This window comes from Tympanuchus pallidicinctus, unplaced genomic scaffold, assembly GCF_026119805.1.
Source record: "Tympanuchus pallidicinctus isolate F22 unplaced genomic scaffold, pur_lepc_1.0 scaffold3, whole genome shotgun sequence".
NCBI classification, from domain to species: Eukaryota; Metazoa; Chordata; class Aves; order Galliformes; family Phasianidae; genus Tympanuchus; species Tympanuchus pallidicinctus.
In genome coordinates this window covers 18,671,005-18,785,402 of record NW_026294747.1, presented here as the reverse complement: position 1 = coordinate 18,785,402, position 114,398 = coordinate 18,671,005, and the positions used below count along the sequence as shown (strand labels likewise).

The following is a 114,398-nucleotide window of genomic DNA, read 5'->3' as shown; positions in this document are numbered from 1 at the left end:
AAAAGGAAAAGCATTCACCTTGAAGTAATTACTGACAGATTTTTACACAGTATTAGCGTAGAAAATCTGAAGGTTTGAGAGAGTACCATGAATAAAAGCGTCTCCACTTTTCTAAAGCCTCTTCAAAACCAAAAAGCTTAACAATGGGCTGAGTAAACAAATGATGCACCTGTCTGCAGTCAAAATGTGTTTTCTCTCAGATGCATGCAGCATTGTTGTTTTATTCCTATTTACAAAGCCCCACTTGCAGGTACCTACCCTTTCAGTTCTGTTTGTTTTAATGAGTTCAAAACTCTCAAAGAGTCTTTTGATTTACACAGAATGTCAACAACAGGGAAAAAAAGATTAAAGTAGATCCAAGCCTAAAGAAAAGGATAAAGAAAATATTAACTATCACCTGTGTCAATTGTTCTGCCCATAGCTGGTGGGATGTGAAATGTGTTTTGATGGCTCCATAGTCTTTCACAAAGGAACACTTCCTTATCCTCCTGCCTGCCTGTGTCCCAGCCCATGCACTGTTCAGCGTGATAAGTTCATGAGTTCACAGTGAGAAATCAGACATATATGGGTGAAATGTACCCAACTCTTTTGAATGGAGCGGGACAAATCGCTTGCTCTTATCTAAGCAGCGTGTTAATTTGGAATTTGAAAATGTCAGTGAAGTCACTGAGATTATGTGTGCAAAATGACCCAAGTCTGGCTGGTCTCCAGTGGTGCGAATGCAGTGTGAGAAACAGGTTGAGATTACTTCTGAGAGAAATTCACTCTTGTGCAAAAGCAACATATACCACTTAAATGAGGTGAAAATCACCATGAGCTCAGTCAGGACTATTAAGCTATGCCTTAGGCTATCCAAGCAGAGGAAGAATGAAAACTAAGGTAATACAATTGCCCTAAATAGGTATACAACTGAACAAAAAAGTGTGCAACTATTTGCATAATGAAATATAGTGTACCAAAAATACAAAGCGTGCCTGCATTTACTGCTAAAGGATATTCTTTGCCATACTGCTGGTACTTATACTCCATGGGAAACAGTTGTACTTGTCTGCATTTATTAGTAAAAAATGATACTTATGTAAACCTGGCATTTATGCTCGATGGGAAGTACTTGTTTTATTCAAAGAACTGAAAGAAATAATTTAATGTAGAAATGAGCACTCAGTAAGTGCAGGTGTACATGGTAAACCATACAAAAGACTGCTGTTCTTATGACTGCTTAGAAAAATGAAGTGCTGTAAGCAGACAACATTATTTCTAGCCTCAAATTTTGACACAGTGTTAAACTATATTTAAAGAAACTCTATTAAAACTAAATACTAAGTTACAAACTACCTTAAAATCAGATTTAAAATAATCAAATCAAAAGAAAGGCATTATCAGAATATGATTAATTTTTATACTTGCTACTAACACTTAACTCTATTTCTTCATAATTCATAAATAGTAAATACCAGACCCTCAAAGATCTAGTAAGTAACAAGAGCAAGATATTACTAACAGAAACCTCAGACCAGTAGTCCTTCAAGTTTGTTGCTCCCTTACACTCACAAACCAACTCCTGCCACATAAAAATAAAAACACAAAGTGTGGGTTTTTTAGATCTGTGCTTTTGATTCTTTGTGCATTTAATCTTGTTTCTGAAGTATTTCTTCAGACACAATTGTGCCTTAGCTACAGGTGCTAATGTGAAAGGCTGGGTGACTTAGGGATATCTCAGCTATTTCTGAGTATATTTCTTGCCTATGTCACTGAATAAAATCCACATAATTTTAACATTATTTTTTTTAGATGTAAGCTACCACTAAATGCTTACATTATGTATGCATGCATGCATTCAGTGGTTGAGTCACACACTTGAATTTAAGCTTGTGTTTGAACACTGCAGAACGAAGGTCTAGACTTGTTCATCTGCACTGGTGATATGTCCAGAAATAATTTAGTTTCCAAATCTCATGGTTTGCACACATTAACTTTTAAATCCTTTTATCCATTTTAACCAACGTTATCCACAAGAACTACTGGTGCAATCTCATCTGATCTAAGCAGCTTTCAGTCATATAGCAATAACACTTCAGAAAGGCAAATACTACCAACATAATGGTGCTCCCGAAGGTTTAAAATACGAGGAATGCTAACTAAATATTGTTGTAATAATGTAAAATTCACTATGCAGTAATTTCAAGGCAGCTAATAGTTCTTTTCACTATGCCTTTATGCAAACTATCCTTCAGGTTAATAAACATCATTCTTCCCATTTTACATATCTAGAAAATGAAGTAAGTGACATTTCCTAGATGAGAAAAAGCTCAGTACTGGATAGAGTTAGAGCATATCAGAAATGGTAACGGAACTATTTAATAGAGAAGACCAGAACACTGACATGTACCTGATAAAGTTAACATCCATCTCCTGAAAAATGGGTCTGCTATGACTTTTTGTCACCTGGTGAAATTGTGAGCATGCATTCAAAGACAATTTAATGGTGACTTCAGTAAGGCCAGGAATTTACCCAGTAAGATTAAATTGGTACAAGTATGCCACATAATGAAATCACCATCAAAATCTAAAATTTGTATGAAGCAACAAGCTGCACAGCAGAGCTTAAATGTGCTTTGTATGGTGAGAGCACAGGACACTGTAATGCTGATTTAGGTGCACAAGCACAGGTTTGCATTTTAGAGTAAATGTGCTACAATAAAAATATCTTTAAAAAATTATAGCTACCCTTCTTTTATCTTCATATAGTAAATCAGCATGATATTACTGATACCACCACCTGCTCCTAAGCAGAGCTACAACCTAAACATTAAATGTTTTAAATGTTTGAGATCAAAGTTTGTATCTTTAGTCAGTATATTGTGTAAAAATACCCAAACTTTGTTCATCCCAAAACAATTACCTAACTATATCACTGGCGAATCTTGACTTATAAAAGCCGAAAAGCCATCAATAAAATAATCAAACCCTCTTGAAAAGTAAATAGCAAAATAGCTCATAAAATGCAAACAGAACAAATAGCCATTCTCAATTTTTCAACAAGTGTCATAACTTTCCAGTATTATATTCATTCCAAAATACTGTTCTATATAAAACCTTGTTTACTCTGTCTTTCTCACTTATAAACAACACTCTGAGACCAAAATAAATTCATGGCCCTTCTTTGCAATTTGTTTCTACTTCCCTCTCACATAACAACTGGTAAATGTACCACTGCATTGCTTCTGTTCAAAGCTTCCAACAGACATGGCATTTCATTAAATTCCATTCAGCACCTTTAAAAGGGAGTATAAAAATGAAAGCTTCAATTTTCCCTGTACCTCTAGAGGCCTGAAAAGGAAGCTGTCTCCACTCAGAAGGAGTATCACAAACCCAACACCAAATGTATTTTACATTTAGAGTTCCACTGAATCACTGCTTTCCAAAGAGATCTCCGGTGGCAAAGAATCACCTAACCCATCATCTGGATCAATCACGAAGCCCTGACTTCTTAACGTTTTATGAGCATTCATGAACTTCTGGAGGTACTTAGAAGTATATAGCCAGTGATGCTTTAAGACATCCTCCATTTCATAGAATTTGGACTGCCTGGCATTCATTTTTCGGAACCTCCTAAATAGTTTGTTTCCAGACTCATTTCCTTCACTTGCCCAAGCACCAATGGACCCATCTCTTTCAATGATTTCAGGTACATGAGCAAGGGTTTTGTGAAAATAATTGGTAATCTTGCCCTCATATCTGTATTTGAACTTTGTAGACAGGAGCTCAGCAAAACGCTGTGAATTGTAGCTGTACTGGCACAGCAATTCTGGACACTCTTTGGCAGGGCACGAAGATCGCCATACTGGTTTCATTTTCAGATAAAGGTCCATTAGTTCTTTTAGGGCTTCATGCCTTTCCTCACACTTTATTAATTCACATACTGCCTCTACTGTTTCTTTGGACATGAGCTTCCTAGCAAAGTTCCCACTCATCCTCATCATAGGTTTTAATTTCATCTTCTTCCTGAGATGTTTGTCAAGAGTCAACTGCCACCTCTTCCTTTCCTCTTTAGATGCATCAGGATTCTTGTAGACTTCACCAATCTCCATCTGGAAAATTCTGTAAAATTCTGTTGCGTTGCCAATGTCACAGTGCAACGCATCAATGGAGGGAACAGTCTCTATAAAAGGTTTGGCTGAAACACCCTTCACTCTGTCACGGAGCTCATCAACAGATTCGTGATATGGGTTGGACCTCCATATTTCATATCGCTCCAGATTTTCAGCGTGGCTCCTGGTGATGGAGTGGAAGACCAAATTCTGAGAGGCCTCTAGGCGGGTTGCATCACAGAGGGTACAGATATAAGTGGAACCTGAGGCCTCCAGCCCTTCCACTTCCCTTACAAGTTTCTCATCATAGCCTGTACCTCGAAAGATGAATTTGAATGTTCTCAGGATGCCTCCCATTTCAAGAAGCAGTTCACTGTTCTTCATAGCCTCTCTTTCTGCTATGAGAGGGCTCAGGATCGCTGTCAGAGTTTCATGGTCTGATTCATCAGCCAGCATAAGGCACAAGGGTTTGCAACACAACTCTGAATTGGGCTTTACTTCTTCAAAGATCCTTATCTTTTCATTCCCATGGTCTATAGCAATGTTCATGACTGTAAATGAAAAGCGTACAGCCTTCTCTGGGACAGCAGGACCACTTCCATGCTTCTCGCTGACATCTCCCATTCCGTCACAGCACTCTTTTACTACCACAGTGAAGGGACCATTCAGATAGTCATCCAGATTTTTTGCCTTCATGCCCTCCAAGATTTCTTCCTCCATGTCCTTTAAAGCAGAAACCAAGGCTGTATCATATCGAAATCTCTTTGCAATTGTGTCTATTGGGTAGTCATCAATCGAGAGGGGTAGTCCTGATAGTCCATCTATAATTCCCACTTCTGTGTTAGTGGATACATTTTTCAATGGAGGCTTCCATTCAAAAGGATGATAACCTGGTAAGAGGGCTTTCTCGGCAGTGCGAAGAGCATGCAGTGGCTGGAAAATCTGCCTCCCAGTGACAGCTTTTACAGTTCGGTACATTTTGTGATATTGGCTACAGCTGAGAAATGTGTTGATTCGGATTGCCAGGCAAACAGCAGGATGAAGTCCAGATCCTTTGCCTTGCATTATAGCCTCCAATTCATCTGCTTGCTTGTGCTCATTTTTTGCTCTTAAAGCTAGCAGGAACAAAGTCATGCATACAGCCTTTATATCACCACCTTCTTCTTTCTCAGCAAAAGCCTTCACTTGACGTTTCAGTTCTCTCAGACGATGTTTTTGAGCTCTCCTGGTCAAAGACAGAAGATGCTGCCTTGGTCGACCACCTTTATTTATGGGGTTATAGAGCTCTTTATCTTTCATCTCCTTGTGGTTAGAGAAGTGTTGGCCATATTTTCCATGCAAGATCTCTTCATCACATTCTGGTACAGGGCATCTTATGCTCAGGCTATCAAGGATGTTCAGGAAGGATTTCACTGGGGTTACCAGATCAGTAGGGAAACAAGGATACCAGCAGGAGGGGCAATAGCTGCCCATAACTTTGATGCAGCTGAGAATACAAGCTCTGCAAAACAAGTGTCTACATGTTGTTTCCACTGGGTCTGCCAAAATATGCTCACAGATCTGGCAAGAGATGGATTTAATGAAATCTGCTGGATAATCAACTGCAAGAAGTTTGGTGCTGAGATGTCTGTTCTTGCAGTTGGTAATCTCTTTCATTACCTTTTTGTTATTTATCAGCACTTGATTCTTTATGCCTCTGTTAACTCGAGCATGTTCTGCAATGATTTTCACACGTTTGCCATGTATTACATTGGATGGTTGGCTTTTTCTCTTGACTCCCCGGCTGGGAGTGTGGCACACTTCACAGTTTGTAGAGTGGGGCTGCCACTCCATCGTGCTGTTCCTAGGAAAATAAACTTCACATGGAGTATTACTGAATTTCCTGTGGATAATACTCCAGCAGTTGTGACAAAACCGAGTGGGATGGATAGTGTCAACATCCCCTCTCACATCAATCTTGAAAACTTTTGCAATAAGATCTGGCCAAGAGGTTGCTTTTTTCTCTTTCTTTCTCAGAAGCCACAGAGTTTCATCATCTACTGGTCCATGTACTGGATGAGTTCTCTTGTAGCAATCAGTTTTAAATGAAGCTCCACAGATGCGGCAAAGTTGCTTCAGGTTGTTCTGGTGAATTGTGTTGTCTTGTATTTTCATGTCATTGACATCTTTCTCAAGTGCTTGCATGTTGCCCATGAAGTCCACCTGTGTCAGAATTAACTTTTCTCCTCTTGGAACTTCTTCATCTTTAGGCAGCACGATGTTTTTGTCCGTAGAAGCTACCTCTTGTTCTTGATCCTTGTTTATGCATTGGCTTTTATCAGAAGGTGCTTTTTGAAATGGTCTCACTTTAAACAGCTTGAATTTCCATTCAGAAAATTTTGCATATGGATGCTGAATCTCTTCAGGTAGATCCATTTGTGATGTTATCGACATCTCCAGTGTGGCAGAAACCAGATCACCTGAGAAGGAAGCTGTATGTTAGCTTATGTTCCAAAATGAGAAATAGTGCCAATGCCTGAGCATATGCTTTAAACACAATAACTCTATTAACTTTAACTGAGAAATGCGTTTTAAGTTCCTTTGCCCAGGACGCTTATAAACTGAGAGATCCAAATGTGGCTGTCCACGCAGTACCTCAGATAAATACTTGGTTATGCTTTGACTTTGATCATGCGGCATCCATAGTCAATTGTACCATCAGTGCATATTGCATACACCTGTTAGTCATCAGGTCCTAATTTCCCAATTTGCCTCCTTCTTCTTATAACTAACTTCACAGTCTACAATAAACAGACGAGTAATGTTCTGAAAGTGTGGTAAGTTCTTCATATGAAACTGAACAAGATTGGTGGCTTCAAGACATAATTTTTTCTGCCTCATGCTATGTTACTTCAATCACTTGAGACTACTGCTGTCACACCACTTGTTAGTCCTTGATTCTCACCTGAAGTGTCTAATGAATGCCTTTGCCTTCCTACACAGGCAGAGCAGCATATGCTATTCAATCCCTATGCAGACTTTATTCAGACCTCAATTTTGTAAGGTACTTTAGTATACGGACGCTGAATGTGAGTGGTTTCATTAAAGCTGTAGGAGTGTATCCTCTGTTGTTGCAAGGTGCAATGGTTCCCTGGACTCTAAAGGAGATATGGCAATTTATACTCACTGCGTATTTGCTCTAGAGAGAATATTTATACATTTCAAGTTAGTCATCTGTTTAAGTGCCCTGCTGAGAACTCTGTTTGTAAGGATTGCTGGTACTGGAAAGCTGAAAATGTCTGTTCAAATTTGACCCCAATTGTAGCTTTCATAGAGATGCAACCAAAAGTAATATCAATGTGATTGCCATGGGAATATGATATTGTATGAAAATAAATAGAAGACTCACCTCAAACACTGAAACTTTGTGCTACTGCATCAGACTTAGAAAACAAAATCATGTAGAAACAAATACAAAAGTGACTAACCTATTTTTCCTTATCTGACAATGAGAAGTGCAGAAAATGAACAAACAGCATAGAGAAGATTAAACTGTATTTCACTTGTTTTACTTAAATTTTGTTTTACTGAACCGATTCATATGAATTTAAAAAAAAAAAAAAAAGAGGAAGAAAAACTGTACATTAAGATCATACACATCAAACTAGAAATTATATGGGTATGGCTTTGATTTCTCTGATTGATTATATTTGCACCTAGCAATTCACTAACCTTGGTGGAAATCTCAGTTCTGTGTTTATGTGGAAAGTGTCCTTCATAAGAGATATATCCATGCCATGATCTGGTGATGCTCAATGAGTTTCTGAGATTGTTTTATTGATAACCTTTCAATGAAGCAACATTACTGTACTAATTTTGAGAGTCCATTGGGAAAGGACTCCATGCTTTGATAAAGTTATAGACCCAGAATGACAAATCAGTCTGCTCAATTTTCCTTAAGAGCAGTGTTTAACTTCGAAATTGTTCATTAGGCCTTGGCAACCAAAGCTAACATTTGTTTTCTTCCCACTTTCTCTTCATTTCATCCTACTGAGAACAACCTGCCCGTACCTCTGTCCCCATCTGCCTGCATTGTTCGGTCCAGCTGTCCATGCTGTTGAACATCGCGGGCTGCACTGCAGCCCCCTGCTGTCCACAGCCGAAACAGCCTGGTAACGCGCTTGCTTGTGCTCTGCTGCCTGTGGATCTGCGATCCACTGCTGTGCCCAGATGAATTCAGGTCATTACTACCGCCTACTTTCTTGGCTGCATCCTGCGGCAGAGGTAGTAAAACCTATCCACTGAGCGATAACCTGTTTGCCCCTGAATCATCTTGCATTCCCACAGATACATGCTCTATTACCTGCAGCACTGGCTACCCTATGCTGTCTGCAGATCCCTCTCTATGAAGGGAAATTTGTGTAATTTCACCATCTCCAACAGCAATTTCAGAATGTCTCAACCCATATGCAATGCCTATTCAGGGCAGTACCTAATTCATTGTAAAGAAATAGCCAGCACCAAGTACATTTAAAGTAAAATATTTAATACTTTCCCTCCTCGGCTATCCCTTAGACTAAGTGCCACCTTAGTGCCTTACTAATCCCCAAACCTGTGGCCATTCCTATTAATTACCAACTCAAATGAAGCTTTACCCTCATTAAAGAAAAGTGCAATGACCTTTTTGTTTTTTCCTCTCTCTCTTACACTGAACATTCCCTTGAAGAAATGAATGATAAAGAGCCCTCTTAGGTCACCTGACCTTAGCCTCCTTCAGGAGATAGTAGCAGCCAACAGGCTACTCATCAGACACTTTAAATGGCCTGGATGCCAGGCAGTGGAGTTTGAAGCAGCTCTGCTGGGAGACTTAGAAATATCCCCAGTGCCAGGAACATTTCATGCTAGATTTGCCTTTGGTCTGTTATTCTAGTTGTGGGTCACAGTGAACAATCCTCCTCACTGTTTATCCCACTCAGATTCTTACAGAGTGAACCCCAGCCGTGAACCCCAGCCACGGTTATTTAATCAACTCTGACAGCTGTATTCAGTATCACCTCTTTTTACCTTGAAAAGGGAAAAGAAATCCCTTTTCTTCCCAGCTCACAATATTTCATACACTTCTGAAGAAAAGCACAACTGTGGTACTGTTAGTCATGTCAAGGAAGACCTTGCTTTATGAACAGTCTCACTGCATATATAGAAAAAAATTGACTTGTGCATTAAAACAGGAAAATGAATCAACATTCAGTTGTCCTACAAGCATTTGAGTTGCTGCCATTAGTGCAGCCAGCCTACCTTTAGCTCCCTGTCAGTATGCAGAGCTGCTGTTATGTCTGCTCAGTTTGCTCCACATGTCAAGCTTGCTTGCTCTCCCGTGTGCTCTTGCTCTTTCTTTGTCCCCTCTGCTTTTTAAAGACACTGCAATGCTGTTTATCTCACTTATCCTTGTGCCTCTGAGCTCCCAGTACCACTTTGGTGCTAACCACAGGTTACTGCAACTAAACACAATGCAGAACTTTCAAATCCAGGTGGCACCTGGCAATTTATGAGGCTTAACCACAAAATTCATAAAAACAAGGTCTTCTTGTGCGAGACTCTAGGGCTCAGAGATAAGCATGCAGCCTTTCTGAGGAGCACCTGCAGTGTTAGGACAAAGCTCTGCATTTGGCTTTCTTCTTTCTAGCTTCAGAGCTAGTTTCTTCACTGTCAGCTATCAGAGAGAAGAACTTGGTGTCTGGTCACACTACAGTCGCACACCAAAGCTGTTTCACTGAAGGCCAGAGGCCTGCTTCCTCTGTTAACAGCAGCCAGTCCTCTGCGGTCTGGGACCACACAGTGTCTTTTCTTCTGATCCCACTATCTCACTTTCAGAAATTTTACCTTCCTGATGGTATCCTAAAGGTACTCGACAAGAGAACAAATCAACAATATAAAAACTAGTTCTGTATTCTGAGTAACTGGTTGATAGTACATCAGGCAAAGCAAGTGTCCACAGATGGTGGGCAGTAAAATTCAGTGCTCACGCTCAGTTTTGACAAAGCACGTATGTCTCAGAAACTCACTCCAAGTGAAAAGAAAACAAATTCTGTTACACAAGAGCACCTTGAAGGATTTTGGTCTCCTCAAAAAACATTATGCAACAAAATGTAATGACCCACCAAGCTCTCCCAAAATGAACATATGCTCACACTCCAGAAGTAGGAGTTTGCAGTAGCAACACTTGCTATAGGTAAAAATGATGAGAGGATTCCCTCCTATTATCAGCTTTGATCTTGTAGAACAGTTCCTTCCTGTTCTTGCAAGATGACAAGTCATAGAGAAGTGAAGCTAGACCTGGATCAGTCACTCATTTCACACTGTATGTCCCAGGAGATGCCAGTATCTCCTCAGTAACTAAGTGCAATTATTTGTGCCAAATCAAGTAACGTAATGACAAAGAAAACAAAGTTTGGTTGCAAACTCTGATACCCTTGGTCAGATTCTGACCAAAATCTCAGAGCTGCTGTAGAAACAAGTGCACCTGAGTGTCAGGACAAGGTGGAACAGAAATCACGGTAGTCACTCCCAGGCAAGGCAGGTTAGAGTAAAGTTGTCCTAACTCTGGTGTTTGCTCACCAGCGAGAAGGTGTCATGGCCCAGCCCTAAGCACAGCATTTCTGCTCTCTCTATCTTGCCAGGATTTCCCCACAACCTGCCTGCCTTCACTGTCCCCTCGCTAGCATTTGGAGAGACCTTTTCAAAAAGGTATCAGGTCAGGCTGCAACACCAGATATTAAAGTAACTCTCTGCAGGCTCATACTGGTTTCCTCCCTTATCTTGAAACAGCAGATGCAGCTCGCTGACAATATGCATTGAGGGATCAGAGGCTCTCAGAGAAGCAGTCTAGCAAATCTGTCCCTCTGCTGGAGGGCTCATTCAAAACCTTGCCCAAGCAGCTGCCTACCAGCCCCATTCCCTGTGAGACTGAAGTCTTGTGTGAACAGTGCTGGATGAGAGCAATCTGATCATCAGCTCAGCCAGGTGAGCATATGTAAGCAGTCCCGCACTTTACTTGCAGCATACTCAGGAAAAATCACCTTGAAAAAACGTTTTCTGGAAGGGATACTCAGGTAAATAAGGTTTTAATTGATCTCCAGTTGAAACAGCTTTGAATGTGGTTTATGTGTGTATGAACATAGTTGCTCGGCGGTTTGAGCTGTGCAGTCAGTGCTGGAAAGTATTTTCCCTGTGCAACTGTCACCACCACGTGGAGAAAAAGCATTTATGCACCATTTTATGTTGCAGTATGGTCATGGGTACGTGACTATTGGCCAAGTCTGCCAAAAACCATAAATATTTGGGAACTGCACATTTCATGACAAAAGACATTTCATTTCATTTCAAAGACATTTCATGCACATTTGAGATAAAAGCTCCTATGTTTCTTGTGTGCCTTTCTAATCAAAATGAACTGGACATCAATGCTCTGACTACCTGATATATGACTAAAAATTGTGGGATTTTGTCACAGAAAACTCCATTGAGGGATATCTATTTTATAAATCTATTATACATTTCCTCATTTTACAGATAATGAAAATAACATCTAGTTTTTCAACTTCACTGGGAATAAGGATGCCTCTGAAATTCAGCTAGTTGTCCAGCAAAGGGTCCACCCACAAAGTTGGTTAAATTACTCTTAGTATAACTACTTCTTTCTTGTGGTATGTCAGAGTCCCAGATGAAGATCTGACAAAAAAATGTAACAATCTCATGGCCAAAATTGGCACTCAGAGGGCTGCATTCAGGGCTTCCATAGGTCTTACTGCTTCTTACAACTCCCTGGAAGAAGTTTATAATAAGGTGGGGATTGGCCTTTTCTCCCAGCAATAGGATGAAAGAGAATGGCCTCAAGTTGCACAGAGGTAGGAAGCAGGCTAGGTTGGATATTAGGACATTTTTTTTCTCAGAAAGACTGGTGAGTCATTGGAACAGGCTGCCCACGGAAGTGAGGAAGTCACCATCTCTGGGGATGTTCAAAAAAATGTGTAGATGTGGCACTTAGGGACAGGCTCGAGCAGTGGGCCCAGGTGAACCTCATGTGGTTCAACAAAGCCAAGTGCAAGGTCTTGCACCTGGGTCATAGCAAACCCTGCTATCAGAACACGCTGGAGGATGTGAAAGTGGAGCACAGCCCTCCTGAAAAGATCTTTGAGGCACTGGCAGATGGCAAGCTGGACATGAGCCAGCAACGTGCCCTCGCAGCCCAGAAAAGCAAACATATCCTGGGCTGCACTCTTCTTTTGGAAGCGTGGCCAGCAGTTGAAGTTGGTGATTCTGCCCCTCTACTCTGTGCTGGCAAGGCTTCACCTGGAGTACTGCACCCTGGCATGGAGTCCTCAGTACAGCAGAGATGCAGACCTGTTGGAGTATGAGCAGAGGAGGGCCACAAAAATGATCCAAGGGATGGAACATCTCCCCTGTGAGGATAGGTGGAGAGAGCTAGGGCTGTTCTGCCTGAAGAAAAGAAGGCTCCAGGAAGACCTGATATTGGGTTTTCAGTATCTAAAGAGAGACTGTAAGGAAGAAGAGGACAGACTCCTTAGCAGGGACTGCTATGACAGAACAAGGGGAGGTGTTTTCAAACAAAAAGAAGAGAGATTTAGACTGGATAGGAGAAATATTTTTTACAGTAAGGGTGGTACTGGCACAGATTGCCCAGAGAGGTTGTGGAAGCCCTATCTTTGGAGACACCAAAGGTCAGGATGGATGGGGCTGTGAGCACCTGATCTCTTGTAGGCGTCCCTACTCACTGCAGGCAAGTTGGACTATATGATGTTTAAAGGTCCCTTTCAACACCTACGATTCTATAGTTCAGTGGGCAGTATTGGTGGCAGACTGTTGGACTAGACGATCCCATGATTTTCTCCAGATGCAGCCTCCTGCTTGCACCATCTGGCACTTAGACAGGCACTTTTGGCTGGCAAGGGTAGGAGCTCAGGAGTGTTCCAGGGCCTAGTTCTTCACTGCAGATCTGGGACCCCAGAACAAAGTGCTCTCTGAGTTAGCACACGCAAGCCTTGGGTGCTTGCCAAGGAAGGCACAGATGCATACAGCAAAATTCCCCTTCTCTGGGTTTAGGGAAACGAAGCTGCGTTTACATTCGCGCCGTCCTAGTTTTTCACTTCCTTAGAGCCACCCACTGTCACACGCTACTGGGGAAAAGCCAACATCGCCACTGCCTCAGGTAGCACTGTGTCCTTAACCGAGCCCGGCCACGTCCCCACGTAGCCGAGAGGCTACTGCCGCCGGGCAGGGCTCGAGCCCTTCGCTTGTGCAGCGCGCGTGCCGCGAGGATTTAACCGAAAAGCTCAGATGCTTCCAGGCTGCAGCGCGTTGTTTCCAGGTGGGACGGCTTTCCCTAATCACGTCACGCGCTATCAATCAATGCTTTCTGCACCTGCTCTCCTATCAGCGTTGCTACGGCGTACTTTTATCCCTCCGCAGGCGGCCGAAGCGGAAAGCGGCAGCGCTGCAGGCCTTAGGCGGGCGGATCCACCGGGCCGGCAGGGGGCGCTGCAGCGGCTTTGGGCCCAGGCGGCCGCCGCCCCGGCTCGTCCCGAGGAGAAGGCGGAAGCGGCGCCCGGCGAGGAGCGGAGCGGCCCGCGGGGCTGGCGGTGAGTGGGGGTCGGCGGCCGCGAGGGCGGCGCGGAGAATCGCGGCGGACCGGGACCGACGAGGGCGGCGAACCGCGCGCCGTGGCCGCATCCCGCCGTGGAACGCCGGTAGCGCGGGGGCGCGGTGCTCGGGACCGGCGGGACAGGGTGCGAGGCGGCGTGGGTTTGCCGGACCTCGGCGAAAGTGCGCTCCGTCGCTCGGGCATCGCCAGTGGGAGCCGCGGTGCTGATGGAGGGAGGCTCCGTGGCCGGGGCGCGTCGGGCTGAGCTCCGCCGAAACTGAAAGTGAGCCCCGTGCCGGGACGGCAGGGTGCTGGGCCCGGGCCGCTGGGCCGGCCGGTACGCAGTAGGGCCGCGTTGCGGGTGGTGGCTGCTATGGGCGGGGGGGGGGGGAGCCGTTTGTCTGGCTGTGAAACTGGGACGCTCAGCCAAGGGACCTGGCGTGACAGGGAGCTGGAAGGCTCTGTAAGACTGCCCTGCGGGAAACTTTGCTGTTTCAGAAACTAAGAGCCTTCCTCTTAGAGACTGGCAGATCTGCACGGTTACAGCGAACTTAGGAGCACGAGTAGGAAGTTTCGATTGTGGTCGTACTTCCATCAGCGTAAGCTGATTTACAGCGGTCAGTGTGGGTCTTGTCAGGCTGAGACAGAAATTTCCTCTGTAGGTGAGAGGACAGTGATCTAATTATACCCCTTACACCTAACAGGGCTCACTGGAAGTAGCTCTGTCCTCTGATGAATTCTGCAGGCCGAGGACTGCTGTAGGTAGGGAAACCATGAGCCACCAGCTGTGTTAGCACCTGCAGGTGAACGGCATTGCCTTCCTAAGGGTGAAGGGGCCAGAAAAACACAGCCCCACAGTCTGCTGCTATCAAAAAAGAAGTCCCAGAAGTCTGCTGATCAAAGCAAGCATGTGACTTCTTTCCTGGCAGGTATTGCTCTGGGCATAGCCTTCCAGCTCTTTCAAGCACCTGGAGACCTGCAGAGCGCAGGCAGGGTGTGCAAGTGGTGGTTTGAGGTTTGTAGTGCTTTAGCATTGCAATGCTGCTTTCTGTTTTAAAGGTTTGGTGCTATATTTAAGAAAGCATGCTCAGTAAATACTAGAATACAGAATACTGAGTGAAAAAAATGGCTGAGATAAACAAGCTTTTTCTTCTTATTGAAAATATTCCATGACCTTAATTAGTCAACAAGTGTAACTTTTGCTTCTCTGCAGCACACATTAGCTAAGCAAGCATAAAATGTTTTTAAGTCTGGTCTGTGGAGAACTAGGGGTGCAAGATTCTGAGTATAAGGCACATCAAAAAGAAAAGTGAACGTGAGGTAGAGTGGAAAGGGGAAATGCCTGAGCTGTTTCAGAATGTGTGCTCAGTTCACTGCTTATTTTCCTGGTGTCTCAACTGATTTTACAAATGCTAGCTGCAAGCAGACTGTTAGCAAGCATCAACAGATGTAGATGATAATAAAATACAGTTTGGAGGCACTGCAGAAATGATGCTTGTTCTTAACCATATTTTTCCTGCCTTTTCTTGAAGTGCTTTCTGTCCTAGTGTTTTCTTTGACCCTGCTATGGCAGCATCTCAGCGGAACCCTTGCAGGTTTTTAGAAGGAACCAGAAGTTGTTTTTCACAGTTATGAGTTCTGCATGAATCTCCTGTTGCTTTTTCTTGACTTGCTTTTTGATAGCTTTGGAATGAAAGTGTTTTATAGCTATTAATTAAAATAAGTTTGCGTAACTGTATATGTTTTGCCAGGCTGGAGCCATGGTGTTGATAGTTGTACACCTAACAATGCAAATGCTGCTGAGCATAGTGCTTATCAGTTGTCAGACCATTGATTAATCTGCCTGGGAACTGCAAGTATGGCTTCATAAACAAATCAGCTAAAGTCGCCCCGCAGGTCTAACCCAGAAATCTGTTTGACTCATACATCTGTATGTACAGAACTGTTCTTAACGGGCCAGGTGAAGAAAAAAGCAAAGTTTTGCCTGTGGTTTGTTTGCATGGCACTAAAGGCATTGCGCTCTGCTGGCTTTGTCCCAGCTGGGCTGAAAGCAGCTTCATTAGGTTTACAACTTCAAGTGAGGAAAGGGATTTGAATAGCCCTCTGCACTGATTTCTCTGGCTGCTTGGTAGGAATCCTCTTGGAGAGGTCATGCAAAAATTAATCATTTTCAATATTTACTAATTAATACTCAACATTTTCTGCATCATAACTCGTAAGTTCCTATGTAGCAGGTCCTCTGCGCTTGCCAAATGCATAGGTATCATCTCACTTTTTAGACAAGTAGGGTACAATGCCTAGTCTTATTCCCTCTCATTACCTCAGTGAGTGTAATTTTGCAGGCAGTTGGAAGATATCTCATGTGCCATTTAGCCTTTGATTTAGGAAACCTGAATTAATCCTGTGGCTCTTTGCTGGTGCAGAAAATCTGTAAAAGTCCTGGCTGAACTCCATGGTACTGTGGGACTTCACAAGTCAGACTGCTGAGCTTTATTGCACACAATAATTTAAGGCATGAAAGGCTTCTAGTTCTGTTTTGAAATTGTTTATGTGAATCATAACGTGCACTATGCTTGCAGGAGTTTGCCACTCTGACTTGACTGTTATCACAGATTAACCTTATTGCTTTGTAACACAACAGTGTAAATAGCAATGTGGCACAGGTTGCCCACTGAAGAGCGGTTTCGTTATGATTTAGTTGGAAAAGCAGTGTAGGGATTCCATCGCCCTGCCTGTGTCTGGTTTGCCTTGGTTCTGAGAGTTGGATCATTACAGATGGATTGTTCTGGAGTCCAGCAGCATAAGTAACGATTGGACAGCACAGCATTACTGGTTAGCCTGAAAAGCACCTTCTTGTCTTTTGTCAAACAATACAGTGTTGTTGCAATAGAGGAAAAAGAATACCTCTGGTGGCCCAGGGACTTGTGGTGCCTTGTGTGCAAGCTAAAACCTCCTGTCTGTCTGCTCAGTGAGTGTGATGGGACTTCCCAGCACTGGGGAATGGTGTTTCAGCGCTTGGGTTTTCTCTGCCTGAGAAACTTCATGCTAATCAGGATTGGAATTGCCCTCTGATGTTCTGGTTTAACTTCAAAGTGAAGGCTGTTAGGTTGATTAGCTGGTTGATTACCAGAGTACTTAATGTGTTATGCTACTGATGTCAAAAAGCTGGATGGATTTAAACGGTTTTGGTGTAGATGAGGAAAAAAATATTTTGCATATAGTTACATTTGCTTGAAACTTCTGTGGGACAAAATGTGCAATGAGTAACAGGACATTCATATTACAGCACTTAAGGGCTGTGCAAGAATTATTTTCAGCTGTGAAGAGGTAGTTAGGCTTTGACTGCTGATCTGAGAGAGGGCTGAGCGGGCTTTGATTAGGAAACCTGTGTGCCATGCCTGTAAATGCATGGAGAGGGCAAAATTTCCTCCCAGGTGAAGTTAAATGAGCGGAGTAGAAGGAGGAATCCTATTACACATTTCACAAAAAACATGAGCAAAACTCAAGATCCGACTCTTAATCACCCTATTTAAATTTCCTCCTCTTTACAGATAGGGAAATTTGGACACAAGCCGATGATGAGACTCGCGCTTCTTTGCTCACCCTTTGGTCATACACAGACAGAAATCTCCATGTGGGAGTGCAGTGTATCACTGAACAGGGGGATTTTTGTGAGGCTGGGATGTTGGCTGGTTGCACTGACTCATGCACTAGAATGACTCTGGTGTAGGATTTCTGTTTCCATAGACTCAATGTACATACCTGCTCTGACTGTAGAAACAGACAAGTGAAAAACACCACTTGCACTGCACTTAAATCTACAGCTGTTGAGATTCTGAGTAAGGTGATGTTATCTTTCTTATAAGAACAGTATTTCAAACGGTGTGTTTCCTTCTGGAAGCCGCTGAAGGGAAGAGCAGCTCACTCTGCAATTAACATGACAACTGAATTTGGATGAAGCTGTGACATTTTCCTCCTCACGACTTCCTGAATTCCTTTGTGATGTTGCTGAAGGCACGTGTGTTCCTTTTCCCTTTATCTCGCTAAATATTCCCCTGTGGTATGGAATTATGTGAGTTTTTCCACTCCCATACTGGCCAGTGGATTCTAATCTTGCATACCCACCTTCACACTCCTTTGGCCCAGCTTAATTCCTGTGCCATTTTTCATGAAACGTGGACTCATCGTTCTCTGCCACAGCAGTTAAATACAAATTGTTGGTTTGACAGCAACAGCAGCATTTCTTCCTCCAGGGAAAAGAGAATTACAGACAACAGACTGAAAAAGCTTTTGACAGACCATCTTTCAAAGCAGTGATTCTTCTGTTTCCATTCTGTGGGGCTAAACTACTCATTGCTGGACTGTATTTCAATCAACTGCCCAAAAGTCATTTGGTGTTTAGCTTGTATTTCTGCTGTATTTAGGAGTGCTGTTATGAAGTCTGCTCTGTTAGGTAATGTGTAAGGATAACACATGAGGACAGAGAAAAGGAGTAGAGGAGTGAACTTTACCCCTTGGATGCAGCTCCAGGCAGCTGTGCTGTGGGATGGCTTCTGCATGAAGTAAGCAGTCTGGCTGCTTCAGTCCTGTCCCGGGTGCTGCTTTGAGATTCTGTACCATAATGCAGTTCTGGAACACTGCTTTTAGATGCTGCTTGCACCTCTGCGTGCTTCAATGAAGTGGAAAGTATTGCACAACAAAAGAAGTCACATTTTGATTTGAACTCTAACCTGTATATGGTAATTTTGCCTGTTGCACTGCTGGCTTTCTTCATTGTTCTGGTAGATGTACCTTCATTTTCTTTCCATTTGAATAAACGGAGGGAAAATAGCTCATATACTGTTAACACAGGTAGTACTGAAATAGTTGAGGCTATCACACAGGTGGCCTAAAGCATGTCTGTAATAATGTATGTGTTCACAGGTTTCTAGCTGAGGCTCCTTGTGATCAGCATTTTTGTTGGAGTCTTCAGGTGTTGCGTAGTAAGCGCCCAAACAAAACAGTCTATGTGTCATCCTCCCCTTATCTGTGAACACTGTTTAAATGGCTTGTGATGCTCCAATTCTGCTAAAGGCAAGAAGTTCCGTGCCCTGAGCTCGTGGTTGGGTTAACCCTCACTCTGCATCCTCACCGCCCCTGGATGCAGTAGCAGTGATGCACGCCACCAGTCCTTGCAGCCCAGCTCTGGGCTCATCCTTAAGTTGCCATCCTGAATATGCTGCAGATGAAGTGATAGTCTTGCAGTGAACGCAGGAGGGGAATGTTGTGTGAAAAACAGGCCTCGCTATGCCATGCACTCCTCCTCAGGGAAATGTGATTTTTATCTGATGTTCTTACAGCGTTGTCACTTGTCCTCCCTCCCACCTGTACCGGAAGAGGGATGGGAGAGCATGAAACCTGTTTGAGCACTGCTAGCTGGTAAATAACATTCTGAGCTGCAGAACTATTAGCCTTATCTTCTGTGCAGCTTCTTACTCAATTTCAAGTCCTACTGACAGTTCTGAAGTGCTATCAGTGATGCCGTGCATTTGCATTTCGTTTGCAGCACATCCTCTGCTTGGTGTGGCTGCCCAGACCTACCTTTTATCTGTGGGTATGTACCTAAACTGAGTTGAAACCTATACTGTAAATCTGTATGCAGAAAATATTAAATAACATCTGTCAGCGCAAAGAAAATACGGAGCTGAGATATTGCCACATTCCATTACAGTGCTTTTTGTGGAAATTCTTTGAATGCTTTAAAAGAAAATAGGGCCATGCGGATAGAGGCTTTTCTCAGTAGGTGCAACAAGGAGAGACAATGTTTACAGAAATCAAGTAGGCAGATGAACGAGATTGCAGGGAGGTGTGTATGCGTCAGTTTTTGAAGTGACAGGATGCTGTGCTCTTTCTTATGCATTACAAGATAAGTTATAAAAAGATACATCGTGGAGAAACTGGGATAAAAGTGGTTGTGTGGAGAACCAAGTCTGTAGCACCGCTCCAGTGCTTGTGGCCACAGCTCAAATCTTTTCATGACTGGAAGGGGAGATCTTGGAGTATTTTAAATTAACACATCTTTTTGTCACCTTGCAGGGCGTTCTGTGTGGCACTCGACCAGCTGCTATGAGCTTGCTACACAGTGACAGCAGCTGTGGGGCCCGAGACATGGATGGCGGCTGCTGTGCGGCCATGGCCAGCGCCTGCAGCGGGGGAGCGAAAGAAGACAGCGTGAGCGTCGGCAGTGGGACCGGCAACCCGCCCAGCTCCTTCACGGAGGAGACGCAGGGATACGACGTGGAGTTCGATCCGCCCTTGGAAAGCAAATATGAGTGTCCGATCTGCCTGATGGCCCTTCGGGAAGCAGTGCAGACGCCGTGTGGGCACCGTTTCTGCAAAGGCTGCATTGTCAAATCAATAAGGTAAAGGCAAACCTATGGGAATCATTCTTAAGAAGTCACTTGGCGGAGTAAACGTTAGATAAAAAATAGTAATTTATTTGGAGGATTTGGCTACAGCTACCAAGTCCCCTCTTCAGCCTAGGGTTGTAAACCTTGTCTTCTCACAGAATCACAGAATGGCCAGGGTTGGAAGGGACCTCAAGGATCGTGAATCTTCAACCCTCCTGCCATGTGCAGGGCCACCAACCTCCCCATTTAATACTAGACCAGGCTGCCCAGGGCCCCATCCAGTCTGGCCTTGAACACCTCCAGGGATGGGGCATCCTCAACCTCTCTGGACAGCCTGTGCCAGCACCTCACCACTCTCATAGTAAAGAACTTTCCCCCCGCATCCAACCTAAATCCTCCCTCCCTCAACTTGAAACCATTTTGCCTTATCCCGCTGTTATCTACCCTTTCAAAGAGTTGATTCTCCTCCTGTTTCACAGAGTCACAGAATTGTAGGGGTTGGAAGGGACCTCCAGAGATCATCGAGTCCAACCCCCCTGCCAAAGCAGGTTCCCTACAGCAGGTCGCACAGGTAGGCATCCAGGCAGGTCTTGAACATCTCCAGAGAAGGAGACTCCACAGCCTCCCTGGGCAGCCTGTTCCAGTGCTCCGTCACCTCACTGTAAAGAAGTTCTCACACACATTTGTGCAGAACTTCCTATGCTGCAGTTTCCAGCCGTTTCCCCTTGTCCTGTCTCCACTCACCACTGAAAACAGTCTGGCCTCGCCATTCTGCCCCCCACACCTTAGATATTTATAGACCTGGATCAGGTCCTCTCTCAGTCTTCTTTTCTCAAGGCTGAACAGACCCAGTTCACTCAGCCTTTCTTCATAGGAGAGATGCTCCAGGCCCAGGTTTGTAGGCTCCCTTTTAGGTACTCTCCGTGTGAGTGTTTAGGTAAGTACAAGCAGCTACTGGCAGCATGGTTACTTGGCACAGATGTGGCAATTTGTGCTTTCAGTTCTCCCCTTGCAATCTGCTTCCTTGTTGGGCTGGAGAATGTAATGAGGAAATAGTCTGGAACAAAGAGTTGAGGGAAGAAACTGCTGTATGGAGGGGTGGGAGGAAAAAAAAATAGAGGCAAGAATACGCTGAACTTGTAACAGTGGATGCTTGAAAGGGGAAGAGAAGGCAGAGAGCATGCTGATTGGTAGACTGTACTTCCCTCTGATATGGAGTACAGTCATCACTGTCCTACCTATGCCTCTGAGTATTAAACCTCATTGATAAAAAGTTAGATATTACTATATTTTTGATTCTTGACCTAAGCCAGACTTCTCACTTATGGATCTCTCCCTTAGCTCAAATGTCAAGGTGCTTTAGTAGGAGTCTTAATTGTGCGACCCACATATGGAGTTGGTTAATTTCCCAAATCACTTTGTGTGTCTTTGTGCATAAAATCAGACAGTCTTCTATGTTACTTTAAAATGCATTTTATTTTCCTCATGCAGTTGTTTTTAGCATGCAAAATAGACAATACTTTCTCGTTTAGCTTTCCATACATTTATCCCTAGTTCTATTTTCTTTATCCATAGCTCATCATTTTTAGCTCACTGAATTAATAGCGTGCCAGCAGCAATGTTCTCTGAAGGCATTATTCTGTGGGCTCTCTGTCGTTTCAGCATTGGCTGATATTAATGTGTTTCCTCACAACATCCCTTCTAGATGGAGGAGGAAGGTGTTGGAGCTCAGTAAAAAATGGACCTAATTTTGCATTCCCTACTTATGATGGCAGAAGAGCAGGTTATTCTCTAGAGAGCACGAAACTGTTTGCAGCTCAGCTTTTTAACATTAATTTCATCAGCATTTCTGAGAAAAGGATGTGCAGGTTCATTATTCAAAAAAAAAAAAAATGCAGAGTATTGAAGTTGTTCACTCATGAAAAGTGACTCCCCCATGTGTACTGCAAAGGAGGCTCAGAGATGCTCAGTTCTCTCATAACCTTGCCATGAAGTCACCTTGCTCCCTTGGTCTCTTGCCTCATTTCCTACTTCTGGAGAAAGGAAAAAATAAGTCAGATCTTACCCAACTGCATTACTTAATGTCATTCATGTCAGCCAAGAGCATGGAAGAAAGCAAAAATGAAACTAAACCTGTCAGCTTTACTGTAGGTATCCAGTTTCCTGTGCATAAGCAGGTGGCTTCAATTTCTGGCCTTTACTTCACATGTTCCAACATGAATTATTTCAAGTGGTTGTGATGCATAAATCCATGTGTGCTTGTAAGCATCAAATTAGACTTCCATAGTAATAAAAGCCACTACATCGTGGAATTCCTAATTTGCTTTCTCGGTGCTTTCTGATGTTTGTTTGCTTTGCAGCAGTAGTTTTTATGTTCTTCTTTAACTTGGGAATTGCTGGAAGAATGAAAAGATAAGGAATCTGTAAGCCTTTGAATGGGAGAATGATGCCTACAAGCCCTGAAAGTACATTGGTCAGTACTGAGTGTCAGAAATCTTTATTCACCAGTCATTTCAAAGATAATCAAAATGGGTCTCTTCTTCCAGTCTTTCAGATCTTTTGTAGTGATCTTGTTTCCTAATCTTCCTGTTGCAGAGCTATGTAGATGGTCATTGGTAGAATTTACCATTGTTTAGTGAGGAACTGCAGTAAGCTTGTTCAGAACAGAGCGTCTCGTTAAGGTAGAGAAACTCCTTTCTTAAATCTCAGGCTTGGAAAATGGTTTCTCTTCTGTTAATTAACAGAGTATTTGTTCTGCTCAAAGGTTTGAATCTATAAATAATAACTAGGAGTTCTTCCTTTTTATATCCTCTTTTTTCCCCTTTGAACTCAATTTCTGGAATTGGCAATTACAGTGAATGCTGAACAAGGGTGGCAAGTATTCCTTGTCTTGGAGACTGTAGATCATCACTGTGGTATTTCAGATGTTTCAATAACAGTGACTGATTTCCCTCATTCCCCACCAGCATCCATCTTTGAGATTCAGCAAGCACTTGTGAAAGCAGAGCTGGGAACTTGAAGGGCCAGACCATTCTGGGTTGCTGAATTAGGATGCGTGGATTGAGCTGTTGATTTGGACTGTCATTGTATCCACAGTCCATCACTGATCTGGAATTTGTAGTGTCTACAGTACAATATTGATGAATGTCATTGAGAAGTTTGTACAGAACTAAAATGGGAATGGAAAGTGATTTTTATGCTAAGTGCTATTTTTTTCCTATTAAGTGATCATTTATCATTTATTTATTTATCATTTATTTGGTTTATTTGGAAAAAATGCTTCTATTTCATCCTGTCTTGCCTTCTGTAGAGCCTGAGTGAGCACTGAGGATTAAGTGATACAAGGTGGATGGATGGTTGTTGGACAGGAAGTTGTTGAGATGCTTCTTGTGACTTAGACAACAGTTATAGTTGCCCATGCTGAAGAAACTACCTGCAGCTAGAAAGATTTTTATCAAAAGAATAAGGGGGGTAGGGGGAAGCTTTTAAGCACTGAAGTTTTAGATCCTGTAATGGGAAGGGCATGGTTACACCATATGGATTTGATCACAGTGTTTGCTTCCCAACGAACCTCGGCAGCCTGAAGTGCCTTAAAGCAGCGAGAGTCACGATAGTGAAGAAGCTTATCTGCTTTAGTAACTACAAATAATAGTTTACAAATATTGCTGCCTGCAAAGTAGTTGATGAGAAATTTTAGGAGAACTGAGTTCAGATGCAATAGCTAATTAAACTTCATGCTACTCTGCTCCTTTGTCTTATGCCAAAGCAACACTTATAGTGGAAGCTTCTTTATCAGGTCACTGAATTATGAGTTGAGAAGGAGCAGCAGTGAAAGCTTTGGATGCTAGCAGTTCGTTAAATGACACACGTGCCTCCAATTAAAGCATATGCAGACTGTTTTGTTTCTAAGCTAAACCTATTAGTTGTTAATCACAAAGCAGATATTTCTTCAAAATAAGTTATTTCTGCCTTTTCATAGAAAATGCCATTCGTTCTTGCTCTTAAACTGCTTGTTATTTAAGCAGGAGGTCTGGTAATCATTATTTGTAATGAATATGTTCTTATCTTTGTGTGTAGAAGTCAAGCTGCTGCCTTACCGGCAGGCCTACCAAGCCACCACTGCAGTAAGTGAGAGGTATTTGTGACCAAGCTGTACCTGTCAAGAAGTGACTGCCTGTAGATCATGTGTAATCTGGGGGAACGCTTTTGGTTTGTGATGAAATCAGCACGTTGCTCAGGGAGCTGTGAAATGAAGAGGCTTGCTAGGTGTCGTCTTTTTTCCGTTGGCTTACAATCATGACTGTCAGACTTGTTGTGAGCCAAACCTAGGAAAGGAAGTTCATTGTCATTTTCTAAACTCTGATTGTTACCCCCACTTCCTCTGGCAGCATTACTGATGGAGTGCTGACCAATTATTTCCTTTTCCAGCGAAGACCACAAATTCCCTCCTGTCCTCCACAGCACACTGGGTTCTACTTCCCCCTCGCACTTGCAAGCAATAATAATGAATGGCCTTTGATCTTTGCACAGCAAGCGTGCTCTCACATTTTTCCCACCCCATGGGTTTTTCCACATTATTGCTATTTCCAGTTGAGGAAAAAGATAAAATCACAAAATATCCCAAGCTGGAAGGGTCTCACAATGGTCACTGAGTCCAACTCCTGGCTTTGCACAGGACCACCCATAATACAAACCCTGCGTCGTCCAAACACGCGTTGAACTGTGGCAGCTTGGGGCTGTGACCGCAGCCTCGGGGAGCCTGTTCCAGTGCCTGATCACCCTCTGATGAAGAACCTTTTGCTAATACCCAACCTGACCCTCCCTGGATGCATCTCCATGCACGCAGACAGAGCCTTGTGAAGTGTTAACAGGCTGTGAGTTTCCTTGTGCAAGTTGCATGCACCAGTGCTCCACCATTGGACTCCAGAGTTCCACCAGTTAGCAATGACTGGTTGTAATGACTTCAGTTACAATAACCAATTCCAAATCCAGCACTGTTTTCATAGTTCTTAGTAAATTCTGTGTCAGGAGTTCTTTACCCATGTTGCTGTATAAATACATAAATTGAAGGATGACCAACTTATGAAGTGATTGTACAAAAAAAAAACTCAGAGAAATAGCTCTTCAGAAAGTTCTGTGAAATAAGTTAATCCAGAAAAGATTGCTTTCTGTCTCAGGAATGGTCTCCTTGGCTGCTCATAAAGTGAGAAAGGAGGGAGAAATGCCTAAGAATCTTTAAAGGACTGTTTTGGAAAAGTATGTGAAATATTCTTTTGTGTTTCAGCTGTGTGAAGTCCTTATAGAAACAAGGCCATAAGTTCTTGTGTTCTCTACATCCTCCACAAGCTTATTTCCAGGGTATCTATCATGTCATTTGGGCAATTAAAAGCTACTGAGTTAGAACAGCTCTGCAATCTCAATAGTACTACCTCAGATGAAACTTTATGCTGTCAGTTTTTCTAACTGATATTGCATCCTTTCTGGTAATTGTCACATAAATGCCTTTGTTTTCCAGTACTTTATTCATTGTGTCATTACCTGGCTGCTAATGTCTTGGTAGTGTAAAAATATTTTAAATTAAGGGCAAAAGAAACTCAAAATCTTTTTTGTCTTTCTGTCATTGTAGAGATGCGGGTCACAAATGTCCAGTAGACAACGAAATTCTACTTGAAAATCAACTTTTTCCAGACAACTTTGCAAAACGGGAAATCCTTTCATTAACGGTTAAGTGTCCCAACAAGGGCTGCTGCATGAAGATGGAGCTGAGACATTTAGAGGTGAGAATGAGATCTGACAATACAGAACCTTGTTTTTTGTGGATGAGGAAAAATTCAGACTTAAGGGGTCATACCTGTTCATACAGATTCCATTCATTCAAGCCTACAACTGTTTTTTTTTGGTTTTGTTCTGAGGAGCACATAGTTGTAATTAGGTGGTTCTCAAACAAAAAAAAAAAAAACAAACCCTGGAGTATGTGACACTGTAGTAATGCAGCTCACTTCTTGAGGTCATTCCTGTTTGTCTTTCCATCAGCTTCACCCATACTTCATACAGGTTCCTTGAAGTCAGTGTAACATTTCCTTCAAAGCAGTAGATATTAGTTGAAATAATTGTTTTGGAAAATAACACCCAAGTTGTAAGGGGAAAAAAAAAACCAAGCTGAATTTTAGCAGTGAGCATTCTTGAAGCTTTGAATGTGTGAAGTCCTGATCTTGGCCATAGAACATCGACATGCCATTAGTGAAGTGAGTGTAAGTGTAAATAAGGGTTTTCTTGGAAGGAAAGAAGGAAGGGTTATTGCTTGTTCCTCCTGTGCTGTGCCTTATCTGAAAAGCAAGCAATAAATTAGCACTTGTTTTCAGTATCAAATCTCTTTTGTCTTTGTTCAGGAGCACCAGTTGCATTGTGATTTCACGGCTGTGGAATGTCCACAGTGCCAAGGAGCCTTTCAGAAGAACCACCTGAAAGAGCACATGACACAGGAGTGTCCCCGGCGACAAGTGTGCTGTCCAAACTGTGCCACATCTATGGCTTATGAAGATAAGGAGGTACTTGGCAGGAGTCTTTCAGCCTCCATTCATATGGGTTTGCTCATGAATGTGACATCGTGGTCTTGTAGAAAGAAAGAAAGCTTTCAATGGAAGAGCTGTTTGAACTGCACAGGGTAGAAGCTCTGAACACCAGGGCACTTATCTGGGAACCCTGTGGTGTGAAAAGATGCGTCTCACAGTGGTTGCTTTTTGGCCTTGGCATGAGAGGGGGCAGTACCTACTGGCAAAGTAATATACAAAGCAATATCCTACACTTACAGTTTGTATGCCTGGCAGAAAGGATCAAGAAGTGCATCTTCTGGGGATACCTACATGAGAATAGGATCACTTCAGAGTTCTCTCCTAGCTCTTCTTTTTAAACTTTATTTCACAGTTGCATTCAGCTTTAAAATATCTCATCAGAAGTGATTAGCATTCTTTGGAATTGCATAATGTTATTAATTTGTTTTCCTCTATCGCTGTTTGTTAACAGCTTCATGACCAAACCTGCCCTCTTGCCAATGTATTCTGTGAATATTGCAACACAATGCTCATCAGGCAGCAGGTAAGAAACGGCCTTTTTTTGTGCGTGCTTAATCTGGGCCTTGTGTTTTGTACTTCAAATGCTGCTTTAATCATAGAATGGCTTGGATTTCTAGGACCTCCTAGATCTAGTTGATGATGATCTAGTTCCAGCACTCCGCCCTGGGCAGACTTGCCAACCACTGCATCAAGCACTGAGGCTGGCTGCCCAGGGTTCCATGCAGCCAGGCCTCGAACACAGCCAGGGATGGGGCAGCTGCTGTTTCCATGGGCAGCTGTGCCAGCATGGTTGTGTGATCGAAGGGTTTCATGCACACTTAATGAAATAGATCTCTGAGGAGGATGAGCTTACTCCCCAAGGCTACCTCTGCTTGAAGTGTTCGCTGCAGAGTGTAAGCAAACATATAAAAGTAAATACAAGCATATTTGTCCTTAAGATAGCTGTGCTGCAGCCATTTCTTTACAGAACAGCTTTTGTATTTTTCACAATCTCAAATTAAATCTGAAGAAATGGTTTCTCTCCTAGCTGTTAAATCTCTCCTCATCTCTCTGAAGAAGTTGCATCCACTGCAGGTGTAATACTGATTTAAATGCTGCTAAGAAGCAAACATAACTTCAGGTTATATAGTTTTGCAGTTTGTTATTTAACAGAGAATGAGAAAACAGATTAGTGAATGACCTATACTGGGCTTATAAACAAGTCTTTTGCCTGAGAAACCTGAAATTATCCTTAGTTCTGGTTAGGGCTGGCAAGGCCTCAGCTGAAGCTGTCCGGCTTTTGGGGTGAAGATGGACAGGGAGAATTTGGAGTGACGACATAATTGGGTCTGTAAAATATGGACTGTAAGAAAGATTGAAGTAATGTGGTCTTATTGAGAAGATAATAAGGAAGAGCGACACAACTATTTCTAAGTACGTGTAAATAGTGCTTCAGAAGAGAAAGAAGTAGCCTGATCTAGCTTGAGTATAGGCTAGAAACAAAAGGCTCACGGTCAAGAGAGGAACTCTAATGCTTTCTGATGCATAATCTAGATACTGCATCAATGAAGTAGTGATTGAAGTACGTGTAAGGAAGATGTTAAATTTTTATTATTAGCTGCACACTCTTGTTTAAAGTTTCCCTATTTCTCAAATGAATGATACAAAAATAAATTGATTTTTACTTCAGGTACATATACTGAAATAGGGCAAGCTGGACTGTGATGATGTTTTAAAGAGAATACTCTTAATGGGGAGAACTCATTTCAAATCTGATTTGTTTTAGATGCCCAACCATTACGATAATGATTGTCCTACTGCCCCAGTACCATGCTTTTACAGTGCCTTTGGGTGTCCTGAAAAGGTAAGCCTTGTCAGAAGCGTGAGCTGCAGGTGTTTTGCATGGCTCTTTGTCTGTTCCTACCGTCTCATCTACCAACCCAGTGATTGGTGGAGTTGGTCATTTGGAGGCATTCTAATTCCAGAACGTGGCATGTTGATCCAGTGCTTTTCAAAAGTCCTAAGTTTAGAGAACTTGAATGTGTACTTGATGGATGTGCATTATTCCATGAGTGCAATCTCAACTTTATACCGAGGAAGTAACTTCTAACATTTCTTACAAAGTTCTGACCAAATACAGTTATAACTTTTTAGGTTTGGTAAAGATGACTTGAGAATGCTTTAAATATGATTGAATTCCGAAGCTACTTAATCTTGTGTCAGTGGTTTATGGACTGGTTCTGCCTGGTTCTGTGACTAGCAGGGTGTGGGGACCCACAGACTCATGCCCTGGAAAAGGGAAGTCATAGAAAGACTTGAGTTGGAAGGGACCTCAAGGATCATGAATCTCCAACACCCAGCCAATTGGCAGGGCTGCCAAACTTCAGATTTAATACTAGACCAGGCTGCCCAGGGCCCCATCCAACCTGGCCCTCAATACCTCCATGGGCAGGGGCATCCACAACCTCTCTGGGCAGCCTGTTCCAGCACCTCACTGCTCTCATAGTAAAGAACTTCCTCCTGACATCCGACTTAAATCCTCCCTCCTTCAACTTAAAACCGTTTCCCCTTGTCCTGCTGTTATTTACTCTTTCAAAGAGTTGACTCCTCTCCTGTTTGTAGGCTGCCTTTAGGTACTGGAGGGCTGCAGTGAGGTCACCCTGCAGCCTTTCTGCTCCAGACTGAACAAGCCCAGCTCCTTCAGCCTGTCTTCAGAGAAGAGGTGCTTTAGCCCTCTCATCATTTTTATGGTTCTTCTCTGGACCCTCCCCAACAGTTCCCTGTCTGTGTCGTACTGGGAGTCCCAGAGCATGAGGTAGTACTCCAGATGGGGCCTCATGAGGGCAGAGTAGAGAGGGGCAATCACCTCCCTGTTCCTGCTGGCCATAAAAAAAAAAAAAAAAAAGGTAAAAGGGCCAAGGGTAGGGAGATGGGCCTAGAAACAAAACAGCAGCAACAATCTGAGGAGAAACAAACTAATTTACTAAATAAGGTATTGAAATGCAAGGTAACATAGTATAATACAATATAATTAGAATCAACCCTAATAAATAGAATGAGAATGTCTCAAGACTTTATTCTGATGTTGAGCTGAGATGTCTAGCCAGGCTGAGCAGAAGGCAAAAAGGGGTCATCTTGTGATATGCCAACAGTCCTATCTTCTGAACAGGAAACAGAACAGCACAAAGACCTTTGGGGGATGTAGTATGTAGTTGTTCTTCTCTTCTGAGAACCAGGTACCAGGAGTGATCCATGATCCACAGAACTGGAGCATTAACTCTTCAATTCCCAGTGCACTACATGGCATTATGATGTGGAATACCAATAATAAAAACCATAAAACTCTGGCTGGATATTCTTATTTCTAGTTGTGCAATAACTCTGAAAATCAACTTTCTCATCCTCATGCCATCAGTTCTCATAGGTCTTTATCTTCTGGTACCGGAGAGCCATTTCTGCAAGTCTACAAAGGAAATGCAATGCTGATTTAGCACATAAATACTTACTTGTTGCTGATGCTTTTTCACCAGGTGTATATTTTGTCAAACAGCTCTTGTCCACTGACATTTGAATGTATTTTCACATTTATCATATCTGATTTTTGAATTTGAAGCCCTTCATTGGTATTCACATCACCTTTACAGCTTTGTCACATTGTTTGTCTTTGACTTGCATTCTGGTTTTTTTCACATAACGGGACTTGTTTGATTTTTATTTATTTGTACTTTAGAACCACATTTAGGATGTGATGGATTCTTAACGCTACATCTCTTAAATCCTAGATGCAGAGGAACGAACTGGCACGACACATGCAAGAATTCACTCAGGTTCACATGAGAATGATGGCTCAGAGCATTCAAAATATCAGTGTTACTGCTACAAACCCCGTACCCTTTATCAACGGCCTACCGTTTGAGCCTGCCCTCTTCTCCCATGTGTCACATGCACCATATAATTGTAATCCAGAAGTTGAAAACTTTAAAGAAACTATTCAGCAATTGGAAGGTCGTCTAGTGAGACAAGATCACCAAATCAGAGAACTCATTGCCAAGATGGAGACGCAGAACACTCACATGGCAGAACTCAAACGTACCATCCGAAATTTGGAGGGGAAGATTACTGAAATGGAGGCACAACAATGTAATGGTATTTACATCTGGAAGATCGAGAACTTCAGTGGACTTCAGAAAGCCCAGGAAGAAGAGAGGCCTGTTGTGATGCACAGTCCCGGCTTCTACACTGGAAAACCTGGCTACAAGCTGTGTTTGCGCCTGCATATCCAGTTACCAAATGCTCAGCGGTGTGCTAATTTTATATCTCTGTTTGTCCACACGATGCAAGGGGAATATGACAGCCATCTGCCTTGGCCTTTCCAAGGCACTATTCGACTTTCTATTTTGGATCAATCGGAAGGCCCCGAGAGGCAGAATCATGAAGAAGTAATGGAAGCCAAGCCAGAGTTACTCGCCTTCCAGAGACCAACGATTCATCGCAATCCAAAAGGTTTTGGTTACGTGACTTTCATGCACCTGCAAACTTTGAAGCAAAGAACCTTTGTGAAGGATGATACCCTTCTGGTGCGCTGTGAAGTTCTAACACGTCTAGATTTGAACAGCCTTCGCAGGGAAGGATTTCAAGCTCGCAGTACTGATGGAGCTGCGTAACCAAGTCTTAACTAGAGGGATGGAGGCCTGGTCGTACTCTTCCACCACAGATACACGCGTGCTCCACTATCCATATAGGCTGAATAAGATCGTAAATGCTGCCGCGGTTGATCTTCACTTGAACAGCTCTATGAGGTCGTGTTTGAATACTAGCAATTGTTCTCTATTAAGCTGTAAGCTACTTCTGTAGCAAGCTAACTGAAAGTGTGGTTAATCAAAATTTAACTGCCTACAAGAAAAACTTACTGAAGTACCTACACATTTCTGTTTGGCAAAGTGTGAGTAAGTCATATCAGAAAAGACCTATAAATCTTTGCAGCTCAGCGCCTTGGAGTAGGTACTGCAGCAGGGAAATCATAGGTAGGTAAATTAATAAAAATGAGGGTTAGGCTTTTTTTCATGGAGCTTGGGAAAGCTTTGCCTTGGGTGAGATGGTTTCTATGTTGACTTACCTAGAATTTTTAATTGACTACGTTTCTCTTGAAATCTGAAGTCAGGTTAAAGCTTTGCTGACACAACTTAATGCGAGATGCTTCGACCCTTCTTTGCTGCAGTAAGAAATTGTGTGTCAATATCAAGTTGATAGTAGAATTTCTGAAAGGTAGGTGGTAGTGTTGCGAGGAAGGTTAAAGGAGCCGAGCTCTTAGAAATATTTCTAAGATGGTCCGAAGGTGCTACTCCCCACTGCTCTTTATTTTGACCCTAACTTTTGTATGCAAGTGCGTGTGGTGTGTGTTCCAGGCCCAGAATCACAATTGCTGTTACTAGAGGTAAGTGTAGCATTAGACTGAAAGGTGTTTTTGGGCGGTGGGTAGAGACATGAGCAAAGGTGTACAGTGACTAGACAGGGTTGCAGAATTTTATTGTCGAAACCTAAATTATAGCAGTGTTGAACTTGGGAATCTGCATCTGAGTCATCCCTTCCCTTGATGTTCTGGGTGATAGGAGCTATATTAATCTCCTCTTCATACTCAGTGGACAGCTGGCCATGTCAGCGTACAGCTGTTGTGGCCATTTCCTGTCCCATTAGACAATAGGACCTTGGGCCTCCTTAACACTTCAGGAGGAAAGAAAAGCCTGCTAATTAGTGTGAGGGAAAAATTGCAGTCCTGTTTGTTCTCAGGAAAAAAAGCCTGTCTTCCTTAACAGCTCTTTAACCAAACACTAAGTTCACTAGTTCAAGGATTCATGAGCTTCCTCATGTTGCATGTGTTGTTGTTTTCTCTACTTATTCCATATAAATAAGTTTTGACCAGTCAAAGCAGAGTAGATAAGTTCACTGGTGCTAACGATTTACCATAGTACTGATAAAGCATGGATCTTTTCCTTCAAAAATAGCAAAGAGAAGGCTTGTTCACTCCCTAACTGAAGTGTGCAGCCTAAGGCAGAGTAAAGTAGCCCTGCAGGAGCATCTCTTTTCCATTATTTCTGCAAACCAGTGAAACAGTGTGAGGATTTGGGATGCCGCAACTTAGAAGACACTGAAAAGCAGCCCAAATAAGCAGTCCCTTCAAAACAACCTCATGGGGATCATCAGTGGGGAAAATGTATTTAAGTGCATATACTTAATATGCACAAGACTAAGGAACAAGTACTACAGTACATTGATATGGGAGATTTCTCCATGTACTTGTAGGAGCTTAGAAGTTGCAGGCCTCTACCTTTACTGGTTTGTTCAGCTGGATGCAATGAACCAATTTATTTTGCAGATAGAGCCTGGTAACTGCAGAGAGATTGTTAAGCATTGTTGCTACTGAATACTGAACTTCTGGCTAATTGTGACAGTCACAAGTGACTTATTAGTGTATTTGGTGTGTTTGGAGGGCTAGTGAGCTTATATTACTCAATAACAGGAAAAAAATCCTTGCTTTACATCTGTCTTTTTAAACCTCTTAAGTCAATTTTGTATTGCACAGTCTCATCCCATTAACTGGATTGTTCCACTGTGCCTCCAGTTAAAGCAGTGTTGGTAACTCAGCCATTCTCACTGAAAAGCTTTTAATATGTGTAACAGTACTCAGATCTGCGATAGCCAGAAGGCAGTTCTTTGCACTGCACAGCAGTTCTGCAGTCTTTCTCAGGCTGTTAGTTAGCCATCTTTTTCCAACATACTCAAACATTACCATTCTCCTTTTTCTGGGTGGGTCAGGGGAGAAAGGCAGAAGAAGGACTGCTCATTTGTAGCAAGAAGCAGCTCTCGATTCCCTACTCAACCCTGGTGATGTTAACAAAAGGGCCCTGTCTGTACTCTAACAGTTTATAACAAAGACCCACTAAGTGCATTAATAATTTGCATTTGAAGCTTTGTGTTAAGAATTCTCACCTACAACAAACTGAATTCTTGCTTTGAGCCTTTTCTGCTACATTTGATAGAGTTATGCCTCTAGTTGAAACTCAGTTTGGTGGCAGGTTGAGAAGTTCAAATGATTCAGGCTAACATCGTACAATAGCACAACCCAGCAGCGAATAGAATATAATAGAAAGCATGTATTGACCATGTAAGTAGGAACGCTCAACTCACTGCTGTTCTACTCCTTTCTGCTGTGATATTATCTAGTAGAACTCTGAGTGATGCCGTTACTGTAATGCCAGAGTTTTACATAAGAAGCTTTGACAGCTAATGTGCTAAATATTAATTTCTCCTGCCCTGAAACATAAATGTTAATGAAACATTAATTTGTGTATTTGTTCCAGTTCCCTTATTCTTTCCCCACCTTTAACTGCAGTTCCAGTGCTTTCTCTTCCAAATAAGAGCAGCATCTTCAGCCAATGGAAAAACTTAGGAATCTGGATTGGTCCCATCTCTCATGACTATTACCCTTTATTCAAACTTTCCTGAGGTTAGTACTAAGGTGCTCAGTTTCCATATGAAAATATTCTTAATTAAATGACCTCTTTTTTTTTTTTTTTTTTTTCCAGCCTTACAAATGTGATCATCTGTTTTGAAAAATCATTATGCCAGGGTGGGTTGAGAACTCCTTAAAGGAAGGGGAATAGTGTGCAGCCTTGAGAGTTGTACCTGAAACAAACACAAAAATAGGAGTGTTAAGTCAGCTTCCTGTATAATTTCTTCAGGAATGAGGTTCTCCACTTCTGTCGCTCCAGACGCTTTGCAGCATTATTAGATCTCAAGGTGTTTTAGTAAGTGGCTTAGCTTATTTATCTTCTGAATCTCTGTCATCTTGAACGTGTTTCAAGTCAGACTCTTAGTTTATGTATTTGCAAAGCTGCTATGGCACATTTTCCAATTATAATATATTGCAAATGTGTTCTCTTTTGTCTCTGAATGTCTTCCCCTGCAGGGCAGGGAAAAATTTACTGAAAATGTTGGTATGTGATCTATATTAAGTGGTCTCATGGCATGCCTGGTTGCGTTTGCGAGCGAGGGCTTGAACTCGCTAATGAAAGAAATCAGGGTGGCCTTTCTGCTCTTGTCTGGAGAGAGACTCTCATCATCAAGTACCTTAATGATAGATGCAAGAGATTATTCTGGGGTCAGTGTTAAAGGTTTGTATTGGTTTCCATTTGAACAGAATTTAAGGTACTCTTGTTCCTTTTTAAAATATCAATAGATTAATATATTTTGTAATTAATACACAGCTATATTTCTGACTGGATTTTTTAAAAAATAAAGTAATTAAACCATGCATTGTGTGTTACACCTTTATTCAAAGGGAGAGCTGTTTAAAACATTGACTGCTTCAGAACTTGGTTCTTTGTCTTGTGGGTTTCATTTGGCTGAGTTATACAACATAGTAATGGAGAGCATGCAAGTCAAAAACCAAAAAATGCTGAGTATATTTCAGTAGGAAAGGATTGTTGTAGTTCATAAAGGGTGGTGACAGGTTTAGTCATTATTAGAATGCATGGAAGGAAGCTGTTTGGGTGAAGGTCCTCTAACTTACGCATTGAGAACTATTCAACATCACAACCTGTTCAGCCATAGACAAGGATAGACAGAAAAGGGGTGAACTTGGGGGTAACAGAGAATAACTGTGGCAAAGTAGAATGAACTGGGGGCATAAGAGACAAATGGGGGATAACCAGAAATAACATGAAAGCCAGGAACGGACCAACAGGCAGAACAGGAGGAGACAGAAGTCAAGTCAACAGCACTGACCTTAGTTAGCTCCATCTGCAAGGACAATATCCATGGGGACCACCACCCTTACACCGTCCAAGTCTTCTTTACTTCAGGAAATCTGTTCTTCAGGGTCTTGTTTTTGTTGGTTGTTTTTTGTTGTTGTTGTTGTTGTTGTTTTGGTTTTTTGCTTTGCTGGCTTTAATTTTTTTAAATTTTTGAGACCTCACCTATCCATAACAATCCCTGCCTATGTAAGGAAAGACATGCCCCCAGTTACACACCAACAGCTGTCAGCTTGGCAGATCTCAGAACGCATGACGATTGTGCTATTTCTGCCACCTCTTTCAGTTCACAAATATTTTTTTTTAAGATATGTCTGCCTTTGTTTCTCATTTTTAATTTTCCCTTGCCCCTAAAGAAGCAGAAAGCTTCTAATGTACGAATGCTAGCTTGAATCTACTGTAGTATTTTATTCCAGGTAGAACCATTATCAACCCTCCCTGTTATAATTCCTTCTGGAAGGCCACAACTTTTCTTTGGTTCAGAAAAAAAAATACACAGTACTGCCTCCATGACTTTACCTTTATTTTGTGAGGGGGAACAGATGAAGACTGAGGTGCAGCAAGACTTGCTGGAAATCTGGAGCCCTGCTCTATCCAGTCTTCTAGCAGTCATGACTGAACTCATTTGTTCTATGGAAGTGAGTGCTTGGGTTGTGGGTTTGTTTGTTTTTTTTTTTTCCCTTTTGAGATGGAATGAGGAAATTTTTGAAACTGTGAACTGGGAAATCATTTTCCTATCCGCTTTTGTCCAGGCTGGGACTGATGAGCCACCTTTTCCTGCTCTGACTCATCCGGACTGACACAGCCCACGACAGTTCCTGTGCTCACTGATTTCCTCTCACAGCTGGAGCTGCTGCTTTCCTGCTCTTTTGTTACAACCAGACCTTCACTGCAACTCAGCGCAAGCTGCTCACTAATGCAACCATGGCTAAATACTCAGGCTGGCACATAGCCCATTCCAGAGCCATTCATACTGCACTGCAACATGGTCTACAGGACAGCTCTGCTCTGCTCAGCTTCCTGAAGAGCCTTAAGAACTGCCTGTTTAAATGGAGCAGCATTTTAGCAGTGGGGCAGTAATACTTTTGGAAGAAGCACCTGCATTCTTAAAGTAGAAGCATTCCTTTGCTAAATGCCTTGTGATAAACTGCCTGGAAACATTCATCTTCTACTTCTTACCCCTCTCAGACAAAATCATTTCCATACAAGTTAATTTATATGTTCAAAAATAAAAAGCAAGACAATTCTTACCTCATCCCACTCTGCAGAGACAGGCGTAGGTTGCAGAGTCCCAGCAGGTCTGTTGTAGGTCCGCTCTGGTAACCCCTTGGTTTTCCTTCCTGCCTTCAGAAGCACACGTCCTCTCTGCAACTGCTGGCACCAGCTCCATAATACTGAAAGCTCCCTACAGTTCTGTTCTTAAACGTGAAATCAGTGAAAGCCACTTGTCAAAGCCTAGGATAGTACGCTACAGCTTAGTGGTTTTATTTCCATTTCTGCATTGGGTCACCATTATGCATTACATTGTTTCTCTCTAAGCTTTACCTTGGTTTCTGTTGCTGTTTTTAACAAAGCAGTGTTTCCAGCTAGGTATGAGTCAGGCCTTCTGGCAGCACACCAAGGAACCAGGCTACTGTCAAGGAGAAGTGGCACATACAAGTTCTCCTGGTTTCTGTATTTCACCAGGTGTAACAAACTCCACTTACCTCAGCAAATCACCTAGAAAGTGCTCCTCAGGCTGCGGCTTTGGCTGCGTCTTGTGGAAAGGCTCTGTGTAGACTAATGTGTACATCCCTTATGGATCCTCTAGTTAAAACTCAAAAGTGAATCTGTACTTAAAGTACCACTGGGACTCATGAAACAAGGCTGATGCTTTCTATAGCAGCCACTACAAGGAATGGAGGAAAAAAATACAGGGTTCTAGCCCTCTCTTTCTCCCTGAAGTAACCTATGGAGAAAGATGCCTTGCATCTAAGGGCCACAGGACAGGCTGACAGCCAGATCCAGGCTGTATTGCTTAGAGGTTCTCCATCTACTATGTTCTATCACAAGCAGTGATGCTCAGTACATGATAGTTGTTCTCCCCAGCCTTCTGGGAAGAGACTGTGGGCGGGAAAGAAAAATCACAATAAATCCTCTCCTCTCTGCAGCCCCCACATAAGCTTGTAAAGGAGAATTACACAAAGTCTCCAATGCTTGTCTGAGTTCCCAGCACCATCTTTGTTCAGCTCACTGGTGCCCAGGAGCAGAGTATTAGACTCAAATGTCCTGCTTTTGCAGGAGCTTTCCAGTACAGGTGCCATCGTTTCCCTCCTTCAGAACAGCTTCCCCCTTCCCTTTGTTTCTTTTGCAACCACGCAGCAAATCAATGATCATTCACTTCCCGAGCCTGAAGAAAGGCAGCAGACAGCCCTTCTTGTAATAGTGAAGCTGCCTCTTAGAGATACACAGGAGAGAAGGAAGGACTTCCTATTTTTGCACCAAGGACCATCAATATCTGTTAGTCGATAGCTGCTTAGTATGAAGTGGATTAAAAACCCACAGGAGAAAAGAGGGCTTGCTTAGCAATAATGGTAATAAATCATCCTAAGTGTCATACACTGAAGAGGATCTTGTGGTTTCTCACTGACATTTAATATACATTAATTCCATTACCTTCCAGTTTGTCCTGGTACAGCACTGTCCACTGTTCCAGGAGCCCGAGCAATCCCACAGAACTGAGGTTGTTAGGTTAAAAAGTGTGGGGGCTCTTTCCAGTGACAATAGCAACTGCAAACTCTCGAATATGAGCCAGTGCAGATGTGTTCATTAACTTTCAGCCCAGAAATAATGATTCTGTGACTCCAGTCTTTCTTCCAGGGTAACTGGGGCTGTTACTATGCAGTCCATAATAATAATTCCACAAGAATTATTAACTGGCTCTCGGCATAAGAGGGAGTTGGCTCTGAAGCCCAATGACAGAGGCTTCAAACAGCGGCTCCTCAAGCACTGCTGCAATCGGCAGCTGCTCCGTACTGCGGTATGAGTTCAGGGTAGTGGAGATCCTTAAGATCCCAACTCCTGGAGGAGTCAGGAGGCTGTAGAGATGGGTCTGAACCCACCTCACTCAGAAGCACCCCAACAGAAGGGGCAGCTCACTGCCCACAGCCATCCCGAGTTCTGCAGTATTGTCTTCCTCTAGGGAAAGAAGGCAGCAGTACCAACACTGACAAAAGAAAGGTTCAAGATCCATCAAATGCCCGTGAAAACCTAGTTCCAACCAGATCCTCCGTGTTGGTTGAAGAACAAGTTTAGTTCAGTTTAAAAAGTAAAGCCACCAGCTTTAATTCTCCATTAACAAAACATCCAAACAACCAGGGGAAGTGCTCAATTCAGAGTGGCTCGGTGCAAATTTCCACAACGTAACAGGCACAAAATCAACATGATTCAAAATTATAAATAGATGTAAAACAAAAGACATTCAAGTTAAAACCAGGACTGGGTTCCTATTAGCCCTAGAGATGATCCAAGAGTATGTCAGGAAATAAATCATACTCATTTTCATCACAGAAGGCGGCGCTGCTAACTTTGGGCATTTACAAAAGGGAAATGAGAAGTAAAAAAGATGAGAAGCACTTACAGGAGTGAGCTGAAATGCTGCAGGATCAGCACTTCCCAAGTGTACACTGTGGCCAAGAGAAGGCTGCAAGTCAGTGCGTGTGACAGCATCAGGTGGCACAATCAGTCCAATTTAGGAATAAGAAGGCAACTTCCCCTAGAATCCATTTAAAGGAAGGACTGCTTAAATCCCCCTCTTCCTGCCTCCCCAGACACATCCTTCCTAGGAAGCCAACAGCACAACCCAATCTCTCTCACATAATTACAGCAGGGACAAAAACACTGCATTTCTACAAAGGCCAGCAAGGATGTCGCAGGTGACCAACTACAAGAAAACACAGCCCCTTCCAAGTATCTGGAGATTTGCAAACCACAGGAGACAAAGAAATATTCTCATGTACACAGACAGCAAGACTTGTGCTCATTGCTGGGTTTTCTGGTGCTTTGTGGTACAATAACCATCCAACTGCTTTTTGCAGCACATGCTACCAAAGTCAAATCCCAGCAGGTCCAAGCTGCTCTTTCAGAACAGCCCATGCAATAAAAGGTGCTTAATGCCCAATGGCAGCAGGGCAAATTCTGCAATTAATGTCACAATATGTAAAAACATCTCCTGAAGACTCATCCTAACTTCCTGTTCCCTTGTCAGGATAGATTTATTTGCAGCCAGTACCACAGGGACTGGATTCTAGAGGCTGTGGTATTATATCCACGTTTTTAATGGGATTTGACATTTAAGGCAGCATTTCAGTTTACCTCTAAGCTTGTAATTACACTTGCAAATCTGCTTAGCGAGGCACCAGAGGACTGCTCCAACAAATCGGTTCTGCTCCCACAGAAGCAGCAGTTGAGAACCAAACGGTGCCATGCAGTGGGCACTGCAACTCTGACATACTGACAACCTGGACCCAATCCTAATCTTCAGAACAAAAATAGGAACAAAGACTACACGTAGCCCTCGCTTCATTTTAAAGAAATGCTCACTGAGCGAGATACCACTGGAGGTCAGAAGCACTTCACAAATGTGCTACAAGGACAGCGCTCCGTTCTGCACCCAGCTGCTTATCTCTGCTCTCACGAATCCTGCAAGTGCAGGGAGTACCACAGCAGCTCAAGGAAGCAGCCCTGTAAGTCATCTCCTGCTCTGCACTCATGACAGTCATCCTGGAGAAGCACCTTTAGTTTTCTCCCGATAGAAATGCATGGGCATTCCCTTTCAGAAGGGACTCGTTTAGATTTCTCCTTTCATTGCAGCTGCACCACCCCAGAACTTAAATAGCAATTTGATGCCAAATACTGGGATGCTCAGGACTGTATTCGCTCTCACTTTATACCTTTCTCCTTGGTGCTCGATTTATAACATCAACATTAAAGACATTACTGGAACTACATAAAGCACATTGGAAGGGTTCAGCTGGGACTCCATACGTATCCAGTTCTGTTCATGTGTGGGCTAAAAAAAAAGCTGGTTTCTTCAAGATTCTCTTCCCCCCACACTTGTGGGAAGCAAGTGAAGGATCTCCTTCTCTCAAGCAATCTGAACAGATCTTTCTGCAAGATCCAAGTAGTTTTATCCCTGAGTTCAACTTCAAAAGAGAAAAAGGTAGTCCTTAGTCACCACTTCAACTACAGAAGCAAAGAACATCAAGCACAGGATCCTGTGATGCAAACAAGTAGCACAAAACCAGGAAAGACAAAAGCAGAAAGAGGCTCATCTGCATCATACCAAAGAAACAGAAGGAAACCTGAGGCCAGAAGATTTAGGTTAGTACAGTAAAAGAGCTTACAGAAGGTACATAGCAACGTTCCACTTTGCAGCCCACCACCCTCAATTGGGAGCCGGCTGGTACCTCTATCAACAACAATCACAAACAAGCAAGGAAAACAAGTCTGGAGAGCACTCCCAAAGAGACATTAGATCATCCAAGGCCATTTCACTACCAGGAGCAAAACCCCAATTTTCCTTTTTTTCCAGAGGGGTGACAGGAGCATTTGTCCAGCTTAGCACATACGCTCCTCCTCTCCTCAGAGAGACTTCTTCTAGCTGACTGATGTGCAGTTCAGCTCTGCTGAGTCCTGCCTGCCTGTTGCCATGCCTCCTTCAGGCCCATCAGCAATACTGGGCTCACTGGAGCACTGCCTGTGGCTGAAACTGGGCTGCAGGAGGAGACATTTGTCATTGCTGTCCGACTCCTCGATCACCATGCCTGTGTGCATCATGGAGGCCATCGCCAGGAGCTGAATATCTGAGTGAGCGTTGGCAACAGTGTGGCGACGGATGCTACCACACTTCTCCAGATAAGCCTCACCCTCCTGCTCCGTCAGAGGTGTCAGGGCCATCTCACTGGGCTGCCGACTGCCAACCAGGTGGGAGGAGTAACTCAGTCCACCAGCTTTGGAACGGGATCTGGAGTACCGTCTCTCTGGGAAGAAAAAAAAAAAGGAGGCAGGAATGAGCAACAGGGCAGAGGCAAAGCTTTGTCCAAGCTGTTAGGCTGGCTGCAAGACACAGAGGGGACTCAGCTCGCAGCCACACTGGGTATCTCACCAACTTCCTTGAAGTGCAGGATTTCATGTCCTAAGGTCAGAAGTCTTTCAGATCATGTAGGAGACTTCCCGCAAGACTGCAGAGCATAAGAGATAACAAAAAGCAAAGCAATGCGCTCTCTTCTGAAGGTTATGAAACAGCTCTGAAAGCTTGCATCAATAAGAAAGGCAGAAAACCAGCTCAGTGTCGTTACAAGGAGGAACAGCGGAGCAGACAAAACTCCACCACTGACAGCAGCCAGATAATGACAACACTTCACCCTTGGGCTTTCAGTAACACATTCAGAAGATTTCACCTTGTGCAAGTAAGTTTGAGGCTGGTTGCAGTTGATATCTTCCCTATGCATCCACTGCAGCTCAAGTACAGCAAGTGATGGTGTTGGTCATCAGAGAAAGGTCATGTAAAGGGAACCACACCAGCACTCCCATAACTCCCTGCAGCTGCTGGTAGCAGCACAGCAGCACTGCAGCACAGCACCAGCATCACTGGTGCTGTCTGCACCTAGGCTGTGAAAATTGGTCCGGTGTCAATGAGACCCAAATAACATGGGAGTCCAAGCAGCAACTATTTCTCCACATTGCACATTACTTATCAGGGCTTCTTTGCTGACTGTTGTCAAAAAAGTCAAGTGCTGATGCCAAAAAAAAAGCAGCCAATGGTGGGGTAGTTATTTACTTGCAACATGACTGACTCAAGCACTTTGATGCCCACCTCCTATCTAGGTTAGGAACACAGCCACTGCTATGGGCTGCTCAGTTCATTGGTGCAGAGGACAAAGGGAACTCAGAAGCTTTCTGATGTTGTGTTCACCACAATGTAATTCCACAAATTAATACTTACATTATGTCTATCTTGCAACAGTTTTATCTACGCAGAGGTTTCTTGGCTTAGGAGAGGCCTGAGAAGATGAATCAGAGCCAAGCAAAAAGTGGTAAATTCTCTTGACTCCATTGCTGCAGATTTTCCAGGGCAAAATCTTTGCTTTTCTCCAATTCTAAACAGCACATTTAAAATGAAAATATGCTCTATTTAAACAGGCACAGCTTGCAGCCCTTCCCAAGAGGCCAGGATACACAGGAAAATGAAAAATCATAGCCATGGCTTGAGCTTCACTTAATAAATAAATAAAAATATTCCCGTGAGAAAGAAGTGCCACTGCATGTGTATACTTTTAGTGCTGCTAAACAGCCAAGCCAGAGGACTTGGGAGGTTAAAGTCCATTGAATACAAGAACACTGTAGGAAGCAATAACATAAAATTGCTCCTGCCAAGCCTGGCAACCATCCCTGCACATAAACTGGAAAAATTGGTCCTGACATTCCCTTCTGGTACATCCTTGTGTTCTGTGGCAGAATGGCTAACAAGTGCTCTTCAACTACTGTAGTTGTTTGCAGTCCAATCAACCAGGCTGTATTCATCAGTTCTGAGGCTCCCGTGCTATGTGTGTACTTGTGTTCTTACATACACCTTTACACATGCTCACTGAGGAGGAGACTTTACAGAGTTGATGCATGTGTTGGTGCTTCAGCATCTGACATTATCCAGATTTCAAAATCTAACTAGAATCTGGGAGACTGTAAAATCTGCTGGTATTGAAGTGAGCACTAGCAGCAACACTGCACAAGACCACGCTCTTCTCCCCAAGCCTTTATCAGCATGAGAATAGGAGTACAACTCTGCCTGCTGTGTGCAAAAGTAAAGCAAAGGTCCTGAGTTTGACCACACTGCAGTAACCACCGTAACCCAGATACGCTGCAAGGACAGAAGATGCTTTTCAGCTCAGCCCAGAACTAAGCAGGGACTGGATTGCAAAACATCCACAGACCAGGCAGACGTGAAGCCTGTGTGAGCTGGGGCCCAAACTGCCACTGCACAGCCACAGCTCACCCAGACCACGCAGCCAACCTCCAGTGTGAGTGCATCCACACTGCACACAGACCCACGCTCCCATGGTTTATCTCAGTAGAAGTTTACTCCTAATGCATATTTTAAATTTGAAAAATCTAAGCTTTACCTCTTCCCTTCTATTCTACTATAGTCAAACAAGTGGGACAAACAGAGAATGCTAAAAAGGAGCAAGGCAAAGGCCATTCTTGAAATTGCAAATAATCCAGAAGTTCATGTTTCAGTTCCATCTGATTTCCCACTCCATTAGCCTTAGATTGTGCCTCTAAAATTCTTGAATGTCCCTTAAACACACTGTCTTAAATACTGCAGCAATTAGAAGAGCAGTGCCTGCCATCATGGAGAAGAAATGATTTGTAGGAAGATTTGCCTAAGAAAGGGATCAGCGTGCTCCCCAATACATCGCAGGGACCTGAAACCCCCCCTCCAGCTCTTCTTAAGCCACTGTCACCCACACGTTAAGGAGGCAGAGCTCTCAAGTCATTATTTCTATTTCTGAAAGAGATGCTGAGGTCACTCGCGCATTACAGGAGCCAGATTTTAATCTCCACTTCTACTAAAACATGATGCACAGCTCTTTGCTGACACATTAGCCAAACACTTCATACTCCTGAGGAAAAGTACTTCCTGCATCTATGCTTTTGCTTTCCAAACATTTAATTTGAAAGAGTACAACTAGGCCTCGCCAGCGAAGAACCTGAAGTTTGTGAAGATCTATTCTGACGCTTCAGTGGCTACTGCTTGGATCCAGACTCCAAGCTGTTCCCATCCAGAAGGCAGCTCCCTGCATAGCTCTGTACACACAGCTCAGCAGAAGTGCTAGGAACAAGATATCAGCAGAATTTCATTGGTGGACTTAGAAACACACCTGGTTAAGTGTCTCAGCCGGTTTGATAACCTAGACCTTTGTCAGAGTCAATCTCTGACCATAACATTCCACAGGAGTTAGGACAGAGGGAAGAAGAGGAAGGCGATAGCAGCGTGAAATAAGTTACAGGCCAGAATGCTCCAATTTCATCTCAGATAGCCATGGGTGTTATCTGACTTTACAGCACTAGAGAATGGCCCTGTCTCCTGCTGTCACAGTGAAATTGATGAGATTCCACAGAAACACGTGTTGGAAATGTATAGCATAGCTGACAGGTCTCAGCGGAAGAGGTTAGAATTCTTCCTTCTCTTGCCACCAAGTATTTATCCAGAAGCTGTACCTGGTTAAGATAGGATAACTGGGCAAGAAACAAGAGGTCTTGCTCTTATTTTCTCCCCACAACAGCAGCAGACATTTTTAAGACATTAAGCCAGGCAATCTAATGCCAATAAGGGCTGCACATAACCACACAAAAGTTGTGGACCTTCCTTTAGTAGAGGTTTCCTTCAAGATCAGGTATGTTGTAGAAATGGGTTACACAGGACTGAACAGGTACTGAAACAGAAATGCACAGTGGAGAATTTATCAATGTTTCTTCTCTCCAGGTGAGGGATGACCTAACTCTCTGAGGAAAAACTATCTGCAGATGATTTTTGTGAAACTGAAGTAAAATTCTTTACGATAATCAGAAAAAAAGTTAGGCTGAACTCTGAACATAGATTTATTGCTTTACTTTTCCTCCTTTGATTGCTCTATCCAGTAATCACAGTCCCCTGGGAAATTAAGAACAGTCTGCAACTCTTTTTTTGACCTCTGCTCTGTTTGCACAAGACCAGGCCTGCTGGTAACCGATAGGAGTAGCTTCTCTCACCAGCATAAAGGGGTCTTAAGACAGGAATTGGGAAGGTTGACTAACAGAGCTTTAAACTAGGTACAAAGGTGGGTGGGGAGGTGTAACTGGGATCACTAGAATGGAGCCTGTATGTAATGTCCCAGTGCTTGTAGGAGAGGGATGTGCTAATAAGATCCCACAGTCTTGAGTCTTGATTAAGGAGGACAGCTCACCCTTTTGTAGGAAAAACGATGGTTGGTGTGAGCTTGGTGGCTATGGAAACACCCGAGTACGGTCATGAGAGTATTATGATTACAGCCACTCAAAAGGGGGCCCAGCTCAGGTGTCTTTACACTAACGCACACAGCATGGGTAATAAACAGGAGGAGCTGGAGGCCATCATGGAAACATGGTGGAATGACTCTGGAATTACTCAGCTGGAGTGCTGCAATGGATGGCTACCAACATTTTGCAAGAGACAGGCAAGGCAGGAAAGGCCGTGGTGTAACCTTCTATGTTAAGAAAAAATGTGTACAGAAATGAATGATGGTGATAATAGGGTTGAGAGCTTATGGATCAGAAAAAAAAGGTCAGGTCAATAAGACTGATATTATCACAGGAGTCTGCTACAGGCCACCCAGCCAAGACGAAGAGGTGGATAAAACTCTTTTCAGACAGTTGGGTGAGGTCTCTCTCCCTGTTCTTGTGGGAGACTTCAACTTCCCAGACATCTGCTGGATTTATAATACAGCAGATAGGGAACAGCCCCAGAGGTTCCTAGAGTGTGCGGAGATAACTTTCTGACACAGCTAGTGAAGGAGCCAGCAAGAGGAAGCAAAATCCTGAACCTGCTGTTTGTTAACTGAGAAGGTCTTGCAGGGGATGTAAAGGTTGGAGGCCATCTGGGACATAGTGATCATGAGATGCCAGATTTCCTCAATCCTTGCTGAATCACTGAGGGGAGTCAGCAGAGCTGTCATCTTGGACTTCTGAAGGGCAGAATTTAACCTCTTTAGGACTATGGTTGAGAGGGTGCCTTGGGAGGTAGTTTTGGAGATCATGGGAGCCCAGGAAGGCTGGGAATGCTTTAAGGAAGTTACTTTGAAAGTGCAGGAGCTGATCATCCCCAGGTCACAAGAAGACAAGTCAACAGGCAAAGAGGCCAGACTGGCTGAGCAGAGATCTTTGGCTGAACCAGAGCAGAAGGAAAGTTTATAGTTTCTGGAATAGCAGGCAAGCTACTTACAATGAGTACAGGTATACAGTAAAGATATGCAGGGAGAAAAATCAGAAAAGCCAAAGCCCAGCTAGAACTGAACTTGGCCACTAAGGTAAAGAACAACAATAAATATTTTTATTAATACATCAACAACAGGAGGGCTAGAGAGAATCTCCATCTCTTGTTGCATGCTAAGGGCAACTTGGTGACCAACGATCAGGATAAGGCTGAGGTACTCAATGCCATCTTCGCCTCAGTCTTTAAGAGTAAGATTTGTTATCCCTTGAACACAGCCCCCTGTGCTAGCATATAAGGATAGGGTACAGAATACCATGGGCTAAGTGTTGGGTCCTGCATTTTGTTCACAACAACCCCAAGCAAGCCTGCCAGCTTGGGAAGGAATGGCTGGAAAGCTGCCTAAGGGAAAGGGAACATAGTGTACTGAGGGACAGTCAGCTGAATATGAGCCAGGAGTGTGCCCAAGTGGCCAAGGCCATCCTGGCTTCTATCAGGAATGGTGTGGTGAACAGGACTAGGGCTGTCCTGCCCTAAGTCAAGGCCTCACCCATGTATTGTGTTCAGTTATGACACCTCAGTACAGAAAGGAGACAGAGGCTGGAGCAGGTCCAAAGAAGTTCAACAAGGCTTGTGAAAGGAGGAGCAACTGACAGAACTGGGGCTGCTCAGTCTGGGGAAAAAGGAAACCTTAATGTTCTTTTCCAATATCTGAAGGGTGCTTACAGTGAGAGCAGGACTGGTCTCTTCTCACTGTTGACAGGACAAGGGGAAATGGCCCTAAGTTGCCCCACAGGAGGTTAAGGTTGGATATCAGGAAAAACTTCTTTAGAGAAAGGGTTGTTAAGCACTGAAAGAGGCTTCCCTGGGAGGTGGTTGAGTCACAATCCTGGATGTGTTTAAAAACCATTTGGATGTGGTGCACAGGGAGAAGATTTAATGGAAGGTTGTTAGGTCATGATTGGACTCACTGATCTTTAAGGTCTTCTCCAACCTGAGCAATTCTATGATTCTCACACAACCTCCAGCTGTGAACTGATGGCTTGCAGAAAACAGACCACAGTCTGATACTTCTTAGCCATCTATCCTTCATCTCTCCCCTGATGGTATGCTTATCTTATGCAGCAGGGCCCTGCCACACACTGGAACACAAAAACAAGGCTATGTATGCTCTGTGTCAAGTTGCCATAAGAACTGCAAGGCACAGAACTCCATCCTGAAAGAAAAATCTGACATGAGGAGAAGAACAAAAATCAGCAGAGTGCTGAAATAAAACACTCTGACCTCCTATGACCTTTCCCATTTGAAATCCTCCTTGGAGAGGTCCTCTAGGGAGAATGGCATCTCAGTTTAACGCCTCCAAACCTCATTGCCCAGAGCTACGATCCAGCACGCACAGTAGCTGAACCACAACCGCATCATGGCACAGAAGACAAAAGAGCTGGCAGAGAACTCAAAGATTAGTTTGTGTTCTCATGGGTTTCAGAATGGAAAGAAGGTCATTTCACCTATAATGGATGGCCTGTTGCCAACAGCCAGAGAAGATGCTCTCTTAAAGGAACTATCATACATAGTTTAACTAAAAAAAAAAAAGTCTGTTTCGCTGTGCTATAGCCAGGAACATGAACTGGGAAGAGCTTTTAAGGCATTATTTTGGAGGCAAACTCAAATAAGCAGTGATGCTAGGTTTAATATAAAGGGTGAATAGCAGGAATGTTTTTTTTTTTTTTCCTGTATTAATAATTTAAACATCGTTTCTGAGACAACTGGATCCCTTCAGCACACTGTCCTTACTGCACAGGTAGTGACTAATTACACAGAGTAAGCAAGTAGAGTGGACAACAGGAGAGTAACAAGCACAGTGAAAGGTATACAATACAAGAACTGAAGTAACTATGTTTCCACCAAAGCAGGGTGAACTACAGAGCTCAGAATGAAACAGGCCACAGACTCCAGCATCTGAGTCAGGCTGTGTGATACAAGTTGCTTCCCCTTGCTCCACCTAGACTTTATGATTTGTCACTTCAGCTGGGGAAGTTGCCTTCCCCAAATCCACTCTGCAAGCTGTCGTCCTCTTCCCCCCCCTCCCCCCCCACCTATTCCTACTGTTCTCCTCTCTCAGCTTAAATCAAGTTTAACATACTGCAGCCTCGAAGGCCAAAGCCTTATGTTTATTACAGCTGTGACCTCAATCTTCCTCAATTGCACTTCTCAAAAACCAACGCAACTTGAAGGTTGTGTTCCAGATAGCAGTTTGGACTCCACAGCATCTACTGAGAATGCAAACATATCCAAAGCCCAACAGAAAGGCACCACAGAGCCACTGTATGGCAGGGAATCTACTGGGACTCTCCATCACTACCAGCTGCCTAGTGACAGAATATGCCGGCTCTGAGAAAGCAAAATAAGTGGCAGAAAGGAGAGGGGAAGGGAGAGAAATCTGGTAGGAAGCAGCAATTGCTAGATGAAACTACCACCACAGAAGCTTATTTGCAGGAAAATGCTGCTCTTTTTGTCTCTGCTGTGTAATGCAATCAAAAGTTACTTCTCTTTGCTCAGCATAGGGTGGAGCAGGGGCAAAAGGCCACCTTGGAAATACACAGAAGTAAATGACAGCTAAAAAAAAAAAAAAAAAAAGACATACAATGATTTTAAGGCACATGAACTGGCCTTGTAAAGTTCACGTGAAATTTGTTTTTATGATACCAATACTTTGCTCACTGGCAGAAATCCAGGCTAGCTAGGAACTTCAGTATAGGTCAGGCAGCTACACTTCCCCAGCACTACAGGCTGGGAGTTTGTTAGAGACAGAGAGCATCCGAGCCCTGATGAACCATTCTACCATAAGACCATAATCTGCCTGTGCTGCTAAGGTGTAACACAGAATAGCCTGTGCCTTCGTCTAGTCAAAGTCTGTATCAAAGGAGAGGCTACAGCTTATAAAGTACCACAAAACAGTGCAGGGGTAGAGCTTTCTTCATTTACTTCATTTCAATCTTTCTGGTTACCTAAACAGCACTGCCACATCTATTTCTTAGCTAATCTATTTCTCACAGGCCGTGCTTATTAGCAGGGCTCTTGAATAACACGTAGAGGTTTTCCACTATGACCATCACCTTTCTGAAGTGATGTGACAGTTCTCTCTCCTAGCTCCGTTTACCTACGGTTTAAATAAATCGTGTTGTTTTTTCCCCCCCAAACAGAATGCTCAAATGCATGGAAGAGTCCATGCAAAATTTGAAACAATCCCTCAAGATGAGCAGGCAAGAAGTGAGCAGTTTACAAAGAGCGGCAGATGCAACAGTAACTGCTGGAATCAAGGTAGTGAAAACAGGTGAGCTGGTAGGAACAGGGAGCAGGTAGACAAGAAACACGCAATTTCACAAGTGCAACAGGGGGAGAAAAGCACCTCAGGCACAGACTTTAAAATCCAGCCTGCCTCCAGAAAATGGAGATTTTGCACTTGTACGCAGTGGAAAATGAAAAGCAGGTCAAAAAGATCTACATTCAGAAATATGTTAACCAGGACATTCTTAAGAGTGTTTTAACCTTTGTTTCCTCTCTCCTGGAGTCATGCAGCACTTCCTTTCTAGTACAGATGTGCCCTGCATCCTATTAGCCAACCTTGGTACCACACAAACTGTTTGAAAGAGCTTCCGTACGCTGTCGCATGTCTTACCAAGCAAGCAGGTGCTACCAGAGAAGCTGTGGTCCTCACACAAACCTAAGTATGGTGACACCACCTGCTTGACCAATTCTTCCAGCTGTAGGTAGCTCTCACTGGGGCCATCAGGTTCGTGGACACTCTGAAATTTAAAGTTGAAATTGAAGAGCCATCATTACCCATCTGCAGTAAGTTTCTACTAAAGTCCAAATATCTTGGCTCTGGAGTATCACAGCTGTATCAGTACAGAACTTAAAGGAACACAGCTGAAGAGCCAAAATGGAGACCTGCATGCTGATCACACCAGCCTCCTTGTTCAAGTCATAGTCAGACTGCCAAGAGACTTTTTTCCAAGAGACTACTTTTTTTTAAATGACCAAGGGATAGTAAACAAGCTACAGTAACATGAGATTTACACAGAATAACTACAGAAGCACAGCTATACCAAGGCACTTCTGCCAGGAAATACCTCTGTGGAAATGCCTTATCACAGCTTGGGCAAAGCCCTGCTCTTTCCTTAAGACAGGCTTGCAGGAGAAGCACCCTCTCTAATTCAGTTTACAGTTATGAAAGATTGTAACTAAGTAATTTAACTGTAATTTCAGAAAGTGTCCACAGACAAGCTTGCTGCAAACCCTCAGTAGGCTTTTCTTTCTGAGATGTGTCACTGCGATTCTCTTTGCCCCCCTGACTCCTTTTATTATGATATTTTATGGAAATTGAGGTAGCACTCTAATATTTCCTGCTATTACAGCCTGGGTCACAGAGGATACCTGAATTGAGCGACAACTCGCACAGAAATACTAGCTTAGATACTGTGCAACTTCGATCATACATACTTCAGCAAGTTTTATTCCCCATCAATTATCATAAGGTATATCTGAAGAGAAATTAAAGTGAGAAGAGCCCAAACAGCAACCTGGATTATGGTATTTTTCAAGACTGCCAGGCTGAGCAATACTAAAGAAAAAGGTAAACTTGGCCATACACGTCCTGCCTGGAACACAAGGATTCCGTTTTCTTCAAGCCTGATTATAAAAGACAGTCCTCACAAGAAGTCTGTGTTCCTTGCAAGATGCTCTTGGAAAACCTGCACCGTTTTGCATGCTGCCATAAGATATTCCTTCTCTCATAGAGGGGGTTCAGCATCCCATTTAGGAAAGAGGAAGGTACTAGGGAGCCAGCAGGCAATACTCCTTCCTATGCTTTTATCACCCATATAAAGAGACTCGTTGGGTCATTAAAAAGCTGACATATCAGGAGACCTACGTGTTCACAGAAGTTGGGAAACTTTGAGGAAGTTAGAAGACTACGGGGACTGTCCCTAGCTGGAGAGACAAAGTACCAAGGAAAATGCAAGCAAGAGCAGAACTGGGCCCTTTCACAAACCTATCCTTATCAACTGCCAGGAAAGCTCAGGACATTAACCATTGAAAGTCAGCTTTCATTTTTACATTCTCACATAAGACCACATATCTTCCCCTTAACCTCACCCTCTGCTCTCCCCACTCTCCTTTCCAAAGTTTGTATCAGTTGGGTGAGGACAGAGTCTCAAACAGAGTGAAACAAGGAAAACCAGAAGCTTCCCACCTGTAGAATTAATAGCATCTGGACAATGGAAGCTGGAAGCTTTGTCTGGACCAGAGGAAGAATTTCTTCCAACTTCACTTTTAGCAAGACCAAGTCTCTGAAACCAAGAAGAGCAATCTGACGGATGGTCAACTCCTGACCCTAGAAAACAGAGAAGGCAAAAATTCAAGAGTTGGTAAAGGAATATGGGAGCACCACAACAACACATGCGTATACATAGAGAGATGGGCCTATCCTGCCCATCACTGCTGTGGTGAAGCACCCCCAGCTGCTCAGTGTGAGGACTTCTGGTGCTGACAGCTTCCTACTCAGTCTCTGTCCCACATAAGTTCTGAAAAGAGTAACATCTTATGTTATGTGTTGCTAGGCTTGGAGTAAAGCCAAAAAGGGGCCTGTATTTCATCAGAAGGGTGAAAGTGTTCATAAAACCCAACTGGCAGCCAATGGTCACAAACACCTGAAGGCCAGGGTGGATGCAATTGGTGCTTTTGATGCTTGGAGCTGAGAAATCACTAAAGATTTTGTAGGGAAAGAGCTCAGCACAGAATATTCCTTAATCAAGCCTATGCCTCCGTTCTGTGTCTAAAGTGCAGGTGCTGAGCAGACAGACCTGGCTAGCAAGACAAAAATCCACAATGCAGTCAACTATAGATTTTAGGATTTAGGCTAGAACAAAGCTAGTTGGACTGCTTGTATCAGCATCTTTTAAAAGCAACTAGACAAAGTGAAGACAACAGCTTTGATTTCCTCCACAAAGCATACTGTAACCTTCAGCATCAACAAGTGAGTTAGCTTACCAAGTGAAGACACAGTTCTGTTTCTAAGCACACCGGACATCTTTGGACCCCATCAAGCATTCTAGTGTTACTACATTTCCTTCTGCTAGGCAGAAGGTACATGTGACTTTATCTTGCCCCATTTAACAGCAGAAAGTTTCCTCCTGGCCCTGCTTACCTCCCAGCCTAAAGTTTTCCTTATTCTCCCCAACACATTAATCCCTGACCTGCACTCCATTTTGTAACCATTTTATAGTATCCGTAACATACTCACTGAGGCAAATATTTAGCTGGAAGGAATTAAGATCAGTTAATTATTAATTCATAATGGTTTTAATGTCATAATTAACAGCATCATCCATATGTAAATACGATCTAAAGGCAGTGGTGTGGCAAGCAGCATGGCCACTGTAAAAGCACTTTACTGTTTTTAAACCATCACTGAGTGCTTAGAAGCATCAAGGTGTAGAACAGTCTGGCTCACGTTCATCTCCAAACTGTGCTTCAGCAGCTGCACGCTTTTTATTTATCCCATGTGGTTTAGCCCCATTAATTTCATATCTCATTTCAAAATGCAAACATACTGCTGCGCCAAACAAAACAAGACTTGCTATTCTTTTTCCACACCAACTGGTTACATCAACAGCTGCAATTATATTAAAGTCAGTGACCTGTTTACATAGTTTTCCTCTGTACAGCAATTTAACCCACTTGGCCGCTTAAAGGTCATACTGCTGCAACAGCTACGAGCCTCACGTTCAAACTTAGTTGAGACACAAAGTTACTTCTGGTCACAGCCACCAGTAACATGCTCACATATCTGGCCAACTTTCTTTTTGAATGGTCAGCTGCTGGGATCACAGAAAGTCACAAAACATGTTTGTGTTTGCAACAAAGGAGTTTTAAACGTTGAGGAGCCAACAGCACACAGACTTTCTCAGCTACTGGAATAGCGCATGAAGAACAGCAGCTTGGTGAAAGAGATTTGCTAGATGATCTCTTTACATTTGGTAATATGCCAGATAAATGCTACATACAGTTTCTTATTTATAGGAAAAACCAGGCTTGCAATCAGATCGCTAGCTCAGGATAAGAGCAAAATTCATTAGTTCCCTGCTGCACCAGCAACTCACTTAATTGTAACCTAGGACAGCTCACTTAGAGTCAGGTGCTTAGATGTATCCAGGAGAGTCAAATCCATAACTCTATGTAGGACGTATGTGCTTGCAAAGTTTTAAGTATGCTGTCTGTTACATTTCAGTTCTTCATCTGTGAAACAACAATACTTCCCTAGCAGTTTCTGTGAAAAATCTTTGATGAAAACTTTGCAACGAGATGGACACTAAGAAAGTTATTATTTCAAACAATCTCAGCATCCCATACTCAGTTTAATCGCTACCAAATTCTAAACACTGCAACTACTGTGCAGTAGTCTTTGCACTGAAGCAGATTTTTCTGGTAAGCTAAGAATTATTATTTGCAGGTATCACATAACAGTTAGCTCAGTTCCTTCTACAGTGCACAGATAACTGCAGAGCAAACAATCTGTCACATAAATAGATGACATCACTCCGTGACTGTGAGTTAGTTGCAAAGGGAGCATATTGGAAGTGAACAGTTTCAGCTGCCAAACACCTACCTTTAAGCTTCTGCAGCAAGGAAAGAACAAAAATAAACAGTGAAAAGGTTAGCATTTGTCTTTATAGAAGGGCTTTGCTCTTCTAGGATATGCTAGCTTTAAAAGGATTAGAGGAAAAGGGCAAATTGAGCTTTACATGCTGCCTTTCAAAGAAAACAAAGGGAATATAACTAAAAGACTCTTTTCCAGAAAATATATCTCATGGACAGCCAGAAGTCAAGAGAAGGCAGCTAGCATTTCTGAGAATGCCTACTTATCACAGGACAGAAGAACAAAATAGCCTAGGAAGGTATCCAGATTTCTCATACAGAAACTTTGACCAAAGCCACATGAAAAACTGAGAGCCTGACACTTCTGATGGGATACTCAGATTTAAAATACCCAGTATACGTAAGTCTTACACTTAGTTGTCCATTTGTCCTTAGAGATCTACTTGCCCCTTTACCAAAGCTTTAAAAACGCTAACAGAGAATTTTCCAAAGACACAGCTTGGACATAAACACTCCAAAAGTAGTTTGGATGAGTAAGACTCATGATCTGATCTTCATATTTCCTTCCCTGCAGGCAAATCATCAGCACTATCATCTGTACTGGAGTTCCAAATATTTAGAAACAGACGAACCTACTTCCAGCAAACAGTCCAGAGCTTCAATCTAGACAAGTTATCCAATAATTTAGAGATACAAGCTTAGGTAGGCACAGACAGGGTAGACAGTGGGAAATAAGAGCTCAGAAGACTGTACTTGCCCAGTAGATTTTAGCAGTCCTTAAAAATGAATGCTGATCTGGGTCTGGGCAAATGCTACTTCCTCTAAGATTTAGCTCCAAGGTTTTGAGACCTGCTTAGCCACTAGCCAGTTCTTCCAAAACAGACATTTCCCTGTACTGTTAGCAGAATTGTCATTATGTTAATTAAGATTACCTGTACTGGATAGAATATTGCCTGGAGTGTAGGAAGAGTCTCAGTGAAGTAGTGATCCCAAATTTCAGACAGGATGTCAATGCGATCCTCACCTACAAAAACAGATTGGGAGTGAGAAAGAGCTTTAGCAACAGGGACACTGCAGTCAAGTTGAATTGTTCCACTACTCCATACTTCCCAAAGTAAGAGATACAAAGGCACAGTCAGTTTCCTCACAGAAAATGACAGGTCAGCTAAGCTTTGCCTTAACTGACAAACAAGGTTGTGATCATAAACTGCTCTGTCATTCAACACAAAGAGAACAAGCTCCAACAAAATGCATTTCTTTGTAAGGAGTCTCTAACTCTGAATAAAGACTGTAACTTCACAGCTCACAATTACTAAACTACTACAGGAACCTAGCTGTGTGCTAGCAACTGCATATGAAAGCTGGGAGGCCACAGCCAGTATCAGCTGTCCTGCAGCCACTGAGTCAGAGAGAACTTCTGTAAGAACAAAGCCATCTCCAGCATCCAGCCACCCTCAAGGACAGACACAGAAGTCATGAACTCCTGCAGGAACCCACAACTCCGACAAGTCACAAAGCCATGGTGCTCCTCTGAAGGTTTTGCCTCTCAAACGTGGCAAATTGGAAGGTTCCTACGTGAACTCCACTTGTGGTTAGCCCTCATGTGAATCTGACTCCAACACATATCCCCAGACATAAGGGGATATTTCAAATGAAGGCAGATTATGCTAAGCAGCTCATGACTCCCATAACAAGAATACAGCTGTGGTCAGAAAACCTGTTATTAACAGAAAAATGCTTTACTGAACATTATAGTTCAAATAGACACTAAATTATTTTTATAGGCTTGATTTAAACAGCTGTATGTTTCTCAGCATTTAGACCCAAAACCTCTAGGCTTTTTATGGGATTTTTCCCACCTGAAGTGCCAGCTTTCTGCCAAGCTTTTTAGATACAACTCCTAGAAATTCCAGGAGCAAATACAGACCCACATTTAATAATAACAAGCTTCTGACAAACTCATTTCCCAGGATACCCCTCACAGAGCCTCATATGGAGGAGCCTTCAAGTAGTCAAGATTCAAGGAACAGTAAATGAAGACAGCTGCTCAAGGCATCTTCAAAGTCTCAGCTCAAGCTTAAGCGAGGAACCGGAACGCAAAATTGCATCTAAGGGGAGACTTATCACTATGCATTCATGTGTTTTCCCCATCTGGAGACTCCCATGTGGACTTTCTCCAGGGCATTGCCCACGGGCCATATTGCTTATAACCCAATGAGAGGGGAGAGAGTCAGCAGGACCAGGTTCTACAGATGTTTCCTTTCAAGCAGAGACCTCACTGACTGCCAGAGTGCCGAGAGGGAAGTATCTCAGATATGACATCAGTTTCAGAAGTGGAGCACATGAGACCTACCCAGCACCCCCATAACAGATATCCACTGCCTGAAACTGCCAGCCATAAGTGAAAAAGACAACAGGAAACAGATGAACTTCTCCTCCCTCTGTCTCCTCCCCAGAACTGTAATTTGTTTGTGTGGAGCTAAAAATGAAATGCTTTTTCCTTCTGAAGAAGAATGGAGAGTAGTTTGTTTCTTCAAGAACTCATAAATCCTACATGCACTGAAAAAGAGTCTGACAGAGTAGAGCAAGAAAAATAGTAAAATATGAGACTGAGATTAGAAAAAAAATAGATGCAGTAAAAACACTGCCATGCCCCACAGCAGGAACATGATTCCATCTTTGAGTACTGGGACAGCAGAAAATTTTCCAGGAAGACACAACTAACAGAGAATGCGTACAAGAAGTTCTTGTTGCTGCGACCACAGGACCTGGAACAAGTCTACATGTTATGAAGGAAAAGTGGTCATGAGTCATCATCTCATGCAGAGATGCCAGTCTGCATGGGTGCAGTGGCTCCAGGGTTGTTTCAAAGGGGGGGGGGGGGGGGGGGGGGGGAAGTACAGCATAACAAGGGGGATTTGCTGTCTGCCTGGAAAATTTCATCCCACCTAAACTACTTCACTGGTTGCAAACTACTACTCATCTGCTCTCAGTTTGTTGTAGACTAACTCACTTTTCCTCGTGCTAAAGCAGAAATTTGAATATTTTACATGAATAAACAAAAAAAAACCCACAAGATATCAGATTGATAAGCATACAGTGCCTAGTCTCAAGAGCTGGCAGCAGCATGGCAAGTACCCACATTCATGAGTAGTATATAAATCTGCCTTTTTTCCCCTCCGTTACAGAGTCTGTGCTAAAGAAGCACACATCAAGCAGAGGGCTGGCAACTGCACAGCTCCATCATCAAGGTCCATTCAGTTCCACAGCATGCTGGCTAGATAGACAAGTCACTTGATGAAGAACAGTGCAGAGAAATCCAGCGCCAGTGACAAAATTAAGTGTCTACTGGCATTTAATGACCCAGATACAGCAAGCTGATGATTAGCAAGGGATCTTCCCTACAGGCAACAAAACTGGGTCAAATCAAATGGTAGCCTAGTTTTGAATAAAGATGTATGCTTCAGCCAGCACTCTCTGCTTGAGCAAGCCATTAATAACAAGACTAACTCCCCCAGCAGCTACCCCTGAGCTTTGCTGCTCCAAACTGGCCTTGGTCCACAGGCTCTGTGGCAGCAGGCATCCGTACCCAGTGGTTTGAACAGATCTTCATGAATGGTTAGCTTCTTTTTTGCTGAAGAATTTCAATCCCATCCACATGGCCATTTTCTTTACATTTACACAAGACCTGTTAGCTCAGCTCTCAAAAGTACAACACCAGAGCACTGCTGTAACTAAAATCATGCTTCCAAGAGTCCAAACAGCCAGAGTGTAGAGCTGCAAATCACACTCAGAAGTAAAAGGCAGAGGACTCTTAGCACAGTTTCACAATAGGATTCACACCCAGCCAGAAGTGCATTTAGCCCAGGTTCCAATGCCTCTCAAGACCACGCTATCACTCTCGCGGTGAAGCCATGGCTGGCAGGAATACTGCAGCCACACGGTTCTGAAAACAGTCCTCCAGCCATAAGGAATGCACAGACTGCAGTGCAGCCTAGCCCCTGAAGTCCATGACACACTCTCAGGTAGTACCAGAAAGGGCTGTAAGCTTTTTAGCATTGCAAATCATCTCCCCCAGCCAAACATCAAAGCATGACTCAGAAGGGCCCACAAGGACTCCTCTCCAAAATGGGTTTCTTACAACGTGTGTACTTGCCTTCACACAGCTTAACCTTCTCCTCTATGAACAGCAAGCCTTTCGCAAGGAGCTGGTTCTGCCAAAAGAAAAGAGACATATTTGTCGTTTCCATTATTCAAAATAAACATGGCAGAACACGTGCTTTTTTTTTTTTTTTTTTTTTTAAATGTTATCCACTTTATATGTAGCAGAAAATCAGTTGTGCCACAGCACTTGCTCAAAGTACTGCCACCAGACATGGTCTAACTGGAAGTTGTGCACACTCACCACCCCTCTCTGACACAGCCCAATGAGGGAATGCAACAGACCAAGACATATTTGAAACCCTTGTATAGAAGTGTAGAGGAAAACTTTCCATGGGTAACCAGGTCAAAATTGCATGTCTCAACTGCTTCAGCAGCTGAGAAACAATGTATATCTATTTTTGCCTCCAAGGGACACTGCCTTTACAATATTCTGCCACATCACCTCCTGCTGCACCACAAATCTGCCTCTGTGTTGCTGCTTCAGAGTTCAGACCAGCCTTCCACTGTAACCATGTACCAGCCTGCTTTGGTCAGTGTACACAAGCAGGTAACAGTATGAACCAGCACAGGCCTAGAGAGAGGTCCACCTCTGCATCTGTCCTACTTCAAGAGCCAATACTGAACTAGGACTGCTGATCCCCACCCTCCACCCCACACACCCCATCTCTGGATGCAGTGCATTGATGCAGAGTTCCCCAGTTTGTACCCAGAGCTCAGTCATGACAGGATGGAGGAATGGCCATCCTCAGCACTGGCAATAGTACTCTTATATGCACTGAGCAATATTTAAGAGTTAATGGTAATATTTGTTTTAAGCTAATTTAGTCCTACTAGCAGTAATCTTTTTTCCTTTCCCCCAGAATTCAAGCTCAAAAACATTTAGTGTAGTCTTATTCTCAAAGTAATATAGAGTATAGGTTTATTTTATATTAGTTATGTGACAGAAACAGAGCATTTTAGAGTCAACACACATATTATTTGAATTGCCCATCTTAGTCACAAGACTAACCTTGGCTAACTCTGGCACAGTAGAGAAACAAACCTATCCAAACACTACAAAGTTTTCCCATAGTTTACTATCCAACAGCACTAGCAATTCCAACACAGGAATCAGAGCTGACCTGAACATTCCTGTTCAGCTCAGAAACACGGTAAAATTGCCCTTCTATACACAGACAACTGTGTGGAGATGAGAGCCTTAAGGACTTCTGCATGTGACCTTCTGAATCCATTCACAAATAGTGCACAATTTTGTAACTACAGTTAAAGATCTGTGGGTGCCAGCAGAGCACTCTACAATGCTAGAGACGGTGAGTAGATGCTCCAGGTCTCAGGCTGTGTGCTTCCCGGCCTGGTCTGCTTTGGACCCTGCTGCTCCTGACACCTGGGCACTCACCCAGGCAGCTCCAGCCTCATTGCCTCCAACTGCTGACACCAGCTCAAAAAGCCATCAGGTTCTTCTGACAAGAAGTCTGCAGTTTCTGGACTCTTGATACCCCCAGATCAGAGTAATTTTTTCCTGCTTTAATGCTTTTATGTACTATTTCCATGTACTGTATAGATTACATAGTCTCATGCTTAAAGCTCCTAAGAAAAAAAGTTCAGCTCCACAACATGTAATGAACACAGATGTTTCAAGTATCTCCTCAATTTTTTTCTTTTCTGCTCAAGTCACAGGCCTAGAAATTGATTCCACTCAAACATTTTCTTCTCAGATCAAGCAAGACAGGTAAGTAAGTTTCATTAAAAAAAAATCCTTCATGGTTTGCAACATAATAAATAAAGGCAGCCACAGCAAAGGTCTGTATCAGACTTTACCCAGGTTACAGGTTTCATTACTGCTTTATCCCTAAATGCCAGAAGCAAAACAAGAGGCACAAAGCTGAGAGGATGGGAAAAAAGAAATCTTGTTTTTACAAGCAGGATCAAGTAGAGACTTGCACCAAGCAAGGATGCATTTATCTGAAAATTTTTTACCTTGTGGGGTCCTGCTCTAACCAAAATCAGCCAGAATGTCTGCTGGCACAGCATGAGGAACCAAGCAAACCCAACGGACTTAGCCAGAAACAAATGAGACATTGCTCATGGGAGGTGCAGGTGCCTGGTCACTGAAATGGCTTGTACGATATGAGCTCACCACCACTGTTTCCAGGAGGCTCTGACGTTAATTTGAGAAAAAAGAAAAGGATCACTTTAACTTATTTACCAGGTATTTTCTAACAAGTTGCTAGTCAGCATGCCAGCTGCACACAAACACCTACCTAACTCTGACAGTGTTTTAAAAAAAATGCAAGTCTTCATAAGCTGCAGAATTTCCAACCCGAAGCATATGCCCTTCCCCCATTTTTATTTTCTTTCTGGAAAGAGGGGAAAACACTGATAGAAACACAGAATTCTATATAGAACACAAAACAGCAAGAGGAAAAAAATGAAGTAAATGAATTATCCTAAAATACACTTCTAGATACAGCCTTGCTCAAAATCCACACTAAAAAAAGAAACCCCACATGAAGAGAGAAAGCAAAGCAGAGGGAGTAAGGAGGAGGACAGAGCAAGCAGACGAGTAGGCAGTTCCACCATGACCCAGACCACAATGCCCCTGCTTGGCAGTCGCTACAGGAAAATCCCACGTGGTGTGCCCACACAGCTCTGCTAGCACAAGCACAGCCCCATGTGGAGCCTGCCTGGGGACAGCCCCGCAGAAAGTTCTGAGTGGTAAAAACCAGTGAATCATGCACAGAGCACAGGTGCAGAGGCCTGAAGCTGGGCATCTCCTATCGTAGCTACCCAGGATTGGGTCCTGCACTGGGCTTACAGGCCAGCGACTGAATCCACCCAGGCCCTCCAAGCTAACAAAGCTGGAGCCTCTGAAGTTGCACTATGCCAGTTCAGTTCCTGAAAAGCACCAGACGAAGCAGAAATAATCAGCAGGCCTGCCTGAAGAGGGCTTCTCACCCAAAGATGGAAACAGCAAAGAGCAGAGTGCCCCACAGAACAGCTGCAGGGCACAGCTGAGCCCCACAGTTCACTCAGGGGTGGAGGTGCCCCTTTTCCCTCACAGACAGTACCACTTCAGTCATGGGCATGAGGGAGGCCCAATAAGGAGAGTGAGCAGTGCCCTCACTGAGCAGAACAAGCCACTTCAGCACCCACACCACTGTTTCCTACCTTTCTGTGAAACAGGCAAAAGTAGAAGGCTGGCATGGAGAAGGGAAGCATCACGCACACCAGTTTTCTGTTTGACTGGGCAGGACAGAGCAGCACACACTGCTTTCTGCTGTTAGAACAGCTTTATAAAGCAGACTTTCAAGGGAGAAAAAGTACCAAAAGAGACACTAGACAAGGCAGAGTCCTGGTTGGAGAGAGAAGAGGGATTTAAGTGAAGGGTGAATACAATACATCCCCCCTGTACAACTGCCTGGCACAGGGATGGATGTGCTCCCCACTGACTGAACTCTTAACAGCAACAAAGACAGCAAATCCATTTTGGCTTGGATTAGGGCTTGGGCTGGTGCTGCTTACTTTTGCACTTATTCACTCTGCTCTTGTTGACTTCGACACACCAGCAACATGAGTCTTGTAAACTGTGGTTTGCATGATTTTGCATGCAGACAGAAAGCTGGGCCTAACCCTGAGTCAGAGCTCCCTGCCTCCCAGAGCACACTGCAACAGGATAGGAGTTACATAACAGCCTTCTATTTCTGAGATGCCAAACCTCTTGCTGAAGTAAATGAGCACCCCGACCCAGCTGGTCATCCTTCAGCCACAACTTTTGGCAACAGAGCTGATGGGCTTTGGGTCTGCACATCACCTCTGAGCATGGGTGAAGATTGTTGTGGTGGGGAAGGGACGGGGTCTCTGCCATGGAAGGAGGCAGTTTAGGGTTAACGTGCACAAACCAGGCAGTTCTGCTAAAGCGGTTAGCTATGAAACAGCTAATGTTTCCATTTTCCTCTGTGAGTTTCAAGATTAACAAGCCCCCGAGAGTGAAAAGAAACAGTTCATCACCTCCAAAAGTTTGCTTTCAGGCTACACGCAGAACCAGAAAGGTAACGTATCAGATAATACTCATTAGTTTTATGTTTGAGAAATATTCTTCACAAACATAGCTATCAAATAACATGAAGGGAACTTACTTAACAAGTCTCACAGCTGCCCCAGAACAGCTCCAGTTCACCATGTGCCTACAAAAACTGACATCTTAACATGGGATCCCCACCTGTAGCTAGCTAACCAGCCAGCTAATCCAGCAGTGAGAGCAGACAGAGCTTTGCAGAGCTACTGAGCAGAGGAGAGAGTGCAACATGCCCATTTGCAGTAGCATGAAACTATTGTATCAGGTCATGGATAAATTCAGTGCTGGAAAACCTGGAGAAATTAAGGCAAATCTGCAACAAATATTGAGTATGCTGAAACCCAGCTATTTGGCATTTGCACTCAGACTCCGATCCAAGTATATGGCTTAGATATCTAATTGGATTGCTAAAGCAGAAAATTTATAAACACATATCTCCTTCAGAATGAAACATCTGACTTTCCACCAAAGCCCTTGTAGGAAATACATCTCTTTCAAATACAAACCACGCTCTAGTATGACGAAGGTTTGGTCACAGAGTCCTTAAACCCCATTCAGTTTCCTACAAGTTCCTTTAGCAACGTCAGTAGCTAAAACCTGGTAATTTTCATGGGAGTTTGTGAAAATGACTTGTGAGTAATCAACTCAAGTTGATCACAAGAGTGGCTTTGTCTCACTAGTAAAAGCTTTGCTCAATTTTACTCTTAAACATTCAGTGGTTAGAAAAAATTGTCTCTGAGTATAATATACACAATGTAATGATTTACCAGAATGATCCTAGTGGCTCCTGTTACCAAAGTTGCAGCATAAGAAACAAAACATTTAAGTCAATTTGCAACACCCAAATATGAACCAATCAGCTGTTCTAATTACTGCTAGGATATTTTAAACTGCCAGGCTACAAATGAGAACAGATCCTCCAGGTTTTATGTAAACTTAACAGTAAACACAGTTCTCAGGATAACTTCTCAAAAGGGCTTCAGGGGATGCAGAAAGAGCCTGTGCCAAAATAAGCGTTCCTACTCCCCTTCTTATCCTGAGGATGTGCTCCCATCACCTCCCTCTTGTTATAGAGGATGAACGCACGACAGATGAGGCAGTCAATCTAACTGTAGATTTTAAATCTTTTTTTTCCCCCTTTTCCTTTTCAGCCAAGTCATTTAGTGGAGAAACATAGCTTTAAGTTGACATCAACAGTGAAACTGAATCCACAGAAAAAAATTTGTCAGCCTTTTTCCGTCACAGGAACAAATTTTCCCCATTCCATGGCCCTGGGATTTTTGAGTAAAGACATTCAGAGAGAACAGCAACATTTACCACTGGTACACACTGTCAGTCTAAAACCAGAAATATGCATCTTAACTCACAGCAGGGAAAAGAGATCATTTCCTACAACTGCCCTTATCTCACAGTGTTTGCCTCATGGCTTGCCATCACTGAGAGTTTTGCTTCAGGCTAAGTCTGATGGATATCAGTTTCTTCTTTTAAAGTTGAAAGTTTAAAAAAAAAAATCCCCTCCACCCCAAAAAAATAAATTTCAGTCCCAGGATTCAGTGAGAGAACATCAGCTGAACTACTGCATTTACACTGAGATATTCATATAAGTGCAAGCATACAGAAAAACAAATTCAGAAGAGACTGCAGTCTAACCCTTGCACTGCAAGCTCTCTGAGGCAAAGGCCACAGTAGTGCTGAGTACATACATTGTGATTGCAACCTTCAGATGAAGTAATGCAGCCCTGCCATCAGGGCGAAAGAGCACATTCTCCCATCTGCTTTTAAGGGAAGCAGTGCTGATGCTCAGTTCCCTCTCCCAAGAAGGGGTCAGATGTCCTCTGCTTGCCAACAGAAACACAATGCAAGTCAAGCTGACAGCCCCAGTAGCGAGCAGATCATAACGCAATCCATGTCTTTTATCCTTATCTCTGCGACTAGGAGAGCTAAGGAGCAGCAGCTAACACTACTGGCTCTGGCATAATCACAACAGGCAAGAGATCTATAACCTAGAGGAAGAGACCAACACACCCAAACCCTAGCAAGCGCATTGCCCCCAGGCTTCTTGGGCCTGTCCCGTGCAGCGACACAATGCAGCTGCATCTTGTTCAGCACTGGAAGCCACCCAGGCCTTCCCCAGCACACACTGAATCTTCAAAGCCAGATAACAGCTGTGCGTCAGCACCCCGCATCCCTCAGAGTCACGCATGGCTCAGTGCTCTGCTCAGCCTTACAGAGGCATGAAGCTGCCTCTGGAAATTCTCTGCTTTTTTCCAGACCACTGTGCCATGCCCAACACCACAGAATGTGGGCTCTTGATGAAGCTTTGACAAAGTTTAGTTTTTTGCATATATTTAGTTGCAAAGTTTTGACTGCCTGTTTTCAAGTTAGCTAGGATAGCAACAGATTTCCAGGAGCTCTATGGGTTTGTACTACAGCTTCACCCCCTCCTTCTGCTGTGCTCCCCTTCAAGGAAACATCCCACCACTTTCCACCAGCAACTGCTTCCTTCCAGTAAGAAAGCTGTACAGATAGGGACTGAAGAAGTGAAACAACTACCACCAGGGCAGAGTTTGCTTCTCATTTGATAGTATAGTGGGGATTTTTTTTTCTTTTTTAAGTCAAGTAACCTAATAGTGATAGGAAACAACACTTCTCACCTTCCCCCTTTAAAACAGTTGGCATAGCACATAGCAGCATCAGCCACTTCAGAAAGTACTGAAATTCTCTCTCTTACTCAAAAGGAATAAAACCAACAACAACAATCTATCGCTTTCAGCAACCTCCTTTTTAAAAATCAGCACTACACTGAAAAATTTGCAATACTGAAAGCCATTGGTGTTCTCTCAAAATCTTACACATGCTTTCATGTGGTTGCATGTGAACCCCGGTCTATCTGGACAACATCAGTGAGAAGCAATAACAGATCTTTGATTGATTGCATCTTCCCTAATCCTTCACCTTTTGCTTTTCTACAGATTGCATCTATATTCTAGAAGGCAAACAGTAACCAGGTCGATTTCCTGCTGATAAGGACTTCCTTATCTGCACCCCCCAAAACAGAAAGCTTTTAGTATTTTCTCTTCCCCTTTGCTAGTCCTCGTTTCAGAAAACCTAGTCCAGAATCCTCAATAATAGTGAAATAAGCAAAAAAGAAAAATGGTATCCCATCTTTTTAAGAAGTTCAAGTGAATCCCTTGATTTTTGGCAGACTGCTGGTAGCCCTTCTTAAGTGCAAAGGAAGATTACCCCTAATTTAGCATATATGCCCATAAGTAGTTACTTTTGGAGCTATATGGACCACATTAAAAAAAAAATACCCTATCTCCATGATCTTTCATAGAAAAACAAAAATGAAATTTGTAGGTTACGTGCTTGTAAAAAGGTTTCCCATATGCTAAAAAGCTAAACAGACCAAATCTCAAGAAGCAAGCAAGTAAATCACATAATACCTGAAAGTAATCAGTGATGAAGGATCCCAGTTCACTCTTCAGCAGCCGTCTGTAGACAGAAGGAACGCATCCATGAAGTAACAGCTATTGCTGATTATTTCTTTCAAGAAGATTCACACTTCACTACCAGTCATACCAAAGATACCTGAATGTATATGAATGTGTCCTTTTGGCAATTAGATTTCTTTTACATTTAAGTATATATTCTACCAATGCCCACAAAAACTAACTATTATAAAGTTATGATGAAAGTTTCCTTGAAACCATCTGTTTATAAGCCACTCACCTGGAATAAACAGACAAACCACATTCACATCCCTGAATGCATAAGCAGCTGGAAAATACTTTCAAAGTTTTTATTTAGTTTTAAGTTCATCTTTTTTCTGATATTTCTTTAAGAAAAGTCACCTTCCATTGCATTGAAAATAGCATTTCCCCCTACTGCAGTACTTCCTTTTCTCTTGGAAGCAGAAGGTGGGAGGATAAGGAGAGAAGCTATGAGGTAAACATGCAAGCAGCAGCTGTGGCTTCCCCATGGCTGCCGCATAAAAACCAAAAACCAGAAAACAAAGCATAATTTTCAAGAAAACATTTCTAGAAGTTTAGTAAGATGTTGTTTACATTTGTGCAAGGAGAAGCAACTCAACAAATACTTCTGATAAAAGACTGATGGCTTTTTAAATCCGGTTATGATAAATCCCAATATACATATTTATGATTCAAAATACCAAGACAAAAAACAGTTGTTTTAAATCAGAAGCAACATCACAAAAACAGATCACAGTTTAGAGCATGTGAACTTTCAGCTTTCAGTACCTATGATGGTAAATTTTGCAGCAATAAATTCCACCTAAGATTTAAAAGGTGCCCAATGCTTCCCACTGCAAAACAATGCTTTTTTTTTTTTTTTTTTTTTTTTTTGCTGGTTTAAGAGTTTTGCTTTTCAACAAAGTGAAGTATTACCAAGAGTGCTCAAAAAATAGCATCCGGGACATCTAGTTCTCAGGCTAGATTCTTACTAACAAACTACAGCTCTGTTTCTACTCTTTGGTGAACATAGGTCTTGACTGCAATCTTCCTCACCAAGCATTCTTCAAAACTTACATGTTTATTCAGAAAACACAGAAGCACCTTTACATCTTTTCAGATGAGTTACATTCACCCCACCCATCTCAAAGAACATTTCTATTTCTGCAAGATGGAGAGAGCAGATAAGTCTTTAAGGGCTGGTGTGTGAGATGCTCTTCTACTGGCTTCAGTAGAACCCCGTGGGCTTTTGATCAACTAATTTGCCAGCCCTAGCAGAACGCTTGCTCTCTCAAGTGGACCATCCCATCCACCTCTGCAAAGAAAAGCATGCACCCCCCAAAGAGAAACTCATGGTTCTCCTCCTAACTATAACCAGGTCACTCCTTGTGTCCTATGTTCCATCTCTCAATGGCATTTCTGATGTTTCCTCTTGCCATGACAGCTTTCAGAGCAATTAAAAAAACTATCCAGTGAGATGTTATCAAATCACAGCAAGAGAGAGACTTGGTGAGAGCAATACAGAGCAAGATGTTACCTGTTGCTCATCTCCTAGCTCTGTCATTACTGCCCAACTTTAAAACTTCCCTCTTCTCCCAGTGTCAAACTTAAGCACTGCGCAGAGCCTGTAGCTATTAGAACACTGCATTTGCTAACTTCCACTGATTATCTGAGTGAAGAAACGCAAAGGATGAAGATGCACCAACTCAATCTAATGGCACAAAAGACTTGGCTGTCTGAAACCTCATATACACTGCATTGACATTTAGTTGAGAGCTATATCAAGAATCACAGATGCAAAGCTGCAGACGCATATGCAAACACGCATGCACTTGCATGACTTTTGCTCCTTAGACTGATTTGATGAGCTGCTTGAATGTTAAAACAGCCTATTCAGAAAATGACATTCTGAGATGTGATCAATGCTCAGGTACATGTAGGAACATTAATTTCAAAGAGAGAGCTTCCAAGTGCTGCCTGCAAGTGGAAAAGCTTACTTCCCCTCCCACCATCTCCACTTTGTACACTAAGCATACATATTTCACAAAGAATTTCTTGTTCTACATCTAGCTCTTGACAGTGCAAACTGACTCTGGTAACTGACACTACCAGAGCACAGTCCAGCCACAGGGGCCAAGCCCACCCAAAGGGGCTATTCTCTCCAGAGCACCTCCTCCCCATGAAGCTGGGATGGAGTTCCTGCTTGCACCAATTCAGGAAGGTAGGCTGAAGCCACTGCAGTGAGCAGCAGCCTAGGAGACAAGCCACAGAACCCAAAACCAGTCTTCAAGTATGCTACAGGCTGTGGGTTAGGGTGTTTCCAAAGGCTTACGACATTTATTTTTCCCTTTCACATGCAGAAATCCTCATCCCATGGAGAATTAATACTGCTGCAAGTACTTGAATATAACTTGAGGATTTCTGCCTTAGGCACATTTAAATAACATTAAAGCATAAGACATAGCAACTTTATGAAGCTTTTACTTTGGGCCCAGATCAAGTAGGACAGAGACTCATGTCCTGCATTTACTTTGACAGTAGGGAAAAGGGTTGATTGCTGCTCAGTATGTTCTTGGCTCTAGCAACCACTTAATTTGGCATATAGCAAAAACACAATAGGGATGAGGTAAGCATACAAATGTGGAAGTTGAGACCTATACAACAACATTCATGATGGATGAATATGGATGTAGTGAGAAAGAGGAGGAATAAGGAACTACAATTGTGAACTGTCAATATTCCTCTTAGCACCACTTGGAATCAACAAGAATAAACCGCTCTGTATCTGCTCTATAATCCTGCCTATCATTAACTGAAGTTTCCAAGTAATCAGACCAAAACCACAGATAACCATGAGGCTTGTTTAAAATAAAAAATACTTTATCATCACTGTTAAACTTCCAGGTTTTTAATTTTCAGAGTTAGTATTTTCTGGTCTTTTTCTGAAATCACTATAGAATGTGCATACATGAAATACTATATTTTAAGTTTCTTTTTGTTTAAATGCTCCGTGGTTCTGAGAAGCTTGATTTTAGAGAACAACAGTGACAGAAAACATTACTACTGTTATGAATGTCCTTAAATAAATGGGAGGAGGGAAACAGGCCTAAGAGGAAAATTCCATGGAAGGGAACAAAATCCTTTTATTCTAACTCAATAAATATCCTCAATTTGTCAAAGCACCACATAAGTTAATTAGACATTATCTAAAAGCCCAGTGCTCTTCACATCACCCCATAACAAAAAAAAAAAAAAAGTAGGAAGCCAACCTGAAATTCAAAATACATGTTAAAGTTCTCTCCCACATCAATCTCCTCTCACTACATTTCTACTTAGGAGCAAAAATGAGGGGACCCCAAACAAGCAGCAACAAAAATCCCTTCTCCATGCATTTCAACAACTTACCTGATAGCTTCATTGAGGGTATAGAGTTCATTGTTCTGCAAGCCTCCCCCTTTAAACACATTTATCACTGCTGTTTGAACACTGTCAAAAAAGAAATGAGATGGTACAACATCCATAAGTAACAGCCACCAGTATGATTTAAACAGAATGCAACGTGAGATAGCCACCAAAAGCTGAATGGCTAAAAAGGGGTGGGAAAGGTTAATTGCACTTAAACACACCTTTCATCCCTCAAAATCACTGCACTCAGAGTAAGCAAGGGAAAGTCATCACCGGGACACCATTCACAAACACCACATTCACAGGAGATATATCTTTAAAAAAAACTGGTTGTGGGATCTCTGATGTGTGCTGCAGGCTATTAGCTATGAGGAGACACAGACTTTTGTCAGTGTCTACCAAATGCATCACATTGCATTATCCAGAGATGCTGACAGGACCAGCTGAGCCACCCAGCTGGCAGCATCTGGTAGGACTCTGGCTGCACTAAAGACCTTCAGCAGGCAGCATCAGTCACACCCATCTTCAAGCCTTGTTAATGCATGTAAGGTATAGCAACAGCTACAGATACTCTCATACTTTTCCAATATACTTTTCTTTTTTGGCACAGAGGAAGTCCTGAAGTGACAGGATGATTTAGCAGCTGCAAAAGCTTGCCACAGCCAACACGAGGAGATGCCATTTGCTTAATAGAAGTTCTCTTCTGCAAACAAGTTTGGCACTCATACACTTCAGTAACCTCAGGTTTCTATCCTAGTACAAAACAAAGATGCTTTTGCTGGGCTACGTTTGTGTGACATTAGTAAGTAGAACTAGTGCAGCAAGAGAAAGGAGTCTGCAGAGCACAAAGATGGTGCAAGATGGCAGACAGAAAGGTGGGAACACCTGACTTCAGTAGCAGCAGACCATCTCACACTTTGCCTACACATCATTTTTCCAGTGGTCATTGCTGCATGATATGTGCTGCAGACAGGATTTGACTGCAGTATGAAACTCTGGTAGAAGCCACAAGCTTAGTAATTACTACAGTTGAGTTCTTCTGATAAAAGATTCATAATATGCAAATAAATTCCTGCTGTGCATTAAGAAACTGACCTTTGTTGCCCTAATAGCTTTCCTAAAACATACTGAAAAAAGTGGATCTGTTAATATAGTGCAGTTCTGTTTTACTTTCAAGACTGCATCTCTGAAAAAACATTGGCTAAAAAAAAAAAAAAAAAAAAAAAAAAAAAGAGGCTGGCCAAAAACTAAGTCTGATTGCCACCTCCACAGAGGCTTTGAATGTCTGCAAACCTCAGGCATGCTAAAAACTCATTCAGGCTTATAAATAATCAAGCTTAGCCATAAATAGCCTGATACACAGTAGTATAAAGATCAGTCTCACACTGTAGATGCTGCTCACCTGTTCCACGCTGAGTTGGAGCTGAGCTGCAGAGCCTGCCGAGCTGCCTGGAAACGTGGCAGGTCGCTGAGCACTGGAGAGCTCATGAAGCGAGGTCGGGGCCTTCTGAATGAACCCATCTTGTGCAACTGGAGAGCAAAGGATGGTGATATGGTGAAACCCCCAGTCATAGGCTTGAATGGAGTGGAGTGGGTTTATCAGAAAGTCTTTTCTCTTGAAGGCCCTGGTATCAATCTCACTGGCATCAACAAGACTTCAAATCCGAGGACTCAGCCTGCAATGAAAGTGAACAGTTAGCCTCAGACTAGCAGTTCCCCACCACATCAGGCTGTGATACAGACTCGTAATAAGATAAAGAAATTGAAGCAGTCCTGAAAAATGAAGAGGAAGGGGAGGAGTGAAAATAGCCTATCACACTAAGAGCAAACTTGGGCAAATCTTCAGGAGCTCTTCAACAGCAGCAGCCTTTCCCCCTTAAAGAATGACTCAACACAGCCAGCCAGAAAAACAAGTGTGGTTTCTCTTCCCATTTCAGTTAATAGAAATGCAAGAACAGAGGTGCCCAAACCATTCCCAGAGATACCTTACAAATACCTTTAAATAGAGCTGCCATTCGCCTAATATAAAATAAGAGAAACATTTCACCAGAAGAAAAAAGGGGCAAAATATGATCAAAAGATGATTAGACAAACCCTTTGCTTCTCCCAGAAGCATTATGCAAGAGAATAAAACTCAATATCAGCTCATTACAGATAGATACCATAAGGAGCTTCTGCAGAAGAGCTCTGACAGCCACATATTTTGAGAGTGAGCAGGACTGTTTGGGTTGGTTACTTTTTGTTTTATAGACAACCAGTTGCTGTCTGAATACAAAATTCTCGTACTTTCCCTTCTGATCATCATCGCCACATAGATGAATATGCAGCCCAAAACGAACCACAGAAACAGAGTAAGTTAGAATCAACTTGGATAAAAACCACAAAAAAAACTTCTGGCAAAGCTGCTGCACTTCAAAATCTTCCCACTTCAGACAAGTACAAGCAGCAGATTCAGTTGGCAGTTTGAAGAACAGAGATGTCAGAGAAAGAGATGGGAAAAAAAAAATAGTTGTATAACCAAACCACACACAGAAGATGTAAAGCAAAGCCTTCTCTTTTCCACAACATCTGCAGCATGAAGTAAAAAAAGATATGATCAGCTAGAGGCATACTTCGTATTTGCATGGTGCTTCTAAAGTGCTCAGCTCCAGGAAATTCTTCACACTCTGCAAACCTTAGCTAATCATTTTACATGTAAAAAAGCAGGTCTCTTGCAACCTGGGCAGCCCTGCTTCACTCTGAGCTCATCACCTGCCTCCTCCTTGCCTTGTTCCAATCAGCCAAGGAGGTCTAAGCAAGCCCTCAGCCCTGTTGCAAATACCAAGACCCCACCACCAATGGTGTTACAGGGGAAAAATACAGAGCAAACACCTTGATTACAGGACACAAAACATGTAAAACTATCATTACTATTCAACAAATAAATACACCTATTATCCCCCCAAAAGCTGAATACAGTTTGGATAGATCTTTAGACAACTCTCGACTGTCTCAAGAGATGACAAAGGCCAGACAGACTTCCATGAAGAAAACTGAGCCCTAATGGGTGTTACCAGAAAGGACAGCAAGCTGCAGGTTGAGTGGCTGCTCTGCTCCCATTAGAAAAAACACTACTATAACATTTACAAATAAAGAATAAATACAAAAAATAGAACCAAATCACATTGTCTTCTGTTTGCCTTTTGAAACAGTATTCTGTTTTGGTTTTTTTTCATTGCTCACATAGAATCACCAAGGTTGAAAAATAATGATCTAGGAGGTCATCCACCTATCACCACTATCTCCCACTAAACCACGTCCCTCAGTACAACATCTAAATGCTTCTTGAACACCTTCAGGAACAGCAACTCCACCACTTCCCTCGGCAGCCCATCCCAGTGTCTGACCACTCGGGGAGTACTATTTCCTAACATCCAACCTGAGTCTCCCCTGGCATAACATGAGGCCATTACCTCTAGACCAACCCCTAGTTAAGTTGGGAAAAGGCCGACTCCCACACTGCCACAACCTCCCTTCAGATAACTGTTGAGAAATAAGATCACTCTTGAGCCTCTTCTTCAGAGGAAAAGATCCCAGCTACCTCAGCCACTCCTCATAAGGCCTGTGCTCCAGACCCCTCATCAGCTTCACCACCCAATCTGCTAGTAGTTGCTCCATTGGCAATTCCAGCCACCTCAGAAACTGTCAGAGGAGAAAAACCGCAGCACCTCGGAGAGGTGAGGGCAGATTTCACTCATGACACAGAGAGGTGTCTGGGAGGCAGTCAGCATAACAGATATTTCTGTTGCAAAACAAATAATTGTGCCAATATTTGCCATCATGAAGTCCCAAAGCTGACAGCTAGATGAGCTGAATGAGTGACAGATGACTTTATCCAGCATAAACTACTATTTCAACAGTTTTTGTACAGGGAAGGGAACAGATTCTTCAGAACTATATAATGTTATTTTAAAATCAGACGTAGACACTTAACTGGGCTAGAAAGTGGTTAAGATGCCTGTGCTAACCTTCAATCCAGTACTCCAAACAGTGTAACCACACACAGTACTTTATCCCCAGCAATAAAAGTCTACTATAAAAGCTCTATTTGTATTAACTTGGGTTAAGTTGCAAGGGGAAAGTTTAAATTCAGAAATGTAAGGGGAACAAATTTTGTAACTTAATATACAGATATTTAAATTGTGCAGGAAATCCTTTTTTTTGCACAAAGGTAAAACAGATCATCACAAAGGTCTCTCCCAGACTTGGTCTTCGGGTTTACGAGCCTGATTCCACAGCAGCAGAACACAGGGCCCCACGACAAATTTCCTGAATGCTTCCTTCTTACCAAGGGAACATACTTGCTTCTGCTCATGGAAACATATACATTGTTTCCCTTAACCCTTGCTAAAGTTACTCAGACAGACAACAACAAGCGCTTATCTGTGATGAGCATTTAAGATGACCTTCTTCCCCACTTTTTTCTCCAGTCCCATAGTCTGTGATCCCATTTCAGTATTAAGACAAGTTTATTTTACATTTTCACCACAGATTTAAAGAAAAGATCTTCAGCTTTTGGTCAAATCCAGAGCCTTAATTTTGCTTAGGATTCAGAGAAAGCACTCTCTCCTAGTTTACCTGAAATGGTAGCCATTAGACAGCAGTCATAGTAAGCTTGCTCTCAGCACAAGCTAGTCACCAGAAGAACATCAAGTACAGCTAATTAGCATGTTATCAGAACCGAAACGCCAAGGTCCATGAGAATAACCATCCCCACCCATAGCCTACTTAAACTATTTTCAGAGATTTATAAAGCCAGAGGTAAGAGAGCACGTGCTGGAAGACAGACTTCTGGCACAGTGCATTTGCATTTTGCAGATCCCATGCATCAGGACATAAAACAAAGCCCCCAAACCAGAACCCAGCCTTACATAATTGTTCTGCATTAGCTAAGAAGCATTCCATCTCCACAACTCCTTCAGATCAGATTTTCCTTTCTCAGTAAGCAGTTTCCACTGAAAGTTTTACCAAGACGACCCCCTGGTAAACACTGCTTTGTTTCTGCAGGAGAGCTCCTTTAGCAGTTTGTTGGTAATGTCCATGTTACACATTCAGTAGTCTGCAATTTTTTTTTTTTTTTTTTTCTTTTTTCTGAGAGAAACTATCCTTGTACCAAGGGAGGTATTACTACAGGTTAATCAGAAACCCTCACGGTTTTGGGGCTATTTCAGCTAGTGAGAACAAACAGCATGATGGAAAGCAGTGAACAGTTTTCCTCTCTAGTTTGCACTGAAAACTCTTAAAGATTTACACAAATATTCTTCCTTCAGAGGCCTTCAGTCCAAACTCCTTCACATCTCCTCTACCCAAGATTAAATTGCTTCAGAAGACTACGAAATAAAGCCTACATCTAAAGATTACAGTCCTACTATTTAACAATCACAGAGAGAAGAAAGGCAGGAGGATGACAGTGGTTGCAGCCACCAAGCCATATCCTCTCTTACCATTGATCATAAAAAGGGGTGAAAAGCTGGATGCTAAAACTCAGCTCCAGCACAGAAGATGGTGCCACAACAGCGTAGTCTCCCACTGCCACGTGCTCCAACCACTGGGGCAACACTTGAGGTGGCAACAGAATTTCAAGTTGTTTGCCCGATTATAGAGGACTCCCCGCTCTTCTCTCATCTAATGATCCTGCATTTCTCTTTTTGGCAAACTTGTTTAAAGTCAAGGAGAGATGCTTTTATTGTTCTTACTCCTCTTTTCTTGATATTTTTCCCCCTCCCATTTACCTGTGATTATCACATCAAAGTCTAGCTATTAAAGTCTTCTAGATCTCAAACAAGACAGACATTACCTGTCTTTAAATGAGCAAATAACTGAAAGCTAGATGATAGGGCTCAAAACATGGGGGAGAGGGTGCTGAGCTGGACAGTGAGTCAATCTGACAACAATGTAGTTTTATCCACTTCTAATTAATCACATCTGAGTGAGCACTTTATAGATCAACTTGAATCTTTCAACAGAAGAATTAAACAAGGACACAGATCTTTTTCCAGCAAACACTTGTAGATACAGACACGAAAACATTACTGTCAAACTAGGAATTTTTATCCATTTGTTTTCTATTAGCCATGAAAATAACAGAGAAGCTCTTATAAGGTGATTTAATGAAAAGACTTTTTCCTTCTAACAGACCAAAGTACCTGTGACTGTCTGGAAGAAAAAAAAATATAAAGATCTGGCAATACACCTTGCTCTGTCTCTGGAAAGAGAATAACCTACAGAAAATGATGGCAGCATTCCTTCTAAATTAAGGATCTTCTCAGTAATCCTGAACCAACCAACCAACAAGTCTCTGGCAGCTAAGATTTAAAATAGTCTCATCCTTTGTTAAATGGTCACTGACATCCCCTCTGCAAGGCTTAGAGCAACAGCTGCCCATGCAGCAACAGGGCACCAAAAACTACAGCTGCTTTTGCTTTTTAGAGGGTAACATGCAGTGATGCTACTTTACATTGACAACAAAAAAACACAAGTCAAAAAGCAACTTCAAACCAGATGGTAATGCAGGGAAGGGGGGGGAAACCACATGAGGCTCCATTCATTCAAGTAAGTATTTCAGGAGATCTGGGGAATGCTACAACAAAGAATGAGGGATTATCCAGATATGAAGAGATGTCTTGCCATTTGAACATTTTTAGTAGTAGAAAATTAGTGTCTTCATGAAGAAAGATATGTTTGCCCATTTTCTACTCTTTTGTATGCTCTGTGCAACCATGACATTGATGACCTACGAGTTTGGATACTGCATCATGTAACAGAATTTTTTGTAATGATTTTGGGTGCAAAACAAGCATAAGCTTAAGAAAAAGTGCATTAATTATTCCATAGCTAAAAATATTTCCTTTCTGGATAGCATGATCAGAAGCCATATCTTACATACAGTGGAGTTGCTGAAATCACAAGTCTCCACAATAGTTTGAGGGCAGGCTGGGGCCCAATCTCAAGGCATAGTCCCTCCTATACCCCTCATCCTTCCATTCCTTCACAACTTCAGAAACTAAAATTATCATGAGTCAAATTTCCAACACATGGCCCACCAAGAGCAATAAGAGCCTAAACATTGGCCTTCACATTCTGGATCAATCTACCAGCAAGACAAAGTACAGGTACTTTGTCACAGGAGCAGCCCCTCACACAAGGAGCAAAACACCTTCTGATGTGCTTATGCTACTAGCAGGGGCACAGTCCTTCCTAAGAAACTGCCCCAAGTCAGAAAGATAAACGGAATGGTGTAAGGTCAGTATTTTGATCTGGCAATCTCATCATTAAGATTGATTCAAGTTACAGCCTTCAGGAAACAGCTTTTTTTTTTTTTCCCTACCTGTATATTAATGCCACTTGCCTCTGAAATCCCAGTGACTAAAATCAACTCAGAACATTGTTATTAAAAAAGAAAAAAAAAAAAATAACACAAACTCTGTTTAAGCTACAATCCAGGATTGCAGACCATACCCAATTCAGGAATAGGATCCAAGCAGGAGGAAGGAACATGCTCCACCAGCACCTTACCAGGCTGTCCCGCACGGAGGAAAACAAGTTGATTCCTCAGGCTCTCAGTGCACTCTCCATGCCAGCTGGCAAACACAGGACTTCAGCCAGCTAAAGCACACTACCTGCAGCCCCACCACTCCTGCCAGTCCCTGGCTGGCCCCAGTGCATGCAATGCCAAGTGTTGAAGGGATGCCTGCCTGCCCATACCTCCAGCCCACCCACCCCACAGTATGGGAAAACCCCAAGGCAGACCACGCACGTTCAACCCCAGGTGGATGGGCTGCTCAGCCCTGCAAAACGCTCTTTTCAACAAAGAGCTCTAGGAGGATTATTAATAAGGAGAGTGAAAATCATTATCTCCATTTTCTGGCTGAGGAAATGAAGCTGAAAGCCAGCAAAATGAGTCACCCAGGTCTTCCACCTCCCAAGCCAGGAACCTACTCACCAAAATAAAGTGAAATAAAAATGCCTCTAAGCTCCTTTAAAGCTTTTCAAAGAATTCCATCCCACTGTAAAGAATGAGGAGCCATCTGAGCTACCTCTTCTTTTTAAAAGGTAGCTCAAAACCAAAAGATGTCAACTTCTTTTTATTATCATTATTTTGCCAGGCCATCCACTATGAAGGCACAAACTCTGTGGCCTCTATGAATCCAAAAGTGTTCAGCCACCACCTATCCCTAATTAAACTTGATGTTAACTATGGAAATGAAGCATGTTAGAAAAAAAAAAAAAAGAGGAGCCACTACAGAATATGGGAATAGAGCCCTTCCCAATACTGTGTCAATCCTCTGGTATGTACTCATGTCTGATAATTATAGCTCTAGTCTTTAGCTACCCAAAACAAGATCTCACTTTCTCTATGTTATATCCATACACTGAACTCCTTCTGCATATTTTCTTCCCCTCACTGGACCTACATCTTTCCTTTACTCATTATATATCCCAAACAAATTCATGAACAGAAGGATCTCTCTAACCAGGCATTAGTAGCAGAGCCACATAGGAATTGAAAAGAAATTCAGAGGTTTCCACTTAGTTGTGCTTTGAGTTCTTGAGGTTAAAGTAAACCTGAAACTCAAAGTGAAACTGTAGTCAAATTGGGAGGGGAAAAAAAGCACCTTTGCTTATATCCCATCCTGGCATGGGATGTTTCTCTGTAATTCAGAGACCACCACCTTCTGCAGTTCATGGCACATTAGAAGGAAGACCTATACAAACACAAATACAATTCCCTATAGAACAAAGTATGAAAACAGCACTGACACAGAGCAAGCCAAAGAGATCAAGGTTATATACAAATGCACAAAAAACACCTCAAGCTCTTACAATAAAAAAAGAGAAATAACTGATTTAACAGCAAAATAACACTCCAAGGAGCTCAGTGCCTAAAGCTGCCCGTCAGTTTTGGCTTACTTCATTTTGATGTCTTCAAGCCTTAAACTCTGTTGACTACAAGAATGCCTTTTAATGAGTACAGTTTCACCAGAACAATCCCCAGCACAAGAATATTTTACACCAGAAAAAAAAAAAAGACAATATAAATAATTATTTCCTTCCACTGTTTGGAATTGCATTTAGCAGATGCACCCATCAGGGCACCCCTCCTGGAGCAAAGCAAGCCAAGAATGTAGCACTTGAATGACAACAGTATGAGTAAGCTATTGGACTTTTTGCTGTACAAAAGGCTTTAAGGTTGAAATGACAAACGTGTTTTCAAACACACAAACTAAACTCTTAGCACTTCAACCTGTTTCCAATAGCTCCCCAGTAGCATCTGCTACAAAATTCAGGAAACACTTGTGCTAACTCTTTCAAAAGAAGTTACAAATTACATCAAGCAGTCTGCAGGGATCATAGGACTTGTGCTTAGCATGTGGAAAAGCTGCGTGGGAAAAATAAAAAAAAAAAAACCCATAGCTGCTCAACAAATAAACTGTTCATATGCAGTAGTTACATGAGCAGCAGAACTAAAGTGCTCCCTCTGGGTTTCACATGTGCAGGAGGGGATAACTCCCTCCAGAGCCCTTCTTCCAGCACAAGCTATAAAAAAAAGCTTAGAGAAAATTTATCCTTTCTGTCTTTTTCTTCCTTGGTCAAGTGCAGTGAAATTAACTAATTCTTATAGTTACTAGAGGAGGACAGATAAAGGAGAACCACAGTAACGCTTTCTTAAACACACAGGATGAAGGTCATCCATTAAAAAAAAAAAAAAAAAAAAAAAAAAAAAAAGGACAGGGAAGTAGAACACAGATTCAGAAACAACAATTTGTATCAATCTGACCATAATGACATTTCTACTTTTCTAGTAATGTTAATCAGAATACTGACAAGATAAACTTCAAGACCAAACAAAATGTCACAACTGCAATGATTTTAGAAACTACCTACACTGCAAGCAGAATGGCAATCTATCATCTTTATTTTCTTGCACTTCATATATATTCCTTTTTCTCCCTCCTTTCACATTTCCAATTGTTATTATTAAAAACAGAAATACACTCCCTGTTTTTAACCCTAAGGCTACAGAACACAGCAGTTGAGCAGCCTGATTTACACTGTAGCCCAGCCTCAGTCACCTCTGGTATCACAGGATGTTTGCTGAAATCTTCAGCACAGTCTTCCACCCTCTGAGTTACACTTAGCTCTATCTAATGGAAGAACAGGTTGTTATGCCCTACTGAATAAGCTCTGGAGTCCAGCACATACTCAATCAATGTATATTCATGCTTGAATTCACACCAGCAGAAACAGTGAGGACAAAAGGCCATACATTATGTGCAAGGGAAACAAACAAACAAAAAAAATCTACAGAGTCCTGGAAAAGTAACATAGGAAAACCGAATATATTGAGTATAAAAGATACACTTTTAGTGCTTACTTTTTTGCTACTTTCAAGCTTTCAACGATCTCTTCAAGTCTCAGGCCTCTATTTCTTCTATAAGAATGGAAGCTACCTATATTAATTTATCAGGTTAAGTGAGAACTATCACACCTATTCTGTGTCTATCATTACTAGAAGTGCAAGGAAGTTGAATTCTTCCAAAAGGAATTGAGGAGTCAGTAGATGTTACCTGCATTCCAGATGAGCTTTGAACGAGAATCTTGGAAGTCTTATCAGACACTGAGCAGATATCAGACAGTCCATAAACACACTGCAAGAAAATAATTACAGATAACCTCATTTAAGTATCTAAACAGAAATTTAAAGACCAAAAGATGAATGTGATGTGCAACTGAATTGTCACCTGAAGTCTGCTGTAAAATTACCAAAAGGAAACAGTGCTGCTAAAATGACATAGAAAATGATAGTCCCACGTGGAACTGCCTGATTGAACATCTCTGTCCACCTCCAGCACTGCAAACCACTGGTGTAGGTCTCAGTGCAACTTGACAGCCACATCAGTCAGCAATTCAGGATAACCACAGAAACAACTACAGAATAACAGAGCTCTGGAAAATTTTCTTCCAAGTTTGACCAAAAAGCAGTTGATTTTGAACTCAAATTGAAGTGTTTTTCTTCCTCCAGAATGTTATAGAAGTCCACAGCACTAGAAACCTAGCAACAATGCCATACATTAACAATGAAGTGTGCATAATGTGTCTTAGGTTACAGCAAAGTTTTCATTTTCATGGGACACTGTCTGCTTTTTCTTGTGTTCTGGAACAGGAAAGATTGATATTTACTTTTTTTTCCCCCCAGTACTTCACTGGTACTTTTAAGTGGATGAATCTCCTACATGTTAGAGCTAAAAGAAACACTACAGACTGCAGGAATGTCTGAGTATCCTGCACCCTATGTGACAAGTCAATAAATCATAATAGCCTCCCCGGCTATAAAATATATAAATAGCATTATAGGAGAAACTAAATCTAAACAGCAAAAAGAGAATGCAAGCGCTTTTACATCACAGTTCTCTACTTGCCAAGAAACAGCATTAGGTTTGGGTCGTTACCACAGATCTTGCTCTCAAACCTCACATCCTTCACAAGGCTGTGAAATAGCTGGCATAACTTACAGCACATATTTTCAGCTATAAGTCATTTTTGTTGCTGAGTGCTCACTTAGTTCTTCCTAAGGGTCAAAGGGCAGGACTTTGCCCCCAGCTAGGTGCTTCCTAATGTAAAGACAGGCAGTTCAGCAGGCCTTGTCTCTGCTAGTCCATCTACATCATTAGGACAGCATCTTCTGCTTTAGAAGAAAAACACAGCCTGCACATCAGCTTCTATACCTAAGGCATGCTGCCTCACTGTGAAATAAGAGCCATGGACATATGCTTAGAATACACATATACATACAGCATCATACTAAAGATGCAAATAGCTCTCAGACACAGATCCAGGTAGCTCTGCATAAATGAAACCTTCCACAACGCAAAAGCATTCTCTATAAATATGCTCAGCATTTGTTGCTAACAAAAAGTCCCTCCGCTCGAGACAGCCTGCTTGCATGAACAAATCATCATATGACCGGGAAAGACAGAGAAAAATAACCGTGTTTTGAACTGCACTTCTCAGCATAGGCAGCCAAGAGAAGCATCGGTCACCGCTGGCATGACCCATGGCTGTGGCTGACGTCCCGAAGAGGTGACAGAGGATGGGTCTGACAGCTAAAGGAACAAAACAGTGGTGTTTGTCCACGCGGCTGTGAGCGGGCAGCGAGGCTCCCGGCGCCTTGCAGGGGAGCGCGGGTGGTACCACCGCAGGGCGAGGTGAGAAAGGGACGGGGCTGCACCGCGCTGCTTTAAGCAGGCAGCCCGCCGCTTGTGGCTTTTTTCTCTCCTCGCAGCAGCTACGCGTTAATTCGGTCTGTTTAGCGGAGGGAAAAGCCTCCTTCCCTTCACCCTCGGTTTCAGAATTATTGTGTCCCCCAGTGGGAGGGTTAGGCGGATACATTTGGTTTGGAAATGACTCACTCGGCGGCACTATGGAACCGGAGGGTCTATTTTTAATATTTTCAAATGGAAAACTTGCTAGGGATTTATGCCGGAGCTTTGCTTCGGAGGAGCGAGGGCTGAGCCCCGTGCCTTCCGCGGGCCGCCCCGGGCACATCCTCCGGCACCAGCCCCAGTTCCCGCGGCCGAGCCCCCCGCCCGGCAGCCCGGCCCGGCTTTCCCCTCGCACTCACCGCCGCCGCTCTGAGGGGAGGTCGGCAGAGAACGCCGCTGCTCCGCTCCTCGCACAGCTCCGCTCCCGCCGTCGCCCCGCCGCGGGCTGAAGGACGCGCTGCCTCTGGCCGCGATCTGGCGAAATTTGCCACCACCCGGCCAGGATTCCACACTTCCTGGCTCTCGGCCAGACCTTTTTTTTTTTTAAAAAAAAAAAAAACCACAATCTGCCTTTCGTTTGCTCCTCCCAGCGCAGACAAAGGCGGCCGGGCCGGGCCGAGCCGCCCTGGGGGCTGCGAGCGCCGCTCCCCCCGGGCACAGACCCCGCCTCGGTTCGGTGGGTCAGGAGGAGTAAATCCCTCCGGCCGTTTGAGAAACGACGGGACGCTGGAAGGGCCCGGAGACCCTTGACCCCGACGGGCCGGGGATGCTGAAGCTGCTACCGGCCCCAGCCCGGCTGCCACCAGCCCGAGCCGGTGTGCGGAACCCTCCTTAGCGCAGCGTTATACAGTCTGCTCCTCACGGCCCATAAACTCGTGGCGCGGGTGCGCTGGATGTGCCGCTTAAAGCTAGGGCGGGTTTTACGATAACCTTACGGTTCAAGGACGCTCCGGCAGCCTCAGCCCCGTGCGGTGTTCAGCTGTCACTTTCTGCTGCAAGTATCGGACAGGAAGCTGCTGAAGCCTTCAAGAGATTAAAAAGCCACAATGAGTTGCAGTCACATCGCACGTATGAGTACTATCAGGCAGTCATGCCAACGTGAGGAGAGCTACTTGAAGTTCCACTGAAGGAGCTGAGACCTTGAAACACGGGAAGATGACATTTACGTTGCTAAAACAGAGCCATTTTCTCTACACACTTAAGAGAGTTCTAGGAATTCATTAGCATACAGGACTGCTGGTGCCTGGTAACCCAACGCACTACTTTTTAAAAGAAATCAGCATTTTACAACTGAGTTTGGTCCTAATGTCAGAAAAGCAACTGCTGCCTTGGAAGTGCTGTGCTCATACATCAACTCATGCTGGGATGGATCCTCTGACACTGAGATGTGCTGGAGGTGGCCCTAGAGAGCTCAGAGGTCATCACTCGCCACACGTGGTTCTGTTTCTCCTTTTTCAAATCTAGATGTTTAAAACAAAGCCTCAGTGAGGCACTGTAACCCTTACCTGCTGCCTATTCTTACTGTTAGGGGAACTCAAATAGGATTTACTCTAAAGAACACAAAATCAGTACCTCAGTACCTAGAACTTGCAGACAATGAACACACAAAACACACTTCCTGTCCCAGAAGGGTGAAGTATATGATGACAGTTGATAAATTAAGATTTTATGTGCTGGAATAGTTATCTGGTAATCTACTAACAATTGAAAGCACACATTGCCACTAGTTCTGCATCTGCTTCTCAAGCCAACATTTGCTATTCCCTCAATGACAACACTGCAGAAGCAGAGTTTGAGTGGTGGTCTTCAACCTGCGGGTCACAATCTAGCCAAGAATCTAAAGGTGCTATGCAACTGGAGAAGCAAGGCTCAAGCAGTTTATTACACTTGAAGTGTTCTTCATGGGCCAGTAAAAAATTCAAAAAAGGTTACACGTTAGCAAATAGTGACTTGATGTACCTGGTCAGTGTTGTGCTCTGAGAGGAACATTGCAAGAAAAAATAGGAAAGTTTTGGGAGGAGTAAGAATTCAGGTCAAACCAGTACAGACCATATAGCAGATCTCAGCTTCTAACATAACATGAACCTGCAAGTTCTGTGTTTAGCATAAAAAAGAAAGTCAACAAAAAAACAACACAGGAGCAAGTATATTTCCCCAAATTTAAACTCATATGGTTATGAATCAAAACTGGAGAATGAGTCAGGTGTGAGACAGACACCCAAACATGCAGAGGTCTGTAACCTAAGGTTTAGGAGGGGAGAGCTGCTCACCAGACCAGTTGGTCTCAAGTTCAAGACACCATTCCCACAACACAAACTTACTATGACCATCCTGGTTTGTGGCTGAACTTCTTATGGGAGAAAACAAAAGGAGGAGCTGAAGAGATTTGCTGCCACTGTGCTGGGAAGAAGGTGGGTTCCTCTGTAACTGCATCTTTAGGAAGGAGCTCTGCAGAAAGAAGAGAGTCCTTACTACTCACAGTGAAGGCCCCAGTTATCTCATGCAAGAGTGTAGGTACTAGGAAGACTGAATACATAGCAAGGACAGACAAGCAAGACAAGTAGAAACATTAGCCCACAAGAGGAAGATGAAAGTCTTCCAGTGGAATTTCATCTTACCTAACACTTTGGCTATATGAGAACATACAAAACCTCTTGTAATCAACGTACTTTGTCTAGGCTTCTTTAGTGGAGAGGGAGGCATGCTCAGAGCAAATTCATCTCACCTGGGTCAGACAGCTGTGTTACATTAGGAGAAATTGCCCTCTGGAGAAGTCTGTACACCTAAGCTGATTCCAAAAGATGGTGCCTTAAACAACACACCTAACTTCTACAGTTAGGTAAATTCTGCCCCAAAGCTTACCTGAGTGGGACAGAGTTGCAGTTAAGAAAAAAACTAATAAGAAGGGTTATCTGTAAGATTGATGGATGAGGAAAGCGACCTTCAGCAGCTCTATTTTTTACTTTTAGCTTTAGTGAGATCACCAGGAACAGAAGAACGTGGGATGCACAGAACTTTCTTTAGAAACCATAGACAAGTGATAATTCATAAGTGTCTGCTCTTAGCATTGGAGCCAACAAGTGCTACAGACTGCTGTTCTGTTTGTGTGCAAAGAATTGTCTCTTTGGCCTTGCACAATTCTGCAGCATTATCTTAAAGAACTGAAGAGCAAGCAGATGGACAACATCAAAGATGCTGCTACAAATGCTAATATTGAACGGATATGTGACAAATAACTACAGCCTTTATTTTGTTTTTGACACTCTGCTTTGACACCACACATCCTCTCTGCAGCACTTTACTGCAAGACAGCCTTGAGCACACACGTCCTGCTCTCACATAGTCTGCTGCTCACTAAGAGCCAAACCACAAAAGTTGTGACTAACAAATTTGACCTTTAATTGGCTTGCTTTATAATGCATTCAATGATGGGAAGAATCCCTGGCATATAGCCTTTGCTTTGTCTGTGTGATCTGACAGGTCTTCAACATCATATGCTTCTTAGAAATGTGTTTTGGGGAAAAAAAATAAAAGAAAAACAACAAAACACACACAGCACGGACTAGCAGGGCACTGAGGAGAACCATAATCCCTGAAGAACATTCCTAATTCTAGCACTAGTTTCCAAGGGGCTGAGAGCTACAGCTGAACCACATTCAGTAGTTGTAATCTTTCAATCTATTCTTCTCTCCAAAGATCTTTCCCTTTCCATCTGCTAGGAGATCAGATATTTTCTATTTGTCAAATAAGCAAAAGAAAGAGAGTAAAAACAAACAAACACTTCAGTTTAAGTGAATGGTTTTAATAGAAAAGGGTTAGGGGAGAAGTTACACTTGAGGTTAACTTAAAGAGCGTGGGGCAGATGGCTGGGAATAAGCTGTAAATCATAACCTCCTATTTAACTCAGACACTGCAAAAGTTGTTCAGCATTTTCATTCACCTCTCTCTTGACAGCCTAAAGAGAAAACTGTGTATTTGAGACGCTACAAAGCTTAAACATCTCCCACAAAATTTTTTTTTTCTTTAAATGAAGAATCCTATTATGATTTCTAACTCAGGAAGGGAAAGGTGGGGAAAACGTCTTTAAGTTGTGGGGCTGAGAGAACTTCATTAGTTTTACAAATCAAATCTTTGGCACAAATGAGTTTCAGGAAACTGCAATTCCACTGGGGGATTGTGTGTGTGTGTGTGGGGGGGGGGGGAGGGGGCGGGGATGAGGACAGGGGGAGCATATTTTACATTTAGAGAGAAATAATTCAAATCAAGAGCTACTCATTCAGAAGGCTTCTCAGAAGCTATAACACTGAAGGCACCTAAAACAACAGGACAGCAGACAGTACGTTAGATGTGTCTATAAAATGAGATGATGGGCAGATTAGCAAATACAATCAGAGAGCATACTTCATAAACAAGAATTACAACAAAGACCTCTGTCAGCAGTACTGTAGTGTAACCTCACGTAAGCATAGGAGACAAAAAATACAGTTGCCTTTAACCAGCTTTAAATCACCCAATACCAAGAAGCACAGTGGCCACAATTTGGTAATAAAGAAGGAACAGCTTACCTCTTCCTAAGGTTAGCACTCACTGGAAACTCCTAAAGGAGGCAGACTCCAAGTCAAAATGTCTCCCTCTCAGCTGCCAGCCCTTAAATGAGGTTAGGGAGGGTTGGACCCTGAGTTGCACAGGTGGATCCTTCTAGTCATACCAGTGAATTGTTTGCACCTGTCCTTTCAGGGCTGGCTACACCCCTTCAACAGGTGCTCAATCACTGGTTCAGGTCATGACCTAACGGTTCCCATATCCCCAATAGAATATTGCATTCTGTCCTGAAAATCTCATCAGAAAGATGTTAGCAAATATAAAGGAATTCATCTTAACAAAGTAGAAGTTGTAAGTACTGATTAAGAGACACTGGGTGAACTGAAAGAGCTGAACACAGCTGGTTGTGCTGCACATGAGATACAAGATGCAAAGCTGCAAAACTTAGAAATAGGATAAGGCACCATGAGAACAGAACAATGAGGTTTGCTAAAGTGAGAGCACTATTCTTTTGAAGCAGGAAAAAACAGGATGAAATGACAAATATTAGGATGAGCACTGTTGGCTATAAGATCCATCACCTGGTGAAGAAGTTGCTCAGAGGCACTTCTTGTGGTATTTTAAATAAACCCAATGCTATTGTTTATGCCTTGGCTTACCAAGCACAGTGGGCTAGTTGATCTTTTACAGTGGAATTTTCCATCTCCAATTTCTGTGTTTCTAATGCTTGTGCTTCTCCCGCATAGAGTGCTGTTTGTCACGTCAGTGGCAAACCACTGAGGGAGAAGACAAACAAACTAGCCCTCCGGGAGAGAAGATCTAAATGAAGAAAAGAACTAAAGCATGTTTGTGTGTGATGTTTCACAGTCACAAATCATAGTCAGGCAAAAGAAACAGCAACCAGCCTTCGTTAATCAAGCAAAAGCAGTGGCAGTGAGCCTGCCATATATTGACCTCTGCTAGAAACCATAATATAAATTTCCAAAGGGGGCAAGAAAGCACAATAAACCCTTTCTTCCATTATCCTGCTTTAATTTTTCACATCTTCTGACTTTGTCTCTCTAGCATCTCTATATGCTTCTTCTCCCTCTTGGCTTTTATCCCCAAGGTTAATAAACAGAATGTTCAAATTAATTACTTAGAATCCTCAACATCCATCCTACAGCCTCTCCAACCTAGTTGCTGTACCCCAGACCTCAGGGAAGTATGCCAAATTTTCTAAAACCTTTCAGTCAATCCTCAGTTCGGTTTTCATCATCTCCAACATGCCATCCATGGCTGTTCTCAACGAGACTGTTCTCTTGCAAAACCCTTTTGTGCTTTTTGTACTCCTACCTCCTTTTTGCCTCGTCACTGTATCTTCTTATGGAGAGCTTACATGGGTGTTTGAACATCACCTCTTGAAGGAGGACTTTTTTGTGTTGGTCACTTCTCCTTCATCTTGTCTCCAAACAATTGAAAATACACAGAAATTAATTACAATGTGTGTTTATACTCTCCACTCCAGTCCTAGCTCTTCTTTCTTCCATTTTATAGTATAATATATGTAAGATATGGCCTTCCTGCCTCTTTAACTCATGCCTTTCTTCCTCTAGGTCCTTATATTCAGGAAATGCTTAAACTTTCCAGACTCTTTGAGTAGTTTCTGTCAAATAGTCTCCCTACTTATCCACAGAGCAATGCATCTCAGCCTGAGATGCATATCAAAATGCCTGCGATACCTCTTCCTCCAGCTTTCAAAAATGATAAGGGTCTTCACTCACAACCACATAGAACATGGCTATAAATATCACTGCCTGAGCTTCTCACTTAATTTACAGTCTGTCGGCTGTGCCTGCACAGATGTCACTGCAGTGGTAATTTTGGTGAGGTGACCAATGGCTCAGTTACCAGCTGTGAAGAAGTCTGATTTTTCATGTATCAGCTATCTGCTGGCAACAACTTTAGGTTACATTCCCTACCAGAGCTGCACACCTAAAAGGGTATGCAAATGGTATAAGGCATGTGGCACAAGGCATTTTTCTTACAGCAAAACAAGTGAATCAGTAGGTGTTAGATGACTCTTCTTGGTAAATGGATGCCAAATTGCACAGTTCTAGTTACAAGAGGCTTCTAAGATGCCTTTGTCTATTCAACCAATCTTGCCGTGATTCATCCATTGGTTTTTAGTTTGTCTTTTTTTTTACTTCCCACATCTTACTTGCTGACCACGTTACACTCTGTGGGTCCAAAACGGCTGAGACAGAAGCATTCTGATGTGGTGAAATCTCTCCCACTACTGTGGGGAGATTTCACAGTAAGAAATACAAGTTTTCTTCTTTAAAATCTCTAAACCTACTCAACGTGCTTTTATGTACTCCTCAGAGCCAGCTGAATTTGATGAATCTATGTAGACACAGCAGGACACATTCACCTCCTGAGCTGACAAAAAATGGTTTGGTCAGAGGATAAGGAGAAATCATGAGTTGCACTAGAAGTGATCACAACGTCTCAGTGTGGACCAGAAGTGATGAGTGAGGCTATATTATAAGCTTGAAGCAGAGAGGCTGAGAAGCTTTGGGGCACAGAGAGGTATTTGAAAGATGCACTTCACGTACTTCACTTAGTAAGACACAATTGTTCAGAACATGCATGGACTGTGAAAGCTATATGGATGGTAAAGTAAAGGACAGCTGCAAGGCTTATTTCTCCAGGTTATCAGATGCATTTTATCCCAAATTATTTATTGTGATGAGACAGATCTTTGAGACACGAAGGTACCATAAACTATGTTAGCGTAGCTGAGATAGTATTTGTAAGGGAAAGAAGATATAAAATGATAAAAATGCTGCTTTGCTTAAATGAAAGTGCAGTCTGCACATGATAACATTTCACAAGCAAGAAGGGCCTGTGCACTTGTAGAAGTCAGCTCATGATTGCCAGTATAAATATATTTAACTAGAGAACCCTGCATGTGTGCATTCACATTGCTTATGAGCAGTACTGCGAGGTGGCCAAATGGCTGTGTGTACAGACACGCTGTCCTATGGAGAGCTTATATGGGTGTTTGAATATCAGCTGTGGAATCTGTCTAGGACTGTACATTTTGTGGATCAGACACATATTCTAACTGTGCCAAGATGAAGCTGGGCAACGTGGTTTGTCACATCTCCAATTCTCAGAATTTTTCTTGGTCTCTCAGGTTTTTGATTTATTTTCAAGAACTCTCCTCAGAGACTGTTCTTTATGTAAAACTTACTCTTGTGCCAGGTAAGACTGGAATTTCAGTCACTCATAAAGTAAACCCAAGTCTTTTTTGTGTGCTTATGCTGCTAACTCACTAGAGCACATACAAGGCCAACACTTGGGTTTTACTACCAAAAAACATTAAACAACATAGCCTCCCTGCCTTCCCCATCATTTTCACACCTTGCTGAAAGGTGAAATCAAAATGACAAAAACACCTCAATTACTCAGTAATTCTGGATTATCACTCGTCAATACCAAGGGTATCACCCCCTGAGCATGCCCTTTCTCACACCTTCTCTCTGCAACAGAAGGGACAACTGCCAAGGTCATGGCTAACAAAAGGCACAGTCCCAAACTGTGGAATAAATACCTTGAATGAGACATGAATAAAGCAGTGTCTAAGCTATACTACATTACATCACAGGTCAGAAGGTCTGTCAGGTGGGACATATATGCAGAGGGCAAGAAACCGTGATGCTCACCTGCAGTTGGGGAACATGTCTTACGAAGGGACTGCATCTAGTATGTGGGGTTCACAGCATGGAAGAGATGATGTTAAAGTCCATGCAGGGGATTTTTGAAACAAAAGGCAAAAGCAAGTGTATTTGCATGTTTGTTATCAGACAGATCCATGTTCATTGTGAATGACCAACCTGCTCACAAGCTAGTTTTGCACAAGACAGACTCTTGGTTAGTCTAATTTTGCAGTTGTTACAAGAAACTGAAAATTGGCAGCCTATCCAAGTGCATAAATCTCAACTCAGGCAGGCTAGCAGGGACCCCAATTAGGTTGTATTTAGTTAGTAGGCAGTGTAGCATATTAATAGCCAGAATGGGTCTCCACCACTATTTTTACCTGTATTAGCTAAATTAAAGCTAGCAAGGAATACTCTTTGCTCTTCAATCACTCCTTTTTCACAATTGCAAACATATCTGAATTCATTTCCACATCTATATTGTCCAAAGTTTGTGAAGGACAGATATCTTGCTGAAGAAAATTCCACAGCACAATGATGGCACCCAGTCCTGGGAAGAGGTATAGGGAAATAACTGGGTTAACATGAGTTAAACCATGCCCTTGCTAAATACGTACTCATGGCCTGAACTGCAAAGTCAGTGAAGCTGATTCTAATGAACTATAATCCGATAGCATATTGTCCCCTTTTTTTTTTTTTTAACAGACACAGAATATAAAAGGAGAAAAAAAAAAGTCTTCCTCTGCAATAAATACAGAAGGTTAAGCAGTGAACTCTTCTGTCACCCCCATTACCCTCGAAGGAAACATTTTGTTGACAGAAAGGTATTTTTTTCATCTGATGAAAGTTCCAGTATACTTCAGTGCTCAGGGGAATGAAAGTCGTCGTACACAGGATACAGACTGCATGCATGTACATACTTGCATTAGCCTGTCAACAGGGAAGAGAGGGAAAAAGGAACCATGATTAGCAGCTGACCCTAGAAAGATGTGGACAGTCATAGCTGCAATGTATTTTTACCACCATAGTGAGCTTCTAGTGTTTACTGTACACATATGGGATGGTATGCAAGGTGGTGAGCTGTCTGAATAAATAAACAGAAGAAGCCAGGGTCCAAGTTGGACTGAACAATAGACTGAGGGAGAATGTGAGCCTCCTCTTTAACTGGACTTCCCTCCAGGAAACCTAACTCGTAATAAAATCCTCCTGTATCCTGTGCCCTAGTCTGGGGTTGTTGACTCAGTTCCAGCTAATCATGTAGATCATATTTGCAGAAGGAGATGAATACACGCTGCAGGACACAACCAAGAAAGTATTCTGGAAGAAATCTCCCTGCACTAGATGACAGAAGAGTTGGCCTTAGCATTTGGGAAAGATTCATCTTTTCCTCAAGCCCCCACAGATCTGACAGCTTCTGTAGTCAAGTTATGTAAGAGACCTAAAAAATTCAAAACTTCTCTCCTGCCCCTTTATCTTGAGAAATGGAAGAGCTGTCCCTGAGTACAGGGGAAGAAGTTTAGAATCTGAGGCTGCAGCTCCCAGTCACATAGGTTTGAGCTGCGTAGTATTTGAGACATATCTTTTTGGATTAGAAGTCTGTTTTGTTCTGAAAAAGGAAGCTTCTCTTGGACATCTGAAAATGTAAGACATTAATTTTCAAGCTATAGATTTAAGTAAGATGACCAGGAGAACAGAGAGACGTGGCACAGGAAGTTTGTAACTCAGAATCAATACTTCAGCACAAATCTGGGCTGGAAGAAAAGTGGTTCTCAAACTTTTGTTTCTAAAAGACCAACCAGTTTTCCGAAAAAAAAGAAAAATGAAGGGAGTAAGAAGTTTGTGGAGCATATTCTGCACTACTGGTGTTTAGCAATTACGTACTTGACATCTAGCTAATAAAAGTGGATTATTTTAGGAAAAAAGATATTACATGTTATATTGACAGTCTCTTTCACTGCAATACTTATAATGCTAACTGACTTTAAATAGTCAGAACTCATCAAATATTCCAATGAATACTCATATATCTTATGATGGATAATGGTTTACAGCTCACAAATTGATTTGACACAGTTTTGGAGCATGTGATGGCAATCTTGAAAAATCAAGATAGGATCTCTGTGTACTTTATTGTTTTATATGTCACTTCAAACAGATAAAATAAACATATTTATAGCTGAAACTGATTGGGTCACTATATTTTTCTTTTCAGAATTGAAGGAGAGGGCAAAAGAAAAAAAAAAGAGATTTTCACCTCTTTTCACAGGAATTTAAGTAGACCATTCCTATTTTTACATTTCCTGTTCCAGGAAGGAAAGAGAGCTTTAAAATTATTATTATTTATAATATTATTATTATTGAATAAGATTTGAATAAATGGAGATACTAAAAGAATTATGCTTCCTGTGTCCTTCTGCTTAATGAGAAAACAAAATTATAGTATGGACTTCTGAAAATGCAGTGTATTTTTCTGTAACTCATTGACTCTCCGTTTTCTTTACATATTGTCTAACGCTTACCAATTAAAGTCTTTAGATTAATCAGAATCTCAAATGATTATTCCTTTGTTTCAAAGGAAAAGCAGACAGGAAAAATGTCAAGGATGTTATGAGTACTATTTTTGCTTACTACCCAATTTTTCTCTAGTTCTGCCCCTTGCCTCAGTTTACTGAGTCAGAGCATTTCCACACTATATTTCCCAATGAAATGTAGAATAGAAGAGTATTTTAAAAAATTGATTCTTCTTATAAAGCACACCAAATCTTAGCTGCAGTGTTGGAGGTGAATGCTAGACCAAATCAAACTCGGGCTGCAATATGATGTTTTTACCTAGGATGTGGGATACTTTATGTAATTCTTTTTCCTCCATCTTCCTACAAATGTAGTGTAATTTGTGTACTGTAAATAGGCTGACATGTTCTACTGCAGAAGTGGCCGTATTTTCAGCAACATTGAAGTTGTTTACCAGTTACATAAGTAGAAAAATATTTTTGGAACTATAAACTAAAAGGTATTATTATAACATCTTTTCTTCACTGTTAGCATCATCAATGTCCTGTATATTTCCATTAATGTCACTTGCAGTGATACTGTGTATGCACTAACTCCTAAAAACTTTACTCGGCCCATTTAAAGGTTTTTTGAATTCAAGCTTCTTCTTTCAGATTCCCTGGACTGAGCTTGTTGGGGTCACATCAGATGCACTTCTTGAGAATACTTCTCAGTTTGGTTTCACTGGAACTGAATCCACGCACTCCAAAATCAGTCCATAATGCAAAACAAAAAAACAGGCAGTGGAGATGGCCAGGAGATGTGAGATTTCTCATATGAAGGGAGACACATCATAAGTATTCTTGGCAGGACTGCTGCAGTGGAGTTTCTGATATTCTGCCCTACACGTACCTTACTTCTCTAGAGATTACAAATACAGTATAGAGGTAAGGCATAAAGGACTGACACATAATTAGTTGTGCTGTTTTCATATTGGTGTATAAACTCCTACCTTTATGCACATCTCCTGAAAGACTGTACTCGTATGAATTACAACAGTTTGTGTATGACGATAGGAGAATTCATGATGCATCATTTGCAAACACACTGATTCAGGCTAGTGTCACTAAGCTGACTGAATAACAAAAACCTGGGCTTGTGTTGATTCAATCATTATTCTTCCCTATGGAAGGAATTTTTCTTGGAAGTAATGCTACAGTCCCATGGTATTTGTATCACTGCACAATACACCACACAGGTTGTGTAACATCAGCATATACTGGCAAAGTACCACCACAACACGAGGATTCAGGCAGCAGTGCTTTCAAGTAGACTGTCACAAAGAGTTACGGGCAAAACTAAGGAATTTCTTAAGGCTTGGTTTTCTCTACTACATATATGTTGCCTTTTATTATCACAGGTTTGCATGTTGACAGACAGAAATTATAAACATCAGCCACCAATGCCTAGCCTTTCTGTTGCATGCATGCACCTTCTTCCTGAGCTGATACCAATCCTCAGCAAGCACAGATACCAGAGAAACACGCTGCCAATGAAATCACATCTGCAGTGCTCTTCCCTGAACAACTCTCCCATAGGTAATAGGCCTTCTGACAATACAATTTTTCACAGTGTGGATGCATGGCCTTGATAAAATCAATCAAGTTTCTAGGGACACAGAAACTTAGGTGGCTCCAAGGCAAGAAATGATTTCCTAGAGATGATGTTAGACTCAGTGAGTTCACCTTTCAACTAAAGTGATTTCATAACCATGTCAGAAGAAATGTTCTGAGATTTTGTTGCTGTTTTTTACAGAGAAATATCCAGAAGTCTGGATTAAACAACACTTACACAGATGAATCAATCAATCAATCAAAATCGCTTCCAAAATCTCGGTTCAGACACACCGTTTTTTAAGGCTGTGACATTCACCAGTACCCCTTCAATTCAAACTGGTACCATGAACTACGATTCCCATTGTTGATGCTGCATTCAAGTGTACAATGCTATCATTGTGGGGAAAAGGAGTGAAGTCAGACTTTTTGCCGAATGTCCCAGTTTGCAGGAAACAAAACAACAAGCACACTAATGCTTAGGTGCACTTCTTGGCATGGCAAAAGAGTCAGGCTTTCACATCAAACTACGTATCTGAGGTACCAGCACTAAACACAGTATGCCCTAAAAGGATGGAGTTGTTTGCAAGCTCCATTCTACACGACAATTTTCCTGAGAGGAAAACACACAAACGTCCATATTCATAACACATTCTGAATTAAAACAAACAAACAAAAAATCAATTAAATAAAATTAAATTAATGAGAACCGACGGGGTACTTAAAAAAAAAAAAAAAAATTGTATGCTTTCAATGCTAATCAATAAATGCCAGCTTTCATTTTTGCCAGCTGCCTCCTTCCCCCTTGGCCAGCCAGCATGGTGACATACCACTTCTTGTCCATGGCACCACTCCATTGCTTCTCCAAAGCAGCCCAGCCAGACCTTGCACACTGAACCTGACAGTCCCACCACTGACATCCACTGCTGCCACCCTACAGCTTGGATTGTACCTCACACACTCACAGTGACACAGCTGTCTTTTTGCATGCACCATGGAGCAGGCACCCACCTGGTACATCCTTCCTCCCTTACAGAAAAAGATGCTGGGCACAAAATACTGCTGGGCACAGCCCTGATTCTGCTGTGAAACTGGTGACAGATCTGCCCGAATCACCATGAAGGAACATGTGGAAAACAGCTCGGTTTGCTTCCAGCTCCAACAGCACATCTCATTCTCATCACTCGTTGCCTGCAGCCACAATACAACCAAGGTCCCACCATTCAGAAAATACACTTGTGCTTTTTTTATCTCAGCGTATCTGGTTATTCCCATTCTTTTCTTAATCAGGTGAGAATTTATATCAATTCCTGTAGAAGAATAGCAAAATGGACATCAAAAGCTGTTAGAGACTGAAGCAAAATATTTTAGGTTTTAGGCAAATCTAGTTCTGTGCTTGCTCTCCAGGGCAGAGCTCAAGGCCCTGCTGGCCCTTGTGCTGGTATTTTAGCTGTCTGATGACTGTTCTGTTTGATGTTTCCTGTTGCAGAACCCTTGCCAAAAATCCCAGCCTGTTTCTGACTAAAAAAGGCCCAATGCAGGCATAATGATAGCAAAAAAAAAAAAAGCAAATTTCAGGTTTCCAGTGCTTCCAAATGTAGCTCATTATATTTTCATCCAAACCACATTTATGGCAATGTGGATTGAGAGGTACAGCGAATACTAACGCAGTGGTAGCAGGTATGTCTTCTGGTGAAAGTTGGTATTAATTTCTGTTAAACATGGTTTGTCTACTGTGTAGTAAGTAGATCATGTGTTGGTGAAGAAGATACCTTCCACATATCTTATGTAATTCAAAGAATTTCCTTAAAAGAAAGATATTTATTTTGTACTGTCCTTTTCATGTCCTATTGGTAAGAGTCCAGCAGAGAGCTAGGTTAATTAAATTTGTTTATGGCATGCTTCACATTGACATCATCTGAAGTCTTAAAGTAATTAGATAATTTCCACTGTTACAAGGTGAACTTAAACACAAAATTAAGGAGTTATCACATGTACTCTTAATTTATAATGGACACGAGGTAAGGAAGTCGAATTATTTCCCCGTTAGATTACACTAAAACCTAAATGAGTGGTAGCTGCCTCACAACATCTTGTTTCATGTAGGCACTTATTTCTAGTGCATGCACATGTGCAAACAGGCATGTACACGCACACGCAAAGGCTGTAGGTACAGCTGGCCGGCCACGGCAGGTTCGAGATGCTCAGTGCCACCCAGCATAACTTTAGTGAGGAATTTCCAAGATAGAGTGGACCAGTAGTCCACAGAATTCACCACTCCACACACTCTGGTCATCAATACAAGACATTTCAGAAAAACATATAAAAATTGGCAGAAGACAGGCTGCCTGCAGGAAGCTTCTTTTTGTAGTCTGATCTGGCAGAGGCTGCTTCATGTCCTGAAATTCTAGAGGCACAAATACAGTTATGTTTGTGCTATTTATAAAAAGACAGAGGTGAAACATCTAACATACACTTGTACAGATACGAAACACTCCTCTGATGATTCACTACCCACACCCAAGGAAGTGAATAAGGGTAACAGCAGATAAATAATGAAAAATCAATTATGCTTATAAGAGCCCTTTAATTTTAATAGTCCATGATGATATTCATAATAGAAAGACATTTTTGAAGCATTTACCTTGACATTTACCCCTACTACGCCTTATTAATATAAGCACGTTGGGGTTGTGATTAGGTAGAGCTTTAGCAGAAGAAAAAGGGATATCATTTGTATTCATGTTTCTTAGTATTTGCAGTTCTGCTTTTCTGATTTGGAGCATTTCCACAGAGACTCTTCTGACTGTATGGAGTGCACCTCATCTTTTCTGAGTTCTCACCCACTCAAAACAATTACAGAAAGAAGCTGCTTTCTTAGGTACTACTGAAATAAATCAAAGCTTTAAGATTTCCTTGATCATAATTTCTAATTGATTACACTTGATCTACTTTGAACTAGCTGGTACTTTAACAGAATGAAAAGACAATTCCAACTAGTAAGGTAGAAATCAGCTCTTTATAATTCTCATTTCAAATCAATAAAAGGCAGCAAGCGCAACAAAAGGAGCTGAATGACTCCTTGATAATGGGTCATGAATCCCTTTACTTACTGAAGTGCAGTTCAAAGTAATGGTGACACTTCTGTCACTTATTCTCATATAAAATGAGCTGATGGTATTCTTGGTGCAATCAAAATCACAGCTGCTGTCACCTTGCAGACAGCCTGAGCCATGAGACTAGCCATGGTGAATAAATGTAAGCAATTTCTTAAAGCATGCAAGAGCGTGAGGCCAGCTCTCTCTGCCACTGCCCAGAGTGCACCTCACAGCCTGCGTTTACCACAAGTGCAGGCTGAGCACAAGCACAGCTAGATGAAGTGGTTGAAAACTGGCCTCTTCCTTTTATACAGGTGCATTTTGTACAGTGCCCTGGCAAATTTACAAGTGATTCATGTTACAAAACTCAACAGTTCCATGCATTCTGTACTTACACTCTACATTTGGATTTGGAGAACCCCACTGGTTTCTTCATAAGGCTTTGCTTATCTGCAGGCAGCAGTCCCATCACAAGAAGATGAGCTGTGCTTTAGAAGCTCCCTGCTGGGAGACCCCTGGCACCCAGTGGTTAAAGCAGGCAGTGCAGGGGATAGTGATCAAGTTGGGTTTATACTGTGAAAAAGTGGAAGTAAGCAAGAAATGGTTAAGCAGAGATTATAAATTATGTCACTGCGACCTTGGTTTCTCCCGCAGCTGACTACAAAGGGCTGTGTTGCAGTAAGGCTTTGTAATGAATACAGAGAATTGAACTGATGAAATGTTTCTACAGTCAGTTTGTTGATACTGGCATCACGGCATCTCAGAGTTGGTCCTTGATGTTTTACTTAGTTTTAAAGACAAAACCAGCAAGAGGTGATCAGGGCAGCCTGGGGCCGTCTACACAGAGACTGCTCTCCCACTGCTAATGTTTTCCAGTAACAGATCCTCCTATTTGCCTGTTGAAGGCAAGAACCAGGCAACAGAAAAGTGCACATCTGAGGTTTGCTATCTTATATACCAGTCTTGAAGAAGCCCTTTCTGACAGCTGCTGTCAGTCACAGTTAGCCAATGAGCTTCAGTAGGTTCGAGCTTTTCCCTTTCTATATTCTGCTCCATATTGTTACTTGCATGGTGTGGCAGGGGCCTGCAGTGATGGCAAGGGAAAGGCTGGGAGCTGGCCTCTGCTGCTGGCTGGCCACTGCTTCATGGCACGACCTCAGCATAGTCAAGTCATGCTGAGGGACACCAAGAGGATAACACACTTAAAAGGAGAGTAGGGAGGTAGAAATATCCCCTTCCATGAAGTTTAAACTTTTCATTTTTCCTTTGCCAGCTCTGTGGTTTGTTTGCTTTTTTGCTTTCATAAGAGAGATTTGAAGTCTCACTTTTGTCCCTGGTGTTGTGTTCTTTCTGTCTTGCCAGTAGTAACTCTGCTAAAAAAAAAAAATAGACACAGTTCCATTGATTTGAGATATATATGAAATTTTCTCCCAGGAGTTTTGTGAAGATTAATTAGTGAATAGTTGTTAAGTTTGAATGAGATCTTGGATAAAGAAACTTGTAAAAGTTTGATAGTACATCTAGGCCAAATGATTTCTGCTGGAAAATACTCATCTTCCTTTAGCCCCTTAGATGAAAGATTAATATTTAGTGCCTTCTTCACAATGGTGTTAAGCTGCTTGGTTTCCAATTTTAATACAGACAAGTGTCCACAGACTCATATCACACATGGATAGTATCTGTTAGCACAGAGCTTCACAGATCACATCTGTCAGCAGTGGTTTTGTCTGCTAATTAGCAGTCTCATCTGAAGAGTCTCAAGTATCAGTAACTCAAACTGGAAAGGCTCTAGCTGCTTCAGCTGGGAGGCCAGGGGAGAAAGAATACTGTCATCTGAAAGATGATGGAGAACAGGCACTGAAAAGTACAAACCTGAGTACTAACCGTGTGGCTTCGTTCCATTCCTAAAAAGTAAAATCAGAACCCTGTCAGGATGACAGCTATCTACTAAATAGAGATGGGGACAAATGCTGCATCGGTGCAACAGGAAAGGCTTTAATTGTATGCTGCTTGTATGTCTTGTAGCCACTGCAAGAAATGATGACAGACTCTGACAATGCACAGGGCGCAAAGCCACACAGAGTCAGACCAATATTGCTAATGGCCCTACACTGCTATTATCCTCCCAAAATCAGCTGGTTTCACCAATACAAATAAATATTGGAAATTGTAAGAGAAAAAGAGGCTAACATCAACAAGTTCTTACAGTAAGGATTATCTGTCACTTGCAGTGATCAACATAGATTTTCTCCTGAGTCATGCAGACCAATCGATGCCTCTAAATTGCATTAAGAAGAAGTACATGTCAAAATGCTAAACACAAGATCCTTGTCTTCATGCCTGCAAAGGCTTTTAAAGCAATGCGCATTCAAAGGTTGATGGTCAAGTATTCTGATTTGTACAACTTTTCAATATTTTAATTGTTTCGTTTCAAGAACCAGATTTACTGCTTGCCTAACACTATCTATAAATCTCAAAACTTTTCACCAAAGTAGACACAAGTAGCTTTGTATACCTATTACCAAAGGACCAAGGTAAGGATTTTGACAGTTGAGCTGTAACAACTCTTCCTGTATTTTCCTGACAAATTACAACTCCAAATCTCTCTCCCTCTATAGGATACATCTGTTTCTGCAGCAGGATTAACAGCAGAGAAGTTAATTCCCAAACACTTCCATGGCAATATCTCCAATCTAGAACCATAGGAGCCCATGGGGATCAAGTCCCACTCCTGGCTCCACACAGTCCACCCTGTATTCAAACTTCATGTCTGAGAGAGTTGACCAAACACTGCTTAAACTCCAGGAGGCCTTTTGCCTTGACTACCACTCTGGAGAGCATGTTCCAGTCCCTTCCAAATTAGAATATTCTATGACTCTCTATGACTCTTGGCTTGTGGTGCACTCATTAAGGATCTTTCTGTCTATTTAGAGACTTACTGATATTTACCCATAGCTAACTTGTGTCTGGCTCCCCACATTTGAAAAGCACATGAACCCAAAGGAGGTACTAGCAGCATCTGAACCATCTACCATTTAGAAACAAGTCTTTATGAACATCAATTTTCTTTGTTCTTTTGATATTGCATTGGCTACATCAGCACCTAGATTTTCTTACAGCCTCCACTAAATACTCATGTTCCTACACACCTTAACCAGCAAAATACAAAACGCTTTTCTTTAGATGCAGCTGGATCTACATTAAGTGTTTTGCCACTAGAGCGAAACTTGTTAGAAGTCATGGTGTCTGCTTAAACAGCCAACATTTTTATGTCGGCAAAGTTTCACATATCAAGCTGGTTAAGTCTTCCTGGATGAGGATGCTAGCAAAGTTTCCTCTGAGTTTGTTGCTAATTTTATGACTCGTAAGTCCTTAGGAATCTACGCTTCTGATAGAAGACAGAGCCATTTGGCATCCTAATAAAGATCACTCACATCAGCTGGCTGTTAAAGCAACATGTGCTTTTTCATTGTTTATTTTTGCTCTCCATCAATTTTGCAAGCATTTGTCTCCTATTGCTGCCTTAATTGATATTGGAAGTTTCAAAATTGTTGACAAAGTTCTGCTAGCTAGAAATATGAGGGGAAAAAAAATCCTTGCAGTCAGCCTGCAGGCAGGAAACTGATGGATAGAAAAAATGTCTCTGCCTTGGGCACTCTGCACCCCCCCACTGCCAACATGCCTAAAATAACACAGGTTCCAAAATCTCAGGATTAAAGTCCTGGATTTTAGCCTTTTGTGCCTGCGTCTGTATTGTAGTCTCTCTCTGCCCTTAGGCACAAAAGCTAAGGAGAACTGATGCAGTCTCTGGTGACTGATGTTTGCAGTGGGTTAGGTGGACTAAACAGAGAGACCATGTCTTTTGGAAAGTTCATTTTAACTGGAGCAATAGGACTGAGGAGAAGAATGTAAAAGCTGGATTTGTGCAAGTAAACTAAATATGTTGCTAGTAAATCAAGATGTTCTGGACTGTCTTATCATGCAAAGACTGACTCTGAGACGAGTTTCATGAGACTGTTTGCATCAGCTCCTCAGCTCTCAGCGTATTGGACTGGATGGCTGCAAGTACACTGTTCAGCCAGTTTCCTTCTAGTCCATGCTAGTTCCTGACCTTGCCTTGGAGCTGCCTGGGAGAACGACAATCAGTATGATAGGAAACCACATCAAGAACAGCACTAGCAATTCAACAGTGAAGGACTCAGGTATGTTCTCTGCCTCTGTTGAGCTTACTAGCACAGATGTGACCAGACACCTAGGGAGAAATTTGACCTACTGGTAAGACATCTAAACATGATTCCCAGTAATAACAGGAACATAAACTTCTATCCTGGAAACACTGACACATTCATCAATACGTAAGATAGCATAAATGAGACTTTAGAAAGCTGGAGACATTTCAGGAAAGTCCTGTTTGGAGAACATAACTACAAGCAGACTACAGCTAGCACTAGTAAACCCAAGCATGCATGTGTGCTCTGTGAAGATTCCTTTCCTAGTTTTTGCTCACTTTGTTGCTAAGGTAACACTACTTAAATAAAATAAAATACAGAAGTTACTAGGGAATAGAAGTCTCTTGGTTTATCTCACTCATTCTATAAAGCAGGATTACCTACTGGGGAACTGTTTTTAGTCAGAGCAGTACAGCTTCACTTTTCCTTGCAGCAGGGAAACTGCCCACACCCAGAAGGGTGCGGTTACACAGCACAGCCCTGCCTTGCAGCAGAAAGCCCATAAAGAAGAGACCATTGTTCTGCAACAGATGCTCCAATGAATATACACTACAACTGCAAGGAAAAGTCTAATGGTTCTTCCCATCAAAACCTTAATCTTCCAAGGGATTTCTCTCTGAGGGAGCCATGAACAGCCAAAGTGAGCTAGAACTGAAGCATCTTTTCCTGGAGTATGAAAGGTTGCAATTCTCCAACCAAGAATTGTAAAGAAGCTAAATTTATTCCTTTCCTTTTTAACTTCTTAAGGAGAAAAAAAAAAAAAAAGAAAAAAAAAAAAGAATAAAAAAGACTGGCTGTTGGAATGTTTTTTGTCAAGTTATGTGATTGCTTTTTTTATGTCTATTTTTTTTTTACCTTGAACATATTTAGAACAGCAAGACTGGCTCATTCCTCACAACACATTCCCTGTCACATACATTTATTTTGGGCACTTACTGCAGTTGATGGACTAAAACAAAGATGACATTTTTGCAAAATGTTTATCTGTCCTTGGAGTTATATAAGCTGTGTCTAAAAACATAAAGCATACTTTATAGTGGCTTACTGAAATTCTTCCATTCAGCTTTCCATCTCTTTATTTTTGTCTTGTGGTTTCATGGAATTTATTTTGTCACCACAGCTGACTGAGAGAAATACTGTGGATCTGAAATACACTACTACACTTAGTTCTTCCAGTACTTCTCTCAATCTTCAATTCTTCTCCTCCCTCGCCCCCCCCCTTTTTTTTTTTAACAAACAAAAAGCAAACCAAAGCAGTCAGATATTATTCTCTCTCCATCAAAAAAAAAAAAAAAAAAAAAAAAAAAAGCACACAGGAAACTTCTCTCCCAATATTTTCCAGGTAGGAAGAGGTTTAAACACCTCAAGAGTCCAGCAGAGACAGCTGATCACAAGGAAATTGCCTGTGACTGTTTCTTGACACATGTAATTATCCATGTCGCTCTTACAACTGCATGGACTTGAGAGGACATAGAGATGTCTCTCATAACCATGACACCTGCTAGTCAGGTAACAGTAGATTAAAAAACAAAACAAAACAACAATCAAGGACAATTCACTATTTTAAGTGAGCAGGCAAATGAAGAATGGTGCTCCCACTCCAGGCCCCAGAGGATCTCCAATTCCCACCAGAAACCTCCCGCTACCCTTCAGAACTCATCTCTTTTCACCTCTGCTCTTCTCAAGTAATACCCAACCAGGGCCACTCATCCTATCCCTCCATACAAATTATCAAGTTCTGAAGGTTTGGGGTCTTTGTTTATCTGTTTTTCACAAGGCTGGGAACAGAGGCTTGGTGTGAAAATAAGTACTTATTATCTGATAGTAACAGCTAGTATGTACATGTATCCATACACCCACACCTGCATGTTTGGGAGATCCTGAATTTAGAAAGTTATAACCAGTATTTAAGAGTCTCACAGACTGGAGATTGCTCACTTACCCAGTTCCCTGAACTGCTATTGCCCACATACTGTCTTACACAGACATTTCTGTACTACTTCAGAGAGAACGATTTGTAGGTACCCAAGCTGGCTCAAGCAAGAGAACTCCAAATCAGTCAGTATTATAGCTGTATCACCCAGGCCCGGGCAAAAGTAAATTTGCCCTATACAGAAGAAGAATTTAGTTTTCAGACTCTGTCTGGACTAACAGCATTTCAGCTCTTCATATCCAAGCCAATTCCTGCACAGAGTGCTGCACAGATACATCTGCAGGCTGAGAGCTCCCAGCTGGGTCCCACTGGGTGATATAGACATGAAATCATGGAAAAAAAGGGCTGTAAGTAGACTAAAGGAGGTTATCCAATTCACTCCATTCCTTTAACCAATTTTTTCAAACTCAGAACTGCCTCTGGCACAGCAGATAGCTGAATTTGTGTTTCTCAGAGCTTCCTGATAGGCACACTGATCACAGGACAAGCCTTTCTTAGATGATGCAGCCTCAACCCTTCACTCCCTGCTGCATCAGGAAATTTGACTTCGGAGGACCATGAGGACAGCTACAGATGGTACTAAAGGAGTAAGAAATTGAAAGAAAAACAGGACAAAAATTCACTCACCTTCAGGTGAAACATGTTTACTAAGCATTTCTGCTGGTTTCTGACTACTTGTGTGCTACAAAAGGAGCGTTTTGATTTTGATATTAAAACAAACCTATCATTGTTTCTTCATAACCAGAAGGCTTCCGCAGCAAGGAAATGACAACAATAGGAAGCAGACTGGAGAATGAATTCAACATGATGCCAGCTATGTTTACTGGCAGGCAATATTTTTGTTCCAAATATGTGATTCACAAGTAAACGTTCTCCCTTGCCATGCTTCTTAACAGCAACTTTAGCTATCTGCTCCCTCTCCTCCCTCCTGCACTTTGTATCTCTCCACCCATATATGCGACAAAGTTATTCTGTATTATTAGGTCCTTAACCTAGGCATAGCTCACTCTGATTTCTATGTAATTGTTGTACAGTGATTGCTTTACAAGACCTCTGCCAAAACACAAAGACTTGCTTCCCCACTTGGAGATGGCATTTCAGAATGTTTAGCAATTACACGCATTCTGCCTACCTCTGATAGTAGAAAATGCTAATTTTTGGGGTCAGGAAACAAAACATGCAGGCCAATTTTAAGAGGACAGTTACCATTTTCAGTGATATCCTGTATTCAGTTCTTCTATGTTTCCTTTAGTCGTACTTGCCCAGAGATCACAATACAGTGTTGCCTTTTCATACCTTTTCCATTCATAATGCCTACATTTAGTAATGCAGAGTTTTATGTTATACAAAAGTTGCAACTCCTTCCTGTCACTTGGGTAACAAAAATGACTTACATTGGTCCAAGTGAAGGAAGACATGATTCCAGCTTCCTGGGTCTTAAATCCTGACCTCTAAAAAACTATTTCATTTTTCCTTTGGGATACAATTTTTTAGTTCATTTAATTTACACACTTTTCATTTTGCAAACAAAAATTAGAATCCCGCCCTTCACTTTCTAATGTATGATGTGTAGTTAACAGACACTGCTGTATTTCTTTAGGTCAGTAATGATTACTGGAAGACAGACCATCATCACATCTTTCAGGTTCACCCTCTAGGGAAGGAATAGACAAAGCCACATTTCTTGTAACCTGACCCTGCATAGCTTGTTCTCCTTTTCCAGTCAGAGCACTGAGTTACATGGTACCATCACCTGGATAAGCAACTGACATCCACAGGATTCACTGTCACATAAATTCAGCAGCATGTCAGCTCTCCCAGGAAGGCCTCTCCACAAAGCAAACCTTCAACATTCCATAATGTACTGCCTGCACTGGATTAAACTTACTAGTAACGCACTGTTAGAGAAAGCAGCATAAATACATGCTGCAGTTCTCTGAACTGATCAATCACACTAATTCATTCCAAGAGGCCACACATAGTAAATTCATACCCCCAGATTGTTTCCCCAAATTCCCCCAAGTATCATTTCCTGTTGTTTACAAAAAATGATAGAAAATAAAATTTTCTCCCTTTGGATTTTTCTGCTCTTGAAGGTTCCCCAATACAGAAAGTAAAACCTGTTCCTCTGCAAAAGGAAGACCTTTTCCCCACCAAACCCGGGGAGCCCAATGCAAATGACATTCCATTTGCATTTCATACCATGTATTATTGCACTTACAGGAGAATAATGCAAATGAAAATGAAGACGGGCTGTTCTTACAGAAGAGGTGACGGGAAAGCCCATCAATTACATGGGCGTCCTGGTACCAGATGTGCTGTGAATTGCACAAGATAAAGAAGAGACTACTTCTCCCTCAGAAAGAGGATTTGAATATCTTTCACGAAGTGTAAAACACACACAGTTTACTGAGGTAATGATCCATATCACTGCAGCAACGCCACAATAAATCTTTTGCCTTCCTCTTTCACTGGCTGAAAATATCTTTATTTACTGCTAAACTCCACATCCAACATAGGGATTTGCCTTGACAGTAAAGAATTGGTTACATCAGAGGGAGAAAAATGCTGTTTGGGGCTTTTATCCCAGCTTTCTCGCTGCAGACACAGGCCATTCCTGCAGCCACACACCTGAGGCACGGTATCTCAAGCCCAGCTCGCAGTCATTCACACATTCACATTAGCACACGTCTTACCTTGTGTGTGCTGCAGAGCAGAGCAGCTCAACACTTGCAGGTGCCCGAAGAACAGGGGCAGGACCCCTCGTCCCTGTGAGCTGAGCAGTATGCAGCACAGCCGAGCTCTGGGGCTCCACAACACCATAGATGTCCCATAGGGTTTCTCTCTCAGCATGGAGCAGACACCGTGAGCTGCGGGTGAGAGCAGCCTGCAGCCACACAAGGGGACGGGGAGTGAAGGATGCTGCTGCCTTTCAGTGTCATCTTTGTGAATCTTTGCAGTGCAGCGAGCTTAAAGTCCTGTGCCTAGTTTCACTCTTCAGTACATTGACAGCAACGATGAAAAAACATCACACCAACTATTCCAAAAAGGGTGCTGTGGCCCTTACAGAGCTGTGTAAGCCTGCAGACCCGTGTGCAGGAGGGATGCTAAGTCAGCGCAAACTCTTAGCTGCATTTTAGCTCCAGCAATGCATACGATAGCTCGTTTTAGAAGCACGGGGCTAAGGCCTAAACACTTCAGAATTCATCCCCAGTTTGCTTGACTGTTGTGTCAAAACACGCAGGAAACCTGAGCAAAATAACCACGCAGTTTTCCACGTGGGTTTCCGACTGCAGCCCCCGATAGCGGGAGCACAGCGGGACTACAGCGCCCGGCGTGCCCCACAGCCCGCCCCCTCCCCGCCCCAACATGGCGCCCTCCCCGCCTCAGCCGTCGGCGCCAAGATGGCGGCGGCGGTGCGCGAGGAAGACTTCGTCGCCCTGCAGAGCCTGCTGAAGGTGAGGAGACGCGGTGCTCAGCCTGCGGCGGTGGGGGGCTGCCTGCTGCCGGGCCGCTGCTCAGCACCTCCCGCTTTGCTCCCCGACAGGCGTCGTCGAAGGACGCAGTGCGGCAGCTGTGCCAGGAGTGCTTCTCCTGCCCGCCCGGCCGCCTCGGCCCGCTGGCGCAGCGCGCCTGCCCCGCCATCGCCGGCAGCCCCGAGGAGGCCGCGCAGGTACGAGAGGGCGCGCGGGATTGCCCGCGGCTGCTGGGCCCTGCGGCAGGGAGAGCCCGCCGTGATGCTGTTGAGCCCTGCGGAGCCCTTTCCCCTCTTCTTTCCCACAGTTGGTGTCCGCCCTGCACAGCCTCACCCGGCACGTCGTGTTCCGCGGCTTGACGGGGGCCGAGGACATCCTCGCTCTGTTTCCAGAAAACTTCCACCAAAACCTGAAGAACCTTTTAACTAAAATAATCTTGGAGAATGCGTGAGTGCTCAGCACCTGCTGTTTGCTTTCAGTGGCAAATGTAAAGCTTAGGTGCGCGTTTTGGTATGTGGGCATCGGCTCACGGGCCGGGATAAGCTCACACAGAGGGCTTTCCTTCTGTCCTTCAAACGTTTTGAAATGGCCATGCACCTAATTCACATCGTGCAAAACTGCTCTTGTCTCGAGCTCAGCTGTGCCATAGAACAGTGAGACAGACGGGGATAAAACAGTGGTTTGGGTTTCACCACTGCAGTATGATCTGGTTGTTCAGCACCCAGGGACTGTCTGCTTATATGAAGCTGAGGCACTGTACAGGAGAGTACAGAGCAGTGGAGAACAGCTGCTCTGGTGCCCATATGGCTCAGTGCTTGGTAGCTGGTCAGTTTGACAAAACAGAGGCAAAAGGCGTACACCTCAAGTGAGCTGGACTCAGAGAAGAACTTGGAGCTGGCCATTAGGTTGCTCCACCACTGCCCACCTTTCCTCAGCACTCAGTAGCAGTCTCTCTCCCCTGATCACTAGTGCAGTCCTGGTGTCTCCTGTCGGAGATCAGCCACCCTGAGCGCTTTTGGTTTTTTTCTTCTTTTCCTTTTCAAGTTTTGCTGATTCTGTTTTGTTTTTTCTTTTCTCTTTTTTACAGTTCTGCTTGGAGAAACGAGGCACAAGCAAGTCAGAGTAAGTTTGTAATTATGTAATGTTCCTCAGATCATCTGACAGAGCCTGGAGGTTAGAGTAGTACCTCACAGTCTCTCTCATGATGGCACAGCACATACATACCTCAGTTTGCCTTAGAAGAAACTGTATGATGGCAGCATCCTACAGCTTAGCGAAGGCTAACAAGGTTTCATTCGGATTCGTGCTACTGTGCTAAAATCCTTTCCAGTCATCAAGCAACTTTCATTTCATGCTCAGTCTGTTGCTATGTTGCAGAGTGCCACACTTCTGAACTTGAAGCGCTCTTGACTCACCTGTTCAAGCCTTTAAGTGATGCACACATGCAGTGCACAGTACTGGGGAATATCTGCAATACATCTAACTCTTCCATGCTCCAAAAAGTCCCTGGCATATATTCAGCTTTGCTTTTTCCTCACTTTTGCAAAGCATGATATAATTTAGCAGTACAGCTTTTGATAACAACAGCAAAGACTTACATTCCAGTTAAGTGTTCCATACAGCAATACCACTTTGTTTTTTCCCTAAGAGTTTTTTGTTTTGTTTTGTTTTTGACAGCTGTATGACATCAGGGCCTTCCAAATGAGACGCACAAATGCCTGCATAGATCTTCTTGGCCATTCTCTTTGTATGCAAAGAGGATAGCACCCAAGAGGTGAACAGTATGGCAAGGACGTGGCAAACAGCTGTCCCTCAAAGATCTTAATGGAGTATAAATGACAGAAAAATAGGGAAGAGGAAGAAACTACTGCAAAATGCTAATAACAATAAAAACAGGCATGTTTATGCTAAGCACTTGTGGCATTGCCAAGACACAGTGCTTTTTCCTGTATCCTTAACACAATCAAAAATTAGAGGAAATGGGCACAAGCTTGATGTGCCAGCGTGATGTAACAGCTAGGACTTCAAAACCCAAAAGCAAGGCTGAGTGTGTGGTGCTTGGAGCCACTCAGGAGTTTCGCTCTGAGTTGCATGTTTTTATATAGATGAGTATTTAGCCCCATTGGCATAAGACTGTTTTCTAAGAAATGATGGATTCTTTTTGTGTTATATTCATGAAACATCCAACATACATTACATAGGAACAAAAGCAGAGATTTAAAGACAACAACCCGTCTTATTGTTCTATGATAATATGAAAATGCAGATGCTTTTTTGTCTTTCCTAAGTCACCAGCAATCAATCTTTGCAAATTAACATACAACACTAAACAGATGCATTTTATGTTGTTGCAAATGTTGCCAAATGCTTGCAATGATGGACTATAAACTGAAATTTGTTCCAAATGCAAAAGGCAAGGCAGTCAATTCTGCATTGTCCCCCACAGTTCTGCTGATGGGAGGAAGAAGAGCCATTCCCCACATAGGTAAACTTCTCCAAGTGCCAGGAATCAGGAGGAGGGTTAGAGGTCCAACTGGATAAATGCTTGGGGAGGACACTAGACACTTTATGATTGGCAGAATCCAGACAGGCTGCAGTTGCCTGCTGGGACAGCTCTTTCCATAGCACTCTGTAGAAGCTATCGTTGCTTCTTCATCCACTTCTGGTACTCTTAAATAGATATAAAATATGGTTATTAGCAGTTACTTACTAAGGCTTTGCACAGACACTCAAGCCTGTTGAGCACCATAGCTGAGATTTTAAATTGGGTTGGAGAATAAGCTATTGCCTCTCTACCAGTGTTTTGTGGAGTTGGTCCTATATTTCCTTCAGACTCCTTCCTAAAGCCTGAACTGACATAAATCAGAACAATGTTTCCTTATGCCTCTGGAAACCATTTGTTCTCATACAGTTCTGACAAAGTAGTATCTGTTAGCTGCAAAGCCTGTTTCAAACTGAAAGAGTTTGTCAGTGCTTCAATGTCCTCGGTATAGATTTTCTCCTAGTGAGAATTTACTGTTTTTCTCTGGAAATATTACACTGCACTTTTGAACATAGGAAGCATAGCTCAGCTTTTACCAGAAAACTGAGTTGAAAAAGATGCGAGAGGTGTTCTGTGTCAACAGTTTCAAGTGGGAGTGATAAGCGTGCTCTGTTAAACTGCACCTTACAACTTGCTTCCTTAAAATGTATTTTAAACAAGAAATTTATCTTACAGCCATTTTCCAAATTTCTGGGTTTTCGTGGTAAATCAGGCCTTATCATTGAACAATCAAGATAGGGCTTGAACACTGCTGTTATATATTGGTTAGGTAAGTAATTACACTTTCCTCTGGTTTGCAGTATGTGAGACAACACCTGCAGATCTGATTTGAAAATCAATACAGTTTTCTTTTCTGAGTTAAAAGTGTATTTTCTTTATGAAAATAGGGAAGTTTTTGTTTGAACAAGGGGAGGATAGCTATCTGCATGCCACCCACATGTCACAGTTTCACTTGACTGTTCTTCAAATGCTCCCTGTAGTAACTGTTGGTGGCAGCTGAAAGCGCTGTTGAAAAACACAAGATTTCAAAGAGCATTTGCAGTCAGCCTGTTGGTGCCAGGGATTTGTTGGGATAACCTCAACCTCAGCTTTTATGCCAGCCTGCATGGTGCTTTAGGGACACTTGAGGACTCATAATGAAATAAGCTCCCATAAGTATACACCATCATGGATAAATATCCTCTACTCCTGTCTGCAAGGGACAGGTGCACAAATTCCTCAGCAGGGCAGCCAAGTTGGACCTGTCACCTCCCACAGGAAGGCTCATGGGATCTTCAGACCCTGAACTACTGCTGTCAATACTGCAATCAGACTGTTGAATAATTTCTCTTATGGTAGATGAAACTGAGATGGTATCTTCAATATATTTTTTACCACTTGGCAGGACATGTGAAGAATGCAGTTTCCCTTTCCTATCCTAATACTGCAGACTGCTTTGGTTCACAGTTTGAGGAGCTTGAAGTAACACTTTATACTGTATGATTATAAGAATCCAAAGCGTTTTCTTGCCAGTTACAGAACAGAGCAGTAAGCATAGTAGGTCCCTTAGTAGCTCATGCTGACATGGCTGAGTCTTGCATGCGGCAAGATGTAAAGAGATAAGATACCTCACCACTCCCCTTCTCTCACCTGCTTTGTGAATTCAGCTTGTCTTGCATTGTGCCATCCTTACTTGTGAAGATGGAGAACCTTGTTTGTTCTTCTAGGGTCAGGCAGAGGCCTTCACTGACTGCTTTATTACAACATAAATAAAAACAATGTGAAACCAGTTAGTAGCACTAAGGTTGTACATTTTCACAGGGCCAGCAGGATTCTGTCTGTGAAGAAGATGTACATAAGGATGGACACAGGTTCTTGTTCTGGTGTCATCATCGTGTGCTGTCAGGCCTAATTGATTCCTGTTTTTTGGTTCCCCCAGTCTCCCTGCCTCGGCTGGTTGACATGGACTGGAGGGTAGACATCAAGACATCTTCAGACACCATCAACAGAATGGCAGTCCCTACTTGCCTGCTACAGTTAAAGGTAACGTCAATACCTGAACAGGATCAAAATAACAGAGTCCAATACCTGACTTACCAGTGGCAGCACAAAACAGTTTGGACAAGCATCTGGTGCATCTAACAGGCTTTCTCAGAGATGATCTTTGAAATACCACAGAGCCTGGGAATAGTGTCTCTGATGAAAGCTGTCTCTTCACCGTGAAGGAGAGATTTCTTTGCATGAGGATGAGAGAAGCAGCATATTTCTCCCTGGTCACAATTGTTCTCTATAGAAATAAATAAAATTAAAAAAAAATAGTTACAGAGAATCCATTGGGTTTTAGTTCAAAGTAACTCAATAATGAGTGGATGACTGTATTAATTGGGAAGATGACTTCTGATTACTAACTTCCTTCACTGGCCACATCTATCTTTCGGGCAGTATAGCCAAACTTACTGCTTGTATTCCTGTGCAGCAAAAGAAGGCAATGACAGTGCCTTCTACTGAGATACAAGTGCTATGAAGCAATAGAAGATAAGAAAGAAGAATTAGCTCACCCCTTCTGGTGACCGGTGATAGCTCCAGATCTCTGTCCAGAGAGATCCTGCTCCCTCAGCTACTGATACTTAAATGAGGGTGAGGAGTGGCAGATCCTCAGTCTACCCCTTCTGGTCACTCGTACATTGCTTGCACCTCAGCTCCCTGAATTAGCCACACCTGGTGCTCAACCATTGGCTCAGGCTGTGACCTGGCAATTCTGCAGCATTCTTGATTCCCCAAATCAGTAAGAACAGGCTTTAGAAGAAGAGGAAAAATCTAACACTTATGTTTGGGATGAGTTAAGTATCAGCTGGATAACTGTTAAGATGTTTCTGATATGAATGCAGCTTCCTGCTGTTAGTCTCTTCAGAATTTCCCCACTCATGGCTGTACACAATTATTTGTGCTCTGCCAATGGATGTGCACTTTGCTGGTAGGGCACGCAGTGAAGAAGTGTGTTTTGTGCCTTCAGGTTGAAGCTGGTTGCCAAGTAAAACATTTTCCTTTTCCTCTCCATCAAGCAGCAACTCGCCTAGTGGCAGAGGAAAAACCTGTGAAAGGATTTTTCATACACCTAACTGCTACATTTCTGTTTTCAGATTCAGGAAGATGCTGCCTTATGTAGAAATAGTCCTGTTGTTTCTGCACTGACTGTGGAACTGAGTAAAGAAACCCTGGATACCATGTTAGAAGGTCTAGGAAGAATCCGGGACCAACTTTCTGCTGTTGCAAACAAATGAAAACCCAGTAATGTGAATTCCAGCAGCCAGGAAGGGAAATATTCTGTGCCCACAACTCTCCTAAGTTGCAGCTTACATAAAGTTTTATGTATTAACCAAACATAATTAAAAAGATTTATTTTTTGAGTTAACTATATAGCTTTTCAAAAGCTAACATTTAAACATTCCTTTGGCCTGGTGCCACAAAGTGTTTTCATAATGTTGTTGAAAAAAAAAAAACAAACAAAAAAAATAACAGTTCTCTATTTCAGAAAAAGGTATAAGGGCTCAGAGCTTGGTTTAATCACAAGGGTCGTAATTGGAAATGGCAAATAGCACTTGCATCATTGGCTGCAGCTATCTCCCTGCCCAGAAATTAGGATCTAAAAGGTTCAAGCTGGTTAATGGGCTGCCTTCCAGCATTAGCAGACAAGGAGGGTACTTCTCCCTGTAATGTGTGTGTACTGAGGTGCATGCTAGATGTAGTGCTCTCCTTCTCAATGAAGCACAGCCATGCTGCAGATTGTTATTACAGGATAATGCTTTGAAATGGGGCAATTATGCTACAACACATTCCCTTCTGATCAGCTTCATAGCACCATTTGCAAAATGACTACTCTGAACATCTTTAGCAGCAAACAATTTCCTCCTTCTGTTTGAAAAGAAAAAAGGAGTTCATATAATTAATGTTCGTGTTTATTAGACTTTGGACTTTGCGGAAAATGCAGACTAGAGAAGTTAAGAATGGATAGTCTTTGTGCTGCCTTTCTACAGTAAATGGTGCCTGTACTTCTCCAAAGCATTCTGATGTTTGTATAAATCTTTATTTAATTAAAAAATGAACTGTTAATTGAATTTGTGAGTCCTTTTTTCTGTAGAAGAATGTTGTCCTGGGTTACCTCAGCCTTTTTTTGATGGTGCCTGGTTTCTAGCTTGGTATAATGAATGCTCACTTTTGTTGCTGAAAAGCAATTCTTTATTTCTTGTTCAAATGGATTCATTTTTTAAACCATCCTCTCTCCATTTTAGTAACATTCCAGGGCACCTTTTCCCAGGCACCAGCTCAATGCAATATCACAGTTGAGTACTCTGACCTAAAACTTTATAGATATGTGCGCTGAATGTGTAGAGAAGTGCAGGAAATAAAGAAAATCCAGATTCCTCTGAGTTTGCCTAAGGCACCAAAATGGAACTCTGCATCCAAATACAGTCCCAACTTTCATAGAACAGAAAATATTGTCTCTTGTATTTGCAAACATGAAATCACTTGGGATGTGTACAGAAGTTACTGAGCTTTGTTAATTAATTTTAGACATCTCTGTGCAGCCTGGAATACAGATGTAGGTAAAGCCTGTGCTTTTAAAAGATACTGTGTTAATGCAGCTTGTGCAGCAAGCTGAGATGCATGACAAGTCACTTGTTGAAGTCCCCGTGGAGTGAAGATTGTAACACTTGTATTATTGTGATAAACTGGTAAATTTCATATTTATTCAGGAAATGAGATGGGAGAAGACTCAAAAATCTGTTTCATGAGGTTGAAACTATGGAAAATACCCCTAACAGACTTCTTCAGTTTGAGGAAGCTTTGTTGCCTTTACAGCTATACTAGGATGATAATAGCAGGGTGGCAAAGTCTTTGGCTACAGCAAATGAGGGCAAACCCAAATGCAGCAGCTGTAGACACAAAAATGAAGGAAAAGAACTGCTTACCTTTAGAAGACCTCCGGTAGGCAGGGATCTCCAGCAAGAGATGCCCTCACCTCCACCGCCAACCCTTAAATGAGGTCTGGGAGGGGACGGATCCACCCCTTCCAGTCACTCAGGTGTGTTGCACTGCATGCACCTGAGCTCCCCTGCAGGTTGACCCTGCCCTCCCACCAGGTGTTCAATCACAGCTTCAAGCCCTGACTTCGCATTTCTGCTGCAACAGCCTAGCCTTAAAAATCTCAAATATTGCATTGCTTATTCTAGAAGGTAAGAACCACTGCAAAG

General features: G+C 42.5%; 4 protein-coding genes and 1 long non-coding RNA gene across 7 annotated transcripts; 3 read left to right on the top strand and 2 right to left on the bottom strand.

Moving 5' to 3' along the window:
• Positions 1–2,880: 2,880 nt before the first annotated feature.
• On the bottom strand, positions 2,881–9,462 carry RAG1 (recombination activating 1). Its single transcript, XM_052695468.1, has 2 exons — positions 9,366–9,462; positions 2,881–6,550 (listed from the first exon to the last, which is right to left on the bottom strand). Exon 2 carries the CDS (start codon positions 6,522–6,524, stop codon positions 3,396–3,398), a length of 3,129 nt encoding a protein of 1,042 aa, XP_052551428.1. The 5' UTR covers positions 6,525–6,550; positions 9,366–9,462; the 3' UTR covers positions 2,881–3,395.
• Positions 9,463–13,583: 4,121 nt separating this feature from the next.
• Positions 13,584–34,979, top strand: TRAF6 (TNF receptor associated factor 6). Its single transcript, XM_052693316.1, has 7 exons — positions 13,584–13,726; positions 19,804–20,129; positions 25,744–25,894; positions 26,507–26,665; positions 27,141–27,212; positions 28,455–28,532; positions 30,451–34,979. Exons 2-7 carry the CDS (start codon positions 19,834–19,836, stop codon positions 31,330–31,332), a joined length of 1,638 nt encoding a protein of 545 aa, XP_052549276.1. The 5' UTR covers positions 13,584–13,726; positions 19,804–19,833; the 3' UTR covers positions 31,333–34,979.
• Positions 20,144–21,982, top strand: LOC128085635 (uncharacterized). The gene is made up of 2 exons (XR_008209034.1): positions 20,144–20,587; positions 21,012–21,982. It is a non-coding gene; the product is annotated as an uncharacterized LOC128085635 (long non-coding RNA).
• On the bottom strand, positions 29,630–86,146 carry PRR5L (proline rich 5 like). Of its 2 annotated transcripts, XM_052693318.1 has the most exons (14): positions 86,106–86,146; positions 83,862–83,988; positions 81,900–82,563; positions 79,846–79,926; positions 70,641–70,914; positions 69,239–69,319; positions 65,807–65,855; positions 58,278–58,335; positions 55,054–55,145; positions 51,717–51,857; positions 50,142–50,268; positions 35,453–41,498; positions 34,047–34,351; positions 29,630–30,131 (listed from the first exon to the last, which is right to left on the bottom strand). In XM_052693318.1, exons 5-12 carry the CDS (start codon positions 70,808–70,810, stop codon positions 41,116–41,118), a joined length of 1,101 nt encoding a protein of 366 aa, XP_052549278.1. In that variant the 5' UTR covers positions 70,811–70,914; positions 79,846–79,926; positions 81,900–82,563; positions 83,862–83,988; positions 86,106–86,146; the 3' UTR covers positions 29,630–30,131; positions 34,047–34,351; positions 35,453–41,115. The 2 variants fall into 2 exon arrangements, with proteins under 2 accessions (XP_052549278.1, XP_052549279.1); XM_052693319.1 differs by lacking the exon at positions 34,047–34,351.
• Positions 86,147–106,509: 20,363 nt separating this feature from the next.
• On the top strand, positions 106,510–113,261 carry COMMD9 (COMM domain containing 9). Of its 2 annotated transcripts, none has more exons than XM_052693335.1 (6): positions 106,510–106,607; positions 106,697–106,822; positions 106,933–107,072; positions 107,713–107,747; positions 111,086–111,189; positions 112,287–113,261. In XM_052693335.1, exons 1-6 carry the CDS (start codon positions 106,554–106,556, stop codon positions 112,425–112,427), a joined length of 600 nt encoding a protein of 199 aa, XP_052549295.1. In that variant the 5' UTR covers positions 106,510–106,553; the 3' UTR covers positions 112,428–113,261. The 2 variants fall into 2 exon arrangements, with proteins under 2 accessions (XP_052549295.1, XP_052549296.1); XM_052693336.1 differs by lacking the exon at positions 112,287–113,261 and adding an exon at positions 111,325–111,422.
• Positions 113,262–114,398: the final 1,137 nt, after the last annotated feature.

Bases quoted from the DNA above. Each gene is read 5' to 3' on its own strand.
- RAG1 (XM_052695468.1), bottom strand. From the start codon at position 6,524: ATGTCGATAACATCACAAATGGATCTACCTGAAGAGATTCAGCATCCA.
- TRAF6 (XM_052693316.1), top strand. From the start codon at position 19,834: ATGAGCTTGCTACACAGTGACAGCAGCTGTGGGGCCCGAGACATGGAT. The intron at 26,666-27,140 runs GTACTTGGCAGG...GTTTGTTAACAG, and splicing joins TGGCTTATGAAGATAAGGAG to CTTCATGACCAAACCTGCCC. The intron at 27,213-28,454 runs GTAAGAAACGGC...GATTTGTTTTAG, and splicing joins CAATGCTCATCAGGCAGCAG to ATGCCCAACCATTACGATAA.
- PRR5L (XM_052693318.1), bottom strand. From the start codon at position 70,810: ATGACTGGGGGTTTCACCATATCACCATCCTTTGCTCTCCAGTTGCAC. The intron at 51,858-55,053 runs GTAATCTTAATT...TCTGTTTTCTAG, and splicing joins CAATATTCTATCCAGTACAG to GGTCAGGAGTTGACCATCCG. The intron at 41,499-50,141 runs GTAAGACATGCG...TTTTCTTCCCAG, and splicing joins TGGTAGCACCTGCTTGCTTG to AGAGACGGTACTCCAGATCC.
- COMMD9 (XM_052693335.1), top strand. From the start codon at position 106,554: ATGGCGGCGGCGGTGCGCGAGGAAGACTTCGTCGCCCTGCAGAGCCTG. The intron at 107,073-107,712 runs GTGAGTGCTCAG...TCTTTTTTACAG, and splicing joins AAAATAATCTTGGAGAATGC to TTCTGCTTGGAGAAACGAGG. The intron at 107,748-111,085 runs GTAAGTTTGTAA...TGGTTCCCCCAG, and splicing joins CGAGGCACAAGCAAGTCAGA to TCTCCCTGCCTCGGCTGGTT.